Here is a 144,179-nt window from a genome sequence, read left to right as displayed (position 1 = left end):
GAACCAAAAGAAACCATGCCTGCCAGCGCTCAAGGAGGCTTAGGAAGAATTTTCTCAATAGCTCCAGGTTCAGGAAATTTCATCCAATCTGCTGACCCTCACTTCTCTAGATTAATGGAAACTGAAAAGGGTGGGGACAATAAAGGCCCCAGAAAATCCACACACTATATATATTCTTTTTTTGGCAGCCTTCTCAATTTGAGCTTGAGCTTCTGAGCTCAGTCTGGGTCAGTTGATGCCTCACTTACTTTTGCGTTCCAGATGATTCACTAGCAGAAGTATTAATTATATTAAAACAAATATCCTGATTGGGCATGGTGGCTCATGCTTGGAATCCCCACACTTTGGGAGGCTAAGGCAGGAGAACTGCTCGAGACCAGGAATTCTAGACCAGTCTGGGCAAGACAGTGAGACCCCATCTCTGGAGAAAAAAAAGTTAAAAAAATCTAAATACACGAAAATAATCCCAGTGGTCACGTAGTGAGCTACTATTGTATCTACTAATTTTTAAATGTCCGCATCTATTAATTTAATCTTAAAAATTTTAAATGTAATGTTTTTTAACAGCTTTATTGAGCTATAATTCACCTATCATTCAATTCACCCATTTGAAGTGTATAAGTAAGGGGATTTAGTAAATTTACAAAGTTGTGCAACCCATCAGCCCAATTATTTTTAGAGCATTTCATCATCCTCAAAATAAACCCTGAACCTATTAGAAGTCACTCTTCACTTGCACTCAACTTACGCCATCCTTTGGCAACTCCCAATCTATTTTCTGTCTCCATCGAATTGCCTATTCATAGAAATGGAATCATACAATATGTAGTCTTTTGTTACTGGGTTCTTTCACTTAGCATAATGTTTTCAAGTTTCAGTCATGTTGTAGCATGTATTAGTACTTCATTTGTTTTGATTGCTAAATATTTCGTCACGTGGATGTACCGTGTATCTATTACTTCCGGATTGTTTTTCTGGTTCACTGTAGTGTCCCTAACTCCTACAACAGCACCTGCCATAAATGCTGTTGAATAAATGCAGACATGAGTGAATGAGCGATCAATGATAGCTATCATAACAGGAATGAATCTTTTTTCACAAACTAGGTTGTAAAAGAGGTGCAGGAGGGAGGTGGAGCAAGATGGCTGAATAGAAATCTTCAGCAATTGTCCACCCACAGGGGAACACCAAATTGAACAGCTATCTACACACAAAAACACCTTCATAAAAACCAAAAATCAGGTGATTTTTCACAGTACTTGGTTTTAATATCATATTAAGGAAGGAGGCACTATAGAGGGTAGGAAAGACAGCCTTGAATTGCTTGCACCACCTCTGCCCAATCTTCCAGCAGCCACCATGTGGTGCGGAGAGAGAATCTGAGTGCTTGTTGGAGGGAGAATGCAGTGATTGTGGAAATTTGCATTGAAACTCATTGCTGCCTTGTCACAGCAGAAAGAAACACCAGACAGAACCCAACCAACGCCCATGGAGAGAGCATTTAGACTAGTCCTAGCCACAGGCAAATCATCCATCGCAGTGGTCAGAAGCTGAGTTCCAGCAAGCCCTGCCATCATGGGCTAAAGTGCTCTGGGGTTCTAAATAAAATTGAAAGGCAGTTTAGGCCACACAGACTGTAATTCTTGGGCAAGCCCTAATGCTGTGCTTGCATGGGACCTAGTGAAACATAAGCCAGGGAGGCCAAGGGAGTGCTTGTATCACCCCTCTCCCAACCCCAGGCAGCACAGCTTGCAGCTCTGGGAGGTACTTCTTCCTTCTGTTTCAGGAGAAGAGATAGGAGAGTAAAGAGGACTTTGTCTTGCAACTTGGATACCAGCTTAGCCACAGTAGAATAGGGCATCAGGCAGAGTCCTGAGGCCCCCATTCCAAGCCCCAGCTCCTGGACAATATTTCTAAACATACCCTGGGTCAAAAGGGAACCCACTGCCTTGAAGGGAAAGGCCCAGTCCTGACAGAATTCATCACTTGCTGACTAAAGAGCCCTTGGTCCCGGAATAATCAGCAGTAGTAGTCAGGAAGTCTTTGCCATGGCCCTCGGGTGAGACTCAGAGTTGTGCTGGCTTCGGGTGTGACCCCAGCACATGCCTAGCTGTGGTGGCTGTGGGGGAAGACCCTTTCTGCTTGAGGAAAGGAGAAGGAAGATTAAAGGGGACTTTTTCTTGCAATTTGGTTACCAGCTTGGCTATAGAAAAGTAGACCACCAAGTAGGATCCTGGGATCCCCAATTCCAGGCTTTGGCTCCTGGATGGAATTTCTTGATCTGCCCTGGGCCAGAAGGGAACCCACTGCCCTGAAGGGAGAGACTCAGGCCTAGCAGAATTCACCACAAGCTGACTGAAGAGCCCTTGGGCCATGAGTGAACCACAGTACTAGCCAGGCAGTCCTCACCAGGGGCCTGGGATGGTGCAGGCCCTGGTGAAGAGACTCCTCTGCTTGTGGAAGTGGGAGGAAAGAGCAGGAAGGACTATGTCATGGGGCTTGGTTCAGCTGTAGTAGAATAGAGAGCCAGGTAGATTCCTAAGATTGTTGACTCTATGCCCTAGCTCCCAGACGGCAACCCTGGACCCATCCAGTGCCAAGGGGATCTCATCGCCCTGAAGGGAGGGACACAAGGCTGGCTGGATTTGCTACCAGCTAATTGTAGAGCCCTAGGGCCTTGAGTGCACATAGGCAGTTGTCAGGCAATGGTGACTGCGGGCCTTGAGTGAGACTCAGTCCTTGGCTTGGCTTTGGGTCTGGCCCAGCACAGTCCCAGTGGTGGTGACCACCTTAATTCAACTTAATTTGAACATTCAACTTAAATTGAATGCATCAACCTATGAAACTACTAAAAGAAAACACTGGGGACACTCTCCAGGACATCGGACTGGGAAAAGATTTCTTGAGTAATGTCCCTCAAGCATAGACAAGCAAAGCAAAACTGGACAAATGGGATCACATCAAGTTAAAAAGTTTTTGCACAGCAAATGAAACAATCAACAAGGTAAAGACACAATCCTCAGAATGGGAGAAGACATTTGCAAGATATCAATCTGACAAGAGATTAATAACCAGAATATATAAGGAGCTCAAACAACACAACAGGAAAAAAATCTAATAATCTGATTAAAAAATAGGCAAAAGATCTGAATAGACATTTCTCAAAAGAAGACATATCAGCAGTAAATAGGTTTATGAAAAGATGCTCAGCATCATTGACCATCACAGAAATGCACACCAAAACTATAATGAAATGTCATCTTACCCCAGTTATAATGTCTTTTTCCAAAAGACAGGCAGTAAGAAATTCTGGTGAGGATGTGGAGGAAAGAGAATCCTCATACACTGTTGGTGTGAATGTAAACTAGGACAACTACTATGGAGAACAGTTTGGAAGTTCCTCAAAAAAACTAAAATTGGAACTACCACATGATCCAGCAATCCCACTGCTAGGTATAACCCCAAAAGAAAGGAAATCAGTATGTTGAAGAGATATCTGCACTCCCATGTTTATCGCAGCACTATTCACAAAAGCCACGATTTGGAAGTAACCTAAGTGTCAATCAGCATATGACTAGATAAAGAAAATGTGGTACATATACACAATGGAGTACTATTCAGCCATAAAAAAGATGAGATCCTGTTGTTTGCAACAATATGGATGGAACTGATGATGATTATGTTAATGAAATAAGCCAGGCACAGAAAGATAAATATTGCATGTTCTCACTTATTTGTGGAAGCTAACAAAAATTAAAACAACTGGACTCATGAAGATAAAGAGTAGAATGATGGCTACCAGAGGCAGGAAAGGGTGTGTGTGTTGGGGGGAAGTAAGGATGTTAAAGGGTATGAAAATATAGTTAGATAGCATACATAATATCTAGTGTTTGATAACACAACAGGGTGGCCATAGTCAACAATAGTTTATTGTACATTTAAAAAATAACTAAAAGGGTATAATTGGATTATTGGTAACAAAAAGAAAGGATAAATGTTTGAGGTGATGTGATTTACCCTGATGTGATTATTACCTATTATATATGCCTATATCAAAATATTTCCTGAATTCCATAAATATACACACCTAATATGTACCCACAAAAATTAAAAAAGAATACAAAGAGGTGTAAATAAGTTAACTTCCTGTTTTGAACCCTACCATGCTCAATTCAGTGCTTCCTAGCCTTTTTTGCTTAAGAGTGTATGTGTCTCCAGGGTCATCATGTACACACACTGATAGCCTCTGAGATAACCCCATTCCCAGCGGATGCAGGTTTGGGCGACCATCAGGCAGGAGGCAGCTGGGCTGTCCCATTTCACAGCCACTGGCTCAAGAATTCTCCCTGAAGCTTCCATACCCTCTGGGTACACAGGGTTCTCTCCCTGAGGTGCTCTTGTATGGCTGCCCAAGATCTTCTTTGCTTTGGTATGTATGACACAGCCTGTGGTTCCTTCTCCTCTGGGACCTTGCCAGCTTCCCAGGTGTTGTAAACTGAGCCAAGACAATTGGCTTGTTCACCATTCTTTAGTTCTTCAGTACATATGGGTGGGATCTACAGGTAAGGTCACAGAGAAAACAAATCTCAGTTGGAATTCCACCACATGTACCTTTGCTTATTAGCAAACAGACACATGTAATTATGTAAGCTTGATGAAGACTCAGTTCTCTGTCCTGTGAGGTTTTTCCTCAGCATCTTGCATAAAAGGTTCTCTTTAGATGAATGTAACAATATTTTTGTAGCAGGAATCAGATAACCTATTCAGAATCAGACAATAAAACCTTCCTAGGAACGAGTCTTAAGCCCAGGGTGTACAGGCTACTGCGTGGGACAGGCCTAGTGCGCTCCTGTTGTCTTACAGAACTGGGCTCTCTATGTTCTCGCATTCTGTTCATGCAAGAGCAGGAGTGCCTGAATATGTCTAGCAATCTGCATGTGTTCATCATTTCATTCCACTAAGGAAAAATTCTTTCTAACATTCATCATAACTGTTTATAAAGTCTCTGACTGAAGGGCTGGTTGTAGCTTCCATTTTTGATTAGATCATTTCAAATGCTAACCAATGCCTGAAGTGTATATTCCTGATGAGTATACTTCAAATGTTAACTAACCACATGTAGGTGAGTTACTACTCCTTGTTTTACCCTAGGGCTTAGGTTAAAACAAACACATACACATCCTACGATCCAAGCTGAAATATCTTAAAGTATATCACAGACCTTGTCACACAGGTCCTCTATAAACTGAGGCCCAGTAGGGTGAGTACATAATTTATCATCCAAACCAGGATTGTGTTACAGGATGAAAGAGGGTCTTAAAATAATTCTGCAAGACTACAGGAGCACACTGGGCCTGTCCCATGCAAAGAGGGATATGTGATCACTTTAAGTATTAGTCCCTTCCACTCTCAGATCCTACGATTATGTGGGGGTTGGGCTATTCCTCGGGCTTTGGCCCTAGAGAGATAGATGAGTGTGCAGGGATTCACCACTTCTATAAACATCCCCAATCCTCCAGACACCACTTCTCCTCCTGTCCTTGACTAGCTTTGAATAACTCAAACAAGGTGGAATCGGGCATGTTCAGATTCTGAAACATAACATGTGAACAGTACCTCCCTCCTGGGCGTGAGTGTGGGGTGAGGTAGCAGCTGGATCTCATCTTTCATCTTGGTTCCACTCCGCAGGAACCTGAGCACCTACTGTGTGCCAGGTGCGGCATCAGCGCTGCACAGCTGTTATCTAGACACACTTCTGTGTCTGACTCTCTTTCTCCTTCCCAACTGCCCACTTTTTAGCTGACTGTGGTGGGATGAGCAGAGGTTTAATCTATCAGTTGCAGGATGGATTCCAGCTTCTACCACCCTAACCTTGTGACCTTGGACAATTCCTCTTCCCCTCCTGAGCCTCGCTTGCCTTATTTGTAGTGTTATGAGGGAGACCAGACATAAAGTACATGTCCCCTCAAAGTCCACTGGCCCCCTTGTCCCTATGGATTGACCTTGTTCTAACTGCAACACCCAAAAAGCAAAGCTTATCAGTTTTGTCTTTGGCTGACAAAGACTCTGACCTCTGCCCCTCCTGCTGTTACCGCCCACTCTGCTCCTGACCGGTGGATTTGATGTTTCTCTCTCTAATACTCCAAGCATGCTCCCATCCCAGGAACTGTGCATTTTTTTGTTTCTCTGCCTGGAAGGCTCTTCTCCCAGGCATCTGCAGTGCTAGCTCCCTCATTTCCCTCAGTGCTTAATAAAAACTCACCTTCTCCCAGGGCAGGTGGATCACTTGAGGCCAGGCACATTCGAGGCCGGCCTGGCCAACATGGAGAAACCTTATCTCTACTAAAAATACAACAAAAAATTAGCCGGGTGTGGTGGCGCGCACCGGTAGTAGTCCCAGCTACAAGGCAGGCTGAGGCACGAGAATCATCGTTTGAACCTGGGATGCAGAGGTTGCAGTGAGCTGAGATAGCACCACTGCACTCCAGCCTGGGTGATGGAGTGAGACTGTCTCAAAAAACAACCCGCCAACCAAACACACACACACACACAAAACTCACCTTCTCCCTGACACCTTGCCTTGCCTCCCCTGACAGCACTCCTATTCCCCTCTCATACACCACCCGTTCTGTGGGCCGCCTTTCCTGACTCAGGCTGTCACTCCATCCTGTCTCACTACCTAACATTTGATATCCTTGTTAACATCTGTCTCTGCCACCACAGTATCAACTACAGGAGAACAGATTTTGGTCCGTTGAGTTTGCTGTTATAGTCCTGGTACCCAGAACACTTCAGAAGGTGTTTAATTACTGTTTGTTGAATCAATGTTGAATCAATGAATGCAGATGTGGGGGAGGAGAAGGGCCTATATTATCCGTCTCATCATATTCACTGTCCATCTTTTTGGCCCACCCACAATGGGGATTTCCCTTCTGGGGCCTTCCTAGCCTCTGAGGCTCCAGCTTCCCTATCCCACTGCCTGCTTTCCCACCCCCCAGGTGTCTAATGTCTCATCCCTTCCTTCCTTCCTTCCTTCCTCCCTTCCTTCCTTCCTTCCTTCCTTCCTTCCTTCCTTCCTTCCTTCTTTCCTTCCTTCCTTCCTTCTTTCCTTCCTTCCTTCCTTCCTTCCTTCCTTCCTTCCTTCCTTCCTTCCTTCCTTCCCTCACTCCCTCCCTCCCTCCTTCCCTCCTTTCTTCCTTCCTTCCTTCCTTCCTTCCTTCCTTCCTTCCTTCCTTCCTTCCTTCCTTTCTTCCTTCCTTTCCTCACTCCCTCCCTCCCTCCTTCCCTCCTTTCTTTCTCTCTTTCTTCCTTCCTTCCTTCCTTCCTGACAGAGTCTTGCTCTGTCACCCAGGGTGGAGTGCAGTGGCATGATCTTAGCTCACTGCAACCTCTGCCTCTCGGTTCAAGCGATTCTCCTGCCTCAGCCTCCTGAGTACCTGGGATTACAGGAGCCTGCTACCATGCCAGGCTACTTTTTGTATTTTTAGTAGAGACGGGGTTTCACCATATTGGCCAGGCTGGTCTCGAACTCCCGACCTCAGGTGATCCACCTGCCACAGCCTTTCAAAGTACTGGGATTACAGGCATGAGCCTCTGCACCCAGCTCTCATCTCTCACTTTCTCACAGCAATTCAGTGCTCCTGGATTTGCATACCTCATATGAGATCAACTCTAACAGGGTTGAGTTCAGGAGAAGGCAAGCATTAAAAAACCTTTTCCTTCCTCTTCCATATAAAGTGCTTATCGGAGGCCTGAGCAAAATTATGTTTAAATAACAGATGTGCAGTGCTGACGCGTGCCTGGCACACAGGAGGGGCTCAGGTGCCTGCTGAGGGGAACCAGGATGAAAGATGAGATCCAGGCACTACCTCACTTTAGGGCTCACTCCCAGGAGAGAGGTGCTGTTCAAATGTCATGTTTCAGAATCAGAACACGCCCCACTCCACCTTCTTTGAGTTATTGAAAGCTAGTCAAGAATAGACATAGAGTCCAGGAGGAACTGGGATGTATAGAGATGTGGATTTCTGCCCACCCACCCATTGCTCCAGAGACGAACCCAGAGGTTCTTTTATTAAGAGGAAGGGATTGACTATACAGGAGCTGACACAACACTGAGAATGGGGGCTACCACATTTTCTCCTACTCTTGGCACCATTGCTTACATAGGCTAAGGAGGGCAGTGGCATAGCTCAAGGTGCTTGATTTATTCAGAATCTGGGCAGCAAGTAGTGTAACTGAAGGGGTGGCCTGCCCCTCCACACCTGTGGGTGTTTCTCGTAAGGTGGAACGAGAGACTTGAGAAAAGAAATAAGACACAGAGACAAAGTATAGAGAAAGAGAAGCGGGGGCCCAGGGGACCCGCGCTCAGCTTACAGAGGACCCACGCCGGCACCGGTCTCTCCGTTCCCTTAGTATTTATTGATAATTATCTTTACCATCTTAAAGACAGGGGAGTGGCAGGACAATAGGATCAAAGAAAAAGAGGAAATCGGCAGTAAGACATATGAACAAAAACCTCTGTGACATGAATAAGTTGAAAGGAAAATGCTGTGCCTTGAGATGCATATGCAGACATCTCCATAAACCTTTTAGTAGCATTGTTTCAGTCTATCACAGGGGGAGAAACCTTAGACAACACCTAGCTTTCTTAGGCAGAGGTCCCTGCGACCTTTGGCCGTGTACGTGTCCTTGGGTAGTTGAAATTAAGAGAATGGTGATGACTTTTAACCAGCAAGCTGCCTTCAGGCACTTGTTTAACAAAGACACATCCTGCACAGCCCAAAATCCATTCAACCTTGAGTCACCGCAGCACATGTCTCTTGCAAGGACAAGGTTGGGGGTAGGGTCACAGATTTACAGTATCTCAAATACAGAACAAAGAACAAAATGGAGTCTCTTATGTCTACTTCTTTCTATATAGACACAGTAACAGGCTGATCTCTCTTTCTTTTCCCCACAGTAACAAATTGGGAATGTTTGGTTCCAAGTCTCTACTCACCTCCAACTTGCTATGTGACCTTGAATAACGCCCTCAACCACTCTGAACATTTGGATTATCCTCTGCCAAGGTGGGGCACCGGCAAATTAAAATGGCAGATGGCTTTCAAAGGTTGAGTCACTGCTCTTTGCTGTGAAAAATGAGATGCCCTGGACTTAAAGCATTTTGCATAGTTTGCCTGAGACCTAAAGCAGAAGTGAGAAAAGGCTCAATGGCATGTCAAGCTCCCAGCAGAGTGGGAACGTCATCATCTCGAGAAGCTGCAGGCACTGCTGGCTTCCTGCAGGTGTGTTAGATCTGAAAGCACGGACCAGTCGGTTCTCATTTTTCACTTGTCAGTGCAGGTATCTGTGGACTCTCTTGAGGGGCTGGACTTCATTCTTTACTCTCTTCTCTATCCTGAGAGCTAATCACTAATTTTGAACCATTTCATCTCCTAAATAGCTTCAGGCCACCTACTTATCTCCATTCCCACTGACACCCTCAAGTCCAGGTCCTGGCTTCCTGCACCAGCCTCCTAATTCATGTGCTTCCTGGTTGGCAGGGAAGTTAGAGTGATATTGGGAATGAAACCAGGGTCACTTCTCTCTCCTGCTTGAGCCCTTCAAAGCTTCTGTATTACTGTAACAGAAAGTTCAAACTCTTTGCATTGCTTCCACTGCCCTCTGTGATCATCTGTTTCTCCAGCCCCTTCTGCCCCTGCCCTTGTAACCCCAGCCACATTGAATTACTTGCCCCAGGCCTTCCCACCTCCAGCCCTTCACACAAGCTATTCTGTGAGGAACTACTGTCTGCCATTTAAGTTAGATAACTCCCGCTTGATCTTTACGCCTCTCAATTTGGGAGGCACTTTCTCTCCCCAGATTCCCTGACTCACTATGTCTGGCTTAGGCTGCATTTTTTCCTCCTTTGCTAACTCTGATTAACTGCCGGGGAGGGGGTGGGGAGAGGGTGGGCATCTGCCTGGAATGCTAGTTTGAGAAGGTTTTCGGGGCCCAGGTTAGTGGGAAAGAGAGCTGTGAATGGTGAAACGTATTTGCCATGGAAGGAGGAGTGGGTGTGTGCACTCTAACCTTTGCCATCCTTGATGTAATACCTCCTATCTTCTAGGTCAAGCCCACTCTCTCCCCATGCAATCTTCTGACTGCTTCTGCTCTCGCTGATTTCACCTTCTGCAAATGTGTTTATATAAATTAGAGTCACATGACTTAGCTCCGAGTCGTTCCATAATTGCACTAGGCATTATTTTTGTCTCCTGGTCTAGGCTAGAAGCTCTGAGAAAGCAGAACACGTTTACTCTCATCCTTAATCTTCTCTGACACAACTGGAAAACAGGTGCTTGTACATGAATGCATAGCTGCTTGCAGCCTTTGGCTTTTGATCCCCACTATGCTGTAGATAACCACTTGTTCTTGAATCTACACTCCTTCCTGCAGCCTCGAAGCCCCTGTGCTTCCATGCTGCCTCTCTGGGCTCACCTCCTGTCACTTGCCCCATCTGGAACTCTGCTGTTGCCTGCCTGTGCCCTGCCTGAACTTCTCATGGCTCCCTCCTTCACATCATTCAAGTCTCAATTCAAATGTCACCTTCTCAAAGACTCTTTCCTGACCACCCGCCTACTCCTTTGTGGCTCTCTAGAACCTTACCCTGCTTTATATCCTTTACATCACACTCTCACTTCCTGAAATTGTTTACTGATGTGCTTCCTTTTTCCTTATTCTGTCTTTCCCTACCACCCTGCCTTCGCAAGTAAGCTTCCCGAAGGCCATGTTTACTCTGCATTGTTCTCACTGTATCCTCAGGCCAGGCGCTGTTGTTGAGTGGATGGATGGATGAATAAGTGAATGAATGAATGAATGCCTAAGGAATGGACTGTCTGCTTTTGAAATTGACCCAGTAGGAGAACCCTTTACCTAGACGTTCATTTTCCAGGCCTTTGAGATGATGGCCTTTGGCTCTGCAAATTCAGGAGAATTGTAGATGGCCTCTTGCTTTTTGGGAGAAAGCTGTGTGTATTGGAAAGAGAAAAAAAAAATAAGAGACAGGAAATGACTGCTGAATTTCTGTGTGGAATGGTCTGTCTGAAAGGCAAAGGAAACATCTTGCTCCCCAGTCTCTCAGCCTCCTGGAAACAGAAGAGGCCATGAGAGGACCACTTCCGGTGGCCATATTTGTTGAAACAAAGGGCCATGTTTCACAGCTGACTCACCAGAAAGGAACAAACACCCTCTTTCTATCCGGCTCTGAGCCTTGGACTTGAGAATCCCCTGAAGAATGTTAAGGGGGTTTAATGTTTCTCAGCAGAAACTGCTTTTAGAGAAAGGAAACAAGGAGGAGGGAAGCATTTTATTGTTTTCCTTTTGGTCTTAACAAACAAGGCCTCTTCAGTAGAATTTCTTTTCTTTCTTTTCTTTCTTTCTCTTTCTTTCTTTCTTTCTTTCTTTCTTTCTTTCTTTCTTTCTTTCTTTCTTTCTTTCTTTCTTTTTTTCTTTCTTTCCTTCTTTCTTTCCTTCCTTCTTTCCTTCCTTTCTTTTTTTTCTTTCTTTCCTTCTTTCTTTCCTTCCTTCCTTTCTTTCTTTTTTCTTTCTTTCCTTCTTTCTTTCCTTCCTTCCTTTTTTCTTTCTTTCTTTCTTTCTTTCTTTCTTTCTTTCTTTCTTTCTTTCCTTCCTTCCTTTCTTTTTTCTTTCTTTCCTTCTTTCTTTCCTTCCTCCCTCCCTCCCTCTCTCTCTCTTTCTTTCCTTTCTTTCTCTTTCTTTCTTTCTTTTTTCTTTCTTTCTCTTTCTTTCTTTCTTTCCTTCTTTCTCTTTTCTCCCTCTCTTTATTTTCTTTTTCTTCCTTTTTTCCTTCCTTCCTTTTCCTCCCTCCCTCCATTCTTCCCTCCCTCTCTCTCTCTCTCTTTCTTTCCTCTTTTTCTTTATCTCTTTCTTTCTTCTCTCTCTCTCTCTCTCTCTGGTGTGATTTTTATTCCCCAAATTCTATTTTTCAGTTTATGCTCAGAAGACTTCATTTCCTCCAAGTCCAGGTGGAAAACTGCATAGGCCACGATTGTTATTTGTTTTTAATATTTTTTGCTGTGATCAATTTGGAAAATAGCAAAAAGCAGAGAAAGAAAATCAAAGCAATCTATTAATATATTCCCAGCATTCAGAGGCATCGCTCTAGGCTTTTGCTACTCTCTGAAAATTGGGAACACATCGTACACACTGCTTTTTCATTTGACAATATACCATAATGAGTCATGAACATTCTTGTGAAATTTTTTTTTTGCGTTCTTATTATAAAACAATGCACTTTTATTATGGCAAATTAAAAAATAAAACAAAACAACAAAACTAGATAGCACAGATAAATAAATTTAAAAAACATATAATCCCACCACTGAGAGATAATCACTACAAAATTTGTACCCAACTATTCCGTAAAAATATATTCTTAAAAACATAATATTTTTTATCTAAAAACCTAATTTAAAAAAGGCAAGTAGAGCCAAGTTGTACATTCAGTGGGGCAGAAAAACAGCTTTTTGTAATGTAAAATCAAGTAAATTTCATACACTGCATGATTATTGTGTGATAAATACATGGCAAATTCTACTGGTCCAGTGAAACCTATTTAAATCGCCTTCTCCCTTGCCTTGCTTTACTATGGAGCCTGCAAATTAAAAAATACCCAGTTCCTTTGCAGTTGAGGGTGGCCATGTGATTTGTTCTGGTCAATGAAATGAAAGTAGATTTCTGAGAAAGGCTTCTTTTTGCAAATAAAAAGACAGTCATTTACAAAAGAGAAGACTTTTGTCCTTTGTATTTCTCTCATTTTTCCTGTTGCAATGTGGACGTGACACCTGGAATGCTGCAGCCATTTTGAAAACATGAGGACAAAATCTACAAGCAGAGGACAATATAGAAAGAAAATAGTAGAAATTATTGATGATTTTCGTGGCAACTTCTCCAGCTATGAGCAGTCTAACTCTGGAATTCTTGATGAGTGAGAGGCATGTCTCATACTTGGTTATGCCATTATTTTGTGGGTTTTCTGTTACTTGCAGCTGAATATTCTCCGAACTATTTTGTGATGGCATGACATTTTATCAAATCTAACATCATTCATGTCTGTCCTGTATCTCTCCATGCTCCATGCCAAATTGTCAACTGTCACATTAGAACTTAGGAGGGTCCTGTTCACAATAATGTGCCTAATCCAGCAAGTTACATATTTAAGATATTTATTTCAGTGGAAGTTCATATCTGGCTGAATTTTCACTCTCTTACTCTTTATTTTATTTTATTTATTCAGTTTTGAGACAGAGTCTCATTCTGTCACTCTGGTTGGAGTGCAGTGGCACAATCTCAGCTCACTGCAACCTCTGCCTCCCAGTTCAAACAATTCTTGTGCCTCAGCCTCCCGAGTAGCTGGGACTACAGATGCTCACCACCACGGCCAGCTGCTATTTTGTGTTTTTTTTTGGTAGAGACGAGGCTTCAACACGTTGGCCAGGCTGGTGTTGAACTCCTGGCCTCAAGTGATTTGCCTGCCTCAGCCTCCCAAAGTGCTAAGATTATAGGTGTGAGCCACCATGCCAGGCCTTATTTTATTTTTTTGAGACAGGGTTTTACTCTTTCACCCAGGCTGGAGTGCAGTGGTGCCATGGTGCATCACTGCAGCCTCAAATGCCTGGGCTTAAGTGATCTTTCTACCTTCTGAGTAGCTGGGACTACAAGTGCATGCCACCATGCCTGGCTAATTTGTTTTTTCTTTAGGAATGAAGTCTTGCTGTGTTGCCCAGGGTGGTTTCAAACTGCTGGCCTCAAGCAATCCTCCTGCCTTGGCCTCCCAAAGTGCTGGGATTACAGATATGAGCCACTACGCCCAGCTCACTCCTTTATTTTTATGTAAGTTGCGAAACTTTTCTGTACTCAAACCCCGATAAGTGACCAACTCACCATCTCCAAGTCAAGGACTGAGCTTTATACATCTGTGTATCAACCCACAGCCCAGTGCCCTGTGAATGGTGGGTACTAAATAAACATTAGTAATTGAATTGTTTGATTTTAACTTTCTGATGTCTTGGTTATGGAATATGTAAGTCTTTTTGAGATTATTGATTTACACATCTTTACAGAATCCACAAATACAAAACGTTGTTTGTTTATCAAAATGCTAAGCAGAGCTATTAAAATGATACTATCATATTCTTTTGTTTAAAGAATATTTTTTAGCTTCCTGTCATCCATCAGTTAATTATTGTCCCTAGCAACATAACTCAGTCTGGTGGTGAGATAACACATTTGAAAGAAAGATTGTGTTTAGAAAGACCTTGAAATGATTAGTGAGGAAACTGTGATTCAATTCATGTTGTCTTGTCGTGATTGCAAGTGGGATGTGGTCAATTAGTTGAGCTATGCTTTGTGCATCCAGACCCTTATAATTGAGGAGCTGGCATTCTTGCCTGTCTGGGCAGGCAATTGCTCGGCAGGGAGCCTCATGGCTAGACAGGCAAGAGGGAAGAGGGCAATGTGGTTGCTCAATGAGCCTTTAGAACAAATTGATCCGGACTGTTTGTGGTTCCAAAAGCCACCCACTACTTGCTATGTGATTTTCCTTGTGGACAATTGGGCAATGGGAGCGGGTGGGGACAGGAAACTTTAACCTCTGCCTAGCCACTCACAGCAAGATGAGAGGCAATGTCTTCAGCTGTCTGAAAGTCTCAGTGCATGTCTTCAGCTCATGCCCTCTTTTGCCTGGCTTGGTCCATCTTCTTCAGGGATGGGAACCAGCATGATGAGAAAGAAGATACTCAAGGGGCCAGTCTTCTTGACTTCAGCCCTGTGGGAGGCCTCTTGATGACTACAGGGGCCTAGTGGGCTTTGGACCTCACAGCCAATCAGGTGAGTTGCTTGAGCAACTGAAGAACCAAGACAGCTTATGGCTGGGCTCCAGGATGGGGAGGTCCCAAGAGAGGGCAGAGCAGGAGAGAAGGCTCTAAGGTTAATTGGAAAGAACAGAACAGTGAAAACCACTGAGCTCGTTCATGCTCCTTTATCCCCCAAACCATTTTGCCTAAATCAAAGGTCAGGTGTAATGGACCCTCTGTGGGAAGATCACATTAACTGTCATAAGCCATTTTCTAAACTGAGGGGTCAGGACAGAGTCCACAGGAAGTAAAGGAGGAAGATGCTGTGTTGATTGGAAAGGATCATAGATGTCTTCGTAATGAGCCTTAGAGGTTACCTAGGCCAACAATTGCCCTTTACTGAAATGGAAATGGCTAAGAGAGGGAGAGTGGCATGCCTAAGGGGTCAGGGTGTTGGGAGAAAAGGTGAATGTTGGGAGAGAAGCTGAGGCAGGGCTTGCATGTCTGACATAATGTAAAAGAGTCTTGGAACATGTCCGGGGTCCAGGGTCTAAAACCCTTCGTGGCCTTTGGAACACCAAGCTCTGTGCTGAAGGGTAGAAGTCTGCCCTGCCGTACCATAATCTAAGCCCAGGGCATAAAACCCTTCATGGCTTGGATGGAATCCAGGGCTCAGGGCATAAAACCCCTTGTGGCCTCTGGAATGTGTCTAGACTTGCTGGCTCCTTGCTTCTAGCACTCCCATTATCTCAAGTAGCAGAACATGTTCAATATGCGGCAAAGAAAATGCTAAACCATCACAGCTGTAGCTCATTCGCTTGATGCATCACTTTCTCTCAACCTTCACATCCTCACCACCTGTTTCTTTGTTTGATCACCAATAAATAGTGTGGGCTCCCAGAGCTCGGGGCCTTCACAGACTCCATACTAGCGTTGGCTCCCTGGTCCCACTTTCTCTCTTGCCTTTTCTCATTCCTTTGACTCCGCCTGACTTCATAGCCCCCACGGCCTGGTGTCGGGTCCGATCACCCCAACACAGGGTGCAACTAGGCTTCTTTACCCCAGGCCTGCTGATCCTTCCCCATGTCTCTTCTGAGCCTCCTTTCATATTTCCAGTGGGAAGTGGCTCGCACTTCCCTGCAGCCTCTGTGTTCTGATTGCTGTGCTCTGCAAGTCCTACTTCTTCCCCTCTCACACTCTCCCCAGTGATGACCTTCTCTTCAGGGGCAAACCACCTGGTTCCAGAAAAGCACATATCACATGCTGAGAACATAGTTCGTGCTCAGGCAATGTCAGTCTTCTCCCTCCTTTAGCAGCTCGTTGATCCATGGAAGATCAGGAAGCAATTGGAAACCCAAACTAGATGCCTTTTATGTGCTAAACTACATTGCAAGCTATTTGGGCAAGGGCTTTGCTTGGTCTCTCCTGTAAACTCAGGGCCTAGCTTGGGATCTAGCACATAGTGGGTGCTCAATACAAGCTTGTTGACAAAATAAATGAGCACCATGGGAAAAATGGTGTGATCCTCAGAGCAGTCAGGGGAGGCTCCCAGAGGAGGTGGGGCTGAGCCAGGCTCTAGAAACAAGAGTACTTGTGATTCTTTTGTTTATTCATCATATTGATTTAATAAATATATATTGTGCCAGGCATTCTTCTAGATGAAGGAAACACTGCAGCGAGCAAAACAAAACATCCTTGCCATTAAGAAGCTGACACCTTAGTGGAGGGGGATAGTTGACAGACAATGAGCTCTGTAATGTTTTATGATGATTCATGTAATGGAGGAACATGAAAGAAGGTAGCAGGGACAGAGATGGTGCGTGGTGGTGGGGAGTCGAGGGGAAGCTGACATTTTATATGGAGAGGTCAGAGAGGGCTTTACTTACGGAAAAGGGACCGTGAACTGCTCTAGCAGATCCCAGTGCCAGGGGATCCCACTCAGACTCCCACAAACCCATGACTCCCTAGAATATTCTTTTCCCTTTGCTTCCCCAAGTAAACATCCTGGTAGTGGAATCAGGCTGGCTGGCATAGGTAGGACGGTGGCATTGTGGGATGGAAAGGTGGTGGTGGTCACACCTAGATGTGGTGGTCACACACAGACTAGGTGCTCAGTACCTAGAAGCTTTGAACCCCAGTCCATGGCTTTCCAGGACTTGACTCAGTGGTCCCTACCCTCAGAACTCTTCCCTCCAGGAGCCAGCAGCTCCCAGGCAAGGCCATTAGAGGGGCTTATCCAGTGCTGGGCTCTCCTCTGGGATTTTGGAATTGTCGGCAAATTTGTTCTTGTGTGTATGGTGGGGGAATCTGGATAGTGTCACATTGTGAAAAGGCAGCACATCCTGCGTTTTAGACCAGAAGCTGAAATCCAGGCTGGGGTGCCATCCACCCCATTCTGGCAGAGATCCCCGGGGCCACTTTCTTGCTGGGGAGCGAGGCTGGCACGTGGGATCACCAGGCTGGCCCTGACCAGGCAAAGTCATCCTAAGGCGTTTGCTTCAGACTAGAATGTTAAGTGCTCCGCATAATGGGAAGGCTATGTGCATTCTGTGGAAATGACTGTGATACTCACTGGTCTGGGATTATTGTTGTTTGGATATAAACAAAGAGGTGATCCTGGAGGCTGGAGAACTTGCGGTGACTATGGCACATGCCTCTTTCCTACCAAGAGCTCCATGACTGTCATTTGATTCCAAAAGGGGTGGTTGACTCTCAATTGGCAAAGATTCATCTATTTAATATTCATAAGGGTCCTTGGATTCTTAGGGGCAGAAAAGGATGTTTTTAGTCCTTAGTACTTGCATATTTTGATCTTTCGAAAGGCTTTGATCTTTCTGATCAACAAGTTTGAATAGAGGAAAGGTCAAGGTTGCCTTCCCAAAACATAAAGACAAACAGCTTCCAGGAGAAGACAGGCCAGGGGAACACCTTGTGTGTCCCATTTATGATAGGCTTTGCTTTGAATACAGACACTTGCTTGGAGGGAATCTAAGACAGCTTGCAACCCTCTCTCATCACCTGTGTCTTGCAGAGAAGGAAATTTAAACCTTGCCTCCTGGACTGCAACCTAAGGCCAGAAAGCTCAGCTCATTTTCTGCCAGTGGAGAAACAAGGCAGACATTTATCGGTACATACTAAAAGAATGAATCCCTGCTTTCCAGGAGATGAGAAAATGGCACTTTGGGTCCAGTTGTTCTTGCTGCAAAAAATAATCATGATCATTGTGTATGAAATAATATAACTTATTATTACTTAAATTGTATTTAAATGGCTGGGTTTTTTTTTTAAGCTCCAGATAAGAATGTTTACATTGAAGGAATACTTTATACTTTTCAAAACACTCTTATTTTCATATTTTCATTATTACTGAATCATCGGTCTCAGTTTTCTCACTTGGGGAGTGTGGGATGTGAACAAATCAAGGGGAAATGATAGACATCACTACACATGTCATCTTAGCTTGATTGGTCACCCTGTGTCAAGAAGGATGCTGAGGCCACTTCTGAGTTCTGCAGGAAGGTGCTTCCTGATGGATTAGTCAGTTCTATGATGAATGTCAGAGGAAGGATCTAGTTACCCAAAACCCTGTGATGCCTGTTATCTTTTCCAACCCTAAGTGTCCATGACTCTAGGGCAAGGGTCAGTAAATTACAGCCCTGGGACCAAGTCCAGCCCACCACAAGTTTTTATTTGAATAGAATTTTGCTGTCATCTTTGTTTATATGTTATTCTTGGCAGCTTTTGCGCTACACGGAAGAGTTGATTAGTTATAATAGAGACTGTATAACCCACAAAGCTTAAAATATTTGCTATTTTGTTCTTTTCAGAAAAGTTGGCCAACTCTGTCTTAGGGCAGTTTAGAGTACTTCTTTTTTTTTTTAGATTGAGTCTCACTCTTTCGCCCAGGCTGGAGTGCAGTGGCACGTTCTCGGCTCACTGCAAGCTCCGCCTCCTGGGTTCACGCCATTCTCCTGCCTCAGACTCCTGAGTAACTGGGACTACAGGCGCCCGCCACCATGCCCGGCTAATTTTTTGTATTTTTAGTAGAGACGGGGTTTCACTGTGTTAGCCAAGATGGTCTCGATCTCATGACCTTGTGATCTGCCCTCCTGGGCCTCCCAAAGTGCTGGGATTACAGGTGTGAGCCACCGTGCCCGGCCTAGAGTACTTCTAAAAAACATAAATATATCCAACATCACCATGAAGGAGGGAGAAAGATCCTAGTAGCCTTACTTTAAGAATAAAGGAAGTGAGGGACCATAAGAAGTAATTTGCTTAAGGTCACAAGGCCAGGTATCACTTTATAGGTTCCCTAAGGCCCCCAGTTCATTCCACTGCAACATGTGACTTCAAAATAGAATGTCCTAGTTTGGTGTAGAAAAGTTGATTTAATTTGTTTTAGGATAAGAGTTACACACCACATATTTAGCTGTAAGCTAGGAGATCGATAGAATTTGTTTCATGTGCAAGACTGGGAGCTTGGAAATCCCTGGTTGTTATTGGATCTCAGGCACTTCATGTATTCAACAGTGTGAGTCCTCCTAGAAGAAGATGCTGAAACAGGAGTAGATATGTAAAAGATTTATTGGGGGACCTGCTTGTGAGGGATGAAAGGAAATGGAGCAGAATTAGGTAGGCCTTGGACCATGGTGCAGGTCTGAGCCCTGTGAAAGGAGAGAGCAAAGGAAGGATTGGGTCAGAGGAGCCCCAGACCACAGGGCAGCTCTGAGAAAGGCTGCCAGACTGATGAAGAAGGCTACATGGGGAGAAGGGGAGAGACCTGGCTCTTATGCCCCCATTGTATTCAGCTGCTGACTAGGAGTGGCCTGGGGTACATGTGGCCCTGGCAGGAATGGCATGGTGGAGTCAACAGGGCAGCATCGAGAGGCTGTCAGTCAACCAGGCACCTGCAGCAGGTTCTCCTGAAGGGGAATCTAAACAATGCTCCTCTGTGGCTGGCATGGCATGGATTATTTACCCACGCCATGGGTAAATGGTGTGGCTGGGCCTGACTCTGTGCTAGGGCTGGAGGCTACAGAGATCTGAGAGAACATTGTTCTCATCCCCAAGGTGGTTCATGATCTAGCTGGGAAGACCAAACATTCAAACCTGAACAAGCAAATATGCATAAGGCAATAATAAAAGGGGGTGTGTAGTGGAGTAGCCTGAAATTATCAGGAACCATGTGTGCCATGCTTCAAAGAGGGACCCTGGGAGGAAAGTCTGGGATGTTCCCATTTGGTATGATGACAGGCATGTGTGCAGGGTGCTCTGAGTCATTTCAGCCTTCCCCACGCCCACGAGTCACCTTCACCCATCTGGCATTCATTGAATGCCTACCAAGTACAAGGCTCTGTGCCAGGTACAGCCAGTAGGTGGGTTCTTTGCCATAAACAAACTTACGATATTGAGGGGTGTTATAGGCACTGATGAGTCATTTAAAAAAACAAATCTATAGAAATATGTTTGAGTTTGTATGGGACTCTTAATGACTAGAATCCTGCTAATACTCAGGTGAGGCACAAACAATGGGCAAAAGCATTCATTTAGCAAACATATATTTGTAAAGCTCTGCAATGCATGATGCAGTAGTAGGAAGGAAGTCTTTTATTTCCATTCATTATAAAAAATAGAACAAATTTAAATTTAGAAAAATATGAAAAATATAGAATAACAAATTATAAACACCCGAATATACCTACCACCCAACTTCAACAATTGTCAACTCATGACAAATTTTGTTTCACCTTTAGCGTCACCCACATCCTCTCTCATATTAGTTTGGAACAAATTCGCAGACATCATATCACTTCACTGGTGAATATTTTGGTAGGTATCTCTGAAGGATAAGGATGCTGTTTTTCTTTTGAAATATATCCAGAACACTACTACACACGTCACCTTTGTGAGTCTCATTTTCTTATTTATGAAATGAACATATTGGTATCTATTTTGCAGGGTTATTATCTCCATTTTATATGAAGCACTTGGTCCATATTTAGCTATAGGCATATTCCCTATTATGATTATAGCACATATGAAAAATTGTGACTCAGAAGGGCATAGAAATCTGCTTTTCAATAGGATATTGAAGTGGTTCTGATGCAACAGTAGCCAAGACCACATGTTGAGACACACTGTTCTGGGGGTATACAATGACAAATTGGTGCCATCTTTTTAAAACCTAAGTTGAATTATGTCATTTTCAGACATTTTCCAGGGCTTTCAGGACACACTCAAACACTTTATCTTATACTCAAAGTTCTTCAGGACCTAGAACCAGTGACTCCTAAATTTGAGTGGGCATCATAATTACTTGGACATTCTGTTAAAATGCAGATTCCCAGGTTCTGTCCCTAGGGCTTCTGTGGTGGTGCCTAGGAATCTGTATGCTTATTAAGCTCCTGAAGACTAGTGATACAGGGGTCCTCCCACCACACTTTGATGACTCTAGATTTGAGAAGTAAGAGAGACAAACCCACAGTCACCTGGAGGACTCACTCTCACAGTCTATTTAGAATGTTTGGTCACTGTGCAAGAGTAGGTGGGTATGTGTATGCAAGTGCATATTATGTCCACATTAGGGGGCAAAAACTGACAGCCCAAAGACTGAATTTATCTTGAAATCTGTGTGTGCTTTCTGGCTTGTACAGTATTTCATATCTGTGAATGTTTACCAAATTAAAGAAAACAGATTTCACATTAAAATCTTTATTTCTGTCCTCCTTTGAAGATAAAAAGGTCTGACCACACTGAGACTACATTTTCCCATGGCAATATTGGACTGGAGGTGGTAGATGCCATTGGATGTGATATATATTCTCCACTTGACCCCAGTCCCCACTACTTCTCATTAATCACATCTAACCCAGTTTTCTAGTTTACATTGGCTGCCTAGTGCTAAGACGCTTTTGAATTTGTGATATAATCTCCCCATGTAAGTTGATGTGTGTGTGTGTGTGTATTTGTGATCTGTCCTTGGCAGTGCAGATCAAAGCCAAATCGAAGATGGGTTTAGTTTGGTCATGACATGCACATCAGTGGTACACATCATTGGGTAACACCATTGATGGAAGTTTCCACAAGTCTTCTCTGGGAGGAAAGAACCATCCTAGAGAAAAATACTCGGAAGATAGCTGCAGCAAGGTAATTGCCTTCATTATAGGAGCAGTTTCTTTACTCAGGTGATGACATACAGTAAGATCACCACAAACCCACTATTCAAGGACACAGGCTTTTACCTAACCTCGAGGAAATTAAAACTAAAGCCACTCACACCCTTCTCTGAAGGCAACAAAACACAGATAGCTAAAAGCAAAGATACATGCATATGAATACATGTGCACAGAGAGATGTATTCTCACAGTTATATGTGAGTATGGCTCTAGATGCATGTATGAAACCACCCAGTGGTTCCATTTTGCCCACTGCCCAGATAGAGCCAATTTATCAAAACAGGAGGATGCCAATAGAGAAAGAGTTTAAGTCATGCAGAGCCTGCAGAATGGCAGACAAGAATTCTATTACACAAATCCATCACCCCAAACATTGAGAGGCCAGGGTTTTCCTAGGATAGTTTGGTGGGCCAGGGAATGGGTGCTGCTGATTTATTGGGGATCCAATTATAGGGGTGTGGAAAATGATCCTCCTGCCTGCTCAGCCTGCTTCTGGGTGGGGCCACAGATCCAGCTGACTGTCTGGGTGGAGCCATCAGTAGTCAGAAATTTTTCAGTCAAAAACCTGCAGAGACATCTAAAAAGGCTAATCTTAGGTTCTACAAGAGCAACGTTATCCGTAGGAGTAATTGGAAAAGTGGCAAATCTTGTGACCTCCAGAATAATGGTTGGTAATTGTTTACCTTAGCAGAATTCAGGCTCCTTTCATTCTTCTAACCTGGTGGTCTGTCATTAGTTTTACAAAGGTGGCTTAGTTTTAGGGAAGGGCTATCTTTTAAACTATAAATTAAATGTTTCCCAAAGGTCACTTGGCCAGACCCCAGGAATGATTAAGGGCATTTTGGAGGTTAAAGGCAAATTGGGGTTGGTTAGATCAGATCTCTTTGACTGTCATAATCTCACTGTTATAAAATTTTTGCAGAGGGGGTTTCATACATGCTATAAACACACACAAAAGTGATTTTGGTAGTGCTAGAATAATCACAGAAGGGAAAATGTATTAAGTGGCAGCTTGTGAAAGACAGAAAGAAAATGAATGTAAGAACTCTCTTAGAAGTGGGAGCATGAAATGATAGAAAAATTATGGATTTTGGAGTCAATCTGACAGTGACTTGCCTGATGTGTACTGAGTTCTGCAAGTAATGAAAATTAAAGGAAAATCAAATGAAGTTGGCTGGATCTTGGTGCCACGAATCAAGATCCAGGGGCTGTGAGGTGCCTGGCTGATTCCAGACCTCTGGTACTTCCACATCCTAGGTGTCCTTTCCATCATCCTCACTCCCAGGTGAAAGCACTTTGCATTGGAATCTCCATCTCAGGCATGACCTGTGGCCAGGCCCTGTCACCTGTGTGCACGTGGCCTGCTCAGCCTCCTCTCTACCCCTATGGCTTTACCCCCTTTCTGGGAAGGTCCTTTTCTGGTGCTGTTATGCCAGGGCTGTGGGCTTTGGTTGGGACTGGACAGGTGCTGAGAATCTGGGAGGATGCTGTCGCTCTCAGTCACCACACTCGTCGTCCCTGTGTCAGAGGCGTTCAAACCAGTGACTCCATCTTGAACAGGGGCTGGTAAAATGAGGTTGAGACCTGCTGGGCTGAATTCCCAAGAGGTTAGGCGTTCTCAGCCATAGAATGAGATAGGAGGTTGGGGCAAGATACAGGTCACAAAGACCCTGCTGATACAACAGGATGCAGTAAAGAAGCAGGCTAACACCCACCAAAACCAAGATGGCTACAAAAGCGGCCTCTGACCATCCTCACTGCTCATTATATGCTAATTATAATGCATTAGCATGCCAGAAAACACTCCCACCTGCACCATGACAGTTTACAAATGCCATGGCATTTACCCTGTGTAGTCTAAAAAAGGGATGAAACCTCAATTACGGGAACTCCTCACCCCTTTCCTGGGAAATTCCTGAATTTAGCAAGGAAATTTAGCAAGGGAAATTCCTTTGTTTAGCATATAATCAAGAAATAACCATAAGTATACTCAGTTGAGCAGTCCATGCTGCTGCTCTGTCTATGGAGTAGCTGTCTGTTTCTTTACCTCTCTTAGAAACTTGCTTTCACTTAACTCTGTGGACTTGCCCCAAATTCTTTCTAGCACCAAGAACCCTCTTTTGGTGTCTGAATCAGGATCCCTTTCTGGTACCACCTGGTTGATTTTTTTTTTTTTTCTTATACCATCCTACCCAGCACATCTCTCTTATTGTTTATCTAGTGACCTCAAGGGTTTGGATAACACATTCCTGGCAATGGGTCAAAGCTGAGAACTTGGCCAGCCTTCAGTGAAGTCCTCCCCATCTCTCCATAGCCACTCTGTTTTCTCTCTTTTGTAGCCATCTTCTCCTGCATCTTAAGACTCCCATGATCCTTAATCCCGTTCTGTGTCCCCTGCTCTGTATGGCGTTCTCCTCAGCCAGGCCTACCCCATCTGCAGTGCTTCTATCCAGAGTTCACCTTCCTCTCACTTGAACAGGCCAGGCAGCGGCGGAGGCACTGCTCTCAGTAGGCTGTTAGGAAGGAAGCAAGTTGATTCTACCTGTATCTGGGAATCAGATCTCTATCTTCCTTTGAATCATCAGTTGCCAGCTTGCTAGCTCTGTGCCTCTAGGTAAGATATTCAGTCTTTCTGAGCCTTAGGTAAAAATGTTTTAAATGCCAACATAACAGCTATTTGTCGGCCTAATTGCCATTTTCTCCATAAATAATGATGAAGCCCTTTTAAATTTCTTTCATTTTTTTTTTTTCTCTCTTGAACTAAACATCTAGGAAGCCAAGACTGAATATTTAGGAGAAGAATAAAGACCTGTTTTTCATGTGAAGAGCTGGAGTAGGAAGAACATAGGACTTCATTCTGGCTTCAGTTCCTGCCTGGGTAGATTTTGGCAAGTTACTCTAAAGTTTCTGATTCTCCAGGACCTCATCTTTGAAATGACAATAAAAATACTACCTTCCTTTTGCTTAGAGTTGTGGGGAGGGTTACATGAGAGAGAATGTATAATTGTGCTTTATGCACTGTGAAAATCTGTGTAAATGTTAGACTCGGCTGCTGCTGTGACATCATAACTTCTGGCAGGAGAGAAGCCCTTCAGTGACTAGCTCTCTCATTTGCTTTGTTCTTTCCTGTTTCCCTGCTATGAGGTTGTGAATTTGTGGCTATAAGGGGTATGCAAACTTGTACATGAATGTCCATAGCAGCATTATTCATGATTTCACAAAAAAACAAAGCAAAACGTGGAAACCACCCGAATGTCCTCCAGCAGATGAATGGTAGATATCTGTATAAATTGTAGTATATTTATACTATGTAATATTATTCATCAATAAAAAGAAATGAAGTAAACCTTGAAAACTTTATTATACTATGTAATATTATTCATCAAAAAAGAAATGAAGTAAACCTTGAAAACTTTATGCTAAGAGAAATAAAACTGCTGCAAAGGTCACATATCCTATGATTGCATTTAAAGGAAATGTCCAGGGTAGGGGTTTCTGATCTGTAGAAGACATACAGTAGATCAGTAGTTGCCTAGAGCTGGAGGAGGTGTTGGCAGGGTTGGGAGTGATTGTTAATGGGAAGGGAGTTCTTCATGGGGTGATGGAATGTTCTAAAATTCATTCTACTGATGGCTGCACAACTCTGTGTCTGTATTAGAAATCACTGAACTACACATATACTTTAAACGGGTAAATTGTATGGTGTGTGCATTTTATTTCAACAAGACGTTATATATCAATATTTTTTTAAAAGGAGTGGAGATACACACCTTTGCTTTTTCTCTTTCTTTCCCCAGTAGGAGTGGTGGCTCACACCTGTAATCCCAGCACTTTGGGAGGCCAAGACGGGAGCATCATCTGAGGTCAGAAGTTTGAGACCAGCCTGGCCAACATGGTGAAACCCCGTCTCTACTAAAAATAAAAAAATTAGCTGGGTGCATTGGTGGGTGCCTGTAGTCCCAGCTACTTGGGAGGCTGAGGCAGGACAATCTCTTGAAGCCAGGAGGCAGAGGCTGCAGTGAGCCAAGATTGCGCCACCGCACTCCAGCCTGGGGGACAGAGTGAGACTCTGTCTCAAAACAAACAAAAATAAAATAAAATAAAAATAAAAAAAGAGACAAGATTCACACCTTTGCTTTTTCTCCTTCTTTCCCTAGTAGAAGCCCTGCAGGGGGTCCCATTGGAGAATATTTTGACTGTACTTGTCCCTCTGACTTGGATCCGCTTCCTGTCCACCACTGCTGGTTTTGTTGTAGTTCCTTTGGACAGGCCCATACCGTTCATGACAAGCCCTCTTCACCAGTCCCTGCCATTGGTTCCACTGCGCTCAGGACTTCTTTCACAAACTGCTACCTCCTGTGCTGACATTGTTTCGGGAGGGCAGGGAACTGCGCCAGGTTTGGCTCACCTCAGTGCCCCCAGTCAGCACATCTCTACCAGAGTAGATGCAAAATAAATAACTGTTGCATGAATGCATATTTACCTAACAAGAGGGTTCCCCTTAAGTTCAATATTTAAGCTTAAGAGCTTAAGAGCTTAAATATTGAACTCTAATACATCGAGACCCTTTGAGGGTTTGCCTACCGGTCTACGGGGCCTGTAAGAGCCTCACAGGAAGGAGAGAGAGTTTTTATGCATTTAGTCTTTGCAACAATTAAGCAGGAAGCAACTGACAGTGTTCAAAGTCACATGGACAGGGCTACCAAGGGCCTTTATTGGCCCTTACACCTTCTTAGTCCCCAGAACCTACTCTCTTTACAAGACCTCTTCATAAGCCAAACAGAGCAATAATAGCTTTGAAAGGGGAGGGTGGCAGCAGCTGGAAAGGGGATGAAGAAATACAGAAGACCAAAGTCATGACTGATTTAAGACAAACAGGAAATGCGTGTAAAGCATCTCCATCATCTCTCCATGACCGTTTCAGGGTTACAGTCAGTGAGTTGCACATTTGGCATCAAATAGACTCACCCCGTGGGGACCCCAGCCCCACTCAGCCCCACTCAAGCTTCCCTTCCCCTCAGCAGTGAGAAATGCAAGTTGGAAACAGCCAGGCCAGGAGCCTGCCCCACGTGAACACTCAAGCTGCAGACACCTCCACCGAGAATGAGGTTACTGAGCTTGGAGCTTCACTTCCCAATTAGAAAATCCCCACCAGGCAATGCGAAGAAGACACCATTTGTTGCATCATGAAATTGTAACAAGCCCTGAAATGCACTCCAGAAGCCTGGGTCTATTTGTCCTTGCAGTCGGAAGGAAGCCTGTGATTGGCTGGCCAAGCTCAGCCTAGCAGGCCTTATCTCTGACTGGTTATTATTTGATTAAAGAGCCTTCCTCCTCCTGTGGTGTTTCAAAACTGCACTGGGAGAATTCGCTGTTGCAGGGGGGACTCTTTCTGAGGTTACTGTGGAGCAACCAAAGTCCGTCAGCCTCTGGCTGTGCAGAGGGGCACCCAGAGGAAATAGACCTTGCTTCTCATTCACCCACAGCCTGGGACTGTCTTCTCCAGAGTCTCCATCACCTTTGCTAATCAACTGCTTGGAAATAATTCCTCAAACACCACCAAGTCAAGGACACAGGTATTTAAAAACCTGGGGGTCATGGAGTAATTTCTTAGGATGTCATGACATGAGACATGGGGGCAGGACGAGGAAGCCAGGGAAGCAGCGTGGAATGCAGGAGAGGCAGACACAGTAGGAAGAAGAAAGTCAAAGAAAAGAACTCAGAATCATGGAATTCTATAACTAAGGCAAAACTGAGGCTCGTGGGCATAGTTGTTTGCAGCTGAAAAGAGGTGCAAGTGCTTTTGTGATGTAACATTCACACCTGTGTGCATTTGCTCCTCATGAAATCCTTCCTGAGTTTTTGCTACTCTTTTGGCCTCCGTGTAATCCTCCATCCTGGCTCAGAACCCCCAAATCCTAAGAGGATTTTGGACACTTTACGAAAAATATAATTGCTTTGGCTTGAAACATCATTAAATCTGATTTGCAAACGGCACATGGCCTTCAAAGGCTCTGCTTAGTAGTACAGATCCTGGTACCAATCCTCGTGATGTTGGCTACAGAGGAAAGAGGAGGAGCTGAGCACCTCTTTTAGGAAAGTTTGTTTCCCACTTTAAGATCTGTGTTTAACGGGTGATATTCATTCTTATCCCTACTGTATTCCCTACTCAGGGGTGTTTTCTGAGCTTGGGTCGGGCAGACAGTCTTGTATCAAAGGACTTTCTCACTGTAGGGGGAAAGCTGGGCTCCATTTGGGGCCAGCAGGATTTAACCATCTGGAATGAAGATCAAAGACAACAGAAAAGACAGACTTCATTCTCTCTGTTAGATTTGGCTGGAGGTGGCAGCAGAGGGGAAGATACGATGCAAAACCAAGGAAATCAATACTTTTGTTTTAGTATTGAGTGGAAAAGAATGTTTTTTACAGTATGTCAGTATTCTTAACACTGATTTTTCCCTGTATGCATTTCAGGTTAAAAAATAACCATGCCAACCGCATTTCCTCCCTCCACTCTCTGTGGCTGTCTATGTTGTCTTGATTCCCAGTGTTGGCATCCAGATAGTCCCTGCTTTGTTAGCCGCAGTGGAATGAGTCCGTGGATCCCCCGGCAGGACGGTGGAGATGCTTCCTGTGCTGACTGCTGTGGTCCCCAGGGAGCCTTCTCTGCCCTAGGGGTCCCATGGGATTTCCTGAGCTTATCCAGAGTATGAGGGCCAAGAAGTTTGTCATAATGACTCGTGCTCCTCTTCATAAATTTATGGAAACTGCCAAGAGGTGGAGGACAAGCCCGACGCAAGGGGTTATACTTCTTGGATGTGATTCTTCTCTGCTCTTTTGGAACATTTTCTCCCTTTGCCATTACCAGCATGGTCTGGATCCTGTGTGCCTCTTGGGCCTCTTTTCTCTTCCTTTTCTAGCTCTGTCTCACCACAGGAACATGCTTTCTGTTTTCTGGACCCACCATGGTCGAACCTTATCACATGTTATCCTGTCTGCTTAAAGCATTCTTCACCTTACCCTGCCTCCGGGTCTGACCAAGTCAGGAGATTAGTCAGGACTCTTTCTGAGTAAATCCACTTCTGCTATGAGGTTAGGGTCCCCTGAACTTCCCCTTACTGGACCACTAACCATATTGTCTTAGACTGCTTGTTTCCTGATCCATTGTCCCCTGCCAGACTGATAGCTGTGAGGGCAGGGTTCATGCCTTTATGACTCCCAGCCAGGACCCCAGAGCCTAGGAATCTGTGACACCCAGTAGGCTCTTTCTTGTGATAATGGCTAACATTGATGGAGTGTCTTCTATATACCCAGCACTCTCCTAAGGGCTTTATCTTATTAACTCAGTCCCCACAATGAGCCATTGAAGTCACTGAGGTGTGTGTCAACCCATTTAACGAATGAGCAAACTAAATTAAGAAAACTGCTCAAGTTAGCACAGTAAATGGCAGACTTCAGAGCCCTTTTTTTTTTACATCTATGTCACGATGGCCACTCTAGGGCTGAATGAGCCAGTGAGGAACGAATGAATGATAGCAGGCTGATGGTAAAGACATTGTAACTGTTTCACATGCTCGGCTGGACCAATTCATTCAGTCAGGCCTACTGAGCACCAGCCATGTGCCAGGCTGTGAGCCAGGCTTTGAGAATACAGTGATTAGCAAGTACAGACCCTGAGCTGAGATGCTTTCAGTTCTGAGCTCTGCTCTGTTCTCTCTGTCGAGATCAGCTTTCCCGTGCCTCTCACCTGCCTTGGTAGCCAGGGTTAAGCACTTACAGGCTCTCGCCTCAACACGAAGAGGAGCTCCAAATCTGGAGTTTGTTTCAGCCTTGAAGTAAACGCTTAATGAAACTAGCATTGTCCAGAAGCTGACTGTATCTCAGGCACCAGGCTGAGTGCTTTGCCCTGGCTGATCTCGTATTTCCTCCTTATGAGGCAGAGGGGTTACCACCACCCTGTGTTTCAGACGAACGAACCAAGGCTAAGAGAACATAAGGAATATGCCCAAGCTGGTAAGTGCTAGAGCTGGAACTCAATGGCAGGCTGGTCTAACCTCTAAGCCTTTGCCCTTTCCATCAACCAGGGACTTTCTCAAGACCCTAAGCTTTGGGCTCACTGCATCCTGATGACTGGTTTCCGTTATTAAAAGTAACAGCAAAAACCAGAATTAACTTTTGCACCAACCTAATAATATTCCTGTCAAACAGATATTCCTGTCTGTCTGCCTCCCCAGTTACTGAGTTGGGGTTTTCTCCCTGCTTAGTGGTCCTCAGCCCCCTCTTCCTTGACTGTACCCCTGACCTAACATCTTTTCTGACCACTGATGCTTGTGGGCTCCACATTTGTGCCTGATTAGGCAAGACGGGGCACCTGCCTGGGGACATCTGCTTTGAGCAGCCGTCAGTCTCCAAGTGGCCCCTCCTCTTCTCTTCTCTCAGGGAATGGTCTTGGAGCATCTCGTTCTAGAACATCATGTTTGAAGAAGTCTAAACCAAGGTCCCCAGCTTAAGAAACCCTCATACATCTGTTAATCTTTTGTTAGAAAAGCAGACAGCCTAAGGAAAAGGGTCATTAGAATCCAGAGCCGAATCTTGCGTTTTTCACTTGTCATTTAAATTGTCCAAGCTCTAGTTTCCTCCTTTGTAAAATGAGTGTAATACTTTCTCAAGAGGTTACTTTGAGAGTACAGATTCTGTGTTCAGTAAGTATCGGTTGCGTGCTTACTGTGTGTGAGGCACACAGCGGGTAGAGTGGAGAATGAAGCTGAGAAAGCTGCCTGCCCTTGTGGAACTTACAGTTGAATGGGGATGACCGACATTTAAAAAATCACACAAACAAATAGCTCAGTCCCATATGTGATGAGAAAAAGAACAGAGGACCTAGTTAGATGGCGTGGGAGCTAGCCAAGAAAAGACCCATTGACGAACCAACAGGATTTGAACCCTTAATACCCTGCCTTGACCAGAATGCAGGAAGTTCTCAATACTTGCCGCCCTGGCCATGGACCTGCACCTCTCTGGGGCTCAGAGTCTGTGAGAATAAAATGAGGGAGTTGGACTGAATGATTCCTAAGACTGAGTTGCCCACCTCTGGCATTTTATAATTTGATGGCAGGTTAGATCCAGGTGAAATGAGGGCCTCTGACTCCCTATCCTGGGCTCTTCTTCCCCAGGTGCTTCTGCTGGTGGAGAGAAGCTAGGCCCAAACTCAAGGACAGCAGGAGGAAGAGGTGGTCAGTTCTGTCTTCTAGAATCCCCTTTCTCTCAGCACCTCCCCACTACTTCCCCCAGCTGGAACCCAGTATTCACGGGGTCACTCCTATCAGAAGAACTCTCTAAGCCCCTTTTCAGGAACTATGGCATTCCTGTAGACCCAGTTCTCTGTGTCCTTCCTCTCCAAGCACCTGCATGTCCAGCCTGGACAATTTACGCACCTGGGGTGGGTTTCTTTGGATGGTGAAATTCTGAGAACAGGAAGGCTGCGAGGGCAGCAGGGAGCTGAAGATTTGAGAATAAGCCTGGGTCTGTTCCTTGGCTGCCCATGAATGCTCCCAACACTTTCCACTTGACCTCCCCCAGGCGCACCATGTTCCCTCTGCACAGCACACAGTGTCTATTGTGAGCTCTTATTAGTGACATCTCTTGCAAATGGCTGGTTAGCATTTTTTCCAGACAGAGCAGAAACTCTGGAGGTGGTGGGGAGGCTAAGTTTGCAGAGGGTGATGAAAGGAAATGCTTAGCCTCAGGGCCCTGAAAGAATGAGGATGTCAGCATCTTCAATTCTCTCCCACCTTTCCTGGGTGGGGTGGAGGGGGGCTGTCCCTTTGACCTCCAGAAGCATATGCATTCTTTCTCCATCTCTTCTTCCCTACCTGGGGTCTCACTCTTGCCTGCAGCTGTCTGTTATCCAATACCCCCATTGCTAGCTGGTCATGGGACCTCGTGGGACCTCCAGGGGCACTGGCATTTTAGCCGACAATGCCTGAAGAGAGTAATAATGGTGAGGAAACTGTGGTAGGCATGAGACTTCAGGGCACACAACTTTTCTCCATATGAATTCAGGATTTGAAAACTCCCTGTTTGATGGTTGAGTCCTAGAGAGTTGAATATTAAGAAAGGGACAGAGATGCTATGCTAGATCAAGAATATTTCCAAAGAGAGGCTGAATAGGAAGTTGTACCCCAGGGCAATTACCCCCAACAGCTTGTAAGAGGAAAATGACAGTATATGTGCAATGAAAAGTTCACTCTCATCCTTCAGTTCCCAGAACTTCAGCGTTGCTATTCCCACCATGTGGTACTGGGTTCTCCAACGGCCACAGCATGTCAGATGTAAAACGGGCACCCTCAATGTCAGACTGAGCCAGTGCTAATTAAAACATTGCATCACGGCTCCTGGGCTCTCCAGGCACAGGCAGGCAGGAGCCCTTTCCCTACTCTGTCCTCCTTGCCTGGGTGCACTTGCTTAGTGAGCTTTGCATGCAAACTCTATCCATGCCCTGTGGGGCTGGTGGGAAGTGTGGCTGTGTTATGGGCTTCAGCATCCTGCCAGAAATCAGATTGGCCATAAAAACACCCAAAATGAGTCTTGAAAGAAAGCGACATTCATTTCTCTCTGGGCTGGACATTCTGCAGGAAAGGGGTGGTTGCCGTAGAAATGAACCCTGAAGGCTGCTAGTAACAGCGTCATTCCTTTTTTGAGTCAATTCCAAAAAGTGACTATGAGGAACAGGGGCCTGGGAAAATTGAAAACCTTGGGAATGAGAGCTCTGCTAGGACTTGACTATGGGAAAACCAGGGGGACTATGAAGCAGCCGCAGGCAGGAGGCTGGCTTCTCCCCACTATCAGCTCTGCTTCCACTCGGACATCTGCAGTCACCGTGGGACAGGAGCTGAACTTTTGCTCAGTGGTCCCCCCAGGCTGGGGCAGCAGCAATTCTGACTCCCATCAGGCTCCCCTTGGGGCGCATTTTAATTATCCTGTGGGTTGATGCTCAGGGTGAGCCTGCTGGGTAAGGTGGGGTGGAGCCCCTTCCACTACCCAGACAGAACAACATGAACTATTAGATACTAGAAAATGTGCTCTCTAATCCTCCAATTTTATGGATCTGTGAAGCAGCACCGTGTGTCCCTGGGGCTTCGCCATCACTCCTTCAGTGCATGACTACACCATCATTCCTGCCCCATGTCTGATTAGCTCCATGAATCAGGGCAACAAGGCGTAGTCACTGCTCTCAAGGAACTCACAGCCCAGTGGAAGAGACTGGTAATTAAACAGGCAATTTAGTGCAGCATTACAGAGTGGAAAATGTGACCAGACCATAGAGCAGTGTGGTATATTCACAGTGCAGTGTGTTTCTTCCCGACTCTCCCTGTCCCCAATCCCTGTCCCTGCCCTGAACACCGTCTCCATTCTAGCTGGGTCTCAAATCTGATTTTTCTCCAGCCAATGCCAGTGGTTGTTTAGCATTCATGGCACCCACATTACAGACAGCAGATAGCTGTTGGCTTATGATGTTTTTTCCAGTCTAGGGTGAATGTAGTCAATTTGAGGAACTTCCCTTCGTTTTGAGAGTCTCTCCTTCCTGCTTGTTGGAATTTTAAAGCATTATTTCTTTTATCAAATGATGGGGTTTGTTGATTGGCAATTTATGTTTAATTTAATTTTAACGTTATGACTGGGCAGAATAAAAATGTTAGTATCCCTTGGTTTACTGCACTGTAATAGCTCAGAGTCCAGGAAGCATTGTTCAAAAAGCTGCTTGTCACTGAGGCTAACATTCATGCCTAAACCCATGCAGGAGCCCTTGGGATATCCTTCTTAGTTTCTGATTTCCCAGCCTGTAGCAGAGTAGCAGAGTTGATCTATTCAAATTCCATTCACTTCCCCAAGACACTTAGCTGGCTATTGCAGCCAAATCCTTAAATAGAAACTACTGTTTTCTTGGCGTCCCAGGCTCCTGTATGTTTAATGCCTCAAGTATCCACTTTCTGGGCCAAAGTCATGAAAATCTAAAGGGGAAACTATCCGTCTCAGAAAGCAGTTGCAATGGAAATAAAAGCCATTAGTACTCAGTGTTATCAGGATGTTTAATTTTTCATTGATATTTCAAGATAAAAGTTGATCTTCAGAGTGGTGTTAATTCAGGTCACCAGCTTCCACTTAGATGCAGCTTAGAGACTGCTGCAAAAGATGCCAGTACCTTGGTTTATGGTAGCTGAATCTTGGGGGTTCTCCATCTGCCTGCTTCTGTTAGGGGATCTTGGGATCATTGGCTTTGCTGTGATTAAATGAAGTCCCCTGATGCATGTGGTTATTCTGACACTTGAGATATGTCCAGGACACTGGAAGTCCCTCACAAACTTGACAGATGCAACGAAACGTCCACCAGGCAAGTCAAATCCCAAGAATATAAGTGGCAAAGTCCAAGTTCTTGGGCTATAGTTGAACGTTCCTGTGTTAAACATTGTTTAAAATAAACAGGTCATGCTAGGACCTCAGTGCTTAGATATTTAGCTGCAAGGAGCGTTTTGTTTTACCCATGTTTGCAATCTTGCCTCCTTTCTGTGACAGCAAATGCAAAAGAGACTCTCATGCTTGTGTTGAGTGCTTCTTGAAGTCAAGGATATACCTTGTGCGTGATATTGGTGGATACCTTCTCCCTCTGCCTGTCACTCCCTTGAGACCCAACACATCTCCTGGCACATAAGAGGCCAAACATGGTTGTTGGTGACAATGATAATGCAAACAATACACATTTCAGAGAGAATGTTTCTGGTGGTTTCTACCATGACCTAATACGACTACTTAATTATTAACATTTTAGCTTGCCTATTTCGTTATTAAAATAAATTCCTTTGACTTGATCATTGTGTTTGGTTTACTTCCCTAAGAAAAGGAAGTTGACGGAGCATGAAGCTGGTGGGCAGCAGGGCCTGTAGGCGGACACTGTGTTCCTTTGGAACCTGCACTGGCTGCTTATGCAGGGGCAAGAACATTGTAGAAGATTTCAGGCAGTGTTTCTCCCCAAGGCTCTGCCAGCTGTGTGGACCTATGCAAGTCTCTTTATGTCTCTGGGTTTGGGTGTCCTTAGCTGTAGAATGTGTTAGGCTGGATCTGAATGGCCCTTAGGCCATTCAGATGACTTAGCCCTATAGGTGCTATACATTAGATAATTATTTTTGTTGTGGGGACTGTCCCGTGCATCATAAGAAGTTTAGCAGTGTGCTGTCTCTAACTGCTGGATGCCAGTGGCACCCCTCCCTTCATTTGTGACAACTAAATATATCTCCAGACATTTACAAATATCCCCTGGGGAGCAAAATCATCTCTGGTTGAGAACTATTGGAGCAGATGATTTCTACCTGAGTTGGAGAAACCACACTAAGAGTTGTTAATGCATCCTGTTTTATTGAGCTTCTACTCTGTGCTAGGCACTGTATTAGACTTTGTAACTTGAAGAGATATTCTATTGAGAAAGGGGCATCTACTTCATGAAAATCTGAATGAGAGCTGGATAATCTGAATTATTTGCACAGGCATGGAGGTAGAGTGAAGAAGATAGAATCCCTGTTTTGATTCTTACTAGCCATGTGAGCTCCATCTCCTCATCTGTAAAACATCATATTTTCACACTGTTGTCAGGACCTAATGCCCAGTGTATAGGAAAGCAACAGATCATAGTAGACACGCAATAATTAAACTTCTTTCCCCAACCACCGAGGGATTCAGATCTGCGAAAATCATTACTTTTGCCAGTATTGTTCTATCTTTACAACCTACTCTTCTTCCCCTACCCACCGCAACCCTCTTCCTACTCAAGCCAGTGCTGATATATCATCTTAAAATCCCCAACAGTCTATTTCGACAAGAGCCCCCAGATCTCTTGTGTCACCAGATTGTTGAACTTGGGCCATTCTTGAAAGGGTTGTCTCTTCCTATCAAAAAAAAAAAAAAAAAAAAAATTATCTAATAACCAGAGATTTGCAGACAGCCTTGTTCTATCTGTGTGCTTGAGCAGGACAATGGCAATAGGAATTGAGGACAAGGGACCTTCTACCCACGTGCATTAGCTGCATGCTCCTCCTAGAGGCACTGATTAGGCATGGGTTCTCAGTGTCTCAAGACTATGCTTTGGATATCGACAGCAGCTGCTGTTCCATCTCCTCCACGGAAAACACCTTGGTGTTTGGTAGCCTGGCATAGTGAGAGTCCTCATGTCACAGTGAGAAGGATTTCGGGGTGAGGGAGTTTGAAGCTGCACCCTCCTCTCAGTGAGAAACTGACTAGGGGCTCCAAGGAACATAAAGACAGTGTAGTTCTTTAAAAAACAGACTCTGCCTCAAATCCCAGCTTTGCCACCTACTGTACCCTGTGTGACCTTGGGAAACTTAGTTCTTTTTCCTGAACCTCAGAATCATGTCTGAGAAGTCTGTAATCATAAGGGTCTTTCTCGAGTTGGATAGTTATGAGAATTAAATAACAGAGTGTATGGAGAGCGCATGGCACAGTTCTGGCAAATACTAAGTGCTCACCAGAAATCCATTATTGTTAATCATATGTATTATCTTAAATGGTAGCTCAACACTAATGAATGTAACATGTTAAACAGACAACAAAAAGCAGAAGTTTGGGTGGATGAAAAATATGAGGTTGACTCATTCTGTTACTGACAAGAAAACAGGCTTAGAAAGGGGCACAGTGGGAAAGCCTTAGTAACTAGGACCTCGGTGCTGGCTGTTGGCAGAGCTGGGACAGATTCCCCCTCTCCAGAGTCCCCTTCAGATGCTGGTTCTCCCATGCTGGGGCTGCTTTCCTGCTCAAACCTTTATGACTCATGTTTAGAAAATTACACAAGAATTAAGGGAGTAAGGTTTTAGAACAGTGTGCAGTTTGCAGAGGGAATCTTTTTTGGAGGCTTGTTTTCAGAGGGAATCTTTCTTCAGGATAAGAGAGAAATGAATATTTTGTCTAATATGTTCCTAAATACCCAGGGCTACCCCAGAGCAGGGGGTTTCTAAACTTCCGTCTTAGCTAGATGAAACAGGAAGAGGAGACTGAGTGTTTCACAGCTTCTCTCTCCCCCTACCCGGCTCCCCCTACCACAGCGCTGAGAGGAGGCCTGTCCTCTACACTCCAGCTCACACTAACCCATTGCTTACGCATCGCCAAGCACTACTGAAACTACCTCCTTTGTCCATTGTTCTCCCACCTTCTCAGAGTTCAGCTCCTGACTCCCAACCTAGACCCAAGGGATGGCGAGTTGATATTTTGCTTCAATGCTGATATTCAGTCTTAAGAACCACTCTGAATTACTAAACAACTGAGCACAAATAATGTTCACCTTTCCAAATGAGATTTTAGATTTCTCTGGGCTGGCTCAGACCTCATATCTTGCCTTTTACCCTCGGCCAGTGACTCATAAGTTTGCTTGAGAAGGAAAGACTGAGGTGTTCAGGCTCCATGGTTGAAAGAAGAAGAATTTTTAACAGAGTGGCTTGGTACTATTTTAGACATGCTTGCTTGAGATGAAAATTTATGTAGGTTTTTTATGGTGTCAGCATGTAAAATTATGCGTGACTACAATGCAAATGGAACCTTGCTTAAAATGTCATAAATTATTTGAATTAAACTCCACTGTAGTCTTAAGTGATGGTTATAATTCAGTCAAAAGGTTGAATCAGTGGAGTCATAATTCCTATTAGAACTCTATTTCCTATTTTGCCTTTTTAAACATAACAGTCATCTACCTGCTGTCTTACTTATTAAAAGAGGGTTCACCGTGAACATAGTATACATTTGAATGTTATTCTTTTCCTCACCCCCTCATTTTTAAACCCATTTCTAGAATAGCATATATAGAACAATTACTTAATGAAAAGATTGGTAACCATGGCTCCTGGGCCAAATGCTGCTTATTCATCAAATCTGTTTGATGAATAAAGTTTTATTGGCACACAGTCACATCAGTTTTCTTATATACTGTCTAAGGCTGCTTTCATACTACAAAAGGACTGAGTAGTTGTGGACAGGACCATATAGCCCACAAAGCCTAAAATATTTACTATCTGGCCATTGATTTTTTAAAAAGTGATGATTTTGACTTAGAGAATGAGTGTCAGAGTCAGATACATCTGAGTTCAAATCAAGTCTTGGTTCCTTGCTAGCTGTGACATTGGGAAAGTTGCATAACCTCTCTGCGAAACCTAATCTGTACCATGGGGATGATCAATACCTATCTTGGAGAGCTGTTGTGCGAGTTAATTGAAAAACCTACAGCCTTGTGCCTGGCACAGAGTAAATGCTCAATAAATGGTAGCTATGCTGATGATCGTTCATTCTTTTATCCAACAAATGTATATTTGGTGCTTTTTCTATGATAGGTCTGGGGGCTACGCAGTTACTAAAATGTAGAAAGTTTCTGCTCTTATGGAGCTCACATTCTAATGAGGAAGATAGACAATGGTCAAGAAAAAAAATTAACAGGTTATTTTCAGAGAGGGATAAGTGCTATAAATAAAATAAATAGGATGATATAGAAGAAAATGACAAAGCAAGGGATAGAAAGTTGCTAACCAAGTTAAGATCTAAAAATAATAATGAATCAGCCATGCAAATGTCTGAAGAAGGAATGTTCCTGGGAGAAGGGACCATAAACACACAGTCTCTGAGCCAGTCATGAGCTGGGGATGGTCCAGGAACAGAGAGAGGACCTTGGGGACGAGGGTTGAGTAAGGCAAGGGAGAGTGATAGAGGACCAGAGGCGAGAGGTAGACAGGGGCAAAATCATGTCAGAGCTCGTAATTCCTGAAAAAATAATTGGCTTAGAGGTAGGGATGCAAGCTGAGACCATGAAAGGGCAAAAATGTAAGTGGGACCTTGACCTTATTCTATGATCTTTGTTCTAAGTATCATCATCCATCCTCTTTGGTCTCAGGCATTGGCCACTGTTGAACAGAGGAATGAGTAGGGTCCTCGTGAGTCCTGGTCAAAGTGGCAGCTTTTGGCTGTGGCAAACCCCTCACACCCTACTTGGGTTCTTCTCCTCACAGTGCCCCCTGATTCAGCAGACAGATCTTCTGGCCAATGTCACTACCTCTTTAAAATAATTCCTTTTCAGAAGCTTTTAATGCTTCTCGAGGTAGAGCACTTAAGGTGAAAATCAGTTAATGTAATCTCAAAACTCTAATAAATGTCCAGCAACATAAGACCACCAGATAAGCATTTTATCCCTAGGGTCACTCAGAATTCACAGCTCAGTTCTCATAATTAGCATTTCTTTTATGTCTGAATCATTGAACAGGTGTGGAGAACTCCATAACAATATTTTACCTGTTTAAGGTTTAAAAGCAGGCCTTAGATATAATCAGTTGCTCAAACTGCCTCCAGAGTTGCTAATAATAGCTACACAGTATTCCACAGTAGCAAAACACTATTGCATACTTGTGGCTCACTTAGAGGTAAAAGTATCCCTTCAGTTTGCTTACCTTTATCCATTTTGAATGACTCCTTCTCCTCCTCTGGTTGTTTTCCTCTTTATTCTTCTTCATCTTCTTCATCATCAGCAAAACATTTTATTGGAAGTACTTAGCTCACTAATAGTAATTAGTATTTCCCTTACAAAGCCGGGCATGGTTGTTCATGCCTGTAATCCCAGCACTTTGGGAGGCCAAGGCAGGAGGATCCCTTGAGCCCAGGAGTTTGAGACCAGCCTGGGCAACATAGTGAGACCCTGTCTCTACAAAAAATAAAAACAAAAATTAGCTGAGCCTGGTGGCATGCATCTGTGGTCCCAGCTACTCGAGAGGCTGAGGTGGGAGGATAGCTTGAGATGGGGAAGTGGAGGCTTCAGTGAGCCAAGATCGTGCCACTGCACTCTGGTCTGGGCAACAGTGAGACCCCGTCTCAAAAACAATTAATAGTATAGTTGTTGAAGGAAAACTATTCTCTCTCTCTCTCTATATATATATATATAGTATATATATACTACATGTAATATTTACTATATATAATATATATATACTACATGAATATATACTATATATAGTATATATATATATATACTACATGTGTATATATATATACTATATATAGTATATACATATATTTCAGTCCTTGGGTTTGCAGAAATTAAGTATTAAGTATAGTTTACTTACATATCTATAGTATAGTATACTTACTATATATAGTATAGTTACTAGATATATATACTTACTATAGTATAGTATATATAGTATGTATAGTTTACTATATACACTATATAGTATATGTAGTATAGTATATATAGTATAGTGTAGTATATATAGTATAGTATAGCTTACTCTATATATATAGTAAACTGTATTCAGTAAGCCCACCCAGAAGTGGGCTTACTGAATCACATGGTAGCTCTGTTTTAAATTTTTGGAGGAACCCCCATACTGTTTTCCCTAATAGTTATACTACAAACACTGATTCTTAATCTGGGGTCCATGAATGACCTTGGAGGGGGTTATGAAACTGCTGAAATGGAATATAAATTTTTACATGTGCATTTTTTTCTGGGAAAGAGCCTGGAGTTTCATCAGATTATCGAAGTGTTCCCAGATGCCAAAAAGTGAGGACTTACTGCTTTAAAGACTTCGATGCCTCAATCAGTAGTATAGTCCTTGAAGGAAAACTATGTAAGTTTATACCCGGAAAAGAAAAACGTGCTGAAGTTGAATCCAGAGAAGCCTGTGATTCTGAAATACACCTATTACCGGCTGTGATCTGTGAAAGCAAGTGGGACTGATATCTGGATCCAGTGGAATCTTCGGTCTTTGAGGGGACCGGACATTTTCCTAGGAACTGCAAGCAGTACACAGTACCCACTCGGTGCCAGGCACTGTCTCAGTGCCTTACATATTTTAACTCTTAATCCTTATAATACTATGAAGTAGGTACTGTTATTAGCTTTATTTCACGGATGAGGAAAATGAGGTACAGTGAGATAAAAACCATAAATTGAGTTTACTTTAAACATTCCAAGACCCTTTACAATTGTGGACAGTGTAGTTTGATGAGCTGTAATTAATGGTTCAGAATAATTATCATTTTGACATGTGTAAATGGCAGCCGTGTTGTAATCTTGAAGTACATGCCAAATTAATAACAGGATTCCTATACATGCCACCTCTGTTTTTGTGAATAAGAATGCCGTACGAGGTCACATACAGAGGAGAGCCAGTTAACTCATTTGCTTAATTAGAATTTGGCTAAGAGTCACTGTGGCTTATAAAATAGGTTTACTAACCAAGTAGGCAATTTTATTTTTGTAACTATTAGCACAATCAAAAAAATTCAGACTGTTTACCTAAGGCATGCCACAACTTTGTGGAGCTTAAAGTCAATGAAACTTTATCTCTGGGAGGTTAAAATTTCATTCATTTAGGATTTGATCAATTGATGGAGCTTTAGATATAATTCATTCTTTACCTGGATGATATTTATTCAACAGTTAATGAGCAGGTGACCTCGAAATTTAAACGAACTATTCTCTAAGAACATCACGTATAAATAAGCTAGAGAAAAACTAACATTATTGTGTTGGTTTTTATTATTATTATTTATGGCCCATGTTTAGAAAGTTAGGCAAAAATTAAGGAGAATAAGGTTTTAGAACAGTGTGCTGTTTGCAGAGGGAATCTTTTTTGGAGGCTTGTTTTCAGAGGGACTCTTTCTTCAGGATAAGAGAGAAATGAATATTTTGTCTAATATATTTCTAAATACCTATGGCTACCCTATAGAAGGGGGTTTCTAAATTTCCATCTTAGCTAGATGAAACAGGAAGAGGAGACTGAGTATTTCACAGCTTCTCTCTCCCCTCACCCCGCTCCCCCTACCACAGCGCTGAGAGGAGGCCTGTCCTCTACACTCCAGCTCACGCTAACCCATTGCTTATGCATCGCCAAGCACTATTGAAACTACCTCCTTTGTCCATTGTTCTCCCACCTTCTCAAAGTTCAGCTCCTGACTCCCAGCCTAGATCCAAAGGATGGCGAGTTGATACTTTAAGATTTATTTAACCCATATTAAGATTTATTTAACCCATTGATTACCTACAGCAGTTACTAGGAATTCTACAATTTATGTACATGTGCTTAATTTACACGTGTGTCCAGTGCTTTATGGAGGTGAAGTAGGAACACTGGCCCAGAAGTGAGAGCCTCTGGAGAAATAACTATGATGTGATTGATAAAGGGGGAAGGTGTTTTGTTATCTGGTAAGCAGAATCAAATGTGCAAAAGGAATGGGGTGAGGGAAGTGTTGGTCTCCGTGATCCATCCAACCAGTAGTAAAACAAAATGGGGCTAGAAGAAGAAATTGCACCTTGCGATCCTAGATTATGAAAAGCCTGTTCTCTAATATCTCACTTGCACGTTGGAGATCATCCTTGTAATAAACATCAAATATTGTATGGAGTAAGATGATGATGATAACTGCTAGTTAGAAAAGATGTGGTGAAAACCATAGCCAAAAAATCCTGCTATACTTACTTAAGTTTTGCTTTATATGAGGTAATTTAGGTAATTGGAAACTAGATTGATAACACTCTTTACTCTGGAGGCCTTTTCTTTTGGGAAATCTGTAAGTTAAAAGCCAAAGACAGTTACACAGAGTATGTTTAGAACACCCAAGAGAATAAATTTTCCAAAAGAAAATATTTGAGCTTTTATATGTCAGATTTCTTTAGAAGTATTCTAAAAATTCTAAATGTCTTTAGAAGTATTCTAAAAATTAGCCTTAGTTGAACTTAGATTGATCTTCCTTTCAATTAGACTTAATGAGTGAGGTTCTATCTTACCTTGAAGTCATTAGAAAAAGAATAATCCAATTGCAAAGTAGTTCAGCTTCTCCTCTTCAGGAAAATTCTTTCCTTTTGAGAAAGACTGATTCTGAGGGAGGAATGATAAAAATAAGTCTTCTAGCCATGCCTAGTTTTTCCCTTTCAAGCCTTTTCAAGTTCCTTCTTTCAAGAGTATTGGACATATGTGTGTTTACCTCCCAGCCTCTGCTTGGTCTTGTTCTAGATCGTGGCATTCTGTTCTGTGTAGACCACCCCGTACACTGGAGATCAGGGCGTCTAGTCTTCCTTGTAGTCACATGTTTCCTCTACTCTGACCCAAGGAGTGGGGTCAGGGAGAGAAGATGGGAACTCTGCTGCCTACCTTAGATGCATTCCTGCTCTAGGAGTTACAAAGTCATAAGCCCCCAAACTGTGGTTCACACATCCCTCCTTGAATGTTTTTATTCCTAAGGCTATCCTTGTTCAGGACTCTTGATAGTTATAACAGCCATGCACCCTCTCCTTTTATAAGTAGCTAATCATGTCTTGTGCTTAGACATTCAACAATTAGATACTGAGCATCTGCTTTATGCAAGGTACTGTTAGGCACTAAGAATGCAGGGGAAAAGTCAAGAATGCCATTTGAGAGAGAGAGAAGGGCAGATATTAAATGATTAATTCTACAATTAAATGTTTAGTTATAATTGTGGTCATTCCTATGGGGAAGAAGCTTAAGAAAGGGGCCTGACTTAGTCTGAAGGGTCCACAAAGTTTTTCATGAGGTCATGAGTCCCGAGCTGTGTTATGGAGCATGAGTTGGAGAGGAGATGTGGTGGGGACCACTGCAGGCAGAGCAAATGCCAGGGAAGGGCAGAGCCTGGCTTTCACGGGGAAGTGAAAGAAAGCCAGGGTGACTGGAGTCAGAGAGAGAAAGTGTATGTGGAAGGAGATGGGGGTGGTGAGATTAGCAAGGGCGGACTGAGCCAGGTATTTGACACGTTACAGGCTTTAGTTTTTGTTCTAAAATCGGTAAGGAATATATGGAAGGATTTTAGTCAGTTGGAATGGTGACAAGGGAGAGAGATGGGGGTATCTGGCGTGGTGCATTTGGCACGCTGTGTTTTCAAATGCTTGGTCTGACTGATGCGTATGGGATGTCTGGATGGGTAGCCAGTGCAGAAATAGATGTGGGGTGTCCAGGCAGTGAGTTTTTGTGCCCCCCAGTGAAGATGGTGATATTTTGGATTAGGATAGTGCAGGTGGAGAGGGAGATAAGGGGATGATGAGTTTAAAGCTATTTAAAAGGTAAAATTGTTTAAGAGTTAGTGTTCTATTGGATGTAGGAAGAAGTCAAGAACTTCTAGATTCTTCGTCTGCTGAGGAGATGGTATGAAGTGAGAATGAAGGAAGGACTTGAGCCAGCAAAACATGCCAAGAGAAAACATCTAGGTGGGTAGAAAGAAATGCAGGAGAGCATGGGGTTGTGAAAGCCAAGGGACTGCCTGGCTCTTTACACCCAGAGCCGCGACTTGCTCAGCAAGCCATCTCTACCCAATAATCTGCCATCAGGTTATACAACAGTAGAAAGCTTGGAATGAGTCTGGGCTTGTCCACATTAGAATCTAGTCCACATTCGGATCTCTTTTCCAGAAGGCAAGATGCTTTGTTTTCACATCATTCCAGCCAGCGTCTCAGCTCCCCAAGCCATCTTGGACAGCATCTTTTAAGAACCAATGGTGATGTTTAGGGAAATGGTCTTAAGCAATACTTAGGAACAAAAGGTTTTCCTGAAAGACATAGCGTCTACAGAGATGCAATTTTAAGCAAAGCAAAGACAAGTTTTTATGATGTTATATAGTGTAGCCTGGCTTGTGAGAAGCTCCTAAGTCTCTTCATTCTACATTAGGACTTTGGTTTATCTCAGCCCAACCAGAACTGTCATTGATGTGGTATGATTGTCATTAGAGCTGTTCACAAATGTTTAATTATCTGGGATATATGGTAGGATTACACTTCTTTACCCAGCAAAGCAGATTAGGAGCCAGTGTACAACTTACTCCACTCTCTTTTCCAGCCTTGGCAAACACGAAGGTATCTGTCAACATGGAACCTTCCTCAGCCTGGGTTCCTCAGTGACCATTATGAGCAGAGTCCCAGAATAACCTGCTGTTGACATGTAGTATAGGCAAGATATAAACTCTGTTGTTTCAAGACTAAGACTTTTGTTACTGTATTATAACCTAGCCCATTCTGACTGATAGAGAGTCACCCTTCCTAGAACAAAGTAACTTTAAGTGTTCATATGAGTTTCAAAAATTTTAGGACAAATTTTGCCAGGATCCAAGCTCAAAGCAATAGCATTTTCTCTTTTGTCCCCAAAGTATCTGCAAGAAGTATGTTTTCCAAGCATAAGGTTTTGGCAGCCTAGCCCTGAGATGAGGCTCACCGAAGAACTAGAGCCACTTCCAAAGCAAATCCTAAAAACAATTATCATAGTGTTTTCAGACCTGGGATCTGCTAGTCCAGCTTTAACTGCCGTGTTCTTGCCTAGGCTGGCTGAATAATACAGCCCTTGTATGTTTGGGTTTAGTATCAGGTAGACGCTGAATTCAAAGTGCGTTTCTGCCACTTTACAGATTCTGACCTCTCCTGGTGCCTCAGTTTCCCCATCTGAAAAATGGGAGTAACAATAGTTTCTAACCCACGGGTCTGTTGAGAGGACAGGTCCATCATCTGCCTGTTTGCCCTCAGATCTATTCCCCATCCTTCCCTGCTCTACTCTAGATCTTAGGACAACGCCCCCTTGCAAACTTATTCCTCAGGCTACCTTGAAGCTTGGGTCAGCCCCAATTGGCCGAGAGAGGATAAAAGTCATGGTGTCTCCCTGTTTCTCAGGTGGTACCTTCAGCAGTGGTGGCTCCATGGTTTTGGCTCCTCCTGGGCAGGGCCCCCTCCTTGGTCCCAGTTGTAGCCTATGAGGTGATGGCTCGTGGCTCTGTCAACACCCGTCTTTGCCACTCCAGCCTGAGGCAGGGTAATGATCTTGTGTTGCTGCTGATCTCTGGGCCTCGCCCTTCTCCTTTTGTCCTCTCTGCTCTTCCAGGACCTTTCTAAGTAGTTTTCTGTATTAACGTCTCACTAGTGAACTGTCTGGAAGGGGTTCTTTTTTCCTGATGGCACCATGACTGGCACAGGTGATTATTTGAGAAAATGCCTCGAAAGTACTTAGAATAGTGCTTGGCACATAGAAATTGCTCAATAAAGGGTAGCTAACAAAACGTACTTACTTTCTTCCTTACCGAGATGCTCTGCTGCCAATTCAACCCAGGCAGGCCGGCCCGTGAATACAACATAGCTCCTGAATCATTGCCCACTTCTTCTCTCCCTGGTTGACCAAGTCCATAGACATAGGCTTCTATTTTGATTCACCCTTCTCTAATCTTACGAGGTAAAGGGTATTCACATACCTCCATGACATTTATGACACATGTCAGAATTTTATTTTGAAATTTCCAAACTTTTTACTATGGCTTACAAAGACCTGGTCTGCCTGCGTTTCCAATTCCTCCCTCTGCCATTTTCTCACTTATCCACTCTAGCCACACTGGTCTTGGTTCAGTTCTCACTCTCTGCCAAGCTCTGCCCTCCCTCCGGGCTTTGGCATGTACTCTTCCCTCTTCTTGGGAAAGGTCTGCTCTGGGCTCCTGTCTTGGCCCAGCCCTGCTCACACCCTGGCCTCAGTGTAGCTGCTCTCCCCTTTTAGAAGTCCTCCCTGACCGCCTTGTCCAATATTGACCGCCTCTGTTCTTCTCGGGAATGGATGCTGTTTGGATTCTTTGTTGCACTTAAAAAAAATTTCATCGTGATTTTAAGTTTGTTTATCTTTCTTCTTACTGTCTCCATCCCTACATACCATAGGCCATTAGACCATGAATTCCACAAGGGTAGGATCTGTGTGTGACTTCTTCATCTGTGTATCTTCAGCACTTAGCAGGATGCCTGCCACAAAAAAAGGCTCTCAGTCAGTGGGTTATGAATGAATGGATGAACGAATGAATACTGTATTACTCTGTATTTAAACAGCTTATGTCAAAATTCTCTTGCAGGCCAATAGTGATAATTTGGGGTATTCTACCCCTACTCCTTACCCTGTTGCTTGTGTTGTGTGGAAGCCAAGCAGAGGTCCTGGGTCGGCTCAGGCTGGTCCCCTGCCCCGTTGCACCTTGCCTGGGCTCTGCGTGGTACTCAAAGTTCCATTCCCTTCGTGACATACTCAGCCACTGGGACCTTCGCTGAGGTTTCTAAGGTGCTACACTCTCATTCTTCACAGTCCCCCCATCTTCACCCTTTTTTGAAGCCCTGCCACCTCCAAGTCTCTGCATCTGAAGGATCTCAGAGCTGAGCTACCATCAGACCCCTGAGTCCTGTCCCTTCTCAATGCCTGAGCCATCCTGGCCTCCACTCTTTTCTTGGACATTCTCTCCTCCCACAAGCCAGCTTGAGTCCATGAGAAAATAAAGGCCCATTTAGAATTTGTCTTCTTGGATACCAACCCCTCGAGCAGCTTCTCGTTTTTTTGCTTTTGATCACAACAAGGCAGTTAATTGCAATTACTTAGCCTCCTTCCAGGGCTTAGGAAACCTCAGGATTTAAACCACAGAGCCTGGCTATGCTCCTGGGAGAAGGGAAAATACCTTTCATTCCTTAAAAATGAGCAAAGAGTAGTTAAAAATTAAGAGACATCCAAGCTAATTTCTTAACTACTATGCTGTGCTAGTTATCCCATGCAGGGCCCCCGTTTCCCTCTAGAATTGGTGCCCTGCCCAGTGGCACAGCTAGTGGCTGGAGGCATGGAATACTACCTAGTTCCCACCGTGCTTTCTTCCTGGGGAGTTGAACCTTGTCATGTACCCTATCTGGTGGGACATGACCAGAGAGATCTCCCAGAAGCCTGGCTGCTTACTGCCTGGCTCCAGTGTGTTTGACGACCATCCTGAGAGACTGCTGCTCTAACCTGCCTCGTCACAAAGACCCTTTCCATTCTAGGATGTCTCAGTTGGACCTGGGCTTGGTGCATTCTTTGAACACTATGTCTTGTTATAACTAACTTCAATGTCCAGGAAAATGTGCTTGTTTTCCCTTCTGTTTGGCTCTGCCCTCCTCACTCTCCCTCCTAGAAAGAGGTCCCCGGATACCTTATGCTTGAGCCCAAGAAGTTTACATTATTATAAGCCATGATGTTTGGCCACAGTTCTGTCTTCTTTAAGACTTGGAAGCAAGTGTATATGTAAGAAGAAATATCAAAAATATTTTAGCTTGGGAGCAATCGTTTGGGACTAAGGAAATAGTTGTCTGTGTCTGTAGTGTGGGCCCACTTTTCTTGGTGAAGCATTTTGGAAGATTCTGCCTTCTCTAAAAGAAGGAAGAATATTCATTATTTGCTTCTCTGAATTATTCAGTTCTGAATTATGATTTCATAAACCAATATATATGTGATGGGTAACGCAATTAGCAATCCAAGTGTGGGGTACCGTTACAGACATTTCCAGCCAACACCATGCTATTCCAGTCATCCTTTAATGTCTCTTATTTGAAGCTTAGTCTATTGATTGGTTTCCTGATGAGGCAGGTTTCAGTCAAAATGAAGTCCTTCTTATGCCATAAATGTGGTAAAAGTAAGTCAGAGGGGTTTCCTTTTCTTCTGGCCTAAGACCCTTTCTTCTTCTTTTTTTTTTTTTTTGATATGGAGTCTCACTCTGTTGCCCAGGCTAGAGTTCAGTGGCACGATCTTGGCTCACTGCCACCTCTGGCTCCTAGGTTCAAGTGATTCTCTTGCCTCAGCCTCCTGAGTCGCTGGGATTACAGACACGTGCCACCACGCCCAGCTAATTTTTTGTATTTTTAGTAGAGAGGGGGTTTCACCATGTTGACTGGGATGGTCTCCATCTCTAGACCTTGTGAAAGACTTAAAGGCAGAATCTAAGGTCATCTTCACTGCCACCCCTCAGCATGTGATACACTGGTAGGGACTATTTCTAGACATTCTCTTATTATTTTTAAAGAATGTTTGAGTCATTCTAGCAATAAGATCCAGGCTCAAATATGATAGGAAATGCATGTATTTATTTGCAGCTATTTAATTGTGCATATTTTATTTTATCCAATGAGATCTTGAATTTCTAAAAACAGGGACTAGAGTGTATCCTCCTCACAGAGTATAGGTAGGCAGTAAAGAAGTTTTTGATTAATTGTTTAAATAAACTGGGCTTGGGATGTGTTACAATAGGGATCTAAGCTGCCCATTTCATTAAAATGAACATGCGTGGTGACAATCAGGAATGTATTTACCCAAGAGTAATGAAAGACAACATTGTAATGGCTTACACAGGTAGAGATTTGGCAAAATCCAGAGGTGTGTGTCTTGGGTTTGGACATTGAATTATGTAGCAAACGGGAGAAAAACGAAAAAGGAAGTAGTGCCAGCTGTGTCCTCTTTTACTAGGAAATAAAAACTTCTTCAGGAATCCTCAGTTTGCCTTGCTCTCAGTTCACATTGCCCAGAACTGGGTCATGTGACCATCTTGGCTAGAAGGATAGTTGCAGTATTAGGGAACAAGATTATCATAATTGGCTTAGATACCTTGATTCATTCTTTTTTCAGAGCTAGACAAGAGATCACCCTGAATATAATCAGAGGGTGGAAATACGTCTTGAACAGGTAGGTCTCAGTGACTGCCCCAAATCAGCTGGAACTAGGGAAGTGAATTCTGGAAGCTACAAGTCAATGAACTTGATGCTGATTTTTGAAACTTTTTGAAATAATGATTAAACAGGAGTAGTATAAATATTCTAGACTATAAGCTTGAAGGGAGGAGGTATGGTGCTGTCTTGTTCAATGCTGTATCTACAATAGCTTGGGTGGCAGGAAGTAGATGTTCTATAAATATATACTGAATAAATAAATAAACAAAAGCAGCCCAAAGAAAAGTAGGCCATAATGAGAAGAGCATGGATCCAGTAGGAATAATTCATGCCAAGCTACTTCCTTTAAAAATTCTTGATAGAACAATCATTATATTTTATATAAGGGAATTTAATAGATACTTTATCATTGGATTCTGGCAAGTCAGTTGACAATGTCCTTACAATATTCTTGTAGAGCAATGCTATTATACATAGGTAGACCTGCAGCTACTTGAACAAATGCACCCAGGGAAGTTTGGTCAGCGAATCTGGATCAGTCTGACGGGGAGCCTCTGAACAGGGACTATTAGGAAGGCAGCATGAATTATTGTCAAGAATATGAGGTTTAGTATGAGAAAGGCCTAGGTTCAAATTCCTTCTGTGCTGCTTTCTGTCTGGTTGATTTGGGCAATTTATTTAATTACTCCGAGCCCGTTTTTCTTATCTGTAAATTAAGGATCATAATATCTTGCAGCTTCATCATGAGAATGAGCCATGTTAAAATGTAGCAGGTATACTGGTCAATATGTAGGATGGCAGAACAAAGATTTTAAAATACCTTGAAAATCTGGAAAATGCCAAAACAAAACAAAATGCAGTGTACACAGAGGTACACATGCATTACTATCACAAATGCAGGGTATGCCCCATTTTCATAATTGGCTTAAGTATTATGATTCATTATTTTTTCAGAGTTGGCCAGGAGATGGTCCTGAACAAAATCATAGAGAGGGAAACAGAGAGCGAATAGCTTCTCTGTTGGTACAATGGGTGGGACCAGATTTTTATAGGATCTAATCAGACTCTCCTTATGAAGACAGGAAATCTAACATCTGGTAACACCACCCTGAAAATAAAAGGCAACCAGCTTGGGTAATGAAAGACTGTATTACTGTGTATATAGAATTTGTAGTGCTGTCACTCTTCTTGTTCCTATGATCAATAATGTGTGTCCTCCTCTTTTTTCCTTATGAATCTGGCTAGAGGTTCATTAACTCTACTGATTTTCTCGAAGAATTAGCTTTCAGTTTCAATTGCTTTTTATTTTCCTACTTAAAAATTTTTCTGTTTTCATTGATATCTGCCCTTTATTATTTTCTGTTTTTGTTTTGCTTACTTTGGGTTTAATTTACACTTTTTTCTTAAGGCTGAATCTGAGATCAATAATTTGAGATCTTTCTTTTTTTCTAGTATAGGTGCTTTAGTACCATACATTTCTGAGTACTGTTTTAGCAATATGATATATTGTGTTTTCATTATCATTTGGTTCAAGGTACTTACTAATTTTCATTTTTATTTCTTTTTTACATCATGATTTTTTAAAAGTATGTGAGTTTCCAAATAGTTAAAGATTTTCCAAATACCTTTAAGTTAGTGGTTTCTAATTTCTACTGTGCTCAGAGTATGTGTTTTATATGATTTGGATCCTTATATGTGCATTGAGACTTGTTTTATGGCCCATAATATGATCTATCTTGGTGGATGTTCTGTGCACACTTGAATGTTTATTCTCCTGTTATTGGGTGGAGTGTTCTATAAATGTCAATTAGACCAAGTTGGGTTTATAGTGTTGCACAAGCCTTTTACATCTTTATTAAATTTTTACCCACCGTTCTATTAGTTATTGGGGGAGGGATATTGAAATGGCTGACTGCAATTGTAGAGTTTTAAAATTTTTTCTTGCAATTCGATTAGTTTTTGATTTATGTGTTTTGAAGTGCTGTATTAGAGGAATAAATATGTAGAATCGGTTTGTCCTCATTATGAATTGACCCTTTTATCACTATAAAATGATCCTCTATATTTCTGATAATATTCTTTGTATTGCAATTATATGTTATTAATATAACCACCTATATTTCTTTTGATTAGCATTAGTATAGCATGCTGTTTTCTAACCTTTTACTTTTATTTGTCTTAATATTTAAAGTAAGTTTTTAAATAGGTAGCGTATCATTGGATCTTCATTTTCTTTCCAATCTGACAATATCTGCCTTTTCATTAGGGTGAATACTTATATGAGCTTAAATCTATCATCTTGCCATGTGTTTTCTCTTTATTCTATATATTCTTTCTTTTCTCCCCCATCATTTACTGCCTTCTTTTGAATTCATTAAACATTTTAAAAATTCAACTTAAGCTTCTTTGTTGGTGTGTTAACAATAACTCTTAGTTTTGCTTTCATAGTAGTTGCTTTAGGAGTTAAAGTATACATCTTTAACTTATTACAGTTTACCTTCAAGTATATTATACCACTTAGTGCATAAGATAAGAATCTTACAACAGAATACTTCTCCCTTCCTGGACTTTGTGCTGTTGTCATCATACATTTTATTTCTACATATGTTATAAGCCCCACAAAATATTGTTTTTGTTTGTGCATTAAGCAGTTATCTTTTAAAAGGGTTTTAATGACTGACATGGTGGCTCACTCTTATAATCCCAGCACTTTGGGAGGTCAAGGCAGGCGGATCACTTGAGGTCAGGAGATCGAGACGGGCCTGGGCAACATGGTGAAACCCCAACTCTACTAAACATACAGAAAAAAATTAGCCGTGCATTGTGGCGGGTGCCTGTAATCCCAGCTACTCGGGAGGCTAAGGTATAAGAATTGCTTGAACCTGTGAGGAGGTTTCAGTGAGCCGAGATCATGCCACTGTACCACTGCACTCCAGCCTGGGTGACAGAGTGAGATTCCATCTCAAAAATAAAATAAAATAAATTACAATAAAAGGGTTTTAAAAATAAGAAAAATCATTTACCTACATATTTATGGTTTCTTAAGCTCTTAATTCTTTTGCATAGATTCAGAATTCCATCTGATAGCTTTTTTTTTTTTTTTTTTTTTTTGCCTGAAAGACTTTCTTTAACATTGCTTGTAGAACTAGCCTGCTGGTGATGAATTCTTTTGGCAATTTGATGTCAAAATATGTTTTTATTTTGTTTTATTTTGATATATATATAAAGCATATAAAATGTACATATTATATATTAATATAAAAGAACTCTTGATTGATAGGTTCTTCATTCAGTACTTCAGATGCTGCTCCACCACCTTCTGGTTTGCATTTTTCTGATGTGAAATCTGCTGTCATTCTTATCTTTGTTCCTCTGTACAGTAATGTGTATATATATATATTTTTTATCTCTGATAGCTTTTAAGATTTTCTCTTTATCAGTGGTCATAGGCATTTTGATCGTGATGTTTCTTGGTATGGTTTTATTCATGTTTCTACTGAGTTTGTTGAGCTTTTTGGGTTTATGAGTTTATAGTTTTGGTCAAATTTGGAAAGTTTTCATCAATTATTCCTTCAAATACTTTTTTCTGTCCTCCCTAATCTATTCTTATGTCATATTTCTCATTTTCTTCAGGGACTACAATTGCATGTATACTAGGCTCACTGATACTCTTTTACTTTCAGTATTTTTCTTCCTTCAGTGTTTCATTTTGGATAGTTTCTATCACAATGCTTTCAAGTTTGTTTATTTATTTATTTATTTAATTTTTTTTTTTTTTTTTTTTTTTTTTGAGACGGAGTCTCGCTCTGTCGCCCAGGCTGGAGTGCGGTGGCGCAATCTCCACTCACTGCAAGCTCCGCCTCCCGGGTTCACGCCATTCTCCTGCCTCAGCCTCCCGTGTGGCTGGGACTACAGACGCCCGCCACCGCGCCCGGCTAATTTTTGTATTTTTAGTAGAGACGGGGTTTCACCGTGTTAGTCAGGATGGTCTCGATCTCCTGACCTCGTGATCCGCCCATCTCGGCCTCCCAAAGTGCTGGGATTACAGGCGTGAGCCACCGCTCCCGGCCTAATTTTTTTTTTTTTTTGAGACTGTGTTTCGCTCTGTCACCCAGGCTGGAGTGCAGTGGCAGGATCTCGGCTCACAGCAAGCTCCACCTCCTGGGTTCACGCCATTCTCCTGCCTTATCCTCCCGTCAAGTTTTTTACTGTTTCTTTTTTAGTAATGTCTAACCTATTAATCCCGTGTGTGTGTGTGTGTGTGTGTGTGTGTGTGTGTGTGTTAGGGTGTTAAAAATCTCAGATAGTGGTTTTATTATCTCCTAGATGTTTGTGTCTTTTTTTTTTTTTTTAAGATTTTTCACATCTCTACTTCCCATGCTCAGTTTATTTTTTCTACTTGTTGAACACATTGAATACAGTCATAATTACTTTCTTAATGTCCTTGTTCTCTTATTTTATCTGTCATTTCTGGGATGCTTTCAATTCATTGATTTTTTTTTCTCATTACTTCCTTGCTTCTTTTTGCATGCCTGATAATTCTGATTGGATTCCAGATGTTGCAAATTTTACCTTGTTAGGTGTTGGTTATTTTTAATTTCCTGTAAATATTCTTGTGCTTTGCTCTCGGACACTTTGTTCTTAAAAACAGCTTAATCCTTTGGTGGCTGGCCTTTAAGATTTCTTAGATAGAATCAGAGTAGCTTTTACATTAGGGCTACTTTTGCCCCACTACTGATGCAAAACCATTTGAATTGTGAATTATGAGGTTTTCCAGTGTGGCTTCCAGGATCAGGCACTATTTCTGGTCCTGTAGGTTCAGCTGGGTACCCTTCTACTCTGCCTTGTGGGAGCAGAATTAATTTCCTACCCTGTGCAAGCTTTAGTACTTGCTCTCTCTTTTGTTCATACATGATTATTTCCTACCCTTAGGTAGCTTCCTCACACACATGCTCTAATAAGCAGAAGACTGGAGTGAGATCTGTTGTAGATCTCCACAGCTCCTTCTTTCTCTGTGTAGCTTTCTCCTTGCTGATATACAACTCCCAGTTCCAGCTGCTTTGGCCTCCCTGCTCTCCCAGTTCTATCTCCTCAACTCAGGGAGTCTGCCTAGCTCTTTTGTGCTGCTCCCTCTAGTTAGTAAATCAAGGCAATCATAGGACCACCTCATTTGTTTTCCCTCCTCAAGGACCACTGTCCAGCACAATGTTTAAAAGTGAGTCTGTCTTATAAACGCCTGCTTGTTTTTGTTTTTAGTTGTTTTAGGCAGGAGAGTAAATTCAGTCCTGTTGCTCCATCTTAGCTGGCTAGACTGGATTGCTATAAATTACTGTGGCTCTCTTCATAAAACAGATTGCCAAGGGTGTCACCTGTTTCCAAAACAATTGTTAAGTAACATGAAACACCTGACATTGCAATGTACATCAGCTTCTCAGTAATGACTGTGCAACAAACAGGCATTACCAAAGAGTTGCCTATAAATGAATTTTATGTAAGATGATCCATTTTTCCCTTTGGCTTACATTTTAAAACTCCTGTGGTATTCTCTCTAGTGAATTTGTTGTTACTTTCTCTTTAGTAGTTACTTCAAACCCTAATACTTTCCCCTATTTTCTCCCTTCTTTCTTTTTTTCCTTGTCATGGGCCAATAACCTGTATACAAAATTTCATAATGTTTTGGGGTTAAAATTCATCTTTCTCTAGTTAGCATAAAGTGCTTGAGTATTTAAGTGTGTGCTTATTGCTAAGATTATGTGTGTGGGTTGAATAAAGACAGGGTCTTTAACCTCAAGAAGCTCAAAATCTTTTAAAAAATATGAATATAAACTCCCATTGTTTTTGATTGTTGCAAAAGAGGAGAACATTTGCATTTTGGGGTGGATTTATACACAGAGGCATAAGAAAGTTCAAGATTTACACACAGAGGCATGAAAAATTCAAGAGAAAGATTTTTTTTTTTATTGTTCCTTAGCCCCAATAAGTACTGAGTGCTTACTATACAACAAGAGACTTTGGTGTTAAGAGACTGAGGCAAGTCACTGACATAATGTGTTTGTAATCTTCTAGAAGACTTGACAGAAATTGAGAAAGATCCAAGGTGTGGTATTGTAGTACATATTTGAGATGTCACAGGGGAGTGTGGTTATTGAGGGCTGGAGAGATTAGGGAAGGCTTGAAGAACTAGTTCAGGAAGGAACTGTGGAGTTTCAGGGAGAACTGTATAAGCAGAATTAAGAGGATGAGTGCCCATGGCTTGTCTAAGAACAACCAGAGAGGAAGTAAAAGGCTTCTGCTGGAGAAGAGGGAATAGCAGAGGCCTCTCTGTGGAGGCCTTATTGTGTTCCAGGCTCAGGCATTTGTCCTATGAGGGGCTGTAGATGATTTTTTTCCAGGTGGATATGCACGAAGATTTGTATTGAATAGGGGATTAGGATTAGTGAGTATATGAGGGACAAGGACTGGCAGCAGAGGCTTGAGGGAAGGGCATATGCCTTAATCATCTTTGTATTCCCAGATCCTAGTTCATACTTAATGTTTGTTGCTTGAGTGCATGTAAAAGTTTATTTATTATAATTATATTTCGAGACAGGGTCTCATTGCCCACGCTGGAGTGCAGTGGTGTAATTTTGGCTCACTGCAACCCCTTGCCTATCAGACTCCAGCAATCCTCCCACCTCAGCCTCCTGAGCAGCTGGGACTATAGGTGTGTGCCACCACCCCCCGGATAAAAAAGGTTATTTTTCCTTCTAAATTGTTAATGCTCTTGATAATCATTGGCCTTGCCAATGGCATGACAAGTATTGTGAAAGAACTTCATGGTCAGTGTTATTTTGTTCCAAGGGCTAAAGGTAGGCCAACTTCAACTCAGACTCCTTCAAGTCATTTTTTAAAAATTATATTTTAAATTAACTAAATAGTTGCATATATTTAGGGGGTACAAATCAATGTTATGACTTAATACAATGTGGAATAACTGAATCAAGCTAATTGACATATCCACCTCAGATACTCCTGTTTTCGTGGTGAGAACTTTTGAAATGTACTCTTAGCGATTTTGAATTGTATAATACATTATTTACTATATTCACTATGGTGTGCAACATATAGTCCAAAGGGGAAAAAAAGTCCTTATTTCTCCTAATTCAGGCTTTTTATCCTACAAACCTTATTTGCTTCTTTACATATCTCATTCTCCTCCTTAAAGGAAAAGGCACTCAGCCACTTTTGTAGAAATTACACGGCATGGCCATTTGCAATCCCCGCCTCTCCCATTCGTAATAAATCCTACGTAGTCTTACAGATCTCATAAAAATTCAGACCACACACATAACCTGATAGCCCACGCGCACATTCCCAACAAAGCCTGGAAGAGGGACAAGCTCCCAGATAAGCTGAATTCACACAAAGCAGAATGAGGTACCCACACACACTCACACACGCATGGCCTAGGCAGTGTAACCATCTGTCCAGGCGCTCACACACTATCTTTAGCCACACACAGGCACGCACAGTCGAGTACACACGTTTCACCCTAGGATCCACGCACGCTCCCCGAGACCCGCAGGCCGGGCCCCGCCCCCGGCGCTGGCTCGCCGGTGGCCTGCGTCAATTCCACGCGCCGGTTGCGTCATCATGGTGCGCCATTGCAGCAGGCATTGGCCGGGACTTGAAGTGCGGGCTGCTGCAGCAGCCGAAGCCGGAGCTGCTAGGGTGCGAACTGCGAGGACAGGTGTGGGCTGCGGGAGGCTGTTCTGGCCGGGAGCGCCGGGACAAGTGCGTGGAGCTGGTGCGACTCCTGCAAGTTGCTGGGCAGTTGTGTCCCCTTTTCCCCGACCCCCGAGCTCCGCGCTTCTCCCTGAGAAATGGGTCGGGCTCGTGCAGGGGTGGGGGCAGGATTCATCTCTTCTAGGGGGACCAGACTGGGGCATGGGTTCCCCTGGGTTGGAAGGAGTCCTTATGGACTCAGTCCCCTAAGCATCTGCACGCGCGGAGGCGCCGCCAGCCAGCCTGTTTGGGTCCCTGGGGGACATTGAGGCAGCAAGGGGTGCTCTGAAAGCAGCCGGTATGCTGGAGATAATGGCAGCGTCACCATTGATTGGACTGAGCGCTCACTGTGTGTTACACACTGTTTTAGACCCTTTGTTTATATTATTCAGTCCTCTCAGCAACCCAGGAGGTAAGAGCTATCATTCTGCCCATTTTCCAGATGGGAAAACCAAGGCATAGAAGTTAACCAGCTTATGGTAATAAAACAATCACACAGATGGTAAGCAGTGGAAGATTTAAACCTCAGAGCTGGTCTTCCAGCCTCTGTCCTTTTCAGATCCTGCAGTCAGCTTCCCTCAGCGCATGCTGGCTGGTGCCTCTGGGATATTGCTTCTTTATTACTCCTTGACCTTGAGCGAACTGTGGGGAGGGAGGAAGTGCAAAATGTGGACCTCCTATTGGCACAAGCGAGCCTCTTTGTCCTCTCCTCATCCCCTCTTCACTTCGTTTTCTCAGGCAGACGCGGCTCCCCTGTTGTATGGACATTCTGCACCCGAAACTGATAGCTGAGTCCTGAAGTTTTATGTTATGAAACCGAAGAACTTTCATCCCAGGTGCATTGGTTTATTCTCTCCCCTAGCCTGTTATGTTAGATTGTACTTATGTTAAATTGTTAAGGACATAGGTGGTTATGCCGAGAATAGCAGTGACTGGAGCAAACCCATGTGGGGATTGTAAAGAGATTGGACTATGCCTTCCAAAGGAACACTATTAATCTAGACATGACCTTTCAGGATGTTAAAGGAATAATTTTAGGCCAGGTGAGAAATAGGTAAAATCAAAAATAATTTAAGGCTAGAGACTCTGTTTGAAAGTTTTATTTTTGGGGTTAATATCTATTTTAGGAGTTTACTCTTAGTGAACCTTTTTCCTTAGGGTGGAAAAAAGCTTATCGAAAAGGATGAAAACTTATACATCAGATATTTCAAAATAGTGTGCTTTTCTTTCAGAGCTTTGTAGCTTTGTATTACCTTTGTATTAAAAGTGAAAATGTTTCTTTTAGCACATCACAAGAAAATTAAAATCTTAATTCAGTTTAAGTAGGGGAACTTAAGGGGTGCCCTAATTGCCTTAATTAAATAAACATGCCTTCATTCTGACAGGAACTATTCAGTTATTAACAAAAACGAAATAAAAATAAGCTCTTATTTTCACTTGCAAATGACTGTTCATAGCTATTTTGTTTGGATACAATTCATAGTTATTTTGTTTGGGAACTATTTTGTTTGGATACTATATTTTGTTTGGATACTATTCATAGCTGTTTTGTGTGTTTACAAAGGATACAATGTTGTATCCTTATATATTCAGGAAGTCTTAGAATGCAAATGCTGATTTTTTTTTTTTTTCTAGTCAGGGCCACCTAACTGTGTTCATATAAACATAGCAAAGTCAGTTTTTACCTTGTGACTCAACATGGTAGAAGTCTATCAGTTCATTTGCTATCCCATTATGGAGCAAAGTAATGTAGAATTTTGAGTTCTGGTATTTACTCTTTTGATTCCTTGTTAATTTAAGTGGTGCATATTTTTTATAGCACATGATTTGGGAATTACACTTTGTGACATGGATGAATCTGCACTGACCCTTGGTACAATAGATGTTTCTTATCTGCCGAATTCATCAGAATACAGTGTTGGTCGATGTAAGCACACAAGTGAGGAATGGGTAAGTTTAGGATAAGCGTTAAAAGCATTCCGGCTAAAAATCTTAATAAAAACATCACTTCAGTGACATTTGTGAAGGTGCACATACTGGCAGCAACATAATATCACGTCGAGATTAATAGCTACAGAAACTGGTAAGTTTATGAAGCCTAATAAAAATTTTTATGGCATTATATTGGGAAGAATAAATGGTTAGGAAATTAATGTACACTGATGATGTTAGAAAACGAAACAATCATTTTGCATAGGAAAAAAACGTAGTAGTTTTGGGTCGGGTAAGAAATTTTTTCTTTCTTTCTTTCTCTTGGTGTGTACTTTCCATGAGTTATACTTAAAAAGCATGAATCTTATAATAGAAGTAAACTTTAAAAAATTAAAAATAGGAATGTATAGTATGAGTTCAATCCAAAAGGCATACATTTTCTTGGATTGTTTTTCCTATTTCAGTATAACATGACGTATTTTAAATATTATCTCAATTGTCTTTATATAAAAAATAGTGGGTTTTTTTTTCTTGCTTAATTTTGAGAATGTTATATCTGTATACCAGAGATTTGAGCAACTGAGCTCAAAGTTAAGCAGTTTTAGAATAGAAGAGCAAGGTTTGACCCTAACTGAACAGCATAGCTATAATTTAAATTCTGGTCTTTAAGTTCCCTTGGTAAGATAAAGGAATGTTACATAAGTTTACCTTTTTTTTAAATTTAAAGTAAAATTATAAAAACTTGCTCACTATGTAAGGCCTTCATGTTCTGTAGTGGGACTGTGTGATTTAAAAGGGGGTAAGGTTAATTGTTAGACTAGAGATCCAGGAGTCTGAATTTATTTATCTTGCTGTCAGAAGTCTGTTTGACCTTCTACAATTTAGTTTTTAAATTTTTGAATACTGCTTTCAGTGTGTAGCTGTTACTATGCTTGGGTGCTCAACGTTTGCTTATGTGGTAAGCTTTTATCCAAGTGTTGATCATGGAGGGAGTACTTAAATGAAAATCATTCCGAATATGCCAGAAGTTTTTCTTCTGTCCAAAATAGTTTTTGAGATCAAGTAGACAAGTATTCTCTTGCCATTTATAAACTTTTTTTTTTTCTTAATATTTGTCAGGGTGAGTGTGGTTTTAGACCTACTGTCTTCAGATCTGCAACTTTAAAATGGAAGGAAAGCCTAATGAGTCGGAAAAGGCCATTCGTTGGAAGATGTTGTTACTCCTGCACTCCCCAGAGCTGGGTAAGAACCTTACTGCTTATGGACCTTAATACTCAGCATAAAATATGATTTCCAACTTTGTAGTAGGCGGTCTTATTGGACTAAATTCACTTTCAGAACAGAGACCCATGTTTATGAACTAAATATTTCAAGTAAAGATGTTGACACACTTTTTGTTTCCATTCGTTTATTCAGTAAATATTGGTCCCATAATTGATACCGGGTAACATTCTAGTTCTTTTGAGGTTTTAGTAGGATTTTAAGGGGGAGAGTAGATCTTACTTTCAGTTAAGTCTTCAAAGGAGTTAGTGGGAACCTTCATGAACTTTTAGTTGTTGAACTTTAGCACTTAACATTAAAATCCTAGCAAGATAAGAAAGAGATAATGGGACAGAGTAAGAAGTTAAAGCTGTGACTTTGCTCTGAGCCTTTGCTAATGGAAGGTGTCTGTTGACTTTGTGATAGTGAAGGATTGTCACTAAAATGTTAGAATGAAGATTTAAGAGAGTGTATATGGGTTTGTTGATTGTATTTTGGTGAAAAAACACAAGCCATGCAATATCTTTTGCTTTACAGTGTAGTCTTTGAGAATAGTTGAGTGGGTGAGAGGTATGTTTTCGGTGGTAGTTGAAGAGAAGGACAAGTTAGCACAGGAACATAGAATTTCATGTGGTTGTGTTCGAAGGCAGTAGAATTGCCTTTTAAAAGTCATTTCTTGATGTTAAGCTTTCTCTGGGATCCAGTTACCAGGATGTAGAAATTCTGCCGTTTAAGTGCCTGCCATTTATAGAGGTTGCACTTGTGTGGCTAGGTAATTGTGCTGTGTGAATTTTCTGCTCAAGGTTGGCTTGGCAGAAAGTAGAATTCTGAATCTGATCTAAAGGGATTTACTAACACAGGAGAGATTTGTGTGGAACCCAAGCAGTTTATGTTAAATGTTCAGGTCTGCTGAAGAACGTCTTGTTATAAATATTGCTTCTTTTAAACCACAAGTACTTTGTTGCAAGAATTTGGTAGAATTCAAGGATCACAGAAATTTCTGGCCTAGGAGTAAGGCTAGTTCAGATTAATAGGCCACTTGAAATCAAGATTTAAACAGAATGTCATTTTCTTTTTAAATCTGATATCTAGTCTGATTCTAATTTTGAATGCTTAAAACAATAACTGCAAAGTGTTCTTAAGTCAGAGACTATATTTGGTGGTGGTGATGGTTTGGAGTAAGGGTAGATGGTACAACAGACAATTGATTTTTGCCCTACTAGAGTACCTGATGGAGTTGAACTTGATCTTGAATTACTTCCATGACAGGATCATTTAAAATAATTTGCTTAAAAATGTTTTTTTTTGATAACTTTATGATATTTGCTATCTTTTCTCTGAAATCCTATTTTCCTTTCCTTTAAAGAGATTACACTTAAGTGTTTTTATATTTTTTGTTGAGGGAACACTGTGCTTTTTCAGCATTTGAGTGTGGAACAGTTACTTTTTTGCCCATACTGATAAAACTATAGACTGTCTTTTCAGCAAAGCTATCTCAGGATTATCTTTCAAGATTACATGTAAAGATGGTGACCAGTAGACATGCGATTTCTCATTAAGTGGACAGTTATTTGGGTGTAATAGAAAGACCATACTCTTTAAATCAAGACATAAGATTGAATCCTAAACCTCTGCCAGCCTTAGTTTCTCACCTAGAAAATGGTGATAACTCTTATGTGTCAGGATTTTTGGGAGATTTAGTAAGCAACAATAACTGCATGGTCCTTAGCATGGTCTTTGTATTTTGGGAAACCTGAAATCTCTGACATTCTTGTAGCTTCACTTCTTTCAGGGTAGAGATGAGGAGTCGAGCAGGAAGGGGTACTATTTCCTTTGGTTTTAAGGTGTTTTTTTTTGTTTGTCGGTTTTTTGTTTGTTTGTTTTGAGACGGAGTCTTGCTTTGTCACCCAGGCTGGAGTACAATGGCATTGTGTTGGCTCACTGCAACCTCCGTCTCCTAGGTTCAAGCAATTCTCCTGCCTTAGCCTCCCAAGTAGCTGGGATTACAGGCGCCCACCACCACGCCCAGCTAATTTTTATATTTTTAGTAGAGATGAAATTTCACCATGCTGGCCAGGTTGATCTCAAACTGCTGACCTTAGGTGATCTGCCTGTCTCAGCCTCCCAAAGTGCTGGGATTACAGGTGTGAGCCACTGCACCGGGCTGGTTTTAAGATTTTAAAGATTAATTTTGAGTTTGTGACTTCCTTTGAAGGCTAAAAAGTACTTTTCAATAAAACTTTTTTCTTCACTTAGATTTTTGAGGCAATGTCTGTTTTTATGCTTGATATTAAAGTCATCAAGAACTTGTAATGAGAGCTCTTCATCAATCTAGTTGTTTATTTATGTCTACATTTACTTTGTTTTATATAGGACAGATTTTTCAACCCCAGTATCCCGTCTTTGGGTTTGCGGAATGTTATTTATATCAATGAAACTCACACAAGGTAAAAATAAATTTCTTGGTTTAATACATCTCAAAAGAAAAACTCAATAATAATCAGTTAATACACTTTAAGCTGAGTTGCTTTTTGTTATTGAGAGTTAATGGAATATGAGTTTCTGACACAAGAGACAGACATTATCTGAAAATTGGAAGCAGTATAGCCACAGAGAGAACTGTTACTGTTACCACTTGTGTACTTACAAATATTTTCAGGGGAGTGTAGATGTCACTTCTTTGACTTATATTGATTTTGCATATGAAGTATGCCAAAATGTGGGAAACATTTGTCTGAGGAGACTGGTAGGTTTGAATCTCTTATGATTTATTATGACTATTTAATACTTTTAAAAAAGTATAAATTACTGAAATCTGCCCAATCTGTAGGGTGTTAGAAGACATTTTCTGTATTGAGCAAATGCTGTTTGAGTTATTGTTTACCCAAGACTTGACTTAGAATTCGTAAAATCTCTAGGCATATGGGGATAGGCTTGTAAGCACCAGGGTGAGAGAAAAGGGTCTTTGTTTTATCTGACTCTAGGCCAGGGGACAAGGAAGGAGGGTCGAAAGGTTGTGTGAGTGTCTGTGAGGCAAGAGAATCAGTAGCCAAATGCTAGCAGTCCTTGTAATTCTAAAAATAGATACCTGGAGTAGGCAGGCAGATAGGCTCAGATGATGAGAAATACTTGAAATTCTATGCAAATTAGTGCAAGAAATCAACTACTTGAAGCCCTTATATTACTTCTCATAATTTGATGATTAGATCAAATATGAGAATGATAATACTCGCATATATAGTAAACTTTAAAAAATAGAACTGAAGTCTAAGATGAGCAGATCATTCCCAGGCTGCTGGTCTCTCTCCCTTTTTTAAATGTACGTTTAAATTTAAATTTAAAAAAGAGAGGAGAGACTTTGGTCCATTGAATTTTTTTTTGATAAGATGATAAGATCCTAAGAAAAGGGATGTCATAGAGTCTTCCTTATCTAAGTAGATATTTTATATAGAAAGCCAAGAGGTTTGTTTCTTGCCCTCAATTAGAGACAGTTAAGGAAAATTGCGTTTACCGTGATGACTAAGCAGTATGAAACTATTCAGTGAAATAAGCTGTATGTTCAGCTATTTAGTTCTTCTGTGTATTAAATGAAGCAAAGCCTAAAACATTTTTACACATTCACGTACAGAGTCACACACTCGGTCACTGTCACACTCATGCACATGTGCATACACACACACAATTCTTTCAGTCAGTTGCAAAGGGATTACATAGAGAGCTTGGACTTTGTACATTCCAAAAATATTTCTGAAAATGTTGGCTGAAGGAAGAGTTTAGGATTAATGTTTAATATATTGGGCCAAATTTTTGGAAGATTTAGACAAAGGAGGAAGAAAGAATGGCAGGAAGGAGAGGTGAAGAAATAAGTGATTCATAAACAGTTCTCTCTCAAGTTACTTTTTCTTTGCCCAGAATTGAGGGCATTCTGGGTCTTTTCAGAGTTAATGAATTGATAATACGATATCATGTAATCATTACAAATGGTTTCAAATTATTACATAATGAAAGCTTGTAGCATTCTTATTCTGAAACTTGTCTCTCCATCCTCCCATCTAAATACCTCATAGTAATTTGTAACTGACAGGAATATATTCTATCCCTCAGGTATATTTAAAATGTGAAGGGGAAAAAAAGTGAAAAATTCTGGCTTTGTTAGCCCAGAGTACAGATATTTAGATCATGCTTGACTTCTTTCAACTGATCAGCCTTGTCAATTCAATTAGTCAGCAATTATCTTAGGAAAAAACAAAAACTATAACAATAACAAAAAATTAGCCTTTAATCATAGGAAAAGACTTCTAAATTTATCTTTTATAGCCCATAGCTATAATTATAAACTGTATGGTTTATTAGAATAGATATAGCTTATATATAGCATTAAACATTTTTGCCTTTTTAATGGTATTAATAAAACCAGATGTTCTTATTTCTTTTGTTTTCATATTAGGGTTATTCAGTACAGTAACACTATTCAAACGTTAATACACAAATTCCAAGTTTCAATTTTAGCTGAGAGTACGTGAATAAAATTGGCTGCACAACATTCTGAACTACTAAGGAGAATTTGCTGTAGGAGAACCCTAAATCTCAGAAATGGATGACATTAGGCTTTGTTTTTATGGGTGGAAAATTAGTTTATGATTTAAGCAACTTGTTTTAGATTTACCTCTAATACTTCTCTGCTAAATCATTTTCACAGACACCGGGGATGGCTTGCAAGACGCCTTTCTTATGTTCTTTTTATTCAAGAGCGAGATGTGCATAAGGGCATGTTTGCCACCAATGTGACTGAAAATGTGCTGAACAGCAGTAGGTAAGGGGAGGACACAGGTGTAAAGGTGGGAAATGGCAGGGATGGGCAGTAGGAGTGGGAGGGGGAAGTAATTATCCTTAGTAACCTTTAGTTTCTCTGGGACTGTGTCTCAAGAAGTGTTCACATTTCCAAACATTAAATGTGAAGCTCCAAAGGAAACTAAAGAAAGGCAGGCAATAGATGCTTTGGTGACAGTGCCATGTGGGAATAGCAGTCTTGTGTTACGGATTAATAATCAAATGGGTTTCTAAAACATGAAAGGCAAATAGAAGTTCAGAGATGCACATATTTCCAGAATTCTCTGTTTTCTGTAATATAAATGTTGGAGACATTGAATTTCCTATTTTATAGCCAAAAGAGAAGTGAATTTGATATTTTTGCCAGTTACTGAGTACCTAGGTACAAATTCTTATCCTTGAAAGTCATTGCTAGAAATCTTAACAGAATGAGATACTGCCTTTGCTCTCACAGGAGCTTGCTTACAATAGGAAAGACTGATTGGAACTCAGGTGGAATGGGGAAATAAATATTCTAGAGTATGGGAGTTTGGGTGAAGGTGTTCCAAACTTCCATACTCCAGCATATTGATTCTAGAGTACTGGTCTCATTGGTGTGGCCAGTATTAGAGATCTACCTGGACTTGGGGAGCAGGAGATCAGGGTGAATTAAAAGGCTGCTTTGAATTCACAAGTGTCATTTGTAGACTCTTCGTTAACGTTTGTTAAGGCCTGAACAATGCTGGCACATAGTATGTGCTCAAGAGATACTTTTCGAATGGATGAATGAGTAGTTGATAATGGAGGTGCATCAGTCATGGCAATGACCTGTAGAAACATTCCTGGCCAGAATGCAATGAATGCTTTTTGGGGAATAGACTTGGGGTCATCAGTGTCCTGTGGTATTGGTCTTTTTGTATTAGTGAATTATGGGGCTGTGTGGAATTTTGCTGTACTTCACTAGTCTAAAATCAACACCAGTGGGATAAAACACAATTATTTGAAACTCTTAGGTTATTATATATTCTGTTTTCTTGTTAAAACCTTTAAGTATGTTTGTTTCATACAGATGTTTTGACTAGTAACTGGGATGTTAGAAGTGGTTTAAGGAGGTTGAACCTCATACTTTCTCCCTTAAGTCAGCTGGAAGATTTATAAAACTGGATTAAATGTTTTCTTTTATCTCACTGCTTATGATTCCGTGCTGTGCTCTTTTGATCTTGAGCTGTGCCTTTTAAAAACTACTGGTTTGAGTTGAAAAATTTTGTAAATATTTGTGTCCCTTTTTGGTCCCTCCCAGAGTTTTACATATATTTTTACTAATGGAGTCAGAATACAAATTAAAAGTAAATTAAGGCTTCAAAAGAAAAATCACACATTAATTTGGTTGTAGACTTTTGGATACCTCTGAATTATATGTCTAAAGGGATAACCTTTCTTTTTCTCTCTTCTGCTAGAGTACAATTTCGTGTCCCTCACACTTCAGTGGGAACATTCAAATGCACATAGTTGTCACCCAGTAAATTTGAATTAAATTCTTAAGTCCACTTTCCAGATTCCTCAGAGATTCTTTGATTTAGGAATATAATATTCTTAATATTTAGTAGATAGCCAGAAAGAGCACTTCTAGCTTGAGCTTATTCTTTCATGTTGCCACATTTTAAAGAGAACATGTATTTTGTTTTGTGATTTACAGCTGCAGTTTAGAAAATACTGAATACAGAATGTAGTATAGAACCAGTTACATTGTCTCTTTTTCCATTTTCATACCAGAGTACAAGAGGCAATTGCAGAAGTGGCTGCTGAATTAAACCCTGATGGTTCTGCCCAGCAGCAATCAAAAGCTGTTAACAAAGTGAAAAAGAAAGCTAAAAGGATTCTTCAAGAAATGGTTGCCACTGTCTCACCGGCAATGATCAGGTATTAAAAGGCCAGACAAAAAGCTTTTAATCACAGCCACGCTGATTTGAGCAAATAAGACTGAATTATTGAACTTTCGTAGCACAATTCTCTTTGTCCAAAAGATGTTTCAGTGAATCCTGATATTAAATTAAACTCTTCTTAAATTCTTCTTCAGCTTTCATGCAAAGTAGCACGGTGGTAGGCTTGAAGGTGCCTTCATCTCTGTTAATTGATAGCAGCCAATGTATTACTACTAACATCTGCTCATCTAGACTAGTTGTGAATCAACTTTCACATATCCGAGTCATAAAAGGAGTGGTTTGTGTACACCAGAGGGATCATTCTGCTCACTAAATATTCATTCACCTTGGTCATTTGCTTCTGCAGTATAAAATAGTTTTAGAGTGAAATATGATTGTAGCCTATAATAAATGGATACTTTTGTAATAGTATATATATATAAAGTTAGCTCTAGTTCAGCAGTTCAGATATACATGCATGCATGTGCGCGCACACACACAAAGTCATTTACAAGAAATTTTAGGTTGTAGGTCCATAAATTTAGACAGAAATCAACTGTGTATGCTTGTATGTAAAAATATATGTGTGTTCATTTATGTTGTTTTTTTGTTTGTACTTTGTTTCAGACTGACTGGGTGGGTGCTGCTAAAACTGTTCAACAGCTTCTTTTGGAACATTCAAATTCACAAAGGTCAACTTGAGATGGTTAAAGCTGCAACTGAGGCAAGAATTTCTGTGAATCTGTTACCCCATTTTCCCCTCATTTCTAGAGTGATTTTAGAGTTGTTGTGGAAATATTCTCTTGTGTACTGTTATGTATTTCAACCCATTTGGAAGATTTCCCTCTTGTGATAACTTCAGCAGCTGTGTATTTGGGGAGGAGAAATGGGATACAGGAGTACTTATCAGCAATATGCAGGATTCCTTTTGTAAGTTACCTTGCAACAACCCTGAAAATCTGGTAGAACAATCCCTATTTTGTAGATGAAGCAATAGAGACACAGATAGATAAATAGGCTGTCTCAAGTGGCAGATAATAAGTGACTTGTCCTGGATTTCAAACAGACCAAGCCAGACTCCAAAACCTGTGCTCTTTTTATATCAGTAGAGCTGCTTCTCAGAAAGGGTATAAGTCAACTGGAACTCTTGATTGCTCTTCTTCCCCCAACTTATTTCTGTTGTTATAGTTGCTTTTATTTTTAGCTCAAAAAGTATTACATTGAAGGAAGTTCCTATTATTGGAAAATGTTTTTAAAGAGTGAGTCACTGATTAGCCAGTGTTTGAGTGACTCTAGCCAAATATGCAGTTGCAAAGTGTGATTGAATTTTACATTTGAATTTTAAATTTGGCATTTTTTCCTTTGCTAGACGAATTTGCCGCTTCTGTTTCTACCAGTTCATAGATCCCATATTGACTATCTGCTGCTCACTTTCATTCTTTTCTGCCATAACATCAAAGCACCATACATTGCTTCAGGCAATAATCTCCATATTCCAATCTTCAGGTAAGATGAGCTTATTTTGGAATTTAAGGAATTAAAAAGGCTATGTTTTGAATTTTTGTTTTTTAAATTATACCTTTCGATATGTTATTGTAAAGATGACATTAGCTTTTTTTCTTTTATTATAAAAGTGATACATATTTATTGTGTAAAATGTGGAGAGTGCAAAAATGCATTAAGACTATCATCATTATTTATATCTTTTATGTGGGATACTTGGTGAACTGTGGCTACCTAAACTTTATGGGCATTATTTATCAAATGGATAAAAGGTAGTTAGAAGGGCAAGATAGCAAATTACCAGACCAGGCTCAGCAGTAGGGAGTTGTGTGGTGGGGGAGGGGGCAGTGAAGTGGGAGAAGGGTTAGTGATAAAAAGATAACCATACCTGTAACTTTGACTTCATAATTTAGTGGAGCTAGAACCACTTAAAAAGTGCAATATCATGGGAAAGGTGTCTTTTAGAGGTTTTCACCTTTTGAAAGGTTTTTTAGAGGTTTTCCTCAATGTGTTCCATTTAGGGGAAATGGTATGTGCAAATGTGGAGAGATACAGGAGCATGATATGGTTGGGAAGTGGTGGACAATTTGGTAAGGTGGGAATGTGGGATGCATTAGGAAGGATCAGAGATTGGAGGTGGTAGCTGCATAGGTAGAGCCAGATCAAAACCATTTCTAAGCCGGGAGATTAGAGTTTGTCCCGTACTTGAGAAATGACACGTTCAGATTTGTATTTTGAAAGGTCATTCTGGATTCGGAAGAATGAAATCAATTCCGCCTCCACTAGGATAGTTCAGGCAGAAGATAGTGAAGGTTTAAATTAAAAGTATAGTATTGTTTTTGGACAGGAGGGCATAGATTTAAAAAGTATTTAGTAGCTTGAATTTATAAGACGCAATGCTAGTCCAGGTGGGGTCTCAATAGAGGGGGAGAGGAAGGAGCAAGATTCCCAGGTGTTTACCAGTTAGGAAACTGGGTAGATGGTAGGTCTGATCACCAACAAGGAATTGGTGAGGAACTGGTTGAGCTGGTTTGGGAAATTAAAGTTTGAAATGTGAAAGCACAAAGCATCTCTGAGGTCAACTGTGTAGGTAGAGAGTGGATAAGAGGAGCATGAATTTAGAAAGAGACTAGAAGGAAAGTGGGCTGGCAGGTTGTGCAGGTGGAGCTTCACAAGATGGCATTTGTCACCTTTGTGTGCTATGTCCTCAGTATCACAGTCTAAGGAACTCCTTCTTAATCCCTTGGCTCAGAGTTCTATAGGCTTTCAGAGTTCTGTAGCTAACCAGACTCCTGTGACCAACTGAAGAGAAGCCATGCATTCATGCAGTCAATGATATTTATCCAGCTGTGCTTTAGACAAGAGAGAACAAAATATATAGTCCTTGCCTTCACATAGCTCAATGGATAATGTAGACAGACGGCTAGCTGTAATACAGTGTGATATGATCCTACAGGGTAGATGTGCTTTTCCAGGAATTAGAATATCTGTGTTTGCTCTCCAGGGGACCTCTTCCCAGAACCAAGGAACCTGGGAAACTGAATTAGAAAGTCATCAGGAAGTTTCTGGTGGGCACAGACTTAGAGGGAAGAATGTTCCAGTGGGGCTCTAGAGAAGCCTTGCTTCTCTTGTAATTAGAATATTTCCTGTACCTTTTTCCTTCACATTTGGTTCTCAACTAGGATTTCTTGGAACTACTTAATAAATACTGATAATTTTTTTGTAATCCAACTTCCCTTTCATGGACCCTATGCCAGCGATTGTGTAGCTCACCTGTCCTTCAGACACAGCAGGCTGTAGATAACCCAGTCTGTTTTTGTGCAGCTTTCTTTTGTTACATGACAGTCTACCCATTCACAAACCACTTCTCCTGTATTATTTTTGTGGATGGCTCATCTCATTCATTTTATTCTGCAGAGTTTTACTCTCAAAGAGTGATGCTAAGCTTTGGCAGCACCTTACTGTGGCCTCCTTATATTTACTGTACAGCAGTGGTCCCCACTCTTTTTGGCACCAGGGACTAGTTTCATGGAAGACAATTTCCATGGACCATGGGGGTGGGGAGAATGGTTTTGAGATGATTCAAGCATGTTACATTTATTGTGCACTTTATTTCTATTATTACATTGTAATATATAAAGAAATAATTATACAACTCATCATAATGTAGAATCACTCGACAGTCCCAGCTGGAGGTGATGGGAGACAGTGACAGATCATCAGGCATTAGATTCTCATAAGGAATGCACAACCTAGATCCGTCATGGGCAGATGTGCAGTTCACAGTAGGATTTGCACTCCTATCCTATGAGAACCTAATGTTGCTGCTGATCTGACAGGAGGCGGAGCTCAGAGGGTAATGCAAGTGATGGGGAATGGCTGTAAATATAGACGAAGCTTTGCTTGCTTGCCTGCCACTCATCTCCTGCTGTGTGGCCTGGTTCCTTACAGGCTAGGGACCGGTATTGGTCCGTGGCCCTGGGGTTGGGGACTCCTGCTGTAGAGGATACCAAAAATATATATTAATGTTTATATTAGTATCACTCTACTTGAAAAGAATAGGAGGCTGTGAGTTTGGAAAGATTGACTTAGTTTCAACTTCATATCAGAATTAGTGTTGTTGAAAGAGACATGGGGTTGGGAAAAGAATTGTTTTATGCCTGTGTGTGTGCAAAGGAAGCACATTTTTGTTGCATGTTTTGGAAAGATGGTTATGTGTGGTTTCAGTTGGATAAAATTATTTTTGTCTCACAAGGACCCTTTGTAAGCAATAATTATTTGAGAAAATTTCCTCCAAGGAGCTTTCGTAATAAACATCATATTCATTTTGTAGTAAAGATGTCATGGGCAAATTTCAGAATGTCTAAGGGTCAGTGTCTTGAGACCCTGGGCAGGATTTTAAAATTTAGAAGTGTTCTGTAATCCTCTTAAAGTCTATACTATCATTTTTACGGGTAATATATCATGCAAACTCCTTTTGGCTTGGAACAGATGTAATAGAGGCTCATTATACACAGTGATATCCCAAAGACTGATGAACAATGTAAATGACTGAAACATGTCAATAATGTGGAAAATGAAAAAAATGCCTGCATTTTTACTGTCAGCTGCTCAAGCAGCACATAAGGGCTTGTATCCATTTGGCAAATGTTTTGAATTAACTTGGAATGTGAGTATTCTTTTTACATTTTTCTTTGTAAATAATTCATGCATTCTGAATTTATAGTACTTTGATCCATAAGCTTGGGGGCTTCTTCATACGACGAAGGCTCGATGAAACACCAGATGGACGGAAAGATGTTCTCTACAGAGCTTTGCTCCATGGGGTATGTGTGAGCTCTGATTATCCTTAGGGCCGTTGTGTTGGTTATCACGGTGGAAGGAAAAAGGACTCTCTTGAGATTTTTTAAACACTACTCTGAGAAATTTGAGTGATTATTGCTCGAGTTTGTTAATTTTTTGTTGTTATTGTTGTTATTACCAAAATATAGCATTGGAGGAGCTGCTTTATTAGTGTGAATAAGATACTTTATCAGTAGTCAAGTTATAGTTTTTTCTGTTTTGCTTTTAAAGATTTAATTTTTCTGAGCTCATTCTAAGTTGAGTGGTCTTGAATTCGTGTTTTACTTTCTTCTTATATCCCAGCATATAGTTGAATTACTTCGACAGCAGCAATTCTTGGAGATCTTCCTGGAAGGCACACGTTCTAGGAGTGGAAAAACCTCCTGTGCTCGGGCGGGACTTTTGTCAGTTGTGGTAGATACTCTATCTACCAATGTCATCCCAGACATCTTGATAATACCTGTTGGAATCTCCTATGATCGTATTATCGAAGGTCACTACAATGGCGAACAACTGGTAAGGATACCTACACAAAAGTCCTCTTTGCTTATCAAGTCTTTTAGACTTAACTTTTAGAATTTAGATTTGCTTTTAGAATTAACTAAGAATTTTTTTTCGGTACTCCCTGTGTTTAAAGCACTGTATGAAATGTGATTGGATGGGCAGGGTGAGTAGCTTTGATGCCCTATCTTTAACTTGATTGGTAGTGCTTATGTGGTGTTTTCCTGAGCTTGGCAGAAGTGACCTGGTTAGATTTATCAGTGACGACCTTGGTCATGGGATTGGAAAGTGGGAGAAGACTTGCCACCACGTTGCAATCTCTGCTGTGGAAGGTTATCTATGGTTTGTTCTCCCCAGGGCTTAATGAATATGCGCATATTTTAAATTGGGTGTGAAGAACTTGTGAGGTCATGGTGGCAAAAACACCTACAGATTGAGAAGTAGCAATGACTTTTTCAGTACACCTTTTTATTGAAGTGTAATAGTTACAAAAGAGTATATAAATCATAAGCATGTAGCTTGAATTATCACAAAGTGAATACATCTGTGCAACTAGCACCCAGATCAAGGAACAGTATTACCAGGACCTTTGAAACCCTCCTCGTGCTTCTCCTGTCATCATCCCCTCAAGGTTAATCATTAATTTCATTTCTTATAGACTGGATTAGTTTTGCATATTTTTGCACTTACGTAAATTGGATAATATGTGGTCTGTACGCATCTGGTTTCCTTTGCTTAAGCAGGTGTTTGTGAGATTCATCCACACTGTTGCATGTTGTCTATTCCTTCTCATAGCTGTGTAGTATTCCAGTGTATGAGTATACCATAATTTATTCTACTGTTAACAAAATGTTTGGCTGTAATTATTCTTGTATATTTTTTCTCGATGACCATATACATTCATTTTGTTGGGCACACACCTAGGAGAAGAACGGATGGGTCTTAAAAAATATGTATTTTCAGCTTTAGTAGGTACTGCCAACCACTTTATCAGAATGGTTTTACCAGCTTACCACTCCAGTCAGCCATTAGAGTTCAAGAGGAATTTAGTTTTGTTCTTATTCATTGTGGAAATTTTGGGTGAGGTACTTATTTCAAGCTTATGGCTCCAGATGTGTCAGAAATTCAAGGACATCTGACAGTCAGAGGCTTTAGAAATTAAGTGATAGGCTTACAAATTAAGTGATGTGATCTGTATGACACTCTTCTCCTTGTGTTCTGTGAATCTGTCCTTGATGTATACCCTACTCATCCTGACTGTGTCTCACAAGTTCATATCTGAGTCTGTGTCCATTACATGTCCTGCCGTTGTGCCTTATATGTAATAGATACTAGGTGTTTACTGAGTGAATACTCAGTTCAAAGGCCACTGTGAGGCTGGATTTGCAATTACTTGCCTAATATTAGACATTTAGACTCTGGTGATTATCAGACCTCAGATAAATGACCTCTTCGATGTTTTATTCTTATTTAAGAACTACAGAACAGTTTTCCAGGCTATGTCATATTTTTCCTTCATTAGTATGCAATTGTATTTTTGTGAATTGTGTGAACATGATACTAAATGAATTAGTATTAAATGTTTTGTTTTTCAGTGACTAAATTCCATCTGCCAATGACATGATTACATCTTTGAGCATCTTTGAATACTAAACATTTTCTGACAGGCCGCAGTTAATGACTGCTTCCTTTCCTTCTTCATTCATTGTTCTTTTTCAAGATGAACTTACAGTTTCCATGAAACAAGTTTTTCTGTGGATAATAGAATGTTTGTGTATGTGTTGGCTTTATTTCTCACCATGTTATTATCACTATTGGAATTTAGGGCAAGCCTAAGAAGAATGAGAGCCTGTGGAGTATAGCAAGAGGTGTTATTAGAATGTTACGAAAAAACTATGGTTGTGTCCGAGTGGATTTTGCACAGCCGTTTTCCTTAAAGGTGAGTGTCTGTTGAAATGAAACCGTGTTGAAGCATCGACCTGGAGTCAGGAGGCTCCAGTGCTGAATCTAACAGCACCTCTCTGTGTGACTTGGGGCTGCAGTTTGCTCTCCTGTAAAATGAGGACTATGAGAAAGGTGGTGTTGCCTAAAGTTTTCCACAAAATTTGCCTGTTGACAAAGAAGAGTGAGTATCTGTTTTTGGGAGATATCAGGCTCAATATTTATTGCTATTATTATTATTTTTTAATTCATGACCATCTAAGGGGAACAAAAAACACGTAGAAGGAATAAGTTCTAGTATTTGATAGTATAGTAGGGAAATTTTAGTTAATAGTAATTTATTGTATATTTCAAAATGAAAGAGAAGAACTGTAATATTCCCAACACACACAAAAAAGGTAAGTGTTTGAGGTGATGGTTATCCCAATTACCCTGATTTTATCATTACACATTGTATATAGGTATCAAAATATTGCATATACCCCAAAATATGTACAACTATTATATATCAATTAAAAAACCCCAAAAGCCAAAAAAAATTTTGAGATGGATGAATGAATAAACGAATAAATAATTGTAAAAAAATAAAAATTCATGTGAATCTTGCATGTGCCTTTATAATATGTATTTATATCTTATGTTTTAAAATTGCCTTTAGGGGAAATTTTTCCAAACACCTCCCCTAAAAGCTGCGTAACTTTTTTTTGTTTGTTTGTTTTGAGATGGAGTTTCATGCTCTTGTCACCCAGGCTGGAGTGCAGTGGCGCAATCTCAGCTTACTGCAACTTCTGCCCATTAGGTTCAAGCAATTCTCCTGCCTAAGCCTCCTAAGTAGCTGGGATTACAGGTGCCCGCTACCACACCTGGCTAATTTTTGTATTTTTAGTAGAGACAGGGTTTCACCATGTTGGCCAGGCTGGTCTCAAACTTCTGACCTCAGGTGATCATCCCACCTCGGCCTCCCAAAGTGCTGGGATTACAGGTGTGAGCCACTTTGCGCAGCCAAAGCTGGGCAAATTTGACAGGATGATGCTACGTCTTATTGTGTAGAATCCAGTACCACACATCCTAAGGGATAGTGCCATCCTCATTGAAAGTCTGGGACTGGCAGGTCCCTGAGGCCCTTGCTGTTTTAAATTCTGAAGATACTCAAATTGTAAAGGAGAAGGAGAAGAATGGGTACCGAAGTAGGGAGCCCAGGGATAAGGAGCAGAAGGTCCCGCCTCTCCTTTTATTCTACTTCCTGGCTTAACTTTAAGAGATTCCAGCTGCTGTGGTAGATGCTTGTTGGCCTTGAATGCTTTGATCTTTTAGAACCTCATCATTTCTTTTCTTTTTCTTTATTTTTTAAATGGTCACGTAGCTCCTCTGTCTTGTTATGATTTGCTTTTAGATTGAGGTTCTTTTGAAAATAATGTGGTTCTTGGGTTGCCAGATTTTTTAAAGTATGATTATGTCTATCATCACTATTAATGATATTAAGAATGTCAATTTTATGACGATGTGTGAGAAAAGTTAAAAATTTCTTTTAATTTTAAAATGATTTTGTTTAAGCATCCTATTCTTTGGGTCTTCAGTTCTTAAGTTCAGCTTCATGCTTAGCAACAATCTGTGAATCATTCTGGACCTGAAGACAGTCTAGGATATAGAAAGTATTTCCCATGCTCTATAGCATGGCTTATTTCATACACAACTGCCTTTTAACCTTTGGAAGATGAAATTACATTTTATATGTTGATGTGAAAGTGAGGGTAAATGATCATGTTGTATTTTTTTTCTCCAGGAATATTTAGAAAGCCAAAGTCAAAAACCGGTGTCTGCTCCACTTTCTCTGGAGCAAGCGTTGTTACCAGCTATACTTCCTTCAAGGTAAAATTTGTAGAGCTATCAAACATCTGTTATTTCTTGTATTGCATAGATTAACCTTATTAAAAATGTGCACATTCTTATTTTCACTTCTTTACTCAAGTAACTTTTCTCTTGGTCCAATAAGGAATATTGAGATGACATGTTTTCATATTAGTTTGGAAGTTTTTAATTATTTACTTATAAAAGCTTTTTGATTTTGTGAATTATATAGGAGTTCTTATTTGATTTATGCTTTTTGAATACTTGAACTGAGTTTTTGTGGTAGTAGGTTATGCATATTGTATGTAAGTGAACCATAGAAAAGGATTTTGCTGTTTGAATTTTTCAGAATTCAAATTGAATTTTAACTTAGATAAATTGAATATGAAGCCTTTCCTTTCATATGTGGAAGTGTTGAATTTTCAGAAATGTTTTAGAATCTGGCATCTTGCTTTATGTATTCTTTCCGCCAGTGGTTTTGGAAGTGATGTACCAACAGACTATTTAGTCATAACTAACAATTTTTGGCCAGGTCATAATATAGTCTATTATGTAGGAGAATAACCCATAGAAATAATCTATGTGTGGTTTAAATTTAAAATATATAGTAATTTAAAGTATCTAATTCATTTAAAGATCAGTTCCACATAGTTTGCCTTGTAAAAGAGTGTGGTTGTGGGTTGATTTTCGAAACACTTTTTAGACCCAATGATGCTGCTGATGAAGGTAGAGACACATCCATTAATGAGTCCAGAAATGCAACAGATGAATTCCTACGAAGGAGGGTGATTGCAAATCTGGCTGAGCATATTCTATTCAGTAAGTAGAATACCAGACTCTTTAATTCTACAATTTAGATTCATCATGGTGTGGTGCAAACTATACAGATTTTGAAATCTGCTGAGGTTAGTTTCCACTTCTATTAATTCACAGGTGGTGATAGGTAAGTTATTAGAAAGAAGGTGATACCATGGGGATTTGAGGTAATTAGAGTTAAACATCTTATACAGTGTCTGGTAATTGTAGGTGTTCATGTGGTAGTTGTTGTGCTTTTTAAAGATAGTTATTATTAAAATGATTTGTTGCCTCTGTTGCTTATTAATGTGTTTTATTTGAACTGCTTGAACTAATTTGTGGCACAACGTCTAGATTTATAGTTGCATGTCCATTTCTGCTTTGACCCCGTAGACTTTTTATAATGCAGCAAATACGAGTGGCCTTGTATAAAGCTTTGCCTTAGCCGTGGAGAATACAAAATGAATAATTAATGGTTCTGAACTCAACGAGCTTATGTTCTCGTCAGTGGGATAGTTATACACAAATAATTAAAGTGAACCTGGAGAGGAGTGTGAGTTCACTGCAGGATCAGTCTTCTTTAAGTTCCAAGTTGTACAATTGTGTACTGTTGTGGAGGCTGCTTTCAAATCCCAAGGCAGCACGATGGTTCTTTGCTGCTCAACCCAGTGGTGATTTCTTTCTGGCTGCTCTCTCGGCCAGGACCCTGATGATACTCTCAGTGCCTCCTGCCAGTGCTACTGGGGAGGCCTCCCTCCCTCACCTGGCTCCTCCCATTCTGGAGGCTCGTATTCCTGCTTGACTTTGGGTCAGAAGATTCTTTCTCAAGCACGTTTGATTGTGTCTCTCTCCTGCTTAAAATCTGGATACGAAAAATAATACCTTATTGTCGAAAAGTTGGAAAATAAAGATGAAATAGATAGCAAAAACCTACTACCCAAATAACCATTGATGTTGCTGTGTAGTCTCTAAAAATATTTTTTACAGTTTTGTATTGTGCAGCTTTCCATTTATAACACATATATTCATATTTTAAAATTCTTTATAAAATTTTAATAGGTATACATATAGTACTGAGTACTTTTTTTTTAAACACTGGAGACAACTTGAATTACAAGTAGTGAATGAAGTGTTCATAAATGTATTGTCATCTTAGAAAACTCACAAATGTTATCGTGATTTCAGATTATCATTCCATGGGTGTTCTCAGATTTGATTTATATAATTATAATTTTATGCAAATTCACTGTAGGGGTGCACTGTAGTCATTCTCAAATGTGTTTCTGTGCCCTTCCTTCTTATGTCTGGGTCAGGTTGAAAGAGGAAATACAAATATATTGAGCACCCATTACTGTGGCTCCTGTGCTGGGCCAATCATTTTATCCTCACATAGTCTAATGAGCTAGTAGTATTTTCATTTTACCAGTGAGGAAAGTGAGGCCAGGAATTCAAGTAATTTGCCCCAAGTCATGAAGTTAGTTAGTGAGTTAATTAGGATTTGAGCCCAGATTTTTCTGATTCAAGTCAGCTGTTATCCTTTTACTACACCTTCATTTTAACATGGTGAATACCAGCAAGAAGAGTGAAGTGGAGTTGTAGTTATAATAGACTAGGTGGGAGCAAGTCAAGGAATATGGAAATGGGAGATCCTGTAGAACTCAAACAGGCTTGTACTTTGGGTCTTGGTATTTCAATAAAAGTGTCTCTTTGTCATTCAGTAACTAAATTCCATTGGCCTGGATTGAAGGTGGACCTGTCTTAGCCTGTTGTATGATGAACAGTGATCTCTAATGACGTTCCATTATACCAGAACACTGTAATACTATAACTTCCTTTTGGTAAATCACACTTACGGGAAATGTGATAGACGACTTTTACAGTTTTAAATACTCTTGTTTAAAATTTAGGTATTTCAAAAAAGTTCAGCTATATTTGTAAAAAGTGCAACTAAAAAAAGCTTTGTGTTTGCCTTCCAGCTGCTAGCAAGTCCTGTGCCATTATGTCCACACACATTGTGGCTTGCCTACTCCTCTACAGACACAGGCAGGTATGTCTGCAATGTCACCTGCAGTTAAGTAGGAAGCATTAGGATGTTTTGTTAGCTGCTCAGATACATATTCAGGGGCAAATTTGGCCCACTCATGGCTAGTCCTATGAGGTAAACAGTAAAATAAGCTGAGGACCCTGCCCAAAGGAGCTTATCAACATGGTGGAGGAAGAATCTACATTTAAAAACAAAACAAAACAGACTGCTTAATATATATAGTACAAAGCTATTGCTTGATTAATACTGTTAATGTAAATAAGATCTATTTCATTAACATGTGGTATGTATTCTGATAGCAAATGCTTTCCAAACGAATTGATTGACATTTTAGAACCCACCGTTTATCCTCCCAAAATACATTTGTCTAAACTTTATGATGGAAGAGACCATACCAGTCTTGTTCAGTCACGTTCTCAACACCAAACACAGTGCCAATATATATAGGCACCAAGTAAATATTTGTCAGATAAATATTTAAAATGAAGGAAATCTTGCTAAAAAATAAGCACTCCTTACTTGCAGATGGCTTTTTTTCTCTCTCTTGTGATCTTATGTGTGCATATCATGTGTCATGGCTAGAGTGTCCACTAGCGTGTGTAATACTTTGACATTCCTGGAGGACCAGCTTTTTAAGCAGTTTTCTGACTCACTCTGCATTGGTATTCTGGCCCTACTTCTCTCTGTGCTAGCAGTGAGCTGCAGGAAAGCCAAGGCAAGAAGAAAGTCTTGGAGTGTTGACCTCCCAACTTTTTGGAAAGTAGGTTTTCCACTGTCATGATACCATTTCTGTCTCTTTCTTTAGGGAATTGATCTCTCCACATTGGTGGAAGACTTCTTTGTGATGAAAGAGGAAGTCCTGGCTCGTGATTTTGACCTGGGGTTCTCAGGAAATTCAGAAGATGTAGTAATGCATGCCATACAGCTGCTGGGAAATTGCGTCACAATCACCCACACTAGCAGGAACGATGAGTTTTTTATCACCCCCAGCACAACTGTCCCAGCAGTCTTCGAACTCAACTTCTACAGCAATGGGGTACTTCATGTCTTTATCATGGAGGCCATCATAGGTATGTCAGTCCTTGAAATATTGTCAGTAATTTTCATGGAAAATAAAAAAGCCTAAAACACATAGCGGTATCTGCTTTAATTTGGGTGATAGCCCCTTGCTTGAGGGAATGTGGCTATAATTTTAGTTTTCAAATGAAAATGTAATCTCCTGTTATATCACTGTTTATAACTACAATGAGTAATTACTGAATTACCATTTGTATAATATTACCCTTATTTCTCAGGAGAGGTAGAGTGTCTTGCAATCCAGGAGCTGAAAATCTAACTGAGATGAGACATATACAGGGCAGCAAAGTGAGTGGAGGGCCTCATTTGTGATTAAGAGAAAAGAGAGGAAGGAGAGAAGAGGGGGCTCATGTGTTTGGAGAAGGTTTTTGATGCAGTTGGGATCATATGGAATCATAAGCATTTAATCTTGTGGGATTTACTTAAATTTCTCAAAATACAGGCCATTATTTTTGATGTATTAATAATCTCTTAAGGTTATTTGAGCCAGTTGAAGTTTTTCTTGGAGACTTTGAGCTGGCAACTTCATTGTTGCTTTTCTTTTCTTAGCTTGCAGCCTTTATGCAGTTCTGAACAAGAGGGGATTGGGGGGGCCCACCAGCACCCCACCTAACCTGATCAGTCAGGAGCAGCTGGTGCGGAAGGCGGCCAGCCTGTGCTACCTTCTCTCCAATGAGGGCACCATCTCACTGGTGAGTGAAGACTCTTCAGTGTTACCTGGTCTCTTTTCTTGAGCGTTCTCGTGAAAACATAACCCCTGTGTTTGTTTGTTAGAGAATGTTTGGCCCATTTTTGATACTTTATATTCCACTCCTGGATTTCAGTGACCACCAAACCAATATGTCATTTACTATCTTGGTTTGCTCTCTGGGTCACTGCTCCACTGAATCTGTCCTGCAGTATGAGCCATGATAGGACAGATTGCTCAATGTTCTCAGGCAGTCACATTCAAAGCTAGTGAGCACGTATTGTGTGTGAGCCACTGGGTCAGTGGTTTGTAAATCATTAACGCACCCACCTATAGATGATGGAACCACAGATGGTAACAGTTAGAAGCAGCCTTAAAAATCATCTGCTCGGCCAGGTGCTGTGACTCATGCCTGTAATCCCAGCACTTAGGGAGGCTGAGGCGGGCAGATCATGAAGTCATCCTGGCTAACGTGGAGAGACCCTGACTCTACTAAAAATACAAAAAAAGTTAGCTGGGTGTAGTAGCACGCGTATGTAGTCCTAGCTACTTTGGAGGCTGAGGCAGGAGGATCGCTTGAACCTGGGAGGTGAAGATTGCAGTAAGCCAAGATCGCGCCACTGTTCTCCAGTCTGAGAGACAGAGCGAGACTCCATCTCAAAAAAAAAAAAAAAAAAATCTGCTCAACCCCTCTCAGTTTACAAATGAGGAAAACAAAGCCCAGCAGTACTAATGAGCATTTATATTATATACCCAAACACTTAGGCATTTATCATGACACATATGTATTTAGCAGTAGATTTCCTTCTTCTCAAAATCGTCAACATGTAGAATTCATATTTTATTTGAATTCCGATATTTTCTTTTGTATGAACGTGTCTTGAGATGTTGACAAGATAAGGGCATGTGTTAGGAGTACCGCCCCTCCACGCCGTGCTTTGGGTGAGGTGTCCTGGTGGTCCTGTTGGGGAATCTGTTTTGCATGAACCGTGGGTGATGGGATGGGAGGGACGAGGGCGGATAAGACTCGAAGATTGACTTTGTCTTTTCTCTGGTTTTTGTTTACTTATTCCAGTGTTGTGTTTCCTCAATCACCGCGTTTGTGTATGGTATTTATTATAACTATTGCAGAAAAATTGTCTTAGAAAGTAAAAGAAATAGGTGGTGGGGGGCTAATAAGCAGTCTTCAGGAGGCTTGCCACGTTGTGGGTGTGGGGAGAGAATTGAGCTCAGGAGTACCCCTTGCAGGTGGTGCAGTGTTGGGTGCTCTGCCAGTGAAGTGACAGAGGTCTCTTCTTGGGCTTTGTCCATGACCGTGTGTGTATCAAGACGGTGGGCATTGGGAATCACAGGACTTGCTCAGTGGGGTGACGGAGGTAACAGAATGGAAGGCTTTGGCAGCTACCTTGTACCATGTTTTCTGCCTTTAAAGAAAGAAGTATAAAATGGTGGCATTTACATCTAACTGACTTTTCTTTTCAGCCCTGCCAGACATTTTACCAAGTGTGCCATGAAACAGTAGGAAAGTTTATCCAGTATGGCATTCTTACAGTGGCAGAGGTAAGAGGAAGAGCTTTCCTTTATTTGTCTGTATGAAGTTACTTGCTCTTCATTCCCTTTTCTACCACTTATTTAAACCAATAATTGGCCGGGCGCAGTGGCATGTGCCTGTAATCCCAGCACTTTGGGAGGCAAAGGTGGGTGGATCACCTGAGGTCAGGAGTTCGAGACCAGCCTGGCCAACATGGCAAAACCCTGTCCTTCCTAAAAATACAAAAATTAGCTGGGCATGGTGGCACGTGCCTGTAATCCCAGCTACTTGGGAGGCTGAGGCACGAGAGTTGCTTGAATGGGAGAGGTGGAGGTTTCAGTGAGCCAAGATCGTGTCACTGCACTCTAGCCTGGGCGACAGAGTGAGACTCAGTCTCTTAAATAAATAAATAAACAAATCAATAATTACATTTGGTATACAGTCATGTTCAGATGTAGAGAAGAGAAAAATAAGAATGGGGAGAATAAGTGTCCTTTGGATTATTTAATATTTTGGTTCCTATTTGTAAGTTGTGTTATCTAAAACATATCCTCACTTGATTCTGTGACATCTAGAAGTTTGTATGCTAAGTTGAGATGTTACACCTATCAGTATGCTTGTAGCTTGCACATCTGCAGTTTTCATTTTTGAGATTCTATTTTAATTTTGGTAGATTTAGTGTAGAGGGCATGGCCTGGAAAAGTAGATATCAATTTAGAATATGTGGGGGTACTTTTATTTGATCTTTCTGGTAGCTCTCCCCTCCCACCCGCCCTTTCTTTTGTCCCCTGCTGCCTCTCGACTGAGTTTGAGTTTGGAAGGGAAGTTGATTGACGTTATGAATGGCTAAACAGAGAAGAGCCAGGAAGGGTCAGAGAAGAGGACTGCCTTGTCCTGGCTCCACTGGGCAGTTGTTTGTGTGCCAGTGCATATTTATTTACTATCCATCATCTCCTTGGCCTAGCACGATGACCAGGAAGATATCAGTCCTAGTCTTGCTGAGCAGCAGTGGGACAAGAAGCTTCCTGAACCTTTGTCTTGGAGAAGTGATGAAGAAGATGAAGACAGTGACTTTGGGGAGGAACAGCGAGATTGCTACCTGAAGGTACTTTGGTGAAGAATTCTGGTGGATATTACAGGGATATGTTGAGGTTTATGTTGCAATGAGATCAGCTGGAGCCCTGGTGATGTCTTCATATCTAAAGAACTCCCCAACTAGCTCTGGTGCCTTCTGTGTGGTAAAGACACTCAAACTGTTTGAGCTGAATTAATACCTTAAATTAGTCGGTTTAAGTAGAAAAGGAAAGGAGAGTCTGAAAAGTCAGGAAGATGAATGTCATAGGTGAGACTTTCACCATCCTTTTATGAAATATACAGGTGTATACCTGTTTATCTACACCTGCACCCCCTCATGAGGCAGCAGTTTTGCTATTGAGCTGCCATGGGCCTGGTTGCTCTTTTTGAGTCACTCTTGCTGTCCCTCCCAAAATTTCATATATTGAGCTCTTTGCTGTCAGGTAAAACAAATACCATTATAGGAGAAAATTTAGATTAAGAAAAAGTCCCTGATTTAGAAAAATCAATTTTGTCTAATTTATAATTTTAGAACTTAGTAATAATGACCCATGTTTTCTGAATACTCTAAGTGGATTACTCTTTTTTGACATTTAGAAATTGTCTTCTTTTTCACTTGGGTGGTACTAGTGTAGTTTTAAGATTGGGCAGTGATCTTGCTTTCACACTCCAGAGGGGCTTCACTGAACCCGTGTGTTTTGGGTAGGTACAGTGAGAGCCTCTCGGCCATAAAGCACCCCCGTCACGGTGGCCATCATTCCCCACATTGCTGGACTGTGGGCAAAGGCCATTTAGGGGAGGCAGGGAATAGGTGCTGAAGAAGGAATGAGATGATCTTAGTGGTCTCCCATTGGTTGGTTTGCAGACTTGAGTGACTGTTGAGCCCAGGCTTCAAACTGTAGAAGGCCTAGTCTTAAGAGCAGCTATTTTCAGTGATGATAGCATATCATAATTATAGTATTCAGTTATGAAAATTTCTTCTAGGTGGCTGTTCAATGAACACAAGCCTCATATACTATAAAAAAGTGAATGATAACCATAAAGAATGTGTTTGAAAGCCAGCAGTTGTTTCCTGCAGAGATTCTCTGCATGAAGGGCAGGGGTCCGCTTTCGTGTAGTGCTGATGTGAGTGGCCGTCTTCTCACGTTACTGGCTCTCCAGAGAAAGTCCTCTGTCCTCTTGCCTTGTGTCTCTTGTCCCTTCCTCATGACTTCATCTCCTGCTTTTGCACACTCAGGTGAGCCAATCCAAGGAGCACCAGCAGTTTATTACCTTCTTACAGAGACTCCTTGGGCCTTTGCTGGAGGCCTACAGCTCTGCTGCCATCTTTGTTCACAACTTTAGCGGTCCTGTTCCAGAACCTGAATATCTGCAAAAGTTGCACAAATACCTAGTAACCAGAACAGAAAGAAATGTTGCAGTATATGGTATGTTGAGTCACTATTTGTTGTTTAAAATTTTTTTTTTTAATTACAGAAATTTGCTAATTGTAGAAAATTGGAAAAATGCAAACTTATCCTGACCTCTAACACCATAGAGTATTACTATTATCTTCTTTGGTATGTTATGTAAGTTGAATGATACAGTTATACGCTCTTACGTCTGGCTTTTTTCACGTAACATTATTTTTGAGATTCATACATGTTGCATATAGTTTGTTCCTTTGTTCTTGTTGTGTAGTGTTCCCTTGTATAAATATTTACCACATTTTATTCATTCTGCTGTTGAAGGATATTTGGGTTGTTTTCAGTTCACAACTGCTTTGAACAGTGTTGCTGTGAGCATGTTTGAATATGTCTTTTGGTGAACATCTGTGCCCCTATATACAGCATATATATGGGAACAGATTTGCCTGGTTGTAGGCTCTAGATATATTCGGCTTTAGTAGGTGCCGCCAAACAGTTTCCAGTACCTGCTTGTACTCCCACAACAGTGTGTGTTTCGCTTGCTGCACATCTTGGCCAGCGCTCCGTCTTGTTTGTCTTAGGAGATATGATTGGGGTGGGAGTAGTATTTCATACAGTTGTAGTTTGGAGCTGAAACTACTTTGAATCACTTTTCAGAGCCAGAAGGAATCTAATCTAATCACCTCATTTTATAGTTGAGGAAAATACCCAAGGTCACACTGCTAGTTAGTGGGTGATCTCGGGATCAGAAATCTTGTTTCATAACCTCGAGGCCTGTGCTTTCTCTGGTTCCACTGATGTACAGTCATCTGCGTACCACTGGGTAGCTTAAAGAATGTTTATACGCTGTCTCATTTGATTCTCACAACAATCTTGGACAATGGATGTTTTAGGTATTTCTATTTCCCTCCATTCTCCCTATTTCTCTTTCTACACCCTCTTTTCTTTCCCCCTCCCTTTCTTATTTACCTCAACATAGGACAAGGTAGGTTTAAACAAAGTAGGTGTAACAGCAAGTCAGCTGAGAACTCACAGGTTGTCAGTGGTGGAAGTGGGGCCCCACCCCTGTCTGCTGACTTGCCCTCATTCTCTTCCTAGCTCCCCATACTTTCTTACTGTGGCTATTGGGATTGTCATGATTTGTTGGGCCTAACCATTTGACAGGGTTTTATTCTGTCTCTTCAGCTGAGAGTGCCACATACTGTCTTGTGAAGAATGCTGTGAAAATGTTTAAGGATATTGGGGTAGGTGTCCACCATTTATGGTATAAAAGCTATCTTAACTTCTGTTCTCTTTAGATCGAGTCTGTTTGAGCTACCTTTGTGGTGGGGTGAACCCCGAGAGAAGCAGTTTCTGCTGGCTTAATGATACAGGCGTTTTTGGGAATGGAGCATGTAGGATGGGTTGGGCTATGTTGAAGGTGAAACCCATCAGTGTAGATTTATTTGAATGTTCTGGAATTTTACTGGTTTCACATTTATTCCCAAACTGCTATATATAACTGGTATCAATATGTTTCAAGGTGCTACAGGTTGAGTATCCCTTATCTAAAATGTTGGGATGAGAAATGTTTTGGATTTCAGATTTTTTTGGATTTTGGAATACGTGCCTTAGACTTACAGGTTGAGCGTCTCTAATCCGAAACCCAGAATGCTCTAATGAGCATGTCTTTTGAGCGTCATGCTGGCGTTCAAAATGTTTCAGATTTTGGGGTACTTCAGATTTTTGACTTTGGGATTAATACCACAATCTTGGCTCTTAATTATTCCATATGATTTTTAGTTACTTTCTTGTATTTTTACAAGTATTTCTAGAAGTATCCTCAGGTGTCCTTTACCTTCATGATTGATGGAGAATGTGAGTTCCATAGAGATACTAGTGGCCTTTTGTGAGGGACTGTTTGTGACTTTATTCTAAGTCATTTTAGAGTAGTTATATTGGTTGAAATTTTAGAATATAGTTATGTTGGTTGAACTCCATCAAAAAAAAAAAAAAAAAAAACCTTGCTTGCATTGGAAACTCCCACCTCATACACACACACATGCATGCATTTACTTAAAGCCAGGATATGGTTTTGTGTGCCTTTACTGCCTTCTGAGGTCTAGGAAACCACAGGTCAGGTTGGTGATAGAAATTTTTTTTTATTTTTTATTTTTTGCCTTTAATTTAATCTAAACTTTTTCTTTAGGTTTTCAAGGAGACCAAACAAAAGAGAGTGTCTGTTTTAGAACTGAGCAGCACTTTTCTACCTCAATGCAACCGGCAAAAACTTCTAGAATATATTCTGAGTTTTGTGGTGCTGTAGGTAACGTGTGGCACCGCTGGCAAATGAAGGTCATGAGATGAGTCCCTTGTAGGTACCAGCTTCTGGCTCGAGAGTTGAAGGTGCCGTCGCAAGGTCAGGCCTGCCCTGTCCCGCAGTGATCTCCTGGAAGACAAGTGCCTTCTCCCTCCATGGATCTGTGATCTTCCCAGCTCTGCATCCACACAGCAGCCTGCAGATAACACTTGGGGGGACCTCAGCCTCTATTCGCAACCCACAATCCGTAGACTACAAGATGAAATCTCAATACATTATTTTGGAGTTTATTAAAGATTGACATTTTAAGTACAGCTTTTAAGGACTAATTACTGTGATGGACACAGAAATGTAGCTGTGTTCTAGAACTGAATCTTATATGGTATACTTAGTGCTATTGGGTAATTTGTTGGTATATTATCTGGTTAATGGTTAATGCTTCCTTTAAAAATAATTGAGTCATCCATTCACTCTTTTTCAGTTTTATCTTTGTCAATAGTAGCTACATTTTTAATGGGAGCACCTTTTATCCCAAGTGCTTTATAAATGAATGGACTGATATATATATCACACCCAGGTATCACTGTGCTGTCCTTTGCAGTCAGATATAGAAAATGTTTTTAAGAGGTATGTGAAAACAGACAGTATTAGTTTAGGTCGGGAACTGAGATATTATAATCAAATAGTTAACATCAGGAAGTTAATTTGGCTGGCAAAATTCTAGGGAAACTTGGCCAGAAAACTGGTGTTGAAGGCTTTTGATTATATAAAAAAGTGCCATTGAGTTTTAAATGACCAGCAAATATTTAGAACCCTTCCTGTTTTATGTCTGTATCCCGTCTACCCCTCAGGTAATACCTGCTTCTCACGGGTACAGCTGTTTCTTGGAAATCCTCCAACCAAATAGCAACTTTCCTAACTTGATTAGCTTGAGCTGACAGACTCTGTTAGAATACAGTGCTCTGGCCACAACTGATGAGGGCTTTCTGTACTGCACACAGATTGTGTACTGCACCCCAGTCCATGTGACTGGTGCCCACTTGAGTTGTGCCGTGCACAACCTGTCCAGTATATGCATGTGGTGGCCCTACTGACTGGTAATGGTTAGAGGCATTTATGAATTTTTAGCTTTGAGGAAAATCCATGACTTTTAACAAATTTTTATGGGTTATATGCCTAAACCCTTATGCCACATAGTGGTAAATAATTATGAAAAATGGTCTGTTCATAATTGGTAGGTGCCTTTTGTGAACAGGGAGCATAATTATTCGTTTATTATGGTAATTATGGTGATTTCTTAAATATCATGTAATGTGAAAACATTTTCTAACAGTTTACTGTTGCTTATCTCTAAGATATTATGGAATTAAGAATTTTTCCAGATGAGTGTTACATAGTTTCTTTGAATTTAGTATAAAAATACTGAGAATTAAGTTTGTACTTCTATAAGCTTGGATTTTAAACACTAATAGTATCTCATGAGTAACGTGTGTTTTGGGAGAGGGAGGGATGCTGATTGATATTTCACATTGTATGAAGTATCATGTTTGAAACTGGTAGCAATAATGCTATGCTGTTGTGATCCCTCTCAAGTTCTGCATTTAAAATATATTTTTTCTTTATAGGAATTGAGGTACTGTTAAGTCATTGTCAGTTGTAGTAGCTCTGATGTTGAATGAGATAATCACGTTTTAGCATTCCATTTTACTGACTAGGGTAGAAGAACACTTTTCTTGGCTACATTTGGAGGATACCCAGGGAGTCTTGGGTGTTCCTTATCTGGGGAATCAAACATTTCACTAGTCTCTTTTTTTCATCCTTTAAATTGTAGATTAAGGATTACTCAAGCTCACCATTATTCAAGGTTGGGACTCACTTCCCAGTGGATACTCTGCCCTGCCTGTCACTGCTGCAAAGAGCTGCTGCTTCGCCAGCCTAAGCAGAGAAAATATGGCTTCTCTTGCATTATTTTCCCTTTTGGTTGGGTTGTTTTCTAGAAGTTTGATCAGATGCTTTGAGGAATGCAATGTATGATTTGCTAGCTCTCTTACCACTTAAGTCACTGTGAGGATAAATATGCATGCATTTTGTAATTAACTGGTGCTTTGAAAATCTTTTTTAAGGGAGAAAAATCTCAACCAAAGTTATGCTCATTCAGACAAGCTGACCTTTTGAGTTAATTTCAGCACAACTCATTCTTCAGTGCCTCATGACCGAAAAACAAAAAACAAAAAAGAAAGCATCTTCACAATAAAGCTTCCAGATAGCACCGTTTTGCTAAAAGATATGTTCTCATTGTTTTCCAACAGTGATGGCTTCCATGTAAGGTTAAACAAACTAGGTGCTTGTAAATAATTTTATTACAGTTTACTCTATTGCATTTCTATAACATGAAATGCATGCCCTTCAGGGGAAGACTGTGAGTCAAGTTAAAAAAAAATATATTAAGCAATATGCAACTGCTCTCTGTTTTTAAAAATGAGAATGTCCTAAGTGATTCAGAAGAGAGGAAGGAATTTATGTACTCTTAAAATTGCATGAAAAACAAGGCAAAAACTAGTGTGAAATGTGTAGAACTGTTAACTGAGACGGCATTGAGTCTTCCTTCTGAAATCTGTTAAATCTCACAAAGTCATGAGGGTATATGGAGAAAATATTTCTGGGATTACAATGAATGTAAGCCCAGATTGTGGAATTTCCAGTAACCTGGACCGGGAAAAGCATTTCCCATAGTACTCCATGTAATATGAGTGCTCTGTGAGATGTTCATCAGTGTTTTATAGAAATGGTGTTGCTGGGAACTAAGTTTGCACATGGAAACTTACAATGCACTTTAGCGCAGTAAGGGCTTGGCATCTGGCAGTGAAAAACTGTTCAACCCAGCATCGCCCAAACTATTTTGACATCAGGACCTTTTTCTCCTTTGGGATACCTGTGAACCTCTCACTACTGTCCTGTGGAGAACATTTTGGGAAACACTGTTAGATAGTTCTTTAAGGAGACAAAACGGTAATGAACACATGGCACTGGGGCAGAATTCACATGCATTTTGTAACATCCAGTGTGGCGTGGAATAGATGTGTATTTCCTCCCCTAAAGAAAATAAGCACAGAAAATTATATTGTAGGTGATCGGAGCTCTTTCCTTTGATAGAAAGAACAGCCCCAGTGATCCTGGCTTTTTCACTGAATGTATCAGAATACATGGATGAATTGGGGTTAATAAGGTTTTCATTCAGATGTAGAAGAAAGTAGTGTACAATTGAATGCAGATTTTTATCCACAGACAGTTGTAGTGTTTAGACGTGACAGGACCTATCGTTGAGGTTTATGAGACTTACTATGGGCTGTAAACCTATTTTTTAAAACTCTTTTTAGAAACCTGAGACTTGTCATCTGGCATTTTAGTTTAATACAAACTAATGATTGCATTTGAAAGAGATTTTTGACCTTATTTCTGAACATCTAAAGCTCTGAAATGTCTTGATGGAAGGTATTAAACTATTTGCCTGTTGTATAAAGAAATGTTAAGACTGTTGTGAAAAGAATTACTGTAAGGTACTGTGAAATGACTGTGATTTTTGTGAGCGAAACATACTTGGAAATACTGAATTGATTTTTATGCTTGTTAATGTATTGCAAGAAACACAGAAAATGTAGTTTTGTCTTAATAAACCAAAAAACGAACGTATTCTTGATGTGTTGGATTTGTATTTAAGACAGTTTCCTACATAATTCACTATACGAACAATTAGTCTTTTCTGACTTTATATTAGCAACTTATTAAAATGCTTAACGATATCTTACATAAATGTATGAACCTACAGTACATGCTTTTATTATTGACCCACAGCTTTCCAAATTTGATCAAGCATTTGGAGATGTAGGTCTGCTTCTTAGCTGTTGCTCTCCTTTTATTTAGTAAATATTCATATTCTAGAGAGATTCTTTGGGTTTTTGTAAATATTTCTTTAAGCTTGGTGCTTTTTGTTATATTTTTACATATTTAAGTTAATAAAAAGTGTTTTCTCCACTAATTTTTCACAGTTGCTCAAACAATGTTAGTTTACTTTTTTGACAAGAAAATTATTTCTTTTATCAGAGCACAGATTTTGTGGATTCTTTGAAAGTTCTCAAATACAGCCTGATATCCAGAGTGTTCCTTCTGGGAACAGTGGTAAACGTGTGCCTGCTGATGACGTCCATGTCCTTTGGATGCATGATGTGGCTGTGAAACTGACTGACGCCCAAGACCATCCCATCCGTTCTCCAGCCAGCCTCTCTCCCTGAACTTTCTACTTGAACCCTTCTGATTTCCTTTGTGATGTTGCCGTGACTGTGCCCTTACTCTGGCACATTCATTCTTTGCATTAGCACTCTCTTGCTGCTGCCAAAGGTTACCTTCCTTTTATTGTAGCTAAATTCTAACTTTTACAGCCACTAGGTAAGTGAATGTTAATTTTGAAGTCTCATCTCTTGTTTAGTCTACGCTCTAATTGTAGTCCTATTATTTTCCTTTTTAAGCTCTTGCTGTCTTCTACATACCTAGTGAGTAAAATTCCAACATACCTCCTTGACATGTGCAAGGGCACTTGTGGTGTTGACACCCCCACCTGGCTTCTCTTGCCCCTTCAGTTTCCATGGCCCTATTGTCTCCTGTCTACCATCATGACTCCGTTCTTCTCCAACTCCTTGCCTCCCATCCCTTACCAGATGGTCCTGGTGGTGTTGCCTGGTCCTCTAATTTGAAAAAAAAATTTTTTCAATATAATCTGGAATTTGCTATTTTTATGTGAAAGCATCTAATTTTTACACGATGGTCCAACAGCATGTATGGATCAAGTAAATTGCATTTCCAGGCCGTTTCTGTCTTGGCAACTGCCAGTTCGTATCTTTTGGCCTAGGAAAAAGAAGGATGAAAGGGTGAGTTTCTAGGTGCCCCTTCCAGGAGGAGCTAGTAGGCAATCCCCAGGGGAGAGAAAGCTAACCTTGGTCACCTGACTTAGGCAGGACTAGAGCTTGAGGCAAGTATCTGATGAAGACTGGTGATGTTTCGGCAATGAGAACATCTGGGTCAGCCTTTGACATCTGACTCACTCCTGTGCCCATGTCAAAGAAAGTGTGTATCAAAACAAGCTAGCATTTGCTGCTGGCAATGGGCTACCTATGACAGGTGATTAGAGTAAATGATTGGACAAATGCAATTTCCAGCTCTCTGGGAAAACGTCTTGCCTCTTTTGTCTTGCAGGTTGGTGGACAATCAGAAAGGAAAAAACACAAGTGGACACACCCTCAACTGCCTGCTGAAAGTTCCCAACCTACATGGCCGAGATACATCACACAGGACTTAGTAGAAGTGAGGCGACTCCCTCAGGCAAGAGCAGAGGTAGCATGCCTGAGTGTGCTTTTCAGCTTGTTCCTTACTTCCTTACTGGTGGGCTAATCCTATGTCCATGCCCTCCTTTTTCTTTGTAATTATTAATGCCTTCTTTGACTCTTAGAAGAGTCTAGGTGTGCATAATAGACTATATTGTTGCGTATCCCTGGGCTATGCAGCTGCTAGTGACAAAGAATCCCGCTGGAATTGAGAAAGAGGCTACCTTAAGAATATATATTCAGGTTTTTATCACCTGAGAATTTTAACAGTCTTTGAGTTTACTTGTAAGGAAATGTTTATGCACCATAAAACGTCTAACTTCTGCTTCTTGAACCAGTCTTGGCACTTGTTGGGGAGAGCTCAGAAATAGCCCAGTTGTCCCCAAGTAATCTCTCTTGGAGACAGAATCCCACAAAGCCCATTTCTTCTCCTACTTTTGGAGGGTTTGAGGCCTAATTTGCCTGCTTTATTATTTCCCCATTGTTGAAATGGTGGGCAAACATCCTGCTTCTATTACATGATGCTAGGTGTGCGTGGTGGTGAAGAGAGCGCTGACTCCCTTCACCTAACGAGGGAAAAGTAGAACAGCGTGGGGCCCACAGTGAGGATTTTAAGGAGCCATGGAATACGGTGGCTCTGTCTAGACCAGTGATTGTCAAGTGTGGTTACCAGACAAGCAGCATCAGTATCACCTGGGCAATTTGTTGGAAATGCAACTACTTTGAGCCCCAACCCAGAGACCAGCAATATGTATTTTAACAAGTCCTCAGGTGATTGTGATACACATGAAGTTTGAGCACCCTTGCTCTAGACACTTTACCTTGGCAAAATCTGGCATTTCACTGTTCTACACAGTATACTCCGGAAGTAAAAACGAGAGAGAGGGCATGGGTGATAAACGCCCTTCTAAAATGGCTTTTCCTCCAGGACGTATTAAAGTGATCTAGTAAACGGGACAGAACTGGGCTTTTGGGTAACCGTGCTTAAATCCTCTATGTACCTGGAGATGTTTCTACAACGGGAAATGGCTGCCTCGAACCTTGTCACTGCCTAGCCATCTCTGTAGATGCTGGCATAGCTCCTGTGCAGTTGGGTGACTTATACCACAAAGTTTGGCATCGAGGTACTTCTCAGCCCTCAGTCTATGAAAAGGAGGCTTGCCCGAATTGAATTCTATGTATGAGCTTTACACAGTCCTTTAAACTGATCCCTTGGTCAGTAAACCTAGGACTGAGAGCTGGCTTGCTTGTGCGCGTGCAGACTCTGAGCTGGTCACATCACTTCTGTGGACATGGTGCTTCTCCATATGGCACAGGGGCAAATGCACAGTGGATGTTTGAAGATGAAATTAGGTTTAATGAAGGCGGAAGTGTTTTGTAGGCTGGCAAGTGTGAAGCCACTCTGTGTGTTTTGTATGCTTTCATGTGATGGCCAGTCAGGTGTGGCCACAGAAGAGACACAATTTATTGCCACAACCTGCCTCACAGGTTGTAGAGGCAGGAGGCATGGGACACACCACACAGGGCCACATGAGAAAGACACAGGGGTGGTCAGGAGGCAGAAGACAGTGCGGGACGGGGCTTAGGTCAGAGTCTTTATTGATGCTTCTGAGGGAAAGGCAGGGCAGGGCAGGGTGAACTGTTTAGGATTGACAGTTGAATAGTCTGGATAATTTCATTAGGCTCTAAACTATAGGAGTGGTCCTTAGTTTGCTGGTATCAGTCCCTGGGATGAGTTAGGTAGAGGATACTGCTTGCGAGGGTATATGGGCCAGATTGAGAAGGCATGACTCTGGATTAATTAGTGTGTATATCAAAGTAGGCTCCTGGCTGAGTCCTTTGCTATCTCTAAGAATTGGCTAGTGCCAGGAGGGGCAGTCTCTCCCCAGCCAGACAGTCTTTTTAGGATGTCAAAGAATCATAGGACAGAAAGTTTAGCTCTGAGGAAGCTTATGGGTCCTTCAGAGGGAAATTAAGGATATTGTGCCTCCAAGTTTTACAGAAGAGAAAATTACCAGTGCTCACACAGTAAGTTGATAGAATCTAGACCAGAGGCAACATTGTTTGACACAGTCCAGGCAACACCAGCCAAATGGAACACGGACAAGTCAGTAAAATGACCCAGTTTTCCTGCAGCAAAGTCGAACCATGCATGTGTTTGATGTGAAGCTTGGCAAATGGCATAATGATGTGGACTGGACGGAAGTTCATTGGCTCCAGCAAAACAGTGTGGCAAACATATCTAGGACTGACTTGTGCTTCTATTGTTAGGCACTGGGCTAAGCACTTTGTATGTCTCATCTCAGTCCTCTGAGGTGGGTACTGTTAGCCCCATCCTACCAGAGATGAAACTGAAACTCGGGTGAAGTAGTTTGCTGAAGACTGGTCAGACAGAGTTCACATTTCTCTTGATCATTGTGACGTGCTTCTTTCTGGAGTTTGCAAACTCAAGGAACCTTCATCTAGGAGCAGTTGACAAAAGTACAGGAAAAGCAGTGCTTGGGAAAACATCCTTAGGATGGGGGAAGAGAGTGAGCAAAGGGCTTCGCAGAAGCTCTCTTAGACCGTTCTTCCACAGAGTTGAGCAGGAGGAGAGTCTTTGAGGTTGAAACTAGCCAGAATATGCTACTGCTTATTACAAATCTGTTATGGCACAGAGCCACACTCAGCAACTTAGCATAGGGTAGTATTTTTATGGTATGCTCCAGAAACCATGCTGATCATGGTCCTAAACAACCCTAATAGTAACCTGAATGTGAGCAATTTCTCAGAGTCATCGTGTTGGCAAGCGGTTGGCTGGTTTTCCAACTTGATCTTCAACATTGTGTTTTACAAATGCTCAGTGGAATCACTTAGCATCCCTGGTGGGTCCATGTCTGGAAGAGAGAACAACTAACTTTGAAACAGAATCTGGAGATGGCACTTATTTGGGAAGTGTTTTGAGCACAAAGCGAGCTTTAGTGAGGTTCACTTTGAAGTCTCCCACTGTGTTCACTGGGTTGGAAAACTCACTTGTCTGTTGTGGCTGAGGGAACAGTTTCCACCCTGTCCTCCCTCACTGTGCAGGCTGTGGTCCTGGCCCCCTCCCTCTGCAGTCAGGAGAGACCTCTCCCCTCTAAGACACCGAATGGATCACTTCCAAACCTGCAGTCCTGGGACAGTAATGATATTAACAGGGCCAAAGCTACATAATGCTTTACGGCTCTAAACTACAAGCTGTTTTTTCATTTGTTTGTTTGTTTTTAGACAAAGTGTCTTTCTGCCTCCGGGTCAGGATTTTTTTGTTGTTATTTTTGAGATGGAGTCTTGCTCTGTTGCCAGGCTGGAGTGCAGTGGCCCAATCTTGGCTCACTGCAACCTCCTCCTCCTGAGTTCAAGCGATTCTCCTGCCTCAACCTCCCGAGTAGTTGGGCTTACAGGCACCCACCACCACACCCAGCTAGTTTTTGTATTTTTAGTAGAGATGGGGTTTCACCATGTTGGCTAGGATGGTCTCGATCTCTTGACCTCGTGATCCAGCCACCCTGGCCTCCCAAAGTGCTGGGATTACAGGCGTGAGCCACCACACCCAGCCAGGAATTTTTGTACAATCTGTTTTGTAGGAGCCTTCTAGCCTCCTTAACATTCCCCCATAGAAGTTCCCTCTCACTGCAGACACAAAGCAGGAAATTAAATTTGGAGAGTATATCTAAAATGGGCAATGGAACACAATCATTGTTTCTGGTCAGTATGAAACCTAAGTTTTGTTGGCAACAACCCTGCATTTAGTTCTTTCTCTTCGTGACAATTCATTGCTCTTCTTTATTCTAGTCTTTTGAACCAGGAGGGTCGGCTGAAATGGTGTGCCTGTGCTTGCTGTTTTAATTCAGTTTTTATTAAAGATAACATCTTGTCAGCGCCCAGAAAATAATTTTACATCATAGTGAAATGTAGAGATTGAAAGAATAACTGTCAGGCATTTGAGTCTGATGGCACTGTGAGGGGCTAGGACTTGGTAGATACTGAATATGGAGTTACTGTAGCCAGGCCCGGCACGCAGAGACCGGAGATACCCAACACCAGATGAATTCCGAAAAAGCTCCAAGGAAATCAACTTTAAAAATTACAACATGATTTTAAAGGATGAAATGCTTTGCTATTTAAAGTAGCCCCCCTGGCAAGGTCTTTAGTCATATGAAGGTCACTGAGTCTGCAGAGTTAGTAATTGGTTCTATGACTTCGGGCACACACTTGATCTCTCCCTTTTGTTAATTAGGGCCAATAATAATGACTGACCTCATGTCTAGCAAAACCTGCTGAGCCAGTGTGAGGTGCTTTGCAGTGTAATTTAGGTGTAAAGATGGGCTTCGGTCACGGAATTGGACTTTCTTTTCTTTTTGAGACGGAGTCTTGCTCTGTCACCCAGGCTGGAGTGCAGTGGCATGATCTCTGCTCGCTGCAAGCTCCGCCTCCCGGGTTCACCCCATTCTCCTGCCTCAGCCTCCCAAGTAACTGGGACTACAGGTGGCGCCTGCCACCACACCCGGCTATTTTTTTTTGAATTTTTATGTGAGACGGGGTTTCACCATGTTAGCCAGGATGGTCTCGATCTCCTGACCTCGTGATCCGCCCGCCTCAGCCTCCCAAAGTGCTGGGATTACAGGTTTGAGCCACCGCACCTGGCCGAATTGGACTTTCTCGAGGCAGAGTTTTGCAGTAGATTCTGTAGGCCCTACCTCTCTCCCCTCAGCCACCCTGCAGGACAGCCACGGATGTTCCTGCACCCACTCTCTTTCTGGGTCTCTCTGTGGAGGGTGTTCTTGCTTTCTGCCTCTGGTGCTTGGGAGCCAACACCCCAGAGAGCTGTGGGATAAACAGCCCGCCATTTCTGTCTCTCAGGGGCGTGCTTTGGAGGGCCCCTGTGGGTGGGATGGAGCTCCAGTTGCCCTCATCGGTGACCTACTCATGAGCACCCCTTTCTTGGCTTATCCCCCTGTGTCTCCCTGTCCCAGTCCCTAACTGGGCCTTCCTGGCATCAGCTCGCACATAAATGACTTGCAGCCAAACTCTTGTCTTTCTAGCAGCTTTTAGGGAGACGTAAGCTAAGACAGGCCTCATGACTATTCATCAGACAAGATGCTGTACCAGCTGGGCACAGTGGCTCACGCCTTTAATTCCAGCACTTTGGGAGGCTGAGGCCGGTGGATCTTTTGAGATCAGGAGTTCGAGACTAGCCTGGCCAACATGGAGAAACCCCATTTCCACTATAAACATATGAGAAGTAGCCAGGTGTGGTGGCGCATGCCTGTAATTTAAGCTACTCATGAAGCTGAGGCAGAAGAATTGCTTGAGCATGGTAGGCGGAGGCTATAGTGAGCCGAGATCACGCCACTGCACTCCAGCCTGGGCAACAGAGACTCCATCTCAAACAAACAAACAAACAAACAAACAGAAAAAGATGCCGAGCCACAAAGCCACATCAACAGCTAGTGTTTCCAAAGACTGTTAAGTTGCACTAACCAATGCAGTGTCCCTCCAGGTTGCGGAACAATTAAAGGGAGAGAGAGGGAAGCTGACGTTTCTAATTCCGGGTTTGAGGTCCCTGCCAGAAGTTGGTGATGAGGAATGATCTGGAAATTTGCTGGTTGCCAGGAAGAAAGATGATCAACTTCTGTGGTTAGAAAGAGTAGGATTCAGGGTGGGAAGTATTCAGGGAGGGTTATTACCATCATCAACCCTCATTCACAGAGCCTAGAGAAGGCAGAAGATACAAAGGGCCAGCCTACCTGGGGCAGCCCTCTGGCTCTCAGGCTCTCAGGGGACACAAGACTTTACCCAAGAAAAGTTACCTAACAATGTTGTAGTTGGAGATTTGGATGGTGATTGAGGGAAGTCTCACATCAGAGTGAGTTTTTAATTGAGCCTTGAAGGAAGGGCAAGAACCAGAGAGTGAGGACAGGAATCTCTTTAATAGTTCACCATATGGTTTTGTTTTTTGCTTTTTGTTTCTTTGAGACAGAATCTCACTCTGTCGCTCAGGCTGGATTGCCGTGGTATGATCTCATCTCACTGCAACTTCCGTCTACTGGGTTCAAGAGATTCTCCTGCCTCAGCCTCCCGAGTAGCTGGGATTACAGGTGAGTGCCACCATGCCTGACCAATTCTTGTATTTTTAGTAGAGATGGGGTTTCCTCATGTTGTCCAGGCTGGTCTCGAACTCCTGACCTCAAGTGATCTGACTGCCTCAGCTCCCAAAATGCTGGGATTACAGGCATGAGCCATTGTGCATGGCCCCAACAGTGAAATTTAACAAAACTCTTAAGTGATAATATGCGAGGACTGTGCATGGCCACACATAGTGGTGACCTGTGGGCTCCAGACAGATGGCCCACCCATCACATCACATCCCTAAAACTACTGTAAATAATTAAAGTAGCTTTAGTTATTTAAAGCTACTTTGATAACTTTAAATTTTCAAGGAAATGAGGTCAATGCTTCAGATGTCAGAAAAGTTTTCTGTAAAATTCTAGCTTTTGTTAAATCTGTAAGAAGACCTGGCGGCTCGGTGTCTGTGCCCTGGCGTGGAGTAAGGGGTTGCTAGTGAACAGAGAGCATTTGGATGGGGCATGTGTCTTTTCATGTGCCACACTCCCCCTACCGAATTGTCCCCTGGTTCTCAGGCCAAAGGTCAGGGGTTGTTAATTTTTGGACATACACTGTTTTCTTTTGCAAAACAGAAAGCAGTGTCTCCAAATATCTATCTTTATTTAAAATGGAAAAAAAGAAAGCAGATGGACAATTTGTTTTTTTTCAGGGTAAAGGTAAAGTAATACATATTGAGCAAGAACTAATTGCCAGTCATTGGGCTAACAGCTTTACAGGCAAGACTAGCCACTTCCCATTTTACAGATAAAGAAGCAGAATGGGTCTTGGGAAACTCCTCCAGCTCTTAGGGGAAGCTTGGTCAGTGGGCACTCAGACTCCAGCTCTTTCCACTGAATCTCAAGTTTCCTTGACCTTGATTTCCTTCCTGGATGTCTGGATTCCATGATATGGGTGTACTAAGTACCCCTCCCACCCCCACCAATACATTTGGATATGGGTTTCGAGATGAGGGGAAGGAGAAGGAAGGTGATGCACTAGAATGTGGGACTTTACCAGAAAAAAGTAAAGCCCACTTCCCAGGACCCATGTATCTGCCTTAGGAATGAAACCCACCCGTTCCAGCATAAAGGGGCTATAACTATTTGAAGCAGGGAGGCACACACTGCTGTTGAATGTGATGGGTGGGCCAATCTCATGTCAGGGGCCTCAGGATAATAGAAAGCCACAACCCGGAAGGTCACGGGCAAGTCCATTTTCACAGCCTTCTTCCAGTACAGAGCTCTGAACTACCAACAGACGAGAGTTTCGAGCAGCTAGAGTCTGGTGCATGGTCTGGGGGCAGCTTCCTACCTAAATGCCTTCTGGCTTAACTGCCTTCGCATGTTACTGCTGTCCAGGGGCTTGTAGCTTTATGATTCAGAATCTGGCTAAGGGTGCCTGGGTTCAAATCCCTGCTCTGCACTTACCAGCCACTTGAACCTTGTGCCTGCATTTTGCTTAGTCACTTCCACTGATAGGAGATCAAATGAAGTAATGAACATGCATGAAGCATTTAGCACCAGCGTGGCACATGGTGAACGCTTTGCATACATTTGCTCTGCTAAGAGGCCTACCCTTTTCGAGATGAGCCTGCACACTTTCTGCAGAAGCCACTGCTTTTCTACCCCTACTTGCCCACTGGCTCCTTTGGCCAGCGTATTGAAACCACTGCGTAAACAGGGGTCCGTGTGTAGGGGTAGTACTTTGGGGTTCACCACCCTTGTGAGCCTTTCTAATGGTCATGAATTTTCAGATGCTAATTTGCTTGCTTTAAGCCTCACCTGGACTTAAACAGGGGCATCCGTGTGCAGGACTAGTGGTTTGGGGTTCACCAGCCTCCTCAGCCTTCCTGTTGGTCGTGAATTTTCCGATGCGAATTTGCTTGCATCAGGCCCTACCTGGACCAGGATGCAGGGTGTGGCCACACTGCGCATTCCAACTCTGTCCACTAGATGGCGGTCGGATTTCATCAAGGGGTACCAGGCCCAGGACTGGAAAAAAGGTGTGGCCTCCGCCCAGACCCTGGGACCAGGTGGATGCCTCCTGGGGTGCTTCTTAGCAACTGCAGCTTATCGCTGACTGCCAGAAATGAGACCTCAGGATGGATCCTTCAAGTGGAGGAAAGGAAAGGAGAGACAGAAATGCAGATGGGGTGGGAAGTGGGGTAAAAATGGCAGCAGTGGGCATGGCTCAGGGAACCCAAGGTCTCCATCTAGCCTCCGTTTCCTGTCTGCAGCCTAGACGCACAGGGATGTGGATTGATGGGGACCCGAGGCCGCCCATCCCCTGCCAGGAGACAGGCCCTGTCACCCCTGCCTGGGTTTCACATCCGCCCGTCCCCTGTGCTGGTCCAGGCTCTGGTCACTCTCTGTCAAATTGTCTCTGCTGATTTTATTGCCTTCTCTCCAGTTTCCTGCCCACCTCTGCCTTGCAGCCTGTCTTCCCTGAGCCTTTCTGTTCCTCCATCCATCCCTGTCAGAGCCCTCCAAGACCACCTGCTTTTCCCTGGCCCTCCCTGTTCACTGCACTCTGTGCTTCCTCAGGCACACCCCATCCCGTACCTTTGCTTCTGCAGTTTCTTATCCCTCACTTCTGCATATTCAAATCTTATTCTCCACCCCAACCCGGAAGTGACTGCTTCCTCCTCCGAACCCTCATTGCATCGCTTCTATGGTGCTGCGCCCTTTCATTTATTCCTTCATTCTAATGTTTGCTGAACACCTACTATGTGCGGCAAGATGTCAGGGATACGATGGTGAATGAAGTCAACATCTCAGCTCTCCTTGAGCTTCTGTTCCAGCTGGCGAGATGGGCCTAAAAGTAAACAGTGTAAGGAAAACAATCACAGTCTGCCATGAGAGCAGTTTAGGGAACCCCTGGGTGCTGTGGTAGTGTGTTGTGGGGTGCCAGCTGGGGAGCCTTATCTGAGCAAGGTGGTGTTTCAGCCAAGCCTCAAGACTGAGAAAGAGCCAGGTTGGCAAGGGGCTAGTGGGGTGGGAGTGGGCTGCCCTGGCAGAGGGGATGGCATGCATAGGACCCTAAGGTGGGAAGAGACTGGGCTGGTGGAGAAGCTCAGAGAAGGCTTGTATTAGTCTGTTTTCATGCCTCTGATAAAGACACACCTGAGACTGGGTAACTTCTAAAGAAAAAGAGGTTTAATGAACTCACGGTTCCATGTGGCTGGGAAGGCCTCACAATCAAGGCAAAAGGCACATCTTAAATGGCAGCAGATGAGAGAGAGCCAAGCGATAGAGGAAACTCCTTATAAAACCATCAGATTTCATGAGACTTATTCACTACCACGAGAACAGTATGGGGAACCGCCCCCATGATTCAATTATTTTCTACCGGGTCCCTCCCACAACAGGTGGGAATTATGGGAGCTATAATTCACGATGAGATTTGGGTGGGGACACAGCCAAACCATATCAAGGCTGAAGGCAGCATCTGAGCTGAGAGGGGTGCCAGAGGGCCAGGTAGGGAAGCTATTGAAGGGAAGTGATGAAGACTCAAGCTTTTTAAAGAGCATTTTTTTTTTCCTTCGCTGATCTGTGTATAGCGTCCTGAGCAGAAGGAGAGGAAAGGAAACCATAGTCCAGAAAGAGTTGCTGGTAGCTTGGGTGGGGATGCAGAGAAGTGGGTGAACTTGGGCATTCTGGAGACCAGCTGAGCAGGCCTTCTCCACCATACAGGGAGAGGGTGCACTGTCGAGGTAAACTCCAGTGGCTTGGGGTGCGGTGGGGTGGAGGATGGCTGCCTCCAGAGCACAGTGAGGGAGGGGTTCTGAGGCCATGTGCAGTCTGGGAGGTAAAGTGTGATGTGTTTGACAGCTCTCAGGCAGCACAGCACAGGAGGGGCAGTGTGAGATGGGCAGTTGGATCTGACATTCGATGAATGGCCTCCCAACTCCTCGACAGCAGGAACTGTGCTTGATTCACTGTTGTGTCTCTAAAACAGCATTTCCTGGGATAGGGGGAAGTGACCTCTCTGACAAGCATGGGGATTTGATACTGTTGGAGAAATGGATGCCAATGGGTCTGGATGGGCTTCTCTTGCTGCATACTTGGAAGCACCTAGGGATGCCTCCAGTGGCTGCAGAGTGAGGGTGAGGGCAGCTCATTGCTTTTCTCCTCCGCCCTCCATTGCTGTGCCTAGGGGACTCCAAGCCCACTTGGTCCTCCCAGATGTTGCTTAGGCAGTGAGCTTAGGATCCCCCTCACTCCCCTTTAGGGTCCACTGGTTACACTATGGCCTTTGAAAAGTGGAATGCTCCTGATTTCAAGTCATGTAGGATAGAGGCCGACTTCCTCTCAGAAGGGGAAAGCAGTGCCTCCCGTTTTGCCTAGAAACACCTCTTTCATGCCCAAATCACCATATTGGAACTTCACTCCTAACAGAGACTGTGCCAGCTGCACCTAAAAAGACCACCATATTATCCCTTATTATTCATTTACAGTGTAAATTTCACACGTTGGTAGACAGACTGGCAAAGCAAACTGGGGGAGAGTGGGAGGGAGAATGTGTGGCTTCATGTCTGAGGTCTGTGGGAAGAGGGGGGAATGTTGAGAAGGGACGAGGGGAGGGACGCTGGGGCTGGAAGGAAATGTCCTGCTCTGCACAGTCTTCCCCTGGGCTGGCGCCTGCCTGGGAACTTGAATCCTTCCTCAGTAGAGGAGCCCGGGGCTCCAGGTGGAGCAAGGTGAGGCCACCTGCCATTTCATCCAGTAGAGGGCGCCAGCACCCTGCAATCCAGCCTGGAGTTTTGGGACCTGGCCGGAAAGACCGCTGAGAATGGAAGAGGTTTGGGGCATCTCAGGACCTGAAGCACCGTGTACCTGGAATCTCCTGCCTTGCATCCCCTGAGCTCCCTGCTCCCCTCTGCTGCTCCAGTGGGGCTGCATTTCCTTGGGTATCTCCCAACCCAACTCTGGCCCCACGTTTGCCAGCATGAGTCCTGGGTTGTGGGACCTCCAGCTAGACCTGGGATCTTCAGGCAGCTGTGATGAGCACCAGAGGGACCCCTGAGCTGGTATGTGCAGCTGGGTCTGCCTGCTCAGGAGCCTCCGGTTCCTATGGCCTCCTCCCTGGAGGGAGAGTTTGCTGGGGAAAGAGAACTTGTCTTTGCATATTTCATTTATTCCCTATTTCCTTAGGGCCTCACTGGACTGTGCACTGAGTCGGTACTCTCCAAATCCACTGCACCTGTGTGCGTGCTGGGCACTGGGCCTGGCAGCTGCTATGCAGAGTGGGAGTAGAGCCCCGGGAACAGTGAGTGGGTGAGAAGGCTCAGCTGGTGTGCAAAATGGGATCAGAGCAGGGCTGGGAGGCCGGAGATGCTGGGTGTGGAGGAAGGAGAGGAAGAGGAAGGAGAGGGTAGTGAGCTGGTCTTGGAAGCTTGGGGAAGGATTCAGACAGGCACAGAAGAGCCACATTAAACAAGGGCTGGCAGCCACCTGGGCTGCCAGTGTTCTAGAACTAGGAAACCAACCCAGGAAGCTGACTCTGTTCCTGGCCCCCAAAGCCCTTTCCTCTAGGCTGTTCTGGGCCAGGGAAGGGAGGGGAAATGTTTTCCTTATTCCACTCTGGCCTTTAGCTGTGGTATCGCCTGCCAAGCTCTCTGGAGGATCCAGGGGGACTGGCCATCAAATCCCCCCAATATCTGTGCCCTTCTGTCCAGACACTGTTCAGCTGCAGCCTCAGGCTGGGCCTTTCTTCTGCGCGCTGGGCCGAGGACCCAGAGCTGCTGGGGCCTGTGTGCCCCCTCAAGATCCATGAAGGTCTCCACAGCTGCAGGTGCAGGTGTCATATTCTGCATAGGTTGCAGTTCGTGTAATTGTCACCGCCAGCATCTCTGAATATTGCTCACCTGGGTATGGAACTGCCCAAAGTTCTTATGTGGGTTTTCAGCCATACTGACTTGGGTTATAGACATGCTGGACTATTGGTAAAATCACATTGGCAGGCTGTGTTTTCTTCTCCCAGCCGGTAAAGCTGCAATTCTGGCAGCCAGAGGACGTTGCTTACTTGATGGTTTCCAGCAGCCAATTCCCCTGTCTGAAAAGGGTCCCTCATTGGGTTCGTTTGTTATGGGCTTATCTAAAATGTTAACCTATTTGTTCTTAAATGTCATTGGTGGATGATTTTTATCACAATGAGAGCCTCATTGATGAAAGTTGTCGAGAGCCCGGGGACTTCGTGCAAAGTCTTTGTGGACCACAAGGGAATCTAGCAGAGAGGGGAAGTGGGTGGGTTGGATGTGGCATCACCTTTCAAACTGAGGCCATGGGAGCTGCTTCGGGCTGGGCATTTGGGCAGTTCGCTTCAGTACAGGCCACACCCCTAAGCAATGTTGTGTTACAAAGACAGGTTCACCTGAAACTGGGAGGCAATGGGCAACGGTCAGATTTCCATCCATTCCCTATCACAGCATGACCATCAGGAAGTGTGACTTGAGAGGCTCAGAGAGGTTGAGATTCTTGCTCAGGGCCACACAGCGAAGCAGAGGCAGAGTAATGCTGAGAAGGCAGATTTCTGCATCGTATCTTTGGGAGTTCTTTCAGCAAAGTGGGACCCTGAAAAGCCAGAGATGCAAAGTTTATTCATTTGGTTGGTCAAATAGAACTTACTGTGTGCTTACGGCATGCTAGGTGCCAAGGACAGCTCAGTCTAATGGGGGATGCCCCTGCAGAGTGTCAGGATGATCCTGGGGAGACGCCCACTTCAGCCGAGTCAGGTTTCAAGCAGGCTTCTTGGAGGAAGCAAAAAATATCTGCGCCCTGTTGGTGGATAATCCATTAATTTGATGCTCCTTTGAGACTGTCCCGAGAGAAACAAGAGAGTAAACACTAATAAACAAATAGCAGAAATAATGAACAGGGATGGAGTTCTTGCCAGACACTACTCCCTGCAAGGCAGGAGCCCCTACCCCTGGGGACACCGAGGCTCAGGGAAGCCAGGAATTGTTGGGAGGGCCCCAGCTGGTCAGTGGTGGAGCTGGGAGTCCGTTGGGTAGAGTTTTGTTTTTGTTTTTTTTTGTTTTGTTTTGTTTTTAATTTCTGTTCATCATGGAAAATTCCAAACATGTACACAAGTGGAGAGAACAACAAAGTACCATGATCCCAACATCCATCTTCAACTTAGGGCCAATTTCATTCTATCCATACCCTCTCCACTACCCCACCACTGGATTATTTCATAGTAAATCTCTGACATCATCTCATTTCATCCATAAGTATTTCAGCAGGCAGCTCTAAAGGATAATGACTCCTTAAAAAAAAACACACAATCACAATCCCATTATCACACCTAAACCCATCAACAGTAATTCCAGTCAGTGTTCAATCATCAATTGCCTCAATTTTTTTTTTTTTAATCAGATGGTTTGTTCAACTCAGGATCCAAATAAAATCCACACATTGCATGCAGTTTCATTTGAGCTGTAGTTTCTCTCCCTCTTTCTTTCCTTACAATGTAATTGTTTACACAATCTGGTCATCTCTTCTATGGTTTCTATACTTCACATTTGCTGTTTGTATCCCTGGGGCCCTGTTTAGCATGTTCCTCTGTACCCTGTATTTCCTATAACCTAGAACTTGAATCAGGAGGCTTGAGCAGATTCAGGTTTGAGTTTTTGTAGTGCCAGTGTCTTGAAGCACAGATCACAGGCAGCCTGCTGAGCTGTGTGTGTGTGTGTGTGTGTGTGCGCGCGCGCGCCAGTGTGCCTGTGTGTGTGCACACATGTGTATGTGCCTTTAGGCTTTTCTCCCTGGGCCATTTCTCAGAAACCACTGCTTTCCACTCTCTGGTGGTCACAGGCTCCTCTTAAGGTTACAAAACTGCTTCAAGGCTGCTTGTCAAAGAGCAGGCAAGGAGCAAAGAGCAAGTGTTTCTCCTTGTCAAAGCTTCAAAGAAGCCTTCAGCATGGACAGAATTTCTTTTAATGTCTGCACTTCCATTTCCTGCTGCTGCCTCCTTTTGTTGCCCATATTTTGACTGTGGGGTCTTTCCTGTCAGGATCTTTAACAGGTCTGAGGATTCAGCATTCTCCTCCCTCTCCCTTCTGTTGTTCAGCCCCTCTTTATGAATAACTTAGCACATATCAGCTCTGCCCCAGTGAAGTTAGACATAAACCTGGGCTTCTCCCTCGAAGGTCCTGTGGTCTGAGGGGGGCAGGCTGCCACGGAAATGGCAACAACCACAGTTCACCCACCTGCCAGCCAGCGATTCCTAGGGGTGCTCTGAAAACAGAGGAAGGAGATCTGGGGGAGGACCTGGGAGGACAGGTCAGCTTCTGCCTCTCTGACTGTGTGGAAGCCCCTGTCCAAGTCAGAGACTGAGCCTGGAGGTGTTGGCTGCAAAGTGGAGAAAGAGGCCGTGTGCCCCACTACTCAGATACCTGCTTTGGCACCGGAGATGTTTGCCCTGAGCCATCCATCACTGTGCAGGTGCTTAGTGAGCACCTCATCTGTGCTGGGGGAAGAAGGGGCTTGTCTCGTGCTCTCAAAGTATGTATGGTGTCCAGGCAACTGGGTGGAGATCTTTACCCCTCTCCTTTACCCTTCACATCCATCTGGGGCCTATCATGTCCCCTCGACCTCCAAAACAGATTTCAAGTCTATCCCTTCTCTCCACCTCCCCCAGCCCAGCCTGGCCCCCATCATCCCCCAAGTGTCCTGGCTCACTCCTGCTTCTTCTCTTCCTCACTCGAATCCATTCCTCACTGTCCAACCAGAACTCTGTTTTTGAAACATTAATCTCATTATACCCACCCTGCCTAAAATCTCATAGTAGGTTGAATAGGGATTTCCCGCCCCCACAAGTTCAGGTCTTCCCAGAACATCAGAATGGGACCCTATTTGGAAATAAGAGTCCTTGTAGTTGTAAGTTGAAGTTATCCTGGATGAGGGTGGGCTTTAAATCCAATGACGGATGTTCTTATAAGATGAGGAGACGACACACAATGACAGGCAGAGATTGGAGTGATGTATTAGTCCAGTTGCATGACTGTCAAGGAACACCTGAAACTGAGGAATTGATAGAGAAAAGAGGTTTAATTGGCTCACTGTTCTGCAGGGGGGACAGGAACTTGAGTGCTGGCATCTGCTCCTGGTGAGGGGCCTCAGGAAGCTTCCAGTCATGGCGGAAGGTGAAGGGGGAGTAGGCAGGTCACCTTGTGAGAGTGGGAGCAAAAGAGAGAGAGAGAGTGGGAGCAAGAGAGAGAGAGAGAGAGAGGAGCAAGAGAGAGAGAGAGAGAGTGGGAGCAAGAGAGAGAGACAGAGAGAGTGGGAGCAAGAGAGAGAGAGAGAGAAAATTGGGGAGGTCTCAGACTGTCTTAAACAACCAAACCCAAACCCTGCGTGAACTCACTGAGCAAGAACTCACTCCTCACCAAGGGGACGATACTAAACCATTCATCCTCCTGATCCAATCACTTCCCACCAGGCCCCACCTCCACCATTAGGAATCACATTTCAGCATGCGATTTGGAGTAGACAGACCTCCAAACCATATCATGCTGCTATAAGCCAAAGAATGCCAGGGACTGTGGGCAGCTGCTGAAAGTTAGGAAGAGGCATGAGGGAATTTTTTCCTGGATTTCCCTGGAGCTTTCAGAGGGGACACGGCCCTGCCAACACCTTGATTTCAGACCGTCACCCTCCGGGACTGTGGGAGAATACATTTCTGTTGTTTTCAGCACTCAGTTTGTGCTACTTCGTTATGGCAGCCCTAGGAATCTAATAAAACCCTTCATAAATGGCATTCCACCTTGAAACATTGTACCTAGAATGAAATTCCAAACCATTCACAAGGCCTGCCAGGCCTGGCCTGTGCCGGTCCTTCTCCCCTGCTGCCTGTGCCTGTGCCCTGTCCACACCTCACGTTTCATCTGTCCTCCTAATCACTCGACATGCCAGTTCCCCAGAGAGACCTTTCCTGGCCTTTCCTTCTCTGACCCTGCTCTAATCAAAACCAGGTCCGCCTGTGCTTCTCTGTCACATCCATCTGGTTTTAACTTCCTCGTTGCACTTACTCCAAGTAGTAATTTTGAATAAATTGTGAGGCACGTTTCCTCACCAGATTGTGGTCTCTTTGTGGGCACACCTATCTGTCTTGTCTGTCCTGTATCCCCAGCCCTTAATTACACATCTGGCACATAGTAGGTGTTTAATAAATGCCTGCTGAATAAATATACCCAACATACACATACATGAAAATGCCTCATGGGAAGAGGCTGTAGAGAGGGTCAAATGCAGGGTTGGCAGAGAAGAGGAGGGAGATCAGAAATGACTCAGGCCGTGTCTCCAGGGGTCAGACGTATTGATGAGGGAGGGCCGTGGATCTCATTGTAAACTTGGGAGCACTGGATGCTCATCACTGTGTGCCGGACGACTCTGCCAGTGGACAGAAGTGGCTCTGCTTGCCGGCGAGGAGGCCCTGAGTTTGAGCAGGAAAGGTTGTTCAGCTCCCTGTGCTGTGATTTGTGGCTCCCAGACAGAGGGCAGGTGGTCACAATTTACAAGGGCCACAGACCCTTTGGGCCACAACTGTGGTGAATGACGTCACCCAACAAAGGGAATTTACTGCACAGGCATGACACCAGGTGTCAGGGTGAGTGAGAAAGGCCTGCAGAGCGTCTGCTCCAACTCCAAGTTCACAGACGGTCCACCGAGGCCTTCGGGGGCACGTGACTTGCCCAGAGCCCACCCTGGGTGTCCCCCTGTGGCATCGCAGGCCTGGATCCATGTCTCCTTGTGCTGTTCCTGCTTCCCTCGAGCCTTTCCTTTCAGAAAAACAGTAAAAAGCAAGCCAAGAACCTCACCTTCCGCTCTCTGGGAGGCTGGCACTTACATCAGTCCGTCTGGCTCAGCTTTTCCTTAAAGCTCACAGAGCTGACTGTGCGGCTTTATGGAAAAGGTAAACTGTAAAAAACTTTCTAGCTTCTTCAACAACTTTGCCAGTGCCAGACAGGTCACTGCTTTTTCTGCAGCCCCCGCTTCTGTCCTTGCTGCCGTCACGAATCTGGGAGCCTGAGACGAGAACTCGGGGGTGGAAAGGTGTAGCAGCGTGGACAGACAGCAGGTGTGTGACCTCATTCACCTGTCCGACTCCATCCAAGTGAGGCCTTACAAGGAGGCTTTGTGCTGGGCACATAGTGGTGCCCAATTAAGACTGACTGACACAATGAACAGCCATGGATGGTTTGAGTGACAGGGTCCAGGCCCCTCTTTCTGTGACCTGCTCCATCCTCCAAGGCATCGGAATCTTCCTCACTCAGCAACGATGCATCCCCAGCTCTGCCTACCTGTTCAGCCAGGAAATCTGGAGATGGCCCAGGAATGTCCCCTTCACAAGCCGCCATCTTGATTCCTACCGCATCTCAAAGGCCCCACTTCTGGCCAGCGTCCCTGCTGCCACCGCAGCCCTGCTACCCACCCAGTTGCTGCATGAAGCCCATGACTGGCCCTGGCAGCCGTCCTTGTTCCCAGGTAGTCTATATGTTACAAAGCAGCTTCAAGGAGGTGAGATTTTTAAGATGAAAGTCACTCAAGTTCTGCCGATTCCTTACGTGAAACTGTCCATAGCTTTCTGTTGCACTTGGAAGAAAATTCCAACTTCTTGCAGGGCCCATGAACCATGCTCACTACCTGCCACCCCCTCCCTTGCCAGCCCCTGACCTCTGTTCTGCTGCCAGATGCCCCACTCTGCTAAGCTCGTCCCTACCAGGGGCTCTCTGTCCCCACGGCTGCACTTCCTTATCCTTCAAGTCTCAACTTACACGTCCCCTCCTCGGGGGACATCCTCTGTGACCATCCATGTAACATAGGCCTCTGCCCCCATTTCACCCCACACACATTATACTGTAGCTCAGGGGTCTGTAAACTACAGGGCCAAATCTGACCACAACCTGAGTTTGTAAATAAAGTTGATTGGGACACGACCATGCCCATTCCCTTCTCTGTGGGCTTGGGTGCTCTCAGGTTACATTGGCAGAGCTGAGTAGTTGCAACAGAGACCGCATGGCACACGAAGCCTAAAATCTTTACGATCTGGCCCTCTGTAGAAAAGTTTGCCAACCCGTTCTAGCTCAGCCTCTCATTGGCTTTCTTCAGTGCCATCTTTCACATGTAATTATTATATATATTTTCATGTTTTTTCCCTTAGTTTTTTGCTAATCTTTCCATAAAAATGTGAATTTTCTGAGGGTAGGATCTTCTATGATATTCTTAAGCGTATCTCCAGTCTCCAGTTGTTGACAAAAATAAAATTTATAATATTGTCCAATACTTTCCTAGGACTAATAGAGGAACTACTGGTCAGATTGGTTGGTATCTTTGGTTCATCTCTACTTGGCTTATTGGTTCCAAACACACACACACATATGCTAGACCAGATGAGTGTTGACCCTGTATTTATTTACATTGGTAGTCCTCAACGTTTTTGGCACTGGGGCCAGTTTCGTGGAGGACAATTTTTCTATGGATGGGAGTTGGGTGGGGATAGTTTCAGGATGAAACTGTTCCACCTCAGATGATCAGGCATTAGTTAGACTCATAAGAAGTGTGCAGCCTAGATCCCTCTCGTGCACAGTTCACAGTAGGGTTTGTGCTCCTACGAGAATCTAATGCCCCACTGATCTGACAGGAGGCAGAGGTCTGCGGCCAGTACATTACTTCTTGCTCATGCAGTCACATCTGGGCACAGGCTCCTCTTTTATTTATCTCTCAACCATATTGGCTTCTTGGATAACTTTTGGAGCATGAATGAATTGGCTACAAATGATTTAAAAAAATGGATAAAAGCACTTTGGGAGGCTGAGGCGGGTGGATCATGAGGTGAAGATATCGAGACCATCCTGGCCAACATGGTGAAACCCCATCTCTACTAAAATACAAAAAATTAGCCAGGTGTGGTGGTGCACACCTGTAGTCTCAGCTACTCAGGAGGCTGAGGCAGGGGAATCGCTTGAACCTGGGAGGCGGAGGTTGCAGTGAGCCGAGATCGCACCACTGCACTCCAGCCTGGCGACAGAGCAAGACTCTGTTCCCCCCAGCCCTCACCCCAGAAAAAGGATAAAACTTTTCCCTTGACAGAGTGGACAGGGTGGAGGACAGACCACAGGCTGGTTTCTGGAGGAAGGAACCGTGACCTGGGCATCTGTTCTAGTCTTGATGCCATGACCTTGTGAAGAGTGGCCTCAGTTTCTTTGGAAGTAAGTGGACTATAAATGATAACAGAGAGCAGACCTCCTCTGAGCTTAGCATCTTCATCCTGCCACATGGTTTCCAAAGAGTATAGACTTACTGTTTCCCAGTTTCCTGAGGCTCTCCTTAAAGTTGGATTGCCCGTGTGAGGTCAGGTGATTCTCACAGCTGAACCCACCGAACAAAATTATCTCCCATAGTTCATATTCCTGAGGCTAATTTCCGGTTCAAATTTTTCCACAAGCATCTGCTCTGTGTCTTTGGGCAGGATGCCTCACGTCTCTGAGCCCCAGCCTCTTAACCTGTGGCAGGATCACATTTTTAAAACGTGATCTGATTATTGTTATTATCGCTATTTCTTTTTCCCTCATAGAACTCTTCCTTCCATTCATTGGGGAGACTCCCGTCTTCCTACCCCTCCCTGTGATGGCAGAAAGGGGATGAAAAAGGAACATTCTTGCTGGTCTTGGAGTTTCAGTAGCCCAGATCTTCAGGCAGACAAAAATCACTCCTGTCTGCAAAAAATTATTTTGAAGGACATGAAATGCATGAGAGGAAGACCCTCCTCCCGTCCATATCGCTGACCAGAAAAGGATTTTCAGGGCTGCAGGCAGGAATGTGAGTTGGAGGGGGGCAGGGAAGGTATAGACACGGAGAGACCCCAGAGGGGCTTGGCTTCCTGTCCCCAAGGCTGAGCTCTGGGCAAGTAGCAATGTCACCAGGTGTATCTGTGGGAGCTGAGGGCGGAGCAGGCTGTGTCTGTTTTCCAGGGCGGCAAAGGACCTCAGAGAAGAAACGGCTTCCTCCCGGGTCATGACAAAGCACGCCTTGAACAGCTTCGTGTAACCACCTGACATGGAAAAGGCACAGCAGACGATTCCACAGGGGCCATGAAGCCAAAAGGGCCCTCACAGGCAGGACTAGGGGTGGCTTGGCGGTGACCTGCATGGGCCTAGGCCATCACAGCCCAGATGGTCCCTTCTCCCTACCCCCATCAATCCTGGGCATAGAATTGACCTTCTTGAGCCTTCTGGGATACTTCAGGGGAAAGGGCGGGTGGATCTGAATTGGCTGATGTAAATTCCACCACCCTGATCAGACAAGAAAGAGTATTGTCACTCTGGGTTGATGTTTGTATGTGATACAGGGCAGAACGTGTGAGGTTGGCTTTGAAAACAGGTCAAAGGGGGTATGGGATTTTGAACTGATGAGAAAGATTGTTTAGAGTAAAAATGCACAGGTGTAGAAGGAGTAAAAAGGAAGAAAAGAGAGAGAGAGAGAGAGAGAGAGAGAGAGGAGAGATATTGTGAAATCAATCCTCCAGCTGATGGGCAGCAGATGGGAAAAGGTTGATCTACACATCAGGTCCGGTTTACAAGGCTGATGGCAGCCATAAGACGCCACCTGCAGCTGACTTTTCAGAAAATCTGGCACCAGAACACGGGGCTTGGAGTAATCCATCTCGGGAACCACTGAGCCATGAACCTGTTAAACGGTATCTGCTGGAGCTCAGCTCATGCCCAGCTGCAAGTGGTGGTGGAATCTCTGCCACTCAAAGGCCAGATGGTGCAAATAGTGGTGGTGAACCTGGGGTCCCAGTGCAGGGAACACACACTGAAGCAGATGCCTGGGCTCACAGCTCCTTGGTCAGCTGAACTCATATTGTTGGCACTCCCTGAGCAGTTGAGAGGGGCATCTGTTTATTCTATGTGTTCCATTTCCTTCCTTCCATGTCCACCTTCCTCTGGCTGGCACCTGCCCTTCTGCTCCAATGGAGCCTGGTGCTTCTGCTGACCTCCACCTGCCAGGATCAGGCTGGTCCTGATTAGGAATTGAGGCTGTTGCAATGGGAAGAGGTAGACAGAGTAGCATGGTGGAGGGGAGAGCTCTGTGCCCAGATGGACTTGGGCCCCAATCCTGGATCCACCCCTATCTGTGGGACTACAGGCAAGTAACTTAAACCTCTTTAAGCCTTAGTTTCTTCCTCTGTCAAAAGAGAGTACCTACCTCACAGAAAGATTTTTGAGGATTAAACAGTATAATGTGAACAGCATATTTAGTGCAGTACCTGGCACCTAGTATCCAGTACCTACTCAATGAGGTCACTTCAAGACCATAACCATGGGGGTCTTGCATAATAACCATTGTAGTAACAACTCATGGAGCACTGGCACATGGCAGGGGGGATCCAGAGCCCAGTGCTCAACCATCCAGGGAGGTGGGGGGCATAATTTTCCCAGACCTCGGCGATCTTGTCTTTTCAGCCTGTTTTCCCCACTCATCCTGAAATGGGCTTTCTTTTCCTCCTTCCAGCTGCATGCAATGGTGGATGCTGACTCTACCCAGGCAGAATTGTATTAGAGGTTTCCATTTCCTGAAACCCTGCCCGTTGGAGATAGCCTGTTTCCAATTACTGTATCTACCCGTAATTAGATGAGAACAAACTGAAAAAATGGCTTTCATGGGAGCCACCGGCACTGCTGGATTGGCTTTGAAGCTTAACCTCGTTATTAATAATAAACATTTTGGCGATGGACTTTTGACCACGCACTCATCCAGCATCTTTTCCTCATGAACACTCTTTGCTTGAGAGGCTGTGTGTGGTCTAAATGTTGGAGGTCAGCTCCTTGATTATGCTTGAAAAATCAGCTCCTCTCTCTGCCTGTTGCCTTATCTGTAAAATGAAAGGGTTAGACCCTATGGCCTCTGAGGCTCCTTTTGCTGCTTTATTGAACTTGAATGCTTGTAGGAAAAAATTAAACCACTAAGGTCTAGAGTAAGCAGCTCAGAGAGGCAATGGCCAATCAACGCCCTTTAGTTTATGAAATTACTTCTCTGGGAATGGACCTTTAGTGAGTGGTGATGCTCTGTGACCCTTTCAGAGGGAACATGTTGAGAAATGACTCCCTGGATTGACAGAATTTTCCTAAGAATATTTTTTCATTTCAAGGCTATCCTGGTTTGGATTTGATCGTGTCCGTCTAGGTAGTCCTTGACTTTGGCTTCTCATCAGGGTTTCTGGGGAGCTTTTCAAAATTTTCATGTCCAGGCTACACCTTAGAACAATTACAACAGAATTTCTGAGAGTAGGGTGGGCCTCAATGCTTTGTGAAAATTGCCCGTGTGATTTCAGTGTGCGGATGAGGGGGAGAACCATAGCGCTAAAACTGTACATTTCAAACTTTTGTGAGCCCGTGAATGACTGGGGATCTTGTGAAAATGCAGATTCTGATTTGAGAGGGCTGCAGTGGAGCCTGAGACTCGGAATGTCTAACGAGCTTCCAGCGGATGCTGCCACTGGTTTCCAGATCACACTGTGTGGCAATAGTTGGAAGGCCCAGCCATGTGACTCTGCTGTCAGAAACTACAAGTCCATGAGAATGCAGGCTGCAGACGTCCCTCTGGGAAACGTCTCTGCCCACCCTCATCAGCAGAATGAGACTGGGAAGTGCAGTGCCCTAGTCAGGTGCCCCACCTGAGAATTTGGGCCCTCTTCAAAGGGAGAGTCTTAAAGTACTTATTCAACATTTCTTTAGTGGGAGTGGCATCGGTTTTGGCAAGGATTTTTTAAAACTGTGACTTGAACATCCTGTCTATCTCCAATATACCCATGTCAGCAGCAGCCCTCGTGCCAGATGACATCTCAGTCCCATGGCAGACTAGGAAGGGCCTTTGGCCTTAGCTGAGGCCACTGAGTGCTTCCACTGAGGACCTTGACTTGAGAAAGTAGTGCCTCAAAGGTGCAATGACAGAGTTGATGCAGGCAGCGGTGAGTGTCTCTAGGCACAGGGGTTGTGGTGACAATAGTGACCCAGGTCCAGCAGTGGCATTTGCTCTTTGCCAGGCCCTGCCTATGGATGGACCTGGGCTGGAATTCTGGGTATCCAGTCTTGATTAGTTTCAGGTGTTTCATTGATTTTGCAAGCTATTCAATATCCTTCAGTAAATGTACTTTCTGCATGAAGAGTCTTGCTTTCTGTTGTGTGGAATCAAGAATCCCAATGAGGACATATCAGTCAGACAATTGAGTTGTTAATAGATTAAATGAGATAATCCATATAGAAAGCTTAGAGTTCTACCCAACTTGTAGGAAACAACCAATCAATGTTAGCTAGGTTAATGATAGGGGAGAAGGAGGAGGAAGAGGAGAAGAAACAAAGGGAAGAGGAAGAAGAGGGCATGGGGGAGAGGAGGAGGAGGAGATGTCAAGTAGGAAGCTGCGAGGGGCAATAATGAGGGGGCTTGCTTTCAATAGAGTGATTCTGAAGGCCCCTCTAAGGACTGGCCATCAAAGTTGAGACCTGAAAACAGGAAAGGAGCTTCATGTGAAGAGCACATTAAACAGAGGGAAAGGCATGTGCACCGAGGAGGTCATGAAACCGGCATGTTCCAGGAGTTGCTGGGAGGTCAGTGGGTTGTGGTCATGGTGATGGAGGGGACTGGGCAGGAGATGTGGCAGAGGGTAGGCAGGAGCCAGATCTCCATGAGTTTCCAGACTGGGGTGAGGACTCAGCCTTTCACATTGAACACTAAGAGCATTGGCAAAACATAGCCAACCCTGGTCCTTCCTCCCAGTGGTGGGTTCTCTCTGGTTGATATCTGTTGTTGTGGGGGTCCCTCCAGCAACAGGGAGGTGACTCCACCACCTCCATCAACCAGCTCCATTTTTGCAGAGCACTCATGTGGAATAAAATGTGCCTTCTTCTCCTTAAGGGGAACAAATTACAGTCTAAAGCTTCCTTTCCTCAGGGATGATGACAGTCTAATCCTGGCTGTAGCCATAGCTTTGCAAGGAAGGTCGTCCCTGTTGAAGGAATTTGGGGCATCAGTGCAGAGGAGAGGAGGGCACAGGATGAGGGAATCCCTCTTGATTGCGGTTAACAGCCTGTTAGTATCTCCTTACTGTGCCCTTGGGTGGGGAGCTCTGGGACTCACTTGAAGTCCAGACCTGGGTCAGGAAGGCAGAAAGGGGTGAATAGAAATAAAGGGTAGTCCTCACGCACACACACCCAACCCAGATAACAGCTGATCCAACTTTACTTCATGTGACTTTGTCCATATGTTTATGGGACACATGTGGCATTCTCATGTATTCCATAAACATATGGACAAAGCCGCATGAAAAACGCTGCCTTCCTGTCTTCCCAGATTTAAAATCCCTGAGGGCAGAGACTGATTCCTATTCCTGGCAAGCGATATGGGTTGCTTTTAAGATGCCATTCTAAAAGCACCTTGGGCGGATAGGCCTGGAGGGGGAGAAAAGCACATGTCAGTCTCTTTCTGTGTGCTGTCTTTACCTGGATATTGTGTGTGTGTGTTAATGTTTGCATGTGTGTCGTGTGTGTGCATATATAGTGTCTTTGCAGGTCTCTGTACGTACAAATGTGTTTGTGTGCGTGTGTGTGTGTGTGTGTGTGTAACATAAATTCTTTTTGCCTGGATGGTAGTCTTGATGAGTAAAAGAAATATAAAAGATATCTGCTCTTGGCTGGGTGCGGTGGCTCACACCTGTAATCCCAGCACTTTGGGAGGCTGAGGCGGACTGATCGCCTGAGGTCAGGAGTTTGAGACCAGCCTGGCCAACATGGTGAAACCCCATCTCTACTAAAAATACAAAAACTAGCCGGATGTGGTGGCATGCGCCTGTAATCCCAGCTACCCAGGAGGCTGAGGCAGGAAAATTGCTGGAACTCGGGAGGCAGAGGCTGCAGTGAGCCAAGATTGTGCCACTGCACTCCAGCCTGGGTGACAGAGTAAGAAAAGAAAAAAAAGTATCCGCCCTTTTATGTAACAACCCAAAGTTAATAACAGTTTTGCTTTTTCTTCTCAAATAAAGGATAGAAAAATACAGCCAATGATATTTTCCTGGTTGCTCATAGCTGACAGCCCTGCCAGCTGCAGTCCCCTCAGGCCTGTGAACTGTGCAGGAGCCACAACTGCTTTCTGACGGTGGAGGAAGGGGTCACTGGCTCATTCCCTGGCTGGGGGCTTGGAGCCTAAAATCTCCCCTCTTGCCACTTCCCTCCCAGCCCCCAGTGATGGAAGAATGTGCCTTGGTCTCAACTGTCCAGCTCTCAGATCCCTCACCTTCCTACCACCTTAGACACAGCTTCCCCCCGCCGACTTCTCTTTTGATATGATTTTGATTAAGATAGGAAAAAAGAAAAAGGAAACAGTAGTAACTGATGCTGAAATTTTGCCAAGCATGGATTTTTTTTTTTTCTTTCCTGAGCGATGTCAGTTTCCTCCACTGCAAACAGAAGGTGTTGGACTGGGTGATCTCACAGATCTCTTCTAGCTTTTAAATCAATTACGGTGCCTCTCCTCCCCACCCCCAAATTCATTTGTGAACATTTCTGGAACTTGGTGAAGAGATGTGTCAGCACCTAAAGCAGCTTCCGGTGTTAATCCTCTGCAATCTCACAAGTCGGTCAGGGCGACAGCAAGATGATGGCTGCTTCCCAAAGCGCAGTTCAAGTTCTCAGGCTTCTAGGTGAGACCTGGAGGAATCCTATTAAACGCTGGTCCTCCTGAGAATCAACAGGGAGCCCCAGAGAGTCTAACTCAGTTGGTTGGGGGCTTCTGTTCCAAAATGTACATCTCTAGCCATACCCCAAACTAATTCAGATGCAGGTAGTCCAAGAACCAAACTTCAAAAGATGTAACCATAGACCAGGGTTACTCAGCACCAGTACCGTTGACACTGGAGCCGGACAATCAGTTGTTGGGCAGTTGTCCTGTGCATCGTAGGATTTGTAGCAGCAGCCCTGGCCTCCATCCACATATGTAATAGCAACTCCCCTTTCCCGAATTGGTACAGTTTAAAATGTCCCCAGACACTGTCAATTGTTCCCTGGGGGGCAAATTGCCCTTGGTTAAGAACCTCTACCATAGGCAGTACTTCCCCTTGGGACCTGCTATTGGACATTTTGATCGACACAACACAGGTTGCTAGAAGTGAGGGGGTTCCTGTCACCGCTGAGGGAAGAATACCTCCCACTGAAGGCAAGCTGTGCTGGAAGCAGCCAACCCGTGTATGGAGGATGTCTTTTAATCCTGGTGACTACCTGTTGGAGGGAGGTGGGGGTTCTTCGGAGAATCCCTTTGGTAGGACCCATTAGAGCACTACCAAACTTGCCTGCTGGTGAGCAGCGAGGCCACCAGCTTTCTCCAACCCCAAGCTCCTTTGGACATAATGAGCTTCTTTGTCACGGCGGAAGGTAATTGTCCCAATCCTGAGTGTTTACCGAGCACTTGCTTTACACCCAGCACTATGCTGAGTGCTTCGCATACATTATCATTTTTGATCTTCCCAGCGACTGTATGGCTTCTATTATTATCCCTATTAAAGCCATGAGAACAGTGAGTGAAATAATGTTTCCAAATGGCTGACCTGGAATTTAGACTTGGACAATCTGACTCCAGAGACCACATTGTAAATCGCCGTGCCATATACATATGCATGTCTCTTCCCATTTCCTGAAAAATATAACTCAGTCTTGCCCAAACACAAGGGAAATATAATTTTGGGTTGAAAACACATTACAATAAAAATGGAGGGATGCTTTTTGCACTAAATTTCCCTTATCAGGAACACACTGGCCTGGGCAGCTTTCCGCTCTCTGGGGAGCAGCATGGGAATGAAGTCCCACCCAGGGTAAATGACAAGGCACCTCATCCTGTCCATGCTTCTGCCTGTTTGAGAAGTTTTGGAGTGTCAGGCAGTGACGAGTAGCAGCGGGGGAGGTGGAGAGGAGGCGACTTGCAAGAGGACAGTGAGTGGGGTTTAGGACATCTGCATACATCTGCCATCCCCAGTGGGAGGTTTTAGGCAAAGTTCTTTAGCTGTGAATTTTTACAAATATCACCAGAAAACCCCTGTGGGGTGACAGGAACTTTGGCTTGGATTGGTGCCGTGGAGGGTCCCACTGTGCTTGGCTTTACTCCCTGAAGATTAGCAAGCAGGGAAAAATGAAGGCATCATTTAGGATGGTTATTGCTTCTGCTAATGAGCACATCGAAATAGTGGTTAAAAACTCCTGAATTCATATGTGGACTGGAAATAGAAAAAACCAAGGAGGCGTTGGGCATCAGTGAACTGGGGGTGCCTTGTAAGGGAGCTGCTAAACTGATGGATGCATCGGGTTTATTTTCCTGTGGCTGAAGATGCAGGTTGTGTTGGAACAGGAAGATGAGCTGAGCAGGTCCTGGGTGGGGCCATGGGGCAGGTTACAAAGTACTTTGAGAGTGAGAGGAAGGAGGCCTTCGGGCAAGGCAGTGACAGAGATAGTTGGCATGTTTAGTGGAATGTGGACATGGTTTGCCTTGTCAGTACATAAGGAGAGTATTGTCAAAGCACAAATGGCTGTGTTAAATAGCACCCCTGGTGCCAAAGGGGGTTCAGGTAAATAGGATAGAGATGGTAGAAAATAATAATAAAAAAAAATCCAAATTGTGTCAATTGGGACTTGTGTTTGCAAGTGGTAGAACCCCAACTTAAACTGATTTAAACAATACACAAACCAAAACCAAGTATGTGTGTGTGTCTGTGTGTGAGTGGGGTAGGGGATCATTTGTGAATGTAATGAAAAACCCCAGAGGTGATGGTTTTTAGGCACGGGTGTCTGCAGACACTCAAATGATGTCAAAGGCCTTTGTTTTTCTGGCATCACTTTTAGCACCACTGTGTCTGTGGTCCACACCTGGGGGCAGGTTTCCTTTCCAATGATGATCCCCAGGCACTTTCTTCAAGTCCAGCAGAAAGTGAAGGCTTCTCTTTCTTACTAATCCAAGCTGAAATCCCTGATTTAAGTCTCATTGGCCAGTCATGGGTTCTGTACTTCCCCCAGTTTGGGGATTATGTCAGGCCCAACCAACCAACATGGCCTGAGAGTAAGATGGATGCACCTCATTCAGAGTGGGAGAAACCTCCTGGGCTCATGGTGGGTTTAGATGGGCAGCCTGATCTTTCTTTCTCCATGTTGAACAATGACCTATAGACAAAAGCTTGCTGATTACATGGTAGTCACACAAGGTATTCCAGCCCCCACGTTTCCTTTTTGTTCTGGAATAAGCTAGGGCTGGCAATTTAATTTTCAGTAATAGTTACTTCCTAGCTGGTGATTTTTTATTTTTTAAAAAGTAAACTCTGGAGTTGGGTTTACTGATAAGTATCATATAATAAGTTATAAAGATGGGCAAAAAACATCACTTTTTTTGCCTCTTGTTAAACACGTAAGTTTCTTAAAGGGAGGCCAGGTCTCAGTGTCTCTTCTAACGGTTCCATCACTCAACCCAGTGGCTCCTATGAGTTCCTCTAACAGCAACCAAGTTACACAAACCTCAGGAACAGGAGCTCCTCCATCCTTTGCGCTGTGCTTCCTTTCCTGAGCGTAAGACAGGTGAGGGGCTGCAGCTCACAGACATTTTCCGCATTCCCGGCAGATAGGACAGGTGAGGGGCTGTGGGCACATAAACACTTCATTGACTTAATGGTGGCCATGGCCACATCTGTGCTGACAACTGGTTTGCAATGGCAGAAATTCCAGATTGAATAAGCTCATTACAGCCTCCCCGATTTTGGTTTTAGAACCTTAGATTAACTTTCTTATGATCCGATCCTTGGTCCACTGTGCAAGCTCCTCTCAAACTCCAACCCAGATCTTCCCCTGAGGCAATTCAGCAGGACCACCTGTTGCTCTGCCCTAGATTCCTACATATCTTATTGGGTTATGACTTTTCGTTCATAAAGTCATTGACACGAGGATATGACTGGGGCAGCCGGGGGTGGGGCTTGCTCATGGAGTCTTGGACAAACCCTCCCTGCTTAGTGGAGCTCTGATGGGACTCCTGACTCCCTTCTCTCTGCAGGCCCGAGAACACAAACACGTTCCATCGACAGCTTATCTTGACTGCATCTTCCAGTGTCTCCCCTGAAACTACTGTTGGCACTTTCAAGTTCTATTGCTATTACAGGGACCTTATGGATCTCATGGCTTTATTTTCTGACGTTCTTGGAAGTGCTAATTTTCATTTCAATGCAGGGAAAAAAAGATCCCAATCATATCCCAGAACTTAGGCATCAAAAAGCCATGGGCATCATTAGCTATTGGGGAAATGCAAACAAAAATCATCTCAGTGACATACCCCTTCCTGCCCACTAGGATGGCTGTCATCAAAAAGGTGCATTTAGATGAGTTTTATAATCTTAGACTAACTTCTTATGATCAAGTGTCGATGAGGGTGCAGAGAAAGTGGAGCCCTCATACACTGCTGGGAGGAATTCATGGTGTAGTAATTTGGAAAATAGTCTTACAGTTCCTCAAAAGGTTAAATAACAGTAATCTAAACAGCATGGTACTGGCATAAAAACAAACACACAGACCAATGGAACAGAATAGAAAGCCCAAAAATAAAACCATGCAGCTACAGTTAATTAATCCTCAGCAGGGGTGCCAAGAACACACAATGGGGAAAGGATAGTCTCTTCAGTCAATGGTACTGGGAAAACTAGATACCGGATATCCACAGGCAAAGAATAAAATGAACCCCTATCTCATACTATATGCAAAACTACCTTGAAACAATTAAGAACTTTTTTGTTGTTTTTTGAGACAGAATCTCACTCTGTCGCCCAGGCTGGAGTGCAGAGGCATGATCATCTCAGCTCACTGCAACCTCCGTCTCCCAGGTTCAAGTGATTCTCCTGCCTCAGCCTCCCAAGTAGCTGAGGTTACAGGCGTGTGTCACCATGCCTGGCTAAGTTTTGTATTTTTACTGGAGACGGGTTTCACCATGCTGGCCAGGCTGGTCACAAACTCTTGACCTTACCTCGGCCTCCACTCACCTTGGCCTCCCAAAGTGCTGGGATTACAGGCGTGGGCCACCACACTAGGCCTAAAGACTTTTAAATATAAGAAAGACCTGAAACCATAAAACTGCTAGAAGAAAACCTAGGGGAGAAACTTCTTGACATTGGTCTGGGCAATATTTTGAATATGACACCAGAAGCACAGGCAACAAAAGCAAAAATAGAGAAGCGGGATTATATTAAGCCAAAAATCTCCTGCACAGCAAAGGAAGCAATCAACAGAGTGAAAAGGCATTTACAGATTGAGAGAAAATATTTGTAAACCATACATATAAGAGGTTAACATCTGAACCAACCAAACAAAAAAGTTTAAATATAGTTACCGTATACCTGTAATCCCACTCCTAGGTATATATCCAAGAGAAATGAAGACATGTCCACACACACACGTGAACACAAATGTTCATAGCAACATTATTCATAACAGCCAAAAAGTGGAAACAACCCAAATGTCCATCAATTATGGATGACAAACAGAATGCCATCTATTCATGCCATACAATTATTTAGCAACAAAAAGAATGAAGTACTGCTACATGCTACAACATGAATGAACCTTAAAGACATTGTGCTAAATGAAAGAAGCTCCCCTCGAAAGACCACATATCGTATGATTCCATTTCCATGAAATAGCCAGAAGAAGCAATCCCACAAAGGCAGAAAGTAGATTAGCCATTTCTGGTGTCTGGGGAGAAGGGGTTATGGGGAGGGCCTCCTTGATGTATGGGGTTTCTTTATGGGGTGATAAAAATGTTCTGAAATTAGATAATGATGATGGTTGCACACCTCAGTGAATACACTAAAAACCATAAATTTGTACAATTTAAATGGGTGAATTGTATGGTATGTAAATTATATCTCAAAATGGACACGTGTGTTTACGTGGAGAGAGAGCTGTCAGACTGAATCTCAGGCTGGGGTGTTCAATCTGCAGAATTCTCTGTAGTATAGAAATTAGCTGAAGAAAACATTCAGTGCTGAAGTAACTTCATAAATAACAGTAGTAGAAAGTCCCTTTCCTCTCTAAGCATATCACTCTAATCGTGTATTAGGTCTCAGGTTCTTTACACTAATTCATGAAAATGCTTGTTATTGAGCAGAAAGATTTAATATTCTTAACTTCAAGGACAAAATGCACATCTTAGCTTTGACTGTTGTTTCATGAGACTGTGTTTGCTGTCGGAAATGGGCAGTGTCTTTTAATTATGAAGCACTGGGGATGCATCTCACAGCTCAAAATGGAAGGGGGCAAGTGAGACTCCGAAAGGAAGTACAAATTCCATTTTGCTTAAGAGTCGCAAATGTCGTTTATAAGAGCAATTTTGAATCTCGGGTCTTGCCTCGTGTGATGACTTATGGGAGCTCCCTTCTCCCTGAGCTGTCTTTGGCTTTAGTGTGAGGACCAGACCTGGAGGGGCATTTCAGAGGCTGCTCAGGGAGACCAGAGGGAGGCTCCTTTAAACAGAGTCAGAATTAATGTCCTTAGCCAACCAGAAGGATGACATCTGGGCCATAGCGGGCTGTAGGCAACTCCATGTTAGGGACTGGACCTAGCCAACTTGACCTCCTCAGGACCCAGCACAGTGGCTGACACACAGTAGGCATTTAACATTATTTTCTGAATGTTACATGTCAGCTAGGATGAAGTGGGTAGACACAGACCCTTGCAGAAATAGTAAGGGAAATGTTCATTAAATGATCACCTACAGATGCAATTATAAACTATGAAATACCTTAAAGGAAAAACCATGCAGGGGCATATGGAATTATTGATGACGGAACGGCCACGGAAAACCTCTGTTACCTTTACCTCTGGCACACTTTAGGTCCTCCTCTCTTTAGGCGGAAGACAGATTAAGTCACCCTAGCCGTCACGGGGGTGCAGATGATCAGGACTAATTTACTAAATGGAAAACTGCTTCTCCCAGTCGGCCTCTTTGTGGAAGAGGCAAAAGGCAAGCACTAGGGCCTCCCTTGGGACCGTTTTGCAGGCGAAGCATTGTCACCTTGTGTCACCCGTTAGAGGCAATCCGTCAAGGAAACAGGAGAGCAACAAGTCCCCACCGAGGAGGGCTCTCTGTGCTGCCCTCATGTGGTAAAGCTGGGAACATGCTCCTTCCTTTACCTCTGGAGTTTCAAAATGTTTGTCAGGTGGTCCATGCACATGAGTCCACACCCGCCCACAGGGAACCAGGGTGTCCTTTTCCATTGCTTCTTTTACTGTTTTTGATAGGTTCTGTTGTAAGGAGCTCTGATTCCACATCTGCCAGCCTATAGGATATGCCTCCACTTAGACACTCCATAGGAACCTGGTATTTAACACATTCAACAGTGAGCTCGCCATCTCCCCGCAGTCCCACCAAGCTGCGTCTCTTTCTACACTATTTGACCTAGGAAATGGCATCATTCAATCTTCTAGGCTAGAAATCATGGTGCCTTCCCTGCGACCTCCCTCTCCCTCTCTTCCCAGGGCTAATCAATCACAACCCTGTTCGCCATTCATCTATATTCATTGAATCCTTTCGTTTCCATCCCCAGTGCTGCGAAGAGACTGATTTTACCCCATATTAATGCAACTATTTCCTGCCTGGTTTTCTTGTCTTGCATTTGGTGTCCCTTGAATCCATCTTCCACCCTGTTACCAGATCATTCCAAAATGCTAATATGACCACATGAACGCATCCACTTCAAACTCTTTGGTGGCCTGGCCCTGCAGACAGCTTCAGTGTGTTGCTCACAGCTCCTCCAACCCTGGCCCAGAAGCTTCCCTGGAGGACTGGGATTGCATGCCTCGTCTTGCCGGGCTTCCTTCTTCTGGGCTGCTCACCCCATGTGCACCACTCATCTTTAGACTTGGCTCAAGAATCACCTCCTCCTTGAAGCCTTTCGTGCTTGCTTCTCCCGGGCCCTATCCAAGATGACACTCACCACTTCCCTGTTGTGGGATTCTATTGCAGCATGAACACAAATAAAACAGGGTTTAGAGGTGGATGATCCCAGTCCACCCCTTGGCGTCACCACCGTTGCTCTGTATGATCCATGCATGCTACTGAACTTCTCTAGGCCTCAGTTTCTCTCTCTTTGAAAGGTGAAGGTTACAGTGCCTTGCTCATAGGGTTCAACTCGGGATTAAATGAAATAATCCATGTAAAGTGCTTGGTGCGTGGGAAACCCTCAGCAAATGTTTACTCTGATTTGAACCCCAGCGATAGTCTGAGCAAGCTTCCACCCTAGGAAGGTAACACCTTGGTGTGTCCTTATTTCTGTTTGCACATCTACAGCTGGATTAAGCCTGAGAAAGACAGGTTGATCTTTGTTTCCTCAGTTCCTAGAATAGTGCTCGGCAAATACTAGACTCTTAATCATTTCACAGCTTCCTACTGTGTCTCCGTGAATCTCAGGAAACAATTAAGCTACAGCCCATTGATAGTATAATTAAGAGTAGATCTTCAAAGCAGTGATCTGGGCATCATTATAAAGGAAGATGAAAGCACAGTGAGTCCTGTCTACCCTGAAGTCCCAATTCCTCGGGATGATATGCTGGAAGAAATCTTGTTTTTTCTAACTTAGAGAAAAACATCTCAAATAATAAAACTATAAAATTTAAAAAGCCAAACCTTTTAAAGATTAAATTGATTGTTCAGAAGTATACATAGAGTGCGCAGGCTGTTGTTTTATTAAAAGGTTGTTATTTAATTTGCTGTTGGTTAGGGTAATCCTTCTTGTTCATCGGACAAACTTATCTAAATATAATGGAGATTGGCCTGTTGGGTTGAAAATGGGCCCCCTTCCAGGAATGTTGTCAGTTACCTGTTTCATTTAGCTGCAAATAAAATATAAACAAAATGACCCCACCATCTCTTCATTTTTGGATGGAGCTGTAAATTAAAAAAAAATAAAATACTTCATTGTCTGGAAACTATAGCATATACCTTCTGTAAATGTCATCTACATCTGTCTTCAAGTTTGGAGGAATATGTGTTAAAGGTAAAGTATGCAAATGCACATCTTGCAGAAAGCCTTAATTAAATGGAATTTTCCTGATTAATGCTTCAACTCACATTTCGTCATAGAAATCCAAAATGGCTTCTGTAGCACTCACTGTTAATTGACTGATAGACTGGTTAAAAAAAAAAAAAGAAGAAGCAAGCCTTATGAAATACTTATTTTTTCCTTTTTTTGAGACAGAGTCTCACTCTGTCACCCAGACTGAAGTGCAGCAGCTTAATCTTGGCTCACTGCAACCTCCGCCTCCCAGGCTCAAGTGATTCTCCTGCATTAGCCTCCCTAGTAGCTGGGATTACAGGCATGCGCCACTACCTCCTGGCTAATTTTTGTATTTTTAGTAGAGATGGGGGTTTCACCATGTTGACTAGGCTGGTCTCGAACTCCTAACTTCAAATGATCCACCCAGCTGGGCCTCTCAAAGTGCTGGGATTACAGGCATGAGCCACCACACCTGGCCACAATCCTTATGAAATATTGACTATGCTTTTCCTTTGCCTGGAGAAAATTTAGTATTTAGCTTATGTATCATAACTTGTAACCTAGTAGTGATTTGACCCTGTCTAACTCTCAGGCATGTGTCATTTGAATGACCTTTATTGCACTGGAGGTGTTTGGCTTATGTGTGAGTATAGATCAATGAATTACTAAAGGCTGTTTGAGTTGACAAATAATTGGAATTAAGAAAAAAAATCAGGATCTCTTTGGGTCAAAATATCCCCAATTTCTTAGTACCTCCATTGTCTGTGTTTTTGCCCTGTTTCCTTAATTTTAGGTATCTTGTGTTGTAGAGTCATAGAATGCAAGCTCAGCAGAGAACTATGAGTTTATCCCCAAATGGAAGTTTCTGGAAAGATTCATAGTCTACTTTGGTCTTTTGTGTTCAAAGTTAGAGGTACTTGGGCCCAAATGACTACTTTTGACCCAATAAGCCAAATGCTTTTTTCTTGCCTTTTTTTTTTGCCTCTTCCCACCTACCTTGTATAAAAAACACCAAAGGAAGTATGGGTCGTCTCTCAGTCAGTGTTGCCAATGAGCATTGACTGAGCCGCAGTTATGAATCCTACTGAGATGTGCTGTATTTCTTAGATGTCTTTAATGAGCAGTGTTTTGTTGTGTGCGGTGAACTGAAGCAAATAAATCATCTGCTGATATAAAGCTGATGACATGCAGCTAGTTTTGTTTTATTTAGTTATCCACACCGTTTGGCATAATAAGTTGTGCTGAAATACTTCCCACTTGTGTGCCTGCCTTTAATCGTTTAAAATCTGGATATTTTAAAAATTGTTGTTGGTGCTTAGTACAGGTTTTATTATGATATGCAATTATCTCTGTGTCATGTTCATTTTGGTTTAATCGCCTATTCTGTATCCTAATGGGGTAAGTGAGCAGAAGACAGTGTCCATTCGCTTGAGAATACCACATTAAGGTATCTCACATTACTTTATAAACTATTTGTAATTCTAGGCAACATTGAAACTACAAACTTCAGAGATAAATTCCATTTCTATTCCCCTTGAAACTACTTAAAAACCTAACATCTCTTCACATAACCAGAGAGAGATGCCAATTGCTGTTTGGTTCAAGTTTTCTTTTTCCCATTTTTACCATTGCTTTGCTGTATTATTTAATTCTGATTTCTGCCTCAGCATTTCCATCTTCTAAATGCAGTAGATCCTTGGCATATGCAGATTTTCAAATTCATGGAGTTGACTATTTTCTAAAGGCCTGGAAATTATCTGTAGTTTTGCAAAAACAAGAAGTAGAATTGTACATAGTACAGGCTGCTATGCTCGAGAGAGGTCCTTTCTAATGAATGTGGCTGACTGATTCAACCCTTAGCGTAGAATCACTTCTCCATCAATAGAAGCTTCTGGCTGCATCTGGGTAACTACTGTCTTTACCTTTACTCTTCTTCAGCTATGTTTTATGGACTAAATTATAGATTATAGAAATATATGTGAATTGGGGGTTTAAAATGGTTAAGGACAACCTTTTAAAAATTACTGATGCTTGGATAACACCCCTAGATATTCTGATTTATTTGAAGTGGGGCCTGAACATGTGTATGTTTAAACAGCTCCCCAGTCAATTCCCATGTACAATCAGGGGTGAGAGTCAGTGGACTAGGAGATATCTAAATCATTCATAACTCTCCAGCTCCAGTTTAAAACACTTTGAATGATTTCCCATTGCTATTAAGATAAAGACCAACCCCTTTATTGTCCTCTAAACCAAAGCCTCTTCTGGTACCACTTTCGTTTTCCTTGTATGCATCTTGGCCTCTTGTACGTATTATACTCCTTTCTGCGACCGTTGTATGTGCTGCTTCCTTTTGTTTGGAAAGGTCTGTTTCCCTAGAGAACTGCTATGCATCCCTCAGAACTTTGCCCAATCATGGCTTCCTTAAGGAAGCCTCTCCTGACCCCTTGACTAGGTGAAATCTCACCATTAATCACTCTTCCACTTCCTTATAGTGCTTACAGTTGCCACTTCACCCTAAGTTGGGTGATTCTTTGCCTTGTGCCTCTCTCTCCAACAATTCTGTGAGTTCCACGAGGGTAGGGACCATGCCTTCTTTGCTTCGAAGTCCTCTTCCCAGTATGATGCTCGCATATAGTTGGTATTTAAGACAACCATTGAGTAAATAAATAAAAGGTTTGCCATATTCCAAATCTGTCATGGTGACTACTCCACCTTCAAAATAGAAGAGGATTTTCATTGAGTTAGACCTAAATCAAGTTTATGAATTGCTAATTGAACACTGCAGAATATTATTCTAAGCTAGGGTTTCTCAGCTTTGGCACTATTGACATTTTTGGGGTTTGATGATTCTTTGTTGTGAGAGTGGGCTGCCCTGTGTGTTGGGGGATGTTGATCAGCATCCTTGACTTCTACCCATTATGTACCAGTAGAACCCCCTTTCCCAGTTATAGCAGAAATGTCTCCAGGCATTTTCATGTGTCCTTTGGAGTAAAAAATGACCTTGATTATTGTAAGCAACCTAAGGAGAGAGACCCAGATGGGAAGTTATTATGAGTATCTTTAATAGCTTGCACTTTGGTGGTCAGATCCTTTTACAGGTAGTTAGGTGTGAGTGGGGCAGGAGAAGGCTCTTACCCCCGCCCACCAGAAATTTCGGGTGATGGTTTGGCAATTATCGCATTGCTTCTCTAAAAGTAATAAACTGGCAGCTGGAGCCAGGGAGAGGCCATGAATGGATGGTCCACACCTGTTAACATTAAAATGTTAATTAAAAGCAGCCCCAGGGAGAAGAAACTTCCTGGGTGTGTTAGTCCGTTTTCATGCTGCTGATAAAGACATACACAAAACTAGGAAGAAAAGGAAGTTTAATGGGACTTACAGTTCCACATGGCTGGGGAGGCCTCAGAATCATGGCGGGAGGTGAAAGGCACTTCTTACATGGTGGCAGCAAGAGAAAATGAGGAAGAAGCGAAAGTGGAAACCCTCAATAAACCCATTAGATCTCGTGAGACTTGTTCACTATCATGGGAATAGCATGGAAAGACTGGCTCCCATGATTCAATTACCTCCCCCTGGGTTCCTCCCACAAAATGTGGGAATTCTGGGAGATACAATTCAAATTGATATTTGGGTGGGGACACAGCCAAACCATATCACTGGGCATACACATTGAGAGATGAAATTGGCAAAGTGTGATCTTCTGGGTACACTCCACTGAAAAAAGCAAGAAAGCCTCAGATGGGTGTGGATACAACTTCCTAAACACACTGTGCATGCTCACTTCCCAAAGGCAAGGAGGGCACTGCACATGCAGAAAGCCCACCCTAAAGGAAGAATGATGGAAAAGAGGCAAGTCTATAAAAGTCCTAAGATCATGGTTAAACAGGTCACTTGACCTTTTTTCTCTTTAATCTCCAGGCGCCTACTTGGGTCTCTTCTTTCCTTTCTTTCCTGTTCTAAAACCTTTTTAATAAACTTCCACTCTTGTCCTGGAACTTGCCTTGGTCTCTTTTTCTGCTCTATGCCCCTCAGTCTAATTCTTTCTTCTGAGGAGGCTAGGACTAAACTTGCTGCAGACATGTTCGAATTTGCCACCAGTAACTTGGGGTAACTCGGATCTCTTCCACCGCTAACAATTCCCCTGAAGTTATCCTGACCTGCTGGGAAACAAGAAGCTTAGTAATTGTTCATCATAGACTAATTCTTAAAAAAGAAGAAAAAAATTTGAATATGTTGAGTTCTATCTGAAGGGCTTTTTTCTATAAGGTTAGTGGCTATTGAAAATGATTTGGTTTCATGGGCCACCAAAGTCCTCAGAATGAAATCTGCAGGCAGTAGTAGGTGCATGATGAGAGTGTTTTCCCATGACCCCCAGAGTCCTCCCAAGTCTGTTTCTTTTTGGTAATGTCTGGTTCCTCAAAGATTTTCTGCTTACTCATTACCAAACTTGGCCAATCATCAAAATGATAAGAATGGCCTTTTAAAAGCAGAGATGGCCATCCCTCTCCTGTGGAGATTCTGATGGGACAGGATGGGAATCTGAAATTATAAGGGGCTCATTCAGCAATACTGATGGTTCTCTAGGTTTGGGAGACACTGACCTGAGCCATGGGCACTACCCAGAGACCAGTAGTCAGACCTTGAGCTGTTAACTCAATTAGCATAGGTAAGAAATTATGTGTTGAGCTCTATGCTAGTCAGGGTTTGGTATGTGTGTTGGTGGGTGGAAAGTAAAGGAGAGTTCCTCAAGGCTGTGGGATGGGCCAGTACTCTGTATGAAGGTTATTGATTATTGAGTGTGAGGAAGAAATGAGTGGTGGGTTTATGGAACTAAAAACAGGTGGCCTGCTTGATGTAGGAAAGAACTGAAGAGAATATTTACACTGGGGATAGTGCCTGTAGCACCAGAGAACTCCAATCCTTTTTTATCAATTCCTTTGAATTCTTTTGGCTACTGTATTAGTCTGTTTTCATGTACCATATCAGCTACCAAGAGGGATTCTCATTCTAAATATCCCTCTTGCTCTCCCTCTCTGTCAATGAAATACTTCCAATATTGTCTTAATGTTTTTATGTGGGGAAAATAGAAGGAAGGGGTGAGAAAGGTAAGTGAGGTATGTTGCTACAGGCAAAATTTTCCTCTACTTTGAAAATTTTGCGAAGTCTAGGAAACACTCACCAAATAGCATTTCACTGGCATTTGGACCACCAGGGCAGGTGGGTACAGGGGTGCACAGGTGCTCTGGGGGTGCTCCACTTTTCTCAGGGACTTCAATATGTCCCAAAGAGGGGAGAGAAGGGGGTAGGGTGAGCGCTTATGTTCTTGGTGAACTTTTGGGTTTATGCAGTGAAGATATTTTCATATATTCCAAGTAGCACTTACATACTGTGTAGCAAGTTCAATTTGTAAGAATCTATTTAAAAGATGTCACCACACGTGTCAGAAAAAATATTCTCACAAGGAAGGAGTTAGTCATGTTTCATATTGCAGGCAATTTGGAAGAATGGGATTTGGATTACAGGACATGAGTGCAATACAAATGTAATTGTTTGGAGGTAATTTGAAAAAAATGAAATGCTTGTACTGGGAGTTCAAGGATATCAAACAGTCTTTATAAGATGGAGTTTTGGGTGAAAGCTCTCTTGGAAATTACAGTCTGAGTTCTGAGCTGTCAGTCCAGGGACTGGGTCCTTTATTCTGGCTGAACTCTCAACTCTGTAAAGGGAAAGTAGCTATTCTAAAAATTCTTCAAGATTCAAAGATTTCTTCTTGAAGTTTTATGTAAATTGGCACTTCTTAGCCTTTGATTGTACCACAAAACATAATTCTGTGAACTTTGTTTACGATATTGTCAGTGCTTGAGATTTCAGCAAGGACAATATTTAGTTGGATGGGGATATGGTTTGGCTGTGTCCCCACCCAAATCTCACCTTAAATTCCCACATGTTGTGGGAGGGACCTGGTGAGAGGTAATTGAATCATGGGGGCAGGTCTTTCCCATGCTGTTCTTGTGATGGTGAATAAGTTTCATGAGATCTAATAGTTTTAAAAAAGAGAGTTCTCGTGCACAAGCTCTCTTCTCTTGTCTGCTGCCATGTGAGATGTGCCTTTCATCTTCCGCCATGATTTTGGGGCTCTCTGGCCACATGGAACTGTAAGTCCATTAAACATCTTTCTTTTTTAAATTGCCCAGGCTTGTGTATGTCTTTATCAGCAGTGTGAAAATGGACTAATACAATAAATTGGTACCAGTAGAATGGGGCGCTGCTGAAAATATACCCAAAAATGTGGAAGTGACTTTGGAACTGGGTAATAGGCAGAGATTGGAATAGTTTGGAGGGCTCTGAACAAGACAGGAAAATGTGACAACGTTTGGAACTTCCTGGAGACTTATTGAATGGCTTTGATCAAAATGTTGATAGTGATATGTACAATAAAGTCCAGGCTGAGGTGGTCTCAGATGGAGATGAGGAACTTGTTGGGAACTGGAGCAAAAGTGACTCTTGTTATGTTTTAGTAAAGAGACTGGTGGCATTTTGCCCCTGCCCTAGAGATTTGTGGAACTTTGAACTTGAGAGAGATGATTTAGAGTACCTGGCAGAAGAAATTTCTAGGCAGTAAAGCATTCAAGAGGTGACTTGGGTGCTGTTAAAAGCATTCAGGTTTAAAAGGGAAACAGAGCATAAAAGTTTGGAAAACTTGCAGTCTGATAATGTGATAGAAAAGAAAATCCCATTTTCTGAGTATAAATTCAAGCCAACTGCAGAAGTTTGCAAAAGTAAAGAGGAGCTGAATGTTAATCACCAAGACAATGGGGAAAATGTCTCCAGGGCATGTCAAAGACCTTTGTGACAGACCCTCCCTACACAGGCCCAGAGGTTTAGGAGGAAAAGATGGCTGGGCCCAGGATCCCTCTGCTGTGTGCAGTCTAGGGATTTGTTGCTATGTCCCAGCAGCTCCAGCTTTGACTAAAAGGGGCCAAGGTACAGCTCAGACTGTTCCTTCAGAGGGTGGAAGCCCCAAGCCTTGGCAGCTTCCACATGGGGTTGAGCCTGCGGGTACGCAAAAGACAAGAATTGAGGTTTGGGAACCTCTGTCTAGATTTCAGAGGATGTATAGAAATGCCTGGATGCCCAGGCAGAAGTTTGCTGCAGGGGTGGAGCCCTCATAGAGAACCTCTGCTAGGGCAATGTGGAAGGGAAATGTGGGGTGGGAGCCCCCACAGAGTCCCTACTGGGGTACTACATTGTGGAGCTGTGAGAAGAGGGCCACTGTCCTCCAGTTCCCAGAATGATAGATCCACTGACAGCTTGCACTGTGTGCCTATAAAAGCTGCAGAGACTCAACGCCAGCCCATAAAAGGAGCCAGGAGGGGGACTGTACCCTGCAAAGCCACAGGGGCAGAGCTGCCCAAGGCCATGGAAACCCACCTCTTGCATCAATGTGACCTGGATGTGAGACATGGAGTCAAAGGAGATCATTTTGGAGCTTTAAGGTTTGACTACCTTGCTGGCTTTTGGACTTGCATGTGGCCTGTAGCCCCTTCGTTTTGGCCAATTTTTCCCATTTGGAAAGGTGTATTTACCGAATGCCTGTATTCCCATTGTACCTAGGAAGCAACAAACTTGCTTTTAATTTTACAGGCTCGTAGGCAGAAGGAACTTGCCTTGTCTCAGATGAGATGTTGGACTGTGGACTTTTGAGTTAATGCTGAAATGATTTAAGACTTTGGGGGACTGTTGGGAAGGCATGATTGGTTTTGAAATGTGAGAACATGAGATTTGGGAGGGGCTGGGGTGGGATGATATGATTTAGCTGTGTCCCCACTTGTGTTCCATTCTCATCTTGAATTCCCATGTATTGTGGAAGGGACACAGTGGGAGGTAATTGAATCATGGAGACAGGTCTTTCCAATGCTCTTCTTGTGATAGTGAATAAGATCTGATGGCTTTAAAAAGGGGAGTTTCCGTGCACAAGTTCTCTTCATTTTTCTTGTCTGCCACCATGTGAAACATGCCTTTCACCTTCCACCATGATTGTGGGGCCTCCCCAGTCAAGTGGAACTGTAAGTCCATTAAACTCCTTTCTTTTGTAAATTGCCCAGTCTCGGGTACGTCTTTATCAACAGCATGAAAACGGACAAATATAGGTGATGTTGAGATATGGAGACTGGTTTTAACAAGATTTAGATATTTCCTCCTTCTGTTAACTTTGGTTTTTGGCATGGCTGACTCAGGTGTCAATTATTGTCTGTTGATGTGGCATTGAACATGTGTTTGCATAATACCTAGGAATTTTAACTTGGAAGGAAGTACATGGGGAGCTCAAACCAGAACCATAGAATCTGAATAGGTGGGAGTGTGAAAAGCTACATGAATGTGCAATCTTAGAGCTCAGGGCCCAAATCTATACTGCTTGGGTTTCAATCCAGTTCCATCACTTGCTCATTACTTACCAGTTCCATTACTTAGTTCTGGTGGATTAATAGCTTATCCAAATCTGTGTTCTTTGCAAAGTGTCTTTGCTCCTCCCATTAAGGAATAGAGTCTATTTCTCCAGCCTATGAATCTGGGCTAGCCTTGTGTCATGCTCTATTCAGCAGAATGCAGACAAAGTGATATCGTGCGAATTCCAAGGCTATCCCTTAAGGGTTCTTACATACTTTTGCTTTCTTTCAGAATGCTGGTTCTGCCTTGGGAACAGGCCAGAGCTAGCCAACTGGAGCATGAAAGACCATGAGCAGGTGAATGGAAGCACTTCAGTCAACAGGAGCCAGCATCCAGAATCAGAGATGCCTCACCAATCTGCAGTTGATGGCAAAAGAAGAAGGAGCCCCACCAAGACCAGAAAAAGTGCATAGGTGATCCTAGCTTGAATTTTCAAGAGGTTTTGGGGAGTTTTGTAACTCAGCAATAGCTCACTCATCCGTGAGTGATACGATCATGGACACATGCTTAACCTTTCTGTGCTTATTCCCTCCACCATAAATGGGTATAATCATATTTGCTCAGAGCCTGCTTGTGAAGCTCTTGGCCTGGTGCCTTGTGCATAGTAAGTGGTTATATATATCAGTGATTATACTTCAGGACAGATTTGCAGTAAGGCTTGGTCTGAGCTTATTTTAGAGTGTGCTGATAACTGGTATGTAGCTGTAGTGCACTTTAGCCTGAAACTGTGCTGCTCTATGAGAGAAAGGAAATATGGCTAGGTGGGCAGAAGTCAGAGGTTTTTCTCCCAGTTCTAGGGAAATACAAAGAGGGAAAGAGGCAGATCTTATCTTTGGAGGGAAGTCCACACCAGTTCCCAGAGTTGGGGGACTCCTAAGCCACATGGGTAGGGATAGAGAGGGCCTCCCTATCCAGGCCGTTTGCTCTCTCCAGCCAGACTCTGCTTTCACTTGTATTGAATCTGAGCTTTCAATATCAAGTAAAGCAATAATTTATTTCATGGAATTGGAAGCTTCAAAGCAAAGGAAATCAGATTGATGTTTATTCTATGTGAGATGGGGCAGTATTGGCAGATCTTTCTCTATTAGTCTTCAGCAGACACAGATACAGAAAAGCATCTTCCAACTCAGCCTTTAAAACTTCCCAGGGTCTGAGAAGGACTGAGGGATTGGACATTGGAGCCACAGAGAAGAGAGGTATGTGTTAGGTAGTAAAGGGGTTGTGGAGACACTGAGCATCAGAGGACCCATGGATGTCTAGAAGAGGGCTGCTGGGACCCCACTGCATGGGTTCCTGCTACCAGTCACAACCCGTTTCCTTCCAAGATACAGCACAGCTTCTGCTCTGTAAGGAAATTAACCCCAGAGAGATGAGCCCATGTTATCTGCTTTAGAGAGTTATTCAGAAATTAAGGAAGAACGTGTTTGCACACTAAGCCCTATGTCTGGCACTTACAGGGACATCAAATATTACAAAGGCATAGTTCCTATCCTCAGGAAACCTATAATCTTGCGGTGGTCTGCCATTCTGACTGTAGAGCAGAACCATCTTGGAGCTTACAAAAAGTGAGGTCTGGTCTCCACAGCAGTCTGACTAAACTACAATCTCTGGGAGCAGAACTGGGGCATTGGTATGTTTCAAATATTCCCCAGCTTTTCCTAATGTGCAGGCAGATTGAGAACTGCTGACCCGAGTGGCAGGTACTTTTCACATCTCAAACAATAAAAAAGACAGGGTGGTTCCAGAGCTAGTTAATATATGGGTGAATTATCTTAAAAGCTCATGTTCTTTTCATGTCTCTTCTCTGCCATCTTCAAGATGTTAGCTTTGGTCCTCAGCCTAACGGTCACAAGATGGCTGCAGTAGTACCAAGCATCACTTCCCCATCAGCTGAATCTAGAGATAGAAGAAAGATGACATTTCCATGTATTTTTCTTTGTAAGAGTGAATAAAGCCTTTCCAAGAAGTTCCTCAGGAGATTCATCTTATAACTCTTATTCCAGAATTGTAACACATGTTCAAGCCTAAACTAAAATCTGGCAAAGAAATTCAAGCCACTGTGGCTGGCTGAGGTCAATTCATGACTCACCCTCCTAGAGTTGGAGAGGCAGTCACTTTGAGCATGTGGTCAAGCAAAGAATGGACCATGAACAATATTGGGACCTTACCGACAAGGAATGAGGGGATAGGAATGACTGATGGATTATATCCGGCAGGATAGAATAGACTGGGCTGTGGTGACAAGCAGACCCCAGTATCTCAGTGGCTTAGCACAACAAAAGTTTACTTCTCACTTACAAAATCTGATGCAGGTTAGATGGAGACTGTCCTCCATCCGGTGACTTGGATCCATGCTCCCTTGTCCCACCATCTTGGTAGGTTCCCATTTCACCAGGTGGCCTCAAAGCTTGCTAGAACAGAGGGAGAGAGTGATGGTAGAGACATTTATTTGAACTACCTCGACCCAGGAGTGACACACTTCACAACTGCTCATTATCCATTGACTAGAACCCTCAGCTGGTGTCGACCTAATTCCAAGGGAGACTATGATGTATAGTGGACATATGGAGGATTTCATGATTGCTTGGCCATAGCAGGTAACTAAGAAGTAGGGACGGAAAATGTGAGTTGAGTTCAAGGGAAGAAATGGTTCTGGGTCAAAACATGTATGCATGTTGGTTGTGTCCAGCTTTTGCTTCCAAATGTGTTGGACTCCCACTGTCTCTACTACAAACATGGAAATACCAGTTGCCACTTGCACTGATGCAATAGGGAGATTTTTGTTTATAGTTTTAAAAAAATTGTAAAGAGCTTCTGAGCACCTCAGGGGCAAGAAATATGTAAATATTTGACGTCAGTATCAAGCTGTTTGATGGCCCCCAAAACTCCAGTCATTACTCAGCTGTGTATCTGCATCCTGACACAGCAGTAAGTGATAATACTCACATCTAGAGAAAAATGATGTTCTTGCCCAACTTCTTCATGTCTTGGTTCAGTACCTCTAAAGACCCTTTTCTGAACAAAATTAGTCATTTTCTTCTATGTGCTTGAATTATTTTCAGAGAGCCATTATACTCACGCATCTGTTTTTTCAAAAGAAGATGGATCAGGTTCTTTCATCAATGCAAGTGTGTTTGTCCATCTGTGGGACTGTGAATTGAATTTGGGGGGTCCAGAGCTTTTGGTATAAACATCTTATCATGAAAAGAGACTATAAACTCTCCCAGAGCAGAAAAGTATCACTTATCCTCTCCATAGTACCTAACATAGTCCTGGGTTTACAATCAGAGCTCTGTAAATCCAATTTGATAGGAAATATGTGGACAGTTTTGTCTCCAGGGCTGGAATGTGCTGAATTCCTGGAGAACTTTTGGTAATGTACAAATAAAGTCAATTTTACTTTGTCAATGTGTGGGTTATTTATTTCATGATCTCTTCTAGGCAAAGTATTTGTCTCAGGATGGCGTCTTTCCCCTGGGCTGACATCACTAAATGCCAGTTTACAGATGTTCAGAAACTACTAACTAGTTTTAGAACAATGCTGCGTCACTTCGCTGAAGGTCATGAATCTAGTAACAACACCCATTATTACAATGCAGCTAAGACACAGGAAGTAAGCAACAAAAGATGTTTTCAGCAGATGGAAGACATAAGAGAACTCTTGAATTAAATTTCCTCATATCAGAGTTCCTTACTCAGAGCCCAGTGACTACTGTTGCACCCAGAGTTCTGAAAAAAATTATCATCTTGTCTCATAAAATGTCATAGCAGCATGCAGTATAAGGCTGGTTAAAGAAATGATGATTTCCATGTCATGAAAAGTAGTCATTTAAAATAACAATATAACTCTATCTTGAGTAACACGGAAGTATGTCTATTATCTGTCATTGAAGAACAAGGCAGTTTACAGAGCAGCATGTAGAGTTGTCCCTTGGTGAGAGAGAGACAGAAGAGAAAGAGAGAGAGAGAGAGAGAAAGAAGGATAGGGAGAGAGAGAGAGAGAGAGAGAGAGAGAAAGAGGGGGGGAGAGAGAGAAAGAAGGATAGGGAGAGAGAGAGAGAAAGAGGGAGGGAGGGAAGGGGGGAGAGAGAGAGAGAGAGATGTGTGCTGGGCACTTCTTACAGCAGTGAATACTCCCCTGCCTCCATGGTGAGAAAAAGAGAAGAATCAATAGCAATTGCATTACGGGGGGGAGTACTGTGACTGGTGCTATGAGAGCACGTATGAGGACCCGCCTTGGGAAGTCAGGGGGCTCCTTCTGGAGGAATCATATCCAATAATGATGACAATTGTATTAAAGTGCAGTGTTACATTGTATCACATCTAATTATATACGACATCATTAATTAGGTAATAATTATAATGATAATAATGTCTAAGCTAGAACCAGGGAAGGAGGTTGAAGGCAGGTTTTTAGAGGGAGAATAAAATTCTTTCAGACAAAGGGATCTGCCTGTGGAAAGGCTTGAGGTAGGGCATGATTGGAGGGACTGAATGAAGCTCAGTCTGGCTTGCAGTTTTAAAAATAAGTAATGCTGACATTTTTAGGTATTGAAATTTTATTTACTTCTTTACGCATAACTGTATTTTTGATATGTATACTGAACACCTTTTATTTTATAGGGAAAAATCCTATGGGTTTATTTTTGTTTTGAGAAACAAGAATATGTTTTGTCATCTGGAACATTTACTTAGGTGGTTCAGAACTTGTGTTTTGAAAAGAGCATGCAAACCTTACAGAAGCACTATGAACAAAATAGAATGAGGAAATTATAAATGTATTCAAGGCTTTTGATTGCCGAAGGAAGATGCTTTTCTATCCTGTGCATACTTTTGATTGTCCACAGATCTGCTTCTTTTTCATATCAGGAAAGATCCTGGGAAGGACCATTTGCAGAAATTCATTCTGCCTGTTTTCTTTCATGAAAATCCTAGATCTGAATTGTTCTTCAAAGATCTTTTATTCCTCTTTGCAGAAGCAGACAAAATTCTAGGAGTTCATAGGAGGCCTCTCAGTCCTAAGCCCTTAAAGGAGAAATATTACTGAACATTCCTTCAATCTCTTCCTAAGAAGAAGGTGGAATGGCTCCAGTTCCTACGTCACTAAGGATTCTCCAGGTCACAACCTGCACAAATGGTGGTGAGGATGGGAAATGGGGTGGGTCGACATTGAAGAAAAGTGCCTTTATGTGTCCTGTAGCCTTGGCTGTTGTCATGGTATCATCCAAAAGAACCAATCAGGAAGGAAAAGTTATTTGGGGATTATAGTTTCTTCATCTCACATGGGAGCCAACTCACTTGAATCAACTTTCCCTCTATACTTGTTGTATGATATATTCTGAGATCCACTGAAAATTAGCAAATACAATATGGTATGGTTAAGTAGCACTATCGTTGGGGAATTATAAGGTACTATGGGAGTATCCAAGAAGAAAAGCTAATCCAGACCCCTGGTGGTCAGGGCAGGCTCCTTTGTGGGGCAGCAGTTGGCTCTGATGAGGATGAATAATGAATAAGAGCTAGCCAGAGAAAGGCGCACAGGGAAAGGCTATTGCAAGGAACTGGAAGTGGTTGGGTAGGATACAGCATAAACCACAAGTTAGGGTACACTAGTACACTAAGCAAAAGACAGTGAGGAGAGGAGAGGCCAACTCAGGAAGCATCTTTTATTCTACATTCAGGAGTTTGGATTCTTCCCAGGGACAGTGGTACAATCAGACTTGCATTTTAGAATGCCCATTTTGTTGCAGTTGGAGAGGAGACTGGTGGAAGCAGCGAAGTGCTCAGCAGGCTGGGACCAGATTGAGAGAGAGAGAGAGAGTGTGACAATGTGGCCTAGCCTTGGAGATGGAGGCTTAGGTCATTCCACAGAAAGAAAGAGCCAGCCTTCATTTCTTTGGTCCTTTGTCTGAAGGAATTTCAATTAATTCAAATAGACTGCATTTATTTCTCAAGAGTCAGTGTCTCAGAACAATGTAGGTGGGAATAAAGACAGCTTTTCTAGACACTACAGGATGCCTGGGGATGGTTATGCAGCTGTAGGGCCTGGGCTGGTGGTGGATGTAGAATTCTAATTATGTAGAGAAAATCTGGTACAATAAAACTGCTAAATTCCCATTGCTCCTTCTCCTGGCCTGGAGTTCTATTCTATAAGGCAATGGTCTTCTCAGGGCTGTAGGGTGACTACAGAAGGCCTTGGAATCCATCTGTGCCTCTAGGCTGAGTAACAAATGTGTAGTACACAGGTATGAATTTTCAAATGCATGTGATAAATGTAGTGTACACTCACTTATCAGTGTAATGAATGCAGAATAGTTCTCTCTGTGAATTTTCTCAATCCAACAATGCTAAAAGCATTATTACCATCAGGTGGAGCTCTGAGAAGTATTTTGTCATTAAAAATATACTTAAAAATTGGAAACCACTGTTTTGGAGGGAGGCATAAGACAGACCCCCAGGACCCATATGATACCACCCACCCCTGATTAATTACCTTGCTACAGATTTGGATCCAACCCAAACAGGTGGTTTTAAGTAGACTTCCATGAAGAACAGCAATGTAGTGGGTGGATTTAACAAGGTTCTAATGTCTCATTTCTTTGATACCTCCTACCTCTCCTTAGCACTGGCATTTCCTCTCATTGCAAACTGCAGTCCTTACAGATAGCATATGTGCCTTCACCTAAGTAGGACTTCAGCTAGAGTTGCAGACATCCAGAAACAATTTCACAGCAAGCCTGTAAAATCTAATTTGATTTGATGATGATATCAACAACCGTGACTAACACAGAAACAATGTGAATAACAAGAAGCTTGACATTTACGGGGTCTTTGAAAATGAGATCTTGCCTTTGCCAAGCTTGACCAGTCCATTCTTCAGGGGCTGAAGCATGCAGATTAAGTGCAGATGGAGCTGCCTTTGTGCAGGGAAGCAAGGCAGGTGGGGAAGATAAAGTGATTGTAGATTTGTCTGAAACTGCAGGACTCAGCACATCCCAAGCAGTGCTTCTCAACAGAAACTGACTGCTGGAATCACCTTGGGAATTTCTTCAAAGTGATATTTAGGCCCCACCTAGACCAGACCCAGTCAGGATATCTGGAGTGGGGAGTAAGCATTTGAATTTTTTAAAAGCATCCAGTGTAGTCACCGTCACGGATATTAATGTCTTCTTGAGGGCTTGTTAAAACACAGATTGAGGGGTCATATTCCTAGGATGTTGGATTCAGTAGGGCTGAGTAGTGCCTGAAGACATACATTTCTGATAAGTTCTTAGATGATGCTGTTGCAGTTGTTTCAGAGACACATTTTGAGATTCATACCCCGCTAACCTCATAGGATTCTAGATAACTTTGAGCCTATAATCCCATTCCAATGGGGCTCCAGGCCTTTCCTTCCACTGTATCTGGAAGAATGTTGAAGGCAGATGAAGTTAGTAATATGCTTTCCTTGGACAACCCTAGCTCCAGAAATAATTTTATAAAAGTCACAGATGGTTTGATCAATAATCCTCATTGCTTATGCTAGGTGGTGTAACAAGATTGTCATAATTATTTTTCCCGTGAATTCCATTCATTGGAACTGCATAAGTTTATCTCACACTGCTTATGTGAGAGAGTATAATATAAACACAGGGTTGGGCTGGCTGCCATTGGGCCATTGGTATTTCCTGTAATTTCAGCCTTCGCCTGTGTGTAAGCTGGGTTTAGGGGATGGGATTGTGGGACTTTTGACCTAGTGTCATAGTTGTTACGGTGCATATTGCTTAACACAGCTGGGTAATTAAGACTGGGATCAGGTAAGATCCTCCTCGTGAGTGGGAACGGGCACCACAGGCATTTTCTGGAAGAAATGCCAGTAAATAAGAGGTGGCCTTTCTGATGGTCAGCACTGGGGGATGGACATTTCAGAGTGTTGGGGTTAAGCAGGGTGATGGGGAATTCAGAAGGAGGTGAGGTTTGGAGATCTAGGCAGATGGCACCAGTGAAGGCAGGAGGGTCCCTGTTATTAGTCTGAGACATCTATCCGAACCCTGGGAGAGGAATGATGAAGGTAGGATGGAGGAGACAGCAGGGTGTTCAGTCTTCTGGCTTCCCTGGGCCACATTGAAAGGAGAAGAATTGTCATGGGCCACATATAAAATAGCAATGGCAGATGAACTAAAAAAAAAATCAAAAAAATGTCTCATAATATTTTAAGAAAGTTTAAAAATTTACATTGGGTTGTATTCAAAGCTGTCCTGGGCCTCACACAGCACACGGGGTGCAAGGTGGACATGCTTGGGATAGAGCTTCAGTCTTTTGGGGATGGAGGGCCTAGGCAGGAATTGAGATAGGAGAATGAGATAAGGTTCTCTGAATGAGAAAGTGGGTCTTTGGAACAAGACAGAGCCCTGTTTACTCCAACAAGGACTCAAGATTGGGGCCAGAGTACCTGGGTAAGATGATGGCAGAGTTGCTCAAGTGCCTCCTGCCTGAAAGCAGGCTGGTTTTAAAATAACAGGCAAGGCAGAACCTGCAGATAGAGGCCAGTGGGCATCAGCTCCAGAGAGATGTGTTCTATAGAGGTTTGACATTAGCAAGATCTGACACATCGAGGGTAAACCTTTCCATAATATAACATAATATGCATTTTCTCATTTAATCACCAATCAGTTGAGCTACATTAAATGTTTGCATGAAATGTTGGGGTGAATATCATGTTCCTGCCTGAATATTCCTTAGGGGCACATGCTGGAACATGCTTGCAAGAGGTGGTCTGCATACATTTCCAATCTCATGTCCTACAGCCAAGGAGATATATTTGCATGGAGGAAATAAATTATAGCAATTTCCTGAGGATGTTTATATAGAGATGGGTTTAACAGATTAGGGAAGCTATTTTATTTTGTTTAAATAAAAGGTTT

General features: G+C 42.9%; 1 protein-coding gene across 6 annotated transcripts; it reads left to right on the top strand.

Moving 5' to 3' along the window:
* The first annotated feature begins 27,374 nt into the window (after window positions 1–27,374).
* On the top strand, window positions 27,375–90,958 carry GPAM (glycerol-3-phosphate acyltransferase, mitochondrial). 6 transcript variants are annotated; one of them, XM_038009562.2, is made up of 22 exons: window positions 27,375–27,600; window positions 58,035–58,132; window positions 59,116–59,246; window positions 60,348–60,470; window positions 62,862–62,935; window positions 65,188–65,301; window positions 67,071–67,217; window positions 67,847–67,943; window positions 68,589–68,725; window positions 71,949–72,048; window positions 72,368–72,580; window positions 74,391–74,504; window positions 76,290–76,375; window positions 77,058–77,173; window positions 79,126–79,196; window positions 79,999–80,263; window positions 80,820–80,962; window positions 82,441–82,518; window positions 83,454–83,594; window positions 84,801–84,990; window positions 86,155–86,213; window positions 87,158–90,958. In XM_038009562.2, exons 3-22 carry the CDS (start codon window positions 59,145–59,147, stop codon window positions 87,272–87,274), a joined length of 2,487 nt encoding a protein of 828 aa, XP_037865490.1. In that variant the 5' UTR covers window positions 27,375–27,600; window positions 58,035–58,132; window positions 59,116–59,144; the 3' UTR covers window positions 87,275–90,958. The 6 variants fall into 6 exon arrangements, with proteins under 6 accessions (XP_037865490.1, XP_007962287.1, XP_037865489.1 ...); XM_007964096.3 differs by lacking the exon at window positions 27,375–27,600 and adding an exon at window positions 57,120–57,242; XM_038009561.2 differs by lacking the exon at window positions 27,375–27,600 and adding an exon at window positions 57,152–57,261.
* Window positions 90,959–144,179: the final 53,221 nt, after the last annotated feature.

The sequence above is a fragment of the Chlorocebus sabaeus genome, chromosome 9 (genome assembly GCF_047675955.1).
Source record: "Chlorocebus sabaeus isolate Y175 chromosome 9, mChlSab1.0.hap1, whole genome shotgun sequence".
Classification (NCBI taxonomy): Eukaryota; Metazoa; Chordata; class Mammalia; order Primates; family Cercopithecidae; genus Chlorocebus; species Chlorocebus sabaeus.
The sequence above is the reverse complement of the archived record's forward strand: the minus strand, read 5'-3'. Positions and strand labels throughout refer to the sequence as shown.

What these genes read in the sequence shown, in the direction of transcription:
- GPAM (XM_038009562.2), top strand. Translation starts at nt 59,145, where the DNA reads ATGGATGAATCTGCACTGACCCTTGGTACAATAGATGTTTCTTATCTG. An exon ending in AGCACACAAGTGAGGAATGG is followed by an intron (nt 59,247 to 60,347) that starts GTAAGTTTAGGA and finishes AATATTTGTCAG; the next exon opens with GGTGAGTGTGGTTTTAGACC. An exon ending in AAGAAATGTTGCAGTATATG is followed by an intron (nt 84,991 to 86,154) that starts GTATGTTGAGTC and finishes CTGTCTCTTCAG; the next exon opens with CTGAGAGTGCCACATACTGT.